At 39.2% G+C, this 137397-nt stretch overlaps 1 protein-coding gene, 2 long non-coding RNA genes and 1 other non-coding gene across 10 annotated transcripts; all 4 read left to right on the top strand.

Moving 5' to 3' along the window:
- Nucleotides 1-13256: 13256 nt before the first annotated feature.
- Nucleotides 13257-74149, top strand: LOC123638207. Of its 7 annotated transcripts, XR_006735232.1 has the most exons (10): nt 13257-13420; nt 14618-14782; nt 15512-15866; nt 57066-57196; nt 57286-57395; nt 66546-66605; nt 67111-67165; nt 71781-71918; nt 72407-73342; nt 73746-74149. It is a non-coding gene; the product is annotated as an uncharacterized LOC123638207 (long non-coding RNA). The 7 variants fall into 7 exon arrangements; XR_006735228.1 differs by having other exon boundaries at nt 13260-13420; nt 72243-74149; XR_006735233.1 differs by lacking the exon at nt 72407-73342 and having other exon boundaries at nt 13260-13420.
- LOC123639013 lies at nt 28718-28822 on the top strand. Its single transcript, XR_006735583.1, has one exon. It is a non-coding gene; the product is annotated as a U6 spliceosomal RNA (small nuclear RNA).
- A 517-nt stretch (nt 74150-74666) lies between the features above and the next one.
- On the top strand, nt 74667-76755 carry LOC123638208. Its single transcript, XR_006735234.1, has 2 exons — nt 74667-76205; nt 76238-76755. It is a non-coding gene; the product is annotated as an uncharacterized LOC123638208 (long non-coding RNA).
- A 28366-nt stretch (nt 76756-105121) lies between these two features.
- LOC123638765 (chorion-specific transcription factor GCMb-like) lies at nt 105122-112801 on the top strand. Its single transcript, XM_045552596.1, is given in 7 exon segments — nt 105122-105282; nt 105894-106014; nt 109397-109505; nt 109784-109845; nt 109847-109897; nt 110330-110455; nt 111402-112801. Coding segments are annotated over 7 exon segments (1560 nt in total). The 3' UTR covers nt 112332-112801.
- The last annotated feature ends 24596 nt before the right edge of the window (nt 112802-137397 follow it).

Consider the following 137397-nt stretch of genomic DNA (forward strand, 5'->3'; position numbering starts at 1 on the left):
GACATTTTAATAATACTAATTCTTCCAATCCATGCACGAGGACTATTTTTCCATTTCATGTCGTACAGGTCTTTCACCTTCTTGGTTAGATACATTCTTAAGTATTTTTCTGAGCTATCGTAAATGGTATTTTCTTGATTTCTTTTTCATATTGTTCACTGTTAGTGTTTAGAAACACAACTGATTTTGTTGTTGTTGATTTTGTATTCTGTAACTTTACTGAATTCATTTATTTTAATTCTAACAGTTTTTTGGTGAAGTCTTTAGGGTTTTCTATTTATAAGATCATGTAATCTGCAAACAGAGACAATTTAACTTCTTCCTCTCAAATCCGGATGCCTTTTATTCCTTTTCTTGCCTAACTGCTCTGGCTAGGACTTCCAGTACTATGTTGAACAGAAGTGGTGAGAGTGGGCACCTTGGTCTTACTCTTGATCTTAGAGGAAAACCTTTCAGCTTTTCATCATTGAGTAGGATGTTAGCTGTGGGCTTGTCATATGTGGCCTTCAAGTTGAGGTACCTTCTGTACCTAATTTGTTGAGTTTTTTAAAATATAACATGATGTTAAAATTTGTCAAATGCTTTTTCTGTATCTATTGAGATGATTCTATGAATTTATCCTTCATTCTGTTAATGTAGTTTATCACATTTATTGATTCGCATATGTTAATCATCCTTGCATCCCACTGATAAATCCCACTCGAACATGATGTATGATCCTACTACTGTGCTGAATATGGTTTGTCAGTATTCTTTGAGGCTTTTCCATCTATCTTCACCAGAAATATTGGCCTGTAATTTTCTTTTCTTGTAGCATTGGTATCTGGCCTTGGTAATAGGGTAATGTTGGCCTTGTAAAATGAGTTTGGAAGTGTTCCATCCTCCTCAATCTTTTGGAAGAGTTTGAGAAGGATTGGTGCTAATTCTTTAAATGCCTGGTGTAATTCACCAGTGAAGCCATTTGGTCTTAGACTATTCTTTATTGGGAGGTTTGATTACTGATTCAATCTTCTTACTCATTATTCAGATTTTCAATTTCTTCATATTTAGTCTTGGAAGGTTGACTGTTTCTAGGAATTCATCCATTTCTTCTAGGTTGTCTAATTTGTTGGAGAATAATTTGCTCAGTTCATAGTACTGTCTTATGATCCTTTGTATCCCTGCGGTGTATGTTGTACTATCTCCTTTTCCATTTACAAATTTTACTTGAGTCCTCTCTCTTTATCTCTTGCTTAGTCTAGCTAAATATTTGTCAATTTTGTTTATCTTCTCAAAAAAACCAACTCTTAGTTTCACTGATCATTTCTGTTGTCTTTTTAGTCTCTATTTCTTTTATTTATGCTCTAATATTTATTATTCCCATCCTTCTGCTGACTTTGGGTTTACTTTGTTCTTTTCCAGGTTCCTGAGGTGTGAAGTTAGGTTGCTTTAGATTTTTTTTTCTTACTGTAGGTACTTAATTGCCACAAAATTCCCTATTATTATAATAACACTGCTTTTGCTGTGTCCCATAAGTTTTGGTATATTGTGTTTCTGTTTTCATTTGTCTCAAGATACTTTTTAATTTCTCTTTGATTTTTTCTTTGATCCACTGTTTATTCAGGAGTGTGTTGTTTAATTTCCACATATTTGTGGATTCTCCAGTCTTCCTCCTATTACTATTTCTAGTTGCATACCCTCATGGCCATAAAAGACATTTGAGATTATTTAAAGCTTATCAAATTTGTTAAGATGTGTTTTGTGGCCCAACATATGATCTACCCTGGAGAACGTTCAATGTACACTTGAGAAGAATGTGTGTTCCACTGTTGTTGAATGGAACGTCCAGCATATGTCTGTTAGGTTCATTTGGTCGACAGTATTATTCAAGTCCACTGTTTCCTTATTGATTTTCTGTCTGCATAATCTATCCCTTTTTGAAAATGGCATGTTAAAGAACTTTACTAGGTTTCTATAGCTGTCTATTTCTCTTTTCAGTTCTGTTAATATTTGCATTATATATTTAGGTGCTGTAATGTTGAGTGCATATATATTTACAATTGCTCCACCCTCTTGATGAAGTAAGCCCTTTTACCATCATACAGTGATGATAGGTGCTGTAATGTTGAGTGCATATATGTTTACAATTGCTCCATCCTCTTGATGAAGTAAGCCCTTTTATCATCATACAGTAACCTTCTTTGTCTCTTGTGACAGATTCTGACTGAAAGTCTACTTTGTCTGATACAAGCATAGCCAACAACTGTGCTATCTCTTGGTTATCATTTGCAGGGAATATCTTTTTCCATTCCTTCACTTCCAGTTTATGTTTGTCTTTAAGGCTAAAGGGAGTCTCTTATAAACAACATACTGTTGGATCTTGTTTCTTCTATCCATTCAGCCACTCTGTGTCTTTTGATAGGAGAATTTAATCCACCTATATTTACAGTGATTATTGATAAGGACTTACTACTGCCATTTTGTTAACTGTTTATTGACTATTTTGTAGTCCCTTTGTTCCTTTTTTCCTCATCTTGCTGTCTTCCTTCCTTTTCCTCTTTAATGCTATATTTTTCTCTCTCCTTTTGTTTTTTTCTTTTCTCTATTTTTCTCTACTTTTCTCTACGATGCAAAAGTCTTGTTTGTAGAATTTACTAGACATAGAAGCCGTACCACTTACTTCCTCCAGCTACTGCGAGACATTTTTTCAATTATAAGGTCTCCCAGAAGTGTGATATATTAATGAAATATAGAATATGAACTTTAGCAAGTTGGTTTCTGAAAACCACCATAGTAGCAAAGTTTACAGTTAAGAGACTTAAAATAGGAAGAGTAATAGTTAGAAGTACCCTAGTCAGAAAACTCATGCAAGTACTTATAAAATATTTATATTTACTCTAAATAACTACCATAGACATTTTATATATCCTGAATTACATAATAGTAACAAATAATGACTACATATATTAAGAAACTATAAAGGTCATAAAGCAAACCCTACTTGATCTGAACCAAATGATAGATAACGATACTGTAATAGCTGGAGACTTTAACATCCCACTGACAGTACAGGACAGATCCTCCAAACAGAAAATAAACAAAGAAATAATGGACTTAAATAGAATGCTAGAACAAATGGGCCTGACTGACATCTACAGGACATTCTACCCAAAATCCACTGAATATACATTCTTCTCATCAGCTCATGGGACATTCTTTAAGATTGACCATATCCTAGGACATAAAGCATGTCTTAAAAAATTTAAAAAAATAGAAATTATAGCATGCATCTTCTCAGATCACAGCAGAATAAAGATAGAAATTAACCCTGACAGAAATTCTCATTCCTACCCAAAGTCATGCAAGTTAAACAACCTTTTCCTGAACGATTATTTTATAAATGAAGAAATCAAGACAGAAATCAAAAGATTCTTTGAATTAAATGAAAAAGGAGACACAACTTATCAAAATCTGTGGGACACACAGCTAAAGCAGTTCTGAGAGGAAAATTCATTTCCATAAATGCTTATATCAAAAAGACATAAAACTTACAAATAGACAACCTAATGAATAGACTCAAAGAGCTGGAGAAAGAACAGACTGATCTCAAACCCAGCAGAAGGCGAGAAATTATGAAGATCAAATAAGAACTAAACGAAAAGGCCAACAAAAAAACCATAAGGGAAATTAATAAAACAAAAAGTTGGTTCTTTGAAAAGATAAACAAAATAGACACACCTCTGGCTAGACTAACCAAGAGCAGAAAAGAAAAATCTCTAATAACCTCCATCAGGAATATGAAAGGAGAAATCACAACTGATGCCACAGAGACACATGATATCATCTATGAATTCTACAAAAATCTTTATGAACGCAAACTGGAAAATGTGGAGGAAATGGGCAAGTTTTTAGAAACACATAGCCTTCCTAGGCTCAACCAGGAAGAAACAGAATTCCTGAATAGACCAATAGCAAGCACTGAAATCGGGAAATCCGTACCATGCTCGTGGATTGGAAAAATCAACATTGTTGAAATGTCTATACTATCCAAAGTGATCTATAGATTCAATGAAATTCCTATCAAATTACCAACATCACTTTTCACAGATTTAGAAAAAATAATTATACACTTTGTATGGAATCAGAGAAGACCCCGTATAGCAAAACCAATTTTAAGCAATAAAAACAAAATGGGAGGTATTGGTTTGCCAGACTTCAAACTATACTACAAAGCTGTGGTTCTTAAAACTGCCTGGTATTGGCACAAGGGCAGGGACACAGACCAGCGGAACAGAACAGAAAACCCAAATATAAAACCATCCTCATATAGCCATCTAATCTTTGACAAAATAGACAAAAACATACTCTGGGGACAAGAATCCCTATTCAATAAACGGTGCTGGGAAAACTGGATAGCCACATGTAGAAGACTGAAACAGGACCCACAGATTTCACCTCTCACAAAAATCAACTCACGGTGGATAACAGATTTAAACCTTAAATGGGAAATGATTAGAATTCTAGAAGAAAATGTAGGAAAGACTCTCACAGACATTGGTCTAGGCAAAGAATTTATGAAGAAAACCCCTAAGGCAATCACAGCAACAACAAAAATAAATGAATGGGACCTGATTAAATTAAAAAGCTTCTGCACAGCCAAAGAAACAGTCACGAAAATAAACAGACAGCCTACAGAATGGGAAAAAATTTTCACATACTACACATCAGATAAAAGACTGATAACAAGAATCTATTTAGAACTCAGGAAAATCAGCAAGAAAAAAATCAAACAATCCTATCAAAAACTGGGCAAATGACATGAATAGAAATTTTTCAAAAGAAGATATAAGAATGGCTAAAAAACGTATGAAAAAATGCTCAACATCCCTAATCATCAGGGAAATGCAAATCAAAACCACAATGAGATACCACTTAACTCCGGTGAGAATGGCCTTTATCAAAAAATCTCAAAACAACACATGTTGGCATGGATGCGGACAGACAGGAACACTCATACACTGCTGGTGGGAATGCAAACTAGTGCAACCCCTATGGAAAGCATTATGGAGATACCTTAAACAGATTAAAGCAGACCTACCATTCGATCCAGCAATCCCATTGTTGGGCACATACCCAGAAGAACAAAAGTCATTCTATAACAAAGAACCCAAATGTTTACAGCAGCACAATTCACAATCGCAAAGATGTGGAAACAACCCAAGTGCCCATCAATCCACGAATGGATTAGTAAACTGTGGTATATGTATACCATGGAGTACTACTCAGCTATAAGAAATAACGGTGATACAATATCTCTTTGGTTCTCCTGGAGAGAGTTGTAACCCATTGTAATAAGTGAAGTATCCAAAGAATGGAAAAACAAGCATCACATGTACTCACCAGAAAACTGGTTTCCCTGATCATCACCTAAATGCACATTGGGGAAGGATACCAATTGGATATCAGACTGAGACCGGGAGTGGGGGGCGGAGATGTATGCCTACATGATGAGTGCGTTGCGCACCGTCTGGGGAATGGGGAATGGTCATGCTTGAAGGTGCTGACTCGGGGAGGTGGGGGGGGAGGGGATAAAGGTATGACTACATGGTGAATGCCAGGAGCACTGTCTGGAGAATGGACACGCCTGAGGCTCTGACTCAGGGGGATGGGCAGGACATGGACAATGTATATAACCTGAGCTTTTGTAGCCCCATGAAGAGCTGAAATAAAAAAAAAAAAAAAAAGAAAGAAAAAAAAAATGGAAACAGCAATAAAAAACCTTCCCAAAAAGAAAAGCCCTGGTCCAGATGGGTTCACACCCGAATTTTACCACACCTATAAAGAAGAACTGGTGCCCATCCCACATAAACTATTCTCCAATGTCGAGAACGATGGAATTCTCCCCAACACATTTTACCAAGCCAACATAACATTGATACCAAAACCAGGAACCGATGCAAAAAAAAAAAAAAAAACTACAGACCAATATCTTTTATGAATATAGATGCAAAAATTCTCAATAAAATCCTACCAAATCGAATCCAAGTGCTTATCAAAAAAATAATCCATCACGACCAAGTGGGCTTCATCCCAGAGATGCAGGGATGGTTTAACATATGCATATCTATAAATGTAATCCACCACATAAATGGAAGCAAAAATAAAGACCATATGATCCTCTCAATAGATGCAGAAAAAGCATTTGACAAAATTCAACACCCTTTTATGATAAGAATGCTTAACAAAATAGGCATAGATGGGACCTACCTAAAAATGATACAAGCCATATATGACAAACCCACAGCCAACATCATACTGAATGGGGAAAAACTGAAAGCATCCCCACTCAGAACTGGAACGAGACCAGGCTGCCCACTATCCCCATTATTTTTCAACATAGTATTGGAAGTTCTTGCGAGAGCTATCAGGCAAGAGAGCAGAATCAAGGAAGTCCAAATAGGGAAAGAAGAGCTCAAACTCTCACTCTTTGCTGATGATACGATGTTATATCTGGAAAACCCCAAGGATTCAACCAACAGACTCCTGGAATTGATCAATGAATTCAGTAAAGTCTCACGTTACAAAATCAATACACACAAATCAGAGGCATTCACATATGCCAATAACAGTTAATCAGAGAACCAAATTAAGGACTCAATACCCTTCAAAATAACAACAAAGAAAACAAAATACCTAGGAATATATTTAACTAAAGAGGTAAAGGACCTCTACAGGGAGAACTATGAAACACTGAGGAAGGAAATTGCAGAGCATGTAAATAGGTGGAACACCATACCATGCTCGTGGATCGGAAGAATCAACATTGTTAAAATGTCTATACTACCCAAAGTGATCTACAGATTCAATGCAATCCCTATTAAATTACCAACATCATTTTTCACAGATACAGAAAAAATAATTTTATGCTTTGTATGGAACCAGAGAAGAAGACCCTGTTTAGCAAAAGCAATTTTAAGCAATAAAAACAATATGGGAGGTATTAATTTGCCAGACTTCAAACTATACTACAAGGCTGTGGTTCTTAAAACTGCTTGGTATTGGCACAAGTGTAAGGACACAGACCAGTGGAACAGAACAGAAAATCCAAATATAAAACCATCCTCATACAGCCATCTAATCTTTGACAAAGAAGACAAACACATACTCTGGGGACAAGAATCCTTATTCAATAAATGCTGCTGGGAAAATTGGACAGCCACATGTAGAAGACTGAAACCAGACCCACAGCTTTCACCTCTCACAAAAATCAAATCACGGAGCATAATAACAGACTTAACTCTTAGGTGTGAAACGATTAGAATTTTAGAAGAGAATGTAGGAAAGACTCTTACAGACATTGGCCTAGGCAAAGAATTTATGAGGAAGACCCCCTAAGGCAATCACAGCAACAAAAATAAATGGGACCTGATCAAATTAAAAAGCTTCTGCACAGCCAAAGAAACAGTCACAAGAATAAACAGACAACCTACAGAAAGGGAAAAAATTTTCACATACTACACATCAGATAAAGGACTGATAACAAGAATCTATTTAGAACTCAGGAAAATCAGTAAGAAAAAATCAAACAACCCTATCAAAAACTGGGCAAACGACATGAATAGAAATTTTTCAAAAGAAGATATGAGAATGGCTAACATATGAAAAAATGCTCAACATCTCTAATCATCAGGGAAATGCAAATCAAAACCACAATGAGATATCACTTAATTCCAGTGAGAATGGCCTTTATCAAAAAGTCCCAAAACAACACATGTTGGCGTGAATGTGGATGCAGAGACACAGCTCATACACTGCTGGGGGGACTGCAAACTAGTGCAACCCTAGTGGAAAGCAATATGGAGATACCTTAAACAGATTCAAGTAGACCTACCATTCGATCCAGCAATCCCATTATTGGGCATCTACCCAAAAGAACAAAAGTCATTCTATAGAAAAGACACCTGCATCCGAATGTTTATAGCAGCACAATTCACAACTGCCAAGATGTGGAAAGAACCCAAATGCCCATCAATTCATGAATGGATTAGTAAAATGTGGTATACGTACACCATGGAGTATTACTCAGCTATCAGAAATAATGGTGATACAGAATCTCTTTTGTTCTCCTGGAGAGAGTTGGAACCCATTCTATTAAGTGAAGTATCCCAAGAATGGAAAAATAAGCACCACATGTACTCACCAGCAAATCGGTTTCCCTGATCATCACCTAAGTGCACATTTGGGAATAACACCAATTGGGTATCCGACAGAGGTGGGGGGTGGGGGGAGGGGATGGGTGTATACCTACATGACGAGTGTGATGTGCACTGTCTGGGGAATGGACACGCTTGAAGCTCAGACTCTGGGGAATGGGGGGGCATGGGCAATATATGTTAACCTGAACTTTTGTACCCTCATAATAAGCTGGAAAAAAAAATAAATAAATTTAAAAAAAATAAAAAAGAAGCCTTGAACGATACCAGGATCTTACATTAAAGCCACCGATAATCTGAAAAGATAAAATCTGATAAAAAAAAATCTAAAGCACCTGTGTGTATATACTGCAGTTCTGCTACACACTGCCATTGATTGATTGATTGAGACGGGGTTTCAGCATGTTGCCCTGGCTGGATTCGATCCCCCCACCTCAGCCTCTACAGTAGCTAGGACTACAGGCACCTGCCACTGACTTCACTTACACACTGCTTTTTGGCTACAGATGTATAAGTGACTGTCTTTTTCAAATTAGTGAAATGCTTTAAAACTGGATTGTTCACCAACAAGAAGGGTATTCTTATGTAGACTCTAAGGAAGTTTTTGACCCGTAACCAAAAGAGAATCACAAATACTAAGAAAGATTCTGCCAATTAGCTCTACTATGTCAACATGATCAGCCACTTATAAATTTGGGGCAGCAATTGGGTCTCCCTATATTACTAAATCAACATCAAAGGCCCATTCCAAGTCACAATACCATGAAAGAGTGTTAAGAGGAAAGAGGCAGAAGTAGAGCAGTGTCAGTAAGAATACAAAGCAGAGTCAGACAGACCTATGTCAAGTCCTGACTCACAATGGGTTTACATTCATCTTTAAGGCTTAAGTTTCCTCATTTATAAAATGCTGATATCTACCTGACAAGTTTGGTGTGAGGATTAAATGAGACAACACATACAAAGCACAGTGCCCATAACATTATTAGCATTCAACACTATTTTTTTTCTGCAGCTTCAAATCTCTAAATCTTTCAGTTTCTGTAGTTTCCATAAAACTAGAAACCAAAAGACAATTCTTTAGTCCCAAACAAATATTAGTTTTCATTTTCAGTAATTTTACATTAAAGTAAATGAGGGGAACTACTGGTCTAAAACATGGCAGTTAGCTTCATCAGCCACTGCTTTAGGATGCTGTGATGTTTACTTACTATACACAATCCTACAAAAGAAAAATTTTTGTCTCCAAAAAGCTGAGTGCAAATAAAATATTTTATTTCATTTTAGCAAGCCATTTCTTCATTTGTTTGGTCCTAATACATCTGTCTCCTCATAATCAAAATTTGCCTCATAAAACTATATACCACCACCAGAGAATCACCAGTAAAACCCTTTTTGGATATAAGGAGACACTAATTTCTGTTTTGTTACATCGCCACATGTTTGTAGCAAATAATTGTGAAAGAAAATGACTATGTCTAATGATTCCTCCCCGTTACTATTTTACATTTAAAACTGCATCAGCTATTTAACTGAACTTTGGGTTATGGAGAACAGCATCATACAATACAAACCTAGCATACAGAGTATGAAAGAAAACCTTATCCTTCTAGTAACTGAAGGCTAAAAGTTGTAATATGATTTCACATCAGATAATCTGCACCTTTAATGAGAAAGAATTTCCTTTACTGTTTTTGAAACACATAAAATTTCAAACAAAAAAATTTTATGGGATCAAATAAAAACTCAATCGTTTCAGCCAATACAAAAAAGTTTAAAACATGCACATGTAATATACATCAGAAATTGCTTTCCTAAGTTTTGGACTTAAGGAATCACAAAGCTGGTGACTAACACAGATGACTACCTTCTGTCGACCTTGTCTCCACTTCAAACTGTACCCTCTTTCCTTCTCTTCTAGTTCAAACTTTTCCAGTTTTTCTTCAGCCTTGTTAAATGACTGTCTTGACAGCAACTACAAAAAAAAAAAAAAAACCACCACCACCTTCAAAACCTTTTGGTCAATGGCCAAGTGAGTTCGCACAGCCTATAAAACTGCTTTGCAGTGGTAAATTATAGTGTACTGTGAAAAATACAAAGTGCCATCATTACACATCACCTTATTTTTCACGTATTCATATTCACTCTCTTCCTCTCAAAGTTAAATTCCCAGACTCAAGTAGGCAAGAAGATTCCAGGACTAGCAGTAAGGGCACAGCCACCTGGAAAACGGGGACTCTAATTCAAGCAGATCATTTAAACAAGGTCAATTTAACACACCACCACAAATCCAAAAAGGTCAAGGAAGGCCACCATTCACAATGTTGTCATGTGCAGTAACAATTAAAGAAAATAAAGTCACAGGTGTTGGTTAGCAGACTCTTTGCGGAAAGTGAAGGAGGAAAAGAGTTAAGGGAAAAATAAGTTTCCCAAGAAAATAAAGTTGGTGTTGAAAAATAAAAAGGAGAGAGAAGATTCGGGTTACCGGAGAAAATTGCTTCAAGAAATTAGTACTACCCCTGAGCCCTCAGCAAAACTGTCATTAAATCTCTCTGTCTGGTGCCGAGTGCTGCATTAACCATGCGATCCCCTCCCGTCCTCCCGCCCAAGTTCTGCGTCAAAATGAATTTCAGGTGAGTCTGGGGGCCGAGTGGACAGTTTCCCGCTTGGCGGTAACTGCAACCGCGGCGTGCGAAACTCCGCCGGCCACAGCGCGCCAGCCCACAGAGGCGCTCCTGGGCAGGTGCCACCCACGGCGGCCCCCCGTCCCGGACAAGGACACGTCCCCTCCACGTGACCAGGGCAGGTCCACTAGCCCAGGCGCGAGGCCGCCCCGCACTGAGCGCCGCCGCCGCCTTCAATCAGCGTCTGGGACTCGGGGCGGGACGGCCGGGGGAGGGGCGGGGTCGCGACCCTCCCGCGTCCCGGGCCCCACAGCCGCCAGCGCCGCCGCACAGCGACCGCCACCCGCGAGGCCAAGGCTGCCTGTGACCGAGCCCGGCGCGCCGCCAGCCCCGCGGGCACGACCGACCGGGGGTCCGTGCGCAGCAGCAGCAGCGCCCGGCCGGGCTCCGGGCCCTCTCGCTCACCTCACGGTGCGCCGCCTCCTGCCGGTGTGCGCCGGGGAGCGTCCAGGGCGGTCCTGCCCGCTGCCCCAGCGCCGCCGCCCTGTGCTCCCCTCCGAGTGCTGCCGCTCCAGCCGCCCGAGAGGCCGCCACGTCTTCGTCTCTGCAGCCCGCCAAGGCCGCCACGGCCGCCGCCGACGCCTACTCTTCCCTGTCGGCGCAGAGGCGTCCGCGCCGTGGAGCCTCCACGCTAGTCCTGCCCGCCGCCGCAGCGCCTCAGCCGCCCCCTAAGTCACCTGACCCAGCGGCCTCCACGCCCCCAACCCCGCGCCCTCCTCTGTGCGCCTGCGCGCCGCCTGACGCCGCCTGCGCCCCCCCTGACGCCGCCTGCGCGCCCCCTGACGCCGCCTGCGCGCCGCCTGCGCCCCCCCGTGAGGCCGCCTGCGCGCCCCGCCTCACGCCGCCTGCGTGCCCCCTGACGCCGCCTGCACCCCCGTGACGCCGCCTGCGCCCCCCCCCCCGTGACGCCGCCTGCGCGCCCCGCCTCACACCGCCTGCGTGCCCCTGGCGCCGCCTGCGCCCCCCTGACGCCGCCTGCGCACCCCGTGACGCCGCCTGCGCGCCGCCTGCGCCCCCGGTGAGGCCGCCTGCGCGCCCCGCCTCACGCCGCCTGCGCGCCCCCGTGACGCCGCCTGCGCGCCGCCGGACGCCGCCTGCTCCCCCGTGACACCGCCTGCGCGCCCCGCCTCACGCCGCCTGCGCGCCCCCTGACGCCGCCTGCGCCCCCCCCGTGACGCAGCCTGCGCGCCGCCGGACGCCGCCTGCGTGCCCCCTGGCGCCGCCTGCGCCCCCCGTGACGCCGCCTGCGCGCCCCGCGTGACGCCGCCTGCGCGCCCCCTGACGCCGCCTGCGCGCCCCGTGACGCCGCCTGCGCCCCCCGTGACGCCGCCTGCACGCCCCGCCTCACACTGCCTGTGCGCCCCCGTGACGCCGCCTGCGCGCCACCTGACGCCGCCTGCTCCCCCGTGACGCCGCCTGCGCGCCCCGCCTCACGCCACCTGCGCCCCCGTGACGCCGCCTGCGCCCCCCCTTGACGCTGCCTGCGCGCCCTGACGCCGCCTGCGCCCCGCCTCACACCGCCTGCGCGCCCTGACGCCCCCTGCGGCCCCCGTGACGCCGCCTGCGCGCCCCGCCTCACGCCGCCTGCGCCCCCCGTGACGCCGCCTGCGCCCCCGTGACGCCGCCTGCGCCCCCCTGACGCCACCTGCGCGCCCTGACGCCGCCTGTGCCCCCCGTGACGCCGCCTGCGCGCCCCCTGACGCCGCCTGCGCGCCCCCGTGACGCCGCCTGCGCGCCCGTGACGCCCCCTGCGGCCCCCCGTGACGCCGCCTGCGCGCCGCCTGCGCCCCCCGTGACGCCGCCTGCGCCCCCCCGTGACGCCGCCTGCGCGCCCCGCCGGACGCCGCCTGCGCCCCCGTGACGCCGCCTGCGCGCCCCCTGACGCCGTCTGCGCCCCCCGTGACGCCGCCTGCGCGTCGCCGGACGCCGCCTGCGCGCCCCGCCAGACGCCGCCTGCGCCCCCGTGACGCCGCCTGCGCGCCCCCTGACGCCGTCTGCGCCCCCCGTGACGCCGCCTGCGCGTCGCCGGACGCCGCCTGCGCGCCCCGTCTCACGCCGCCTGCGTGCCCCCTGGCGCCGCCTGCGCCCCCCGTGACGCCGCCTGCGCGCCCCGCCTTACGCCGCCTGCGCGCCCCCGGACGCCGCCTTCGCCCCCCGTGACACCGCCTGCGCGCCCCGTGACGCCGCCTGCGTGCCCCGTGACGCCGCCTGCGCGCCGCCGGACGCCGCCTGCTCCCCCCCATGACGCCGCCTGCGCCCCCGTGACGCCGCCTGCGCCCCCCCGTGACGCCGCCTGCGTGCCCCGTGACGCCGCCTGCGCCCCCGTGACGCCGCCTGCGCCCCCCCTGGCGCCGCCTGCGCCCCCCGTGACGCCGCCTGCGCGCCCCGTGGCGCCGCCTGCGCCCCCCTGACGCCGCCTGCGCCCACCTGACGCCGCCTGCGCGCCCCCTGGGTTTTCGGCGACAGTGAAGGAGAGTCCCGGCTGCAGCCGAGCCCCTAGCCGGCGGGCGGCCGCACCGCCGCCCTTAACTGCGAGTCTCCGGTAAGGTGCGTGTCTTGCGAATACTGACTCCCAGTCCGTGCCTCGCTTGTTTCTCCCTTCTCTTAATACTTTCTTTCTTAGGCAAAAGCTTTTGATATTGGCAAAGACATACCAATGTTTTCTTTCGTAGATTTTACTTCGGTGGTGTTATCTGAAAAGTCATTGCCAAACCCAAGGTTACCTAGAAGTGTATTCTCTCCTGTGCTGTTTTATAGAAGTTTTACGTTTTGTGTTTTAATTGAGGTCTGAGAAGTTGAGCCGTGAAAGTGGAGAGTAGAATGATGATTACCCGAGGGGTGTTGGGGCGGGGTGTGGGCCTCAGGTACCCAGTTGCACACAGAAGGACTAGGTTGTGAAATCTGTTGCGCAGCAGGGCGACTGTAGTCAATAAGAACGTATTGTAGATTTCAAAATAGCTAAGATAGTAACTTCAGATGTGTGACCACAAAAACGATAGGTGATTGGGCCGATGGATGTGTTAACAACCTTGGTTCAATTATTCCGCACTGTATACATGTATCAGAACATGACAGTTTACCCCATAGATGTATACTATTAGGGTTTGTCAAGTAAAAATAACATGAGTTATAAAATTAGGTCTAAGATTCACTTTCAGTTAATTTTTGAGAAGGAAGGACTGTCTCGATTCTTTCTTTTGCTTTTCTTTTTTTGGCATATAGATATGCAGGAGTTCCACCATCATTTTTGAAAAGGCTGTCCTTCCTCCGTTAAACTGCCTTTGCCTTTTTCGAAAAGGTCAATTGACTGTGTTTCTGTGCTTTTATTTCTGGTTTCTCTGTTCTGTTTGGTTGATCAATTTGCAAGTCCTTCAACTTTGTTCCTCCCCTCTGATATTGTTGGCTTCTGTGGGTCTTTTACCTTTTCGTATAAACTTTAGAATGAGTTTGTCACTTTCAAGTTGTCAAAATAACTTGCTGATGTTTTGAATGGAATTGTTTTGAATTTATGGATCAAGTAAGAGAATTATCATCTTAACATTTAGTCCTCTTATCTATGAACATGAAAAAAATCTCTTCGTTTATTTAGATTTTGATTCAACGGTTTTGTAGTTTTCCTCATATAGAGGAAGACTTTGTTGGTTCTTTGGGATTTTGCTACATAGAAAATTGAGTTATCTGTAAGCAAAGAGCATTTTATTTCTTCCTTTCCAACCTATATATCTTTTATTTCTTTTTCTTAAGGCATTTAGCTAGAAGGGGCTTCAGTTCCCCACTTCAAGCCACCACTTTGAAATCCCTCGAAAAATCAACCACAGCAACCACTTAAAAATGAAAAAAATAACTCTGATGAAGTAAAATTTCCTTCCTTTTGATTTATGTCTGTGGATAGAAGGCCAACGCTGTCAGGTGAGCCCTTGTTATTTAATTAACATAAGCCATACTCACAGTCCATGGGGTGGAGACAATGGCAACAAAAAGCCTGTCTTCAAGGCCGTGCTTTACAAGAGCCATTTAGGATTCAAACTGATTTTAGACAGGCAAAATAGGATGCCATTTCCACTCTCTGGAAATGAAAAATGCAAATCCAAAATGTTAACCTAGTGCACAGTGAAGAACAAAATCATACTATAATTATATTCATCTTAGTTCTGTGATTATGTGCATGAACATGAAGAAAGACAAACATCAAGGAGAAATCAATGGAGAATGGAATTGTGTGTATAGGAGGTAGTTGTTAACATTTCCTTATGCCAATTTATACTTTTAAATGCAAGCATGTATTTCTGTGATAAAAGTAGAAAATCTAGAAAGGCATTTTAAAAAGTATCTTTGCAAAAGCTAAAAGTTCTTACAATTAAAAAGGAAGTCATGAAGCTCATGTCACACAGTGTTACCCGCTGGCATTTATACCAGAATTTGCCATTACAAATTAGACATTAGTTGCTTTTAAAACTGCTTGAATTATGCAGCCATGCAAACTAAAATATAAAAATATGAAATGTTTCCATCATTTAATATCTATCATTAAACCGAAAAAGCAAGATGTTTTAAAGTCTCTGGGGGAAACTTTAAGTGAAAATGGGAAGAGGGTAACACTGGGAAATGCTTATATCTGTTCTCTTTAACGTTTTACAGAGCACACACCCTGTGCCGGTCACATAAGCTGCTGCAGGAGGCTCCTGTGTCGGGGGTCCCCATTCTTCACCCTCCACAGATGCATCCCCTTCTCCACGTGGAGACTCCTCAGTTCCTTCCATTGAAGAGACAGCGCTGCTTCTGTGGACCCTTGACTCTGAGTCAGGCCATGTGACTTGTTCTGGTCAATGGGATGCCTGCTGATGTGACACCTGAGGAGGCTCAGGACAGACTTGTGTTTTTCTGTGCCACTGCTGTGAGCGTGTGCCTGGGCTCTGGCTGAGGGATGAAGTGTGAGGTGAATCATCCCAGATGGGGCCATCCTGGACCATCCAACAGCAGCTTCTCTGGACAGGTAAGAGACCCCAGTGAGAGGAGAGCATTGCTGAGCCAGAGTGTGGACGTGCAGGCCTGTGAGCTCATTGTTTTGGGCCAGGGGAGTTGGATGGGAGGGTTGTGGGGGTGTGGTTGTCCCAAAGCATCATCATGACAGGAGAGGACAAACGGGTACAGCTGCCCATAGTTTCTACCAACCATTTGTCAGTAACATTTCTATGTTATAATAGTTGTAGCAAATTAGATATCAGTAGATTTAACATACTTGTAGAGTTTCTGTATTTCTTTATAAAAAATACCTTTGAGATGTAATTCACCTGTTTAAATTGTACAGTTGAATGACTTTTTTGTGTATTTATAAAGTTTTATATTCATCAATACAACTCACATTAGAACATTTTTCTTACTCTAAAAAAAAAAAAATCTCACCCCTTGTAGACATAATCCTCCAACCTTCCATCCCCTCCAGCCCTAGGCAACCAGTGATCTACTTTGTCTGTATAGATTTGTCCTTTCCGGACATTTCATCAAAATGGAGTCATGCAATTTATGGTCCTCTATGACTAGCTACTTTCGCTCCGTATGTTTTCAAAGTTCATCCCTGTTACAGCTTGTATCAGTACTTCATTTTTTTCCCAGTCAACAATTTACTAACTACAATTAATCTAAATTAAGATCTGTAGATGTACTAAAATTATAAGTTTTATATCTATGAAGTTATTCTAAGGTTTTTTTATGGTGGTACAATAGGCCGGGCGCGGTGGCTCATGCCTGTAATCCTAGCCCTCTGGGAGGCCGAGGCGGGTGGATCGCTCGAGGTCAGAATTTTGAGACCAGCCTGAGCGAGACCCCGTCTCTACTAAAAATAGAAATAAAAAAATTATCTGGACAACTAAAAATATATATAGAAAAAATTAGCCGGGCATGGTGGCACATGCCTGTAGTCCCAGCTACTCGGGAGGCTGAGGCGGTAGGATCGCTTAAGCCCAGGAGTTTGAAGTTGCTGCGAGCTAGGCTGACGCCACAGCACTTACTCTAGCCCAGGCAACAAAGTGAGACTTTGTCTCAAAAAAAAAAAAAAAAAAATACTATAGTGGTACAATATTTCTAACATAAAATTTACCATTTTAACCCTTTTTGGGTATAAAGTTAGTCATGTTAAGTACATGCATGTTGTTGTCCAACCCTCACCACTGTTCATTTCTGGTGATTTTACATCATCCCAAATTAACACTCTGTGCCCATTAAAAAGTAACTCTTCATCTTTCCTCCCCCTGAGGCCCTGGTAACCGGTATTCTACTTTATGTTTATATAAATTTTCCTATTCCATATACCCACGTAAGTCAAATCATACAATATTTTATTATTTGTGTCTGGCTTATTCCACTTAGCCTAATGTTTTCAAGATTCATCCATGTTGTAGCACATATCAGAATTTTCTTCCTTTCTAAGGCTGAATACTTTCTATTTTATGGATACGTTTCATTTTCTTTATCCATTCTTGTGTTGACGATGGACATCTGGATTGTTTCCACCCTAGCTATTGTGAATAATGCTTCTGTTCATGTACAAGTTTTTGTAGAGATACACGTTTTCATTTGTTTTTGTGAAATAATGAGAAATACACGTATATTGGTCTCTGCCCCTGGTTACTGACACAGACCTCCTAAATCTCTTGGAATTTCCTGGATGTTACAAGCGTATTTTGTTCTAATGAGGAGACTCTTGTTGAGATTCTGGATGGGGGCTGGTCACCAGAAAGACCAAGCCATGATTAGAAGCTTGAAACTTTCAGCCCCCTACCCTGACCCACCATGCTCTGGAGAGGGGGGAGGGGCAGGAAATGGAGTTCATAATCCATCATGCCTACGTGATAAAGTCTCCATGAAAATCCCTGAACCCCTATGGGGTTTGTAGAGCTTCCCAGTTAGTGAACACACCCTTGTGCTGGGAGGGACAGAAGCTCCTGTGCTTATGAACCTTGCTGACCCTTGCCCTACGTATCTCCAGCTGGCTGTCATCTCGTTCATTGATATAATAAACCAGTGAACATAAGTATTTCCATAAGTTCTATGAGGCATCCTAGAAGATTATTGAACCTGAGGAGGGGTCATGGGAACCCTGACTTATACATAGTCTGTCAGAAGTACAGGTCACAACCCAGGGGTTGCAATTGTTGCCCCAAGTGGTGGGGGGTACCGTCTTGTGGAACTGAGCCCTCAATCTGTGGGGTCTCTCCTAACTGCAGTTAGTGTCAGAATTGAGTTAAATTGTGGTATGCCCAGTCAGTGTTCACCAGAGAAGTAGTTGTTGGTGGGTTCAAACCCCTCCCATTTTGGTTGTAGAAGTGTTCTGTGTTGAGTAGTGAGTGGGAGAGATAGAAAACTTAGTTTTGTGTTTGTATACATATCTTGGAATGAAATTGCTGGGTCATGCTGTTTTTTGTATACATACATGGGAATGAAATTGCTGGATCATACCGTAACTCTATGTTTAACCATTCTCAAATGGTTAAGGAACTGCTAGATTTTGTTCCAAAGTGGCTGCACCATTTTCATTCCCACCAGGTGTATGTGAGGGCTCCATTTACTCCATATCCTCAACATTCTTTGTCAAGTTTTTTTTTTAATTATAGCCATCATTGTTGAGTTCTTAATTTCTGCACAATTGGAGCATGCATTTGTGCCAAAATAGGTTTCAAATGCAAATTGAATAAAAATGATAACATTTCTTCAACAGTAAACACAGGAACATTAATTTATAAGCACCATTTTATATTATAGGACTTTAAGCCCTTTAAGCAAAAAGTGGAAAATAAAATCAAGATAAATATAATTTAGTATCTATCTTAGTCAATTAGGGCAGCTATAGCAAATGACTGTAAACTGGGTAGCTTATAAACAGTAGAAATTTATTTCTCACCATTCTGGAGGTTGGAGAATCCAAGATCAAGGCATTAGCAGCTTCTGTGTCTGGTAAGGACAGGCCCTGCCTCCTGGTTTATAGATGGTATTCTTCTTGGTACGTCCTCATGGGCTGAAGGGAAAAGGGAGGTCTTTGGAGTCTCTTTAGTAAAGGCAGTAATACAGTTGATAAGGGCTCCACCCACATTCCCTAATCTCAAAGACCCACTTCCTAATACTATCACATTGGGTGTTAGGCCTTCAACATCTGAATTTGGGGAGGTACACAAACATTCAGTTCATATTGATAATATTCAAATGTTAATGTAAGAGTGGTGAATTCACCAGGTTTTCCCAGCATCGGTACAGGAAGATTTCTCATGCAAAGTTTAGGGTATATGGAAGTAAAAAGTTTACTTACTTTTCTGAAAAAGAAAGAAGGAGAGAAAGAAGGAAAATGACACAGCAAGAAGGAAGGTGGAAAGTGCTGGCGGCTGAGGAAAAGTGGCTTGGTGTTTTCAAAGGGTAAAAATGGCTTTTTGTTTCCTTAGCTGCACACTGATAACAGAAGCAGCTGTGGAGCCAATGTGTTTGCTTTTTCCAATTTTTTTTTTTTTTTTTTTGCCTCTTCTCTGTGAGGCTGGCTTTATCTGAGTCCTTGAAAGCTGTCCTGGCAGGAACTGAGGCAAAGAGCCTGCAGCCCTGTTATCTGTTTAGCGCTCTTCAGGGCTGGGAAAGAAACTCTTAGAGATAACGAGTTAGGCTTGAGGACTGTGAGTTGAGTTTCAGGTATTTAATGAAACAAAGCAAAGCGTCTGCTGTGCTGTAAAGTTTTCTCTTCAACGGGGCCATTATGTGTTGTGAGTTTATTCCTCTTATTTTCTGTTTGATAGTTTATTTTCCTCCTGCAGGTAGGTTATGAACAAGGCCACCTTTCAGTTAATTTCAAAGAAGAAAAAGAAAAAACATAGCAACTATTTTCCTGCTTTCAGTTTCTTTGAAGAGTAAACTTTTTGCTTAGTGATTACAACATAGAAAATATTGTGTCCATTTGGCATATGTGAATGACTCAGTGTCTCCTAGATAGATTTCACGTTGAGTCTAAAGCCACTTCTACTCTCAAGAAAATTTTAAAAATATGATTTGTATCTGGAATGGAATGCTCAAGATGATATTATTACTTGTCTCCTAGAGTAATAAAGCAAAGACTGCACTAAGCAAATTTTCTTGTTTAAGAAGGGCCACTACCTAAAGAGTTTAAGTATATACTTCTCAAAAAGTTTCTTAGCCTTTCATCATTACTCCTAACAATTTCAAAAGCTAAACTCATAAAATTTTTAACTTCCTTTAAGTTTCTACTGACACTGGTGCAGTATACAGTCATTTTATTTTTATACTAAATGTTCCATTTAGTAAATGAGATCTCTCAATCTAAGTTGGGAAAACCTGATACAAGCCAGGTGATTGGAATATAGGCTGGCTGGCACTAAGGATGGAAGGGAAAATGCACATCAGAGCCAAGGATGTGCAGGTGAACAGGTGACCTTACACTTCAAATGGCATCCAGTTCTCTACCTGATGCCCAGGGGGCTAAATGCGCTGAGTGACAACTGCCTCTGAGCCCGGGAGTTGTGGACTTTGTTTCTGGTAACTGTCAGAGCTCAAGGGGGCTTCTGTTGTGCTTGCAGACTTGACCCTGCTGGTCTGTGCTGGGGGGATTCTAAGTCTGTTTGTGGCTGGTCATTATTGTCAACAAAACCTGCTAAGATCTTTGAGAATTTTTATGACCAGCTAGCTCAAGGGCATGGCCACATGTCCATGCTATTGCTTAGAGAACATATCTGTTTTCAAGTGACGATTCTTTCTAGTTTTATTTTCAGAACTACATAGGGCACAGTGGAGGTATGTATTAGTTTATTAAGTATGAAATGTCTGATTTCCTTAAATACTAAGTCTGACAATTGATATCTCTGACATTTCACTCTGATACTTCTTGTTTTATGCTTATTGTAAAGGTACATCCTTAGTCTTTCAAACACACATTTTGGCTTACGATTATCTTTCAAATTGCTTTTAGATCAATTTTTACGAAACCATGGCTCTGTCAAAAATTTGTGTTATTTCTGAATGTCAAACCAATTTCTGTTGTCAAACCAATGCAGCACAGACAGCTTGAAATATCACCAAAGTGTTTGGGAAGGATGTGTCTGATGAACACTTGGTACGTGGATGGTTTCAGAAGTTCTGTTCTGGTGATTTTAATCTCGAAAATGAGCCACATGGGTGACCTGAGACCAAAGTGGTTAATGATGAGCTCAAAGCTGTAGTGCAGGAAAATCCATGTGAACCTACATGTGAATTTGCAGGGAGTTAGCTACGCTCCCAGCAAAAAATTGGGTCCCTCAGGCAGGGGTCATCACAAAAGATAAGGAAATAATAGAAAATAGAAAATAATAGAATATGGTAATAAAAAAATACACAGAGACAAACGTACAGTTTTATAAAAAAAAGATTTATGAAAAAAGGGGCAGTCTTGGGAGAACCCACTGCATTCCTGTGACCTGTGAGGCCACCGGTAAAGTTTCATATCAGTATTTATAGGCACAGTTGCCAGGGGTAACAGATTTACATAATAACAGGTAGTTCATTTTAGGTTCAAAGTCTCCCAAAAAGCTTCTAGAGATCCTTTAAGTAACTCTATCTATGTGAGCAAAGGGTTACAAAATCTTCCTACGACAAATTTGTAAGTTCTAAGATAAAGCTATCACTTTAACAGAAAGGATAAACAGAGATACAGTGGCTCTATATTTCTTTATCTAGTTATTGTGGATTGAGACAGGTAGTCAGGAGTCAAGCAGGAACTGTCCCTTGGGCTAATTGCTTTTAGCCGCAGGTGTCTGTCCGGCAGGCACTCTTTGATCAGCTGTCATCCCATGGCTCCTTGCAAACCTGCTTTGTCCTACAAAGCAGGTGAGAACCACAGGTTTGAGACTGCAGTGTCACCTTGGAAAGCAGCTGCCACTGACCTTTGAGATGCGCTCCTGAGGCAAGGCAGCTTTTGATTTGTGAATTAACACGTTCACATATTCCTTCAGGGCAAAGCCCTGGAAAACTTCTGAGATCATTTCTGTCTCTAATATAGCAATATTAATCTATGGAGAAACATGAATTAGCAGCAAGGTTTGACGTTACTATTCCAACAATATTGGAGCATTGGAAACAAATCAGCAGGCTAAAGAAGCTGGATAGATGGGTACTGCATGAATTAAACGAGCATCAGAAGAGAAATCATCTCGAAGCTTGCCTTTCTTTGCTGTCATGACATAAAGATAAACCGTTTCTACACTGTATTGTTATGTGTGATGAAAAATGGATTCTTTATGACAATCACAAGCATTTAACACAATGGTTGGATAAAGATGAAGTGCCAAAACACAAGCCAAAACTGAATATTCATCAAAAAAAAAGCTAATGGTGTCTGTTGGGTGGTCCAGCACTAGTATTATCTACTACAGCTTCATGAAACCTGGTGGATTGATTATAACAGATGTCCACTGCAGCCAATTGGATGAAATGATGAGGATGCTTGCAATAAAGCAGCTGACATTGGTCAATAGAGACAGCCCAATCGTCTTGCAAGACAACACTTGACCACATGTCACACAAACAAAGCTGCTCAAACTACAGAGGCTGGACTTGGAAACTCTCTGTCATCTACCATATTCACGAGACCTTGTACCAACTGGCTACCACTTCTTCCAGGCTTTGGACCACTTCTTGCAAGGAAAAATATTCAATACTCAACAAGCTGTGGAAACCACCTTTTGCGATTTCACAACCACTCTCTCTCTAGGCTCTTCGCTGCTGACATAAATAAGCTACCATTAACATAGCAAAACTGGGTCTATAGTTTAGGTGGACACTTTGATTAATTGTACTGCTTCTTGTTTGAGATATAATAAATGACACTTTTGATTCTGTAACAGACATTTTATATTTAATGACCTAATAAATAAAGATGATTCCAGCAGCATTTTTTCAAAATGCACTACCACACTGAATCATACTTTCTGACAGGCAGTGGAGTACAGTGGCTTGGGATTCTGGTTCCACAGCTTCAGGCCAGCTCTGTGGTAGTGGGTAACTTACTTTCCCTCTCTGTGCCTCAGTTTTCTAATCTTTAAAAACAGCATATGATAGTAACCTACCCCATAGAACTGTTATGAAGATTAAATTATTTAACATTTGTAAATAATATCTGGAACATAGTAAATGCTCATTGAATTTTAGCCATTACTGTTGCTCCTGTTGACATCAGGTATAAAAGAATAAGTGTGACTCTGGTTCATGACCTTGGGTAGAATCATAAGATAAGCACTGTTTTAGGGAGTATTTGTACGGGGTATTTTCATTATCCAAAATAGTCTCACTAATAAGGCACTATTAGAGTAGAGCAGTGTTACAAAGTAAGATCATTAAATAGAAGCCTATGGTACAGAATGGGCAACTCTTACAGTACATTGATATGTTTTGACTTTCTGTAGTATCATGTCTGTAAGTCCTTGGGATTTTAGCTTTTTGGATCAACTTGCCGTTAACAATTTTAATTTTTAACTTCTGTCAATGTTATGTACTTTTCCATTAGCTGAAAAGGACTCCCCAGGTCATTATGCAGATGTCTCTGTCAGGACAATGTGCCCTTGAAACATGCTGTTTATGATCTGACTGTTTGTCTGAAGTCTTCTAGGACACACAGTTTCTGGCCGGCAGCAAAGATGGTGCAGCATTTATGATCATTAAGTGAGTGCTAGTCTCCATGTTGAGCGTACATCTGTCACTGGGGATGCCATCTCGGTGTGAATGTGTGTGAAAACCTCAAGGTGGGTCCTTGGAGAGACCATTGCTGTGTGATTCTGAAAGGTTAGGTTGAGGTCCGTCCTTTGGATTTGCTCCGGTCCTCTCTTCTTCAACCACCCCTCAGTGTCTCTGTCATGTGGTGCTATTGTCTTTGTGGTCTCCCTGTCTCCACCTCATCTCCCATCCATTTGCTATCCTGCCACCCCCCAGTGACCTTTCTAAAGGTCTCTTCCCAGATGTGCTTACTCTCCTTGGCAACACTATTCATCCTTTTCCTCACACCACACATACATACACACAAACATGTATACCACACACCCCCTCACACACACTGTGCACAACACAAACACACACACACCCCACACTCACATACATCCTACATACACACCATGAACACCTCCCATATACTCACACACACCACACACACTCACTACTTCAAAGGCTCCACTTCACCCACTACTTCTACCCTGACCCTAAACTACAACCACTGGCTTACTTCCACCAGGATTTTCATTGCCCCTTCCTCTGGGGGACTTTGTGTCCACATCTGGTCTCCCTAGGGAGGGTCTAGTCCTTCTACAGGGTCTCCATCCTCCTTCCCCATGCCTGCTGAGTCACTGGCTCTGCTGTACCATCTTGGTTTTCCTGCCTGTCTTCCTTTGACAGCTCTCATCATCATGCATTGCAGGCACCTTTTGACAAGTCCACATTCCGGCACCAACAGTACCTTCGTCGTTTTTATGTTCCAGCACCTCGGACTGTGTCTGACACACAGTTGACAGTCATTTATAATTTCTGAGCACCTGCATGCATGAATGCACACAGATATTAGGATAAACATTCAAAAAGTACTTTCCTTTTTCCTGAATCTGTGATCCAGTTCACTTACCTGTTGGCTTGCACCTGAGATAATTAAATTTCTATTGAAAATATTAATAAACCAAGTGAATCTCAATGTTATCTCTGCAATTTATGCTTTCATTGAGATGGACAAAGACTATCAACAGTAGGCCCCATATGTAGGGGGTTGAGTTGGAGAATTAGCATAGAAGGAATTGGAATCTTCAATGATTTCTATTTATACCACCATACAGAAGAGAAAGGATGAAAAAGACATACATAAATGAGATTAGAAACTAAAAAAATGAAGTTATATAAAGTTATATACTGTGCAAATTCTATATAAAAATCTCTGTTTTCCATTTGGGGTACAGTGCCTCGGGATTTTTGTCTTGTAACTTATTAATAGGAGTGTTGTACCACGATTACATTGCCAAAACTACCTGAATAGCGTCTGTGCTAAATTTTTATGGAGATTACTTTAAGGTTGACTTGGCATAGACTAGACAGCATACATTTAGAGGGCACAATGTGGTAAGTTTTGGTGTATGTAGACCCATGAAATCATTACCACTGTCAAGGTACTAAACACATCTATAATTTCTGAGGACACTCTTCTTTTCCTTTCCTTCCCGCTTCCCCAGGCTCCCCCATACCCGGCCAGCTGCTTATCTATAGATTATTTTGCATGTTCTAGAATTTCATATAAAATGGAACCATTCAGTACTTACACTTTTTTGTCTGGCTTCTTTTATTCAACATAATTATTTGGGGACTCATTTATATTGTTACATCTAAAAAGAGTTGATTCCTTCTATTCCTGAGTAGTATTCCATTATATGGATATACTCATCTGTGGCTATGTTTTCAACGTGTTCCCTCCAAAATTCAAATGTTGCCTTTGTGATAGTATTTAGAGGTGGTGCCTTTTCGGGGTGATCAGGCGAGGAGGGCTGCCCTCTCGTGAATGGGATCAGGCCCTTTTTAAAAGAGGCTTCATGCAGTGTGCAGTGTTCAGCTTGCTTGCCCTCCCACCTTCTGCCATGTAAAGATGCAGCAAGAAGGCCCACCTGAGACGCTAATACCGTGTTCTTGGACTTCCTAGTCCCACAACTATGAGAAATTAATTTCTGTTCTTTATAAGTCACCAGTCTATGGTATTCTGTTATAGCAGAACAAATGGACTAAGTAACCTGTTCATGGGCATTCATTTGCGTTGTTTCAAGTTTGGGGAAGTTACAGATAAAGTTGCTATGAAGAGTAGTGCACAACTCTTTATGTAGGAATATACTTTCATTTCTCTTGAGTAAATACCCAGTAGTAGAATGCCTAAGGGCATCTGGCAAACACATGCTGAACTTTTTTTTTTAATTTTTTATTTCAGCATATTACAGGGATACAAATGTTCAGGTTATGTATATTGCCCTTACCCCACCCGAGTCAGAGCTTCAAGTGTGTCCATCCCCCAGACGGTGTGCATTGCACCCATAAGGTGTGAATATACCTATCCCCTCCTCCCCCTTCCCCTCTGCCTGACCCCTGATGCATGTTACTGCTATATGTGCACTTAAGTGTTGGTCAGTTAAGTCAATTAATACCAATTTGATGGTGAGTACATATGGTGCTTGTTTTTCCATTCCTGTGATACTTCACTTAGTAGAATGGGTTCCAGCTCTATCCGGGATAATACCAGAGGTGCCAGATCACCATTATTTTTCGTGGCTGAGTAGAACTCCATGGTATACATATATCACATTTTATTAATCCACTCCTGTATTGATGGGCACTTGGGTTGTTTACACACCTTTGCAATTGTGAATTGTGCTGCTATAAACATTCTAGTGCAGATATCTTTTTTCATAGAATGTCTTTTGTTCTTTTGGGTTGATGCCCAGTAATGGGATTGCTGGATCCAATGGTAGTTCTACTTGTAGCTTTGCGATATCTCCGTATTACTTTCCACAGAGGTTGTACTAGTTTGCAATCCCACCAGCAGTGTACGAGTGTTCCTATCTCTCTGCATCTAACATTTTTGTTTTGGGACTTTATGATAAAGGCCATTCTCACTGGAGATAAGTGATATCTCATTGTGGTTTTGATTTGCATTTCCCTGATGATTAGAGATGTTGAGCATTTTTTCATGTGTTTCTTGGCCATTAGCCTATCTTCTTTTGAAAAGTTTGTTTTCATGTCCTTTGCCCACTTTCTGATACGGTTGTTTGATTTTTTTCTAGCTGATTTTCCTGAGTTCTGTATACATTCTAGTTATCAGCCCTTTATCAGGTATGTAGTATGTGAATATTTTCTCTTGTTGTGTAGGTTGTCTGTTTGCTCTTGTGATAGTTTCCTTGGCCGTGCAGAAGCTTTTTAATTTGATCAGGTCCCATTTATTTATTTTTGTTGTTGCTATGATTGCCTTTGGGGTCTTCTTCATAAATTCTTTCCCTAGACCAATATCTGTAAGAGTTTTTCCAACATTTTCTTTCTGTTGCCAAATTGTTTTCCAAACCGGTTCTACCTATTTTCCATTTCCACCACCAATATAAGAGAGTTTCAGTGGCTCTGCATCCCCAGCAGCTATTGGTATAGTCTGTCTCTAATTTTAGCTGTTCTAATATGTGGCTAGTGCTATATCATTGTGGTTTTAATTTTCATTTCTTTAATGAGTAATGATGTGGAGCATCTTTTTTGTGCTTACTTGCTATCTATATGTCATTGGTGAATTATCTGTTCAAACCTTTTGCTAATTTTTATTAGGATTATTTTTCTTCTTAATATTAAACTGAAAGTGCTCTTTTTATGTTTTAGTTACAAATCATTTGTTGGTTATATGTTTTGCAAGAGTTTTTTCCCAGGTGTGCACTTGCCATTTCATTTTCTTCACAATAACTTCTAAATAGCAAACATTTTGATGGAGTCAACTAGTTTTCTCATAGCTGCCTGAATAGATTTATCCTTTGGACCTGTTTTGTCACAAGACAAATATATGGTTAATATATATCAACATATAGTTAAATTTATATGGAATCAATAAAGAAGAAAAATAAGTGCACCAATATTAGTGCAATTATTTAATTATATAACTTCTTGTTGATATAACATTAGTGAAAAAATTCTGAATTCTTTAATGTGTTTGCCATCTTACATACACATCACAGTATAATTAGATTTACCAAATAATGACAACCAACAGAGTGACTACAGAAGATGGATCTGGTCCTGAGAGTCTGGAGTCTCCATAAGTCTGGAGCGGTGCATCCCAGCAGCAGGAGAGGTCCTAGGGGAAATTCTAGACAGAGCCAGAACAGAGCGGCTTGTGAGACACTCCGTATCCCCCCATGCTGCTTGTTTGGTGAAACCATGAGTTATAGAAGAGCCTGTCCTCAGGTGGGATCCACGTGTAGACATGCGGGATGAAAAGGCTGGACAATACCTTTGGTGACTGGAGACACCAAATGGGATCCAGCAAACTGTAGGCACACCTGTCCAGAAGCACTTCTCACCCCCACCAGATGCTCCCAGGCAGGCAACTGTGGATGGCCTTCACTGATGTGTAAAGAGGAATCTCAAATCCAAGGAGGAGCACACAAAGAGGGGTCACCAAATATTTCACAAAAAGATAAGGTGAAAGCTCAAGAAACAGTTACACTGAAACCCATTGGTCAGAAAGGATAAAGTCAAGCAGAAGAAATTGTTCAATAAGCTGATTGTTATCCTCAAGGAGGGGAAGAGAATACTGAGTCCAACAAAAAGAATTAGTGAGGCCGGGTACAGTGGCTCACGCCTGTAATACCAGCACTTTGGGAGGCTGAGACAGGAGGATCGCTTGAGGCCAGGAGTCTGAGATCAGCCTGGGCCACGTAGGGGGGCCACATAGGGAGGCCCCATCTCCACAGAATAATAAGAAAACTTAGCTGGGTGTGGTAATGAGACCTGTAGTCCCAGCTATCAGAAGGCTGAGGCAGGAGGATCTTTTGAGCCTTGGAGTTTGAGGTCTCAGTGGGCTGTGTTAACACCACTGCACTCTAGCCTGGGTGATGGTGTGAGACCCTGTCTCTATTTAACAAAAAAGAATCAACACAAAACCTAAAATCAACAACTTTATTCCTGGTATACTGTATGCAGCAGATGGGTCAAAGAACAGAATTGATGCTGTTAGTTTGAATTAATGAACAGGAAGATTAGGCTGAAGGATTTCCCAAAAGTGTATTATCTATAGACAAAGAGATGGAAAATGTGACATAAAAGTGAAGATAAACTTATATCCTCTTGCTCACTTTAGCAGCACATGTACTAAAACTGAAACAGTAGAGAAGATTAGCACAGTCCCTCAGCAAGGATGACACGTAAATTTGTGAAACATTCCATATATATGGTACACAAATTTATGAAGCATTCCATATTTCTAAATTCTAAAATTGCAAAAAGAGTAGATTTAAATATTTGCATCACAAAATAATTGCAAATATATGGGTTGATGACTGTGTTAATCAGCTTGATTTAATCCTTCCGCATTGTATACATACATTAAAACATCATGTTGTACCCCCAAAATGTACAGAATTTTATTAATTAAAAACAAAAAACTTAAAAATAGATTAAACAAATAAACGAACATATGTCCTCTATGACCTGCGGACAGGATTTTAATTTCCAATGCCGGGCCTGTACTAAGTCTCTACGTAAAGCCAGGACCTCTGAAAGGCAGTATCCCTAGAGGTGATGTGAAGAAAAAAACGTCTTCTGCAAAGAATATCTGTGTGAATATTTCTGGCTTTGCCTTTGGGTCCAGTGTGGATCATGGATTAACAAAACAAAACAAAACAAAAACTTTCCCCAGTGAATTCTGAACCACAAATTGGGACTGGTCCCCTTTATACTCAGTATGTGTCCCCCAAATTCACAAGCTGAATATTTTAAGTAGTATTTAGTTGGGGGGCACCTGGCAGAACCAAACACACTGCTATTATTCTAAGGATTGATGCATTTCAGATTCACTACGCTTACAGATCCATTTCTAGGAAACATGTGCTCATGATAAAAACAGAAACATAAAATGCACGAAGAAACCACCAGGAAGAAGAATCAGCAGAAGTAACAAACAACCAAAGGAGATAAAAATAAATGTAGATATTGAAAATAGTTCTAGAATATAAAGTTTGTTTTATATGTTTAAAGAGTTAGTAGAATGGAAAGAATAAGAGGTTTGTCTGGGCACGGTGGGTCACGCCTGTAACCTTAGCACTCTGGGAGGCTGAGGTGGACGTATCGCTTGAGCTCAGCAGTTCTAGACCAGCCTGAGCAAGAGTGAGACCTCAGCTCTACTAAAAAAAATAGAAAGAAATTAGCTGGACAACTAAAAGTATATACATATAAAAAATTAGTCGGGCATGGTGGTGCATGCCTGTAGTCCCAGCTACTTGGGAGGCTGAGGCAGGAGGATTGCTTGAGCCCAGGAGTTTGAGGTTGCTGTGAACTACGCTGACACCATGGCACTCTAGCCCAGGCAACAGAGTGAGACTGTGTCTCAAAAAAAAAAGAAAGAAAGAAAGAAAGAATAAGAGGTTTATTCTGTATATTAAAATGATTAGGTAGAATTGAAAAAGAACAGTATCTAGAAATGAAAACTGAATCATTAATATAAAAAATTCAGTGGATTCTGAAACAGCAGATTAGACATAGCTGAAGAGAGCCTCAGAAAATTAGAAGATAGATTTGAAATAAATGAGCAGCATGAAGCACAGAGAGACAAAGAATGGAAAATATGAACGAGGTTAAGGGACAGCAGGGTGAAGGGAGTGACAAGGTCTATGTATGTGATGTAAATTCTGGAAGGAGAAAATACTTGATGTAATTTATGGGAATTTCCAAAAATTGAAGAGTCTCACCAATCTTTAGATTCAGGAAGACATTCAAATCTCTAGTAATAAAAAGAAAAAATCCACACTCACAACAACACTATATCACAGTCTTAAAGAGAAGATGATAAAAACAGCCTGAGTTAGAAATAACAAACAACAATGAAATGCAAAGACTGTTGAACTCACAAAAGTTCAAGAGATTATGATTACCAACCAAGAATTGTAGATTCATCTTTCAAGAAATAAAGCGAGATAGCTATTCCCATAAAAATAAAATCTTTAAGATTTAGGAACATTTAACACCAACAAACTTTGACTAAAGAAATGCTAATAGGTAAGTTTATCGAGAAAGGAAAAATAGAGGGCATTTATGAGTAGTTAGAATCTAATAGCTAGTAAGTAAGTGAGACCTCTGAAAATCTAATCACATATTTGAAACAATAAAGCTGTGTGTACATCATCTGTGTGTAGTTGCTGGAATTAAAGCAAAGAACACAAGATAAATCTCAGTGAAGAACTGAAAATAAAGATGGAAAGGGGGTGATCAGAGTTACAGCATTCTACAGTCCTTGCAGTATCTCATGGAAGGAGTTAAAATTTAATTTTAGGTTTTGTTAAATTGTTAGGCAGAATGCAGTATAAAATTGCAAGGAGGAACACTACAAGGATATAGTAATAGGATGCAAGGATTCATTGCCAAATCTGATGTTGTGAAGATTTTCTCTGTTTTCGTCTAAGAATTTTCTTGTTTTAGGCCCTACATTTTGGTCTTTGATACATTTTGAGTTAATTTTTATATATGGTGTTAGGCAAGGGTCCAACTTCATTCTTTGCATGTGCATGTCCAGTTTTCTCAGCACCTTTTGTTGAAAAGACTGTCCTTTCCCTCACTAAAGGGTCTTGGCATGCTTGTCAAAAACTATTTCACTGTATATGGGTGGTTTTATCTCTGGGTTCTCAATCCCCTTGTGAGTTATAGGTCTATTAAGATTTTCTATTTCTTCATGATTTACTTTTGTATTTCTAGGAATTTGTCCATTTCATCTAAGCTATCCATGTTGTTGGCATACTATTGTTCATAGTATACTTACAATCCTTTTTATTTCTGTGGACTTAATAATATCCCCATTTTCGGCCGGGCGCAGTGGCTCATGCTTGTAATCCTAGCACTTGGGAGGCCGAGGCGGGTGGATCGTTTGAGCTCAGGAGTTCGAGACCAGCCTCAGCAAGAGCAAGACCCCGTCTCTACTAAAAATAGAAAGAAATTATATGGACAACTAAATATATATAGAAAAAATTAGCCGGGCATGGTGGCGCATGCCTGTAGTCCCAGCTACTCGGGAGGCTGAGGCAGTAGGATCGCTTGAGCCCAGGAGTTTGAGGTTGCTGTGAGCTAGGATGACGCCACGGCACTCACTCTAGCCCGGGCAACAGAGCGAGACTCTGTCTCAAAAAAAAAAAAAAAATAATAATAATAATAATATCCCCATTTTCATTTCTTATTTTAGTAATTTGAGTCTTCTCTCTTTTTTCTTAGTCCATCTAGCTAAAGGTATGTCAACTCTGTTGATCTTTTCAAAGAAGCAACTTTTGGTTTCATTGATTTTTCCCTATAATTTTTCTATTCTTTTTTGTTATCTCTGCTCTAATCTTTGTTATTTTCTTCCTTCTATTAATACAAGCTTTGAGTTAAGTTTGCTCTTCTTTTTCTAGTTCCTTAAGTTGTAAAGTTAGGTTGTTCATAGAGATATTTCTTGTTTTTAATATAAGCATTGATATCTATAAATTTCTTCCTTAGCACTGCTTTTGTTGAGTTTTGTTAGGTAGTATTTTTTCCTCTAAGTATTTTCTAACTTCCCTAGTGTTTTCTTCTTCTATCCATTGGTTGTTTAGGAGTGTGCTGTTTAATTTTCACAGGTTTTTTTTTTTTTTTTTTGGATTGTCCAGTTTTCCTTCTGGTACTGATTTCTAGCTTTATTCCATCATGGTTGGAGAAGATACTTTTCTGTGATATCTATCTAAGTCTATTGAGACTTAATTTGTGACACGATATATAGTCTATCCTAGAAAAAGTCCCATATGCTCTTTAAAAAAATGTGCATGCTGTTGTTGGGCAGTGTTCTCTTTATGTCTTTTAGGTCTAATTGGTTTATTGTGTTGTTTAAATCCTCTGTTCACTTACTTATATTTTGCCTGGTTGTTCCATCTATTATTGAGAGGAAGGCATTGAAGTCTCCAACCATTTTTGTAGAACTATTTCTCCTTTCAACTCTTTCAGTTTCTGCTTTATATATTTTGGTGGTCTGTTATCAGCTATATCAGTACTTATAATTTTATCTGCTTGCTATATATGGAACCCTTTATTAATATATAATGTCCTTTGTCTCTTGTAAACTTTTTGGGTTTAATGTCTATTTTGTCTGATACTAATATAGCTATACCTACTCTCTTGGTTACTATTCTCATGGAGTATCTTTTCCCATCCCTTCACTTTCAATCTATTTATGTCTTTGAATCTAAAGTAAGACATTGTAGGCAGCATATATTTGGATCATGTGTTTTTATCCATTCTGCCAATCTCTGTTTCTTGACTAGAGTTTTTAAAATATTTAAATTTAAAGTAGATAATGATAGGGAAGGACTTGATTCTGTTATTTTGCTATTTGTTTACTATCTGCCTTATAGCTTTTTTTGTTCTTCATTTCCTGCATGGAAAACCAGTCAACATTGGAAGACATGAAACTTCTAGAAGGAAGGCAGCTCTGTCCTCACCTTGATTTTAGACTTCTGAGTTCCAGGACTATAAAAGAATAAGTTTGTGTTAAAATACTAAGTTTGTGGTAATTGTTACAGCAGCAATAGAAAACTAATACATGATGCCTTCTAATATTTAAATGTACGAAAGCAAAGGCTTTCAGAAAATAAGAATGAGACAAAAAGATAAATGTGATAAGAAAATACTAACAATTAAAGCAGTCTAAAATATAAAAGAGCTACTAAAGGTACTGGTAGATTTTCTGTGTCTATTAATGCTGAAGCTGGATGTCACCTGTTATTGAGGAATTTAAGTGGACTGCACCAGAGGACTATGAATATCCATACCAACCTAAACATTTTATAAGCTACAAAGAAAAATGTAAAAAAAAAAAAACAAAACAAAAACTGGTAATACCAATTTTTATTATATCAATGAGATTTAGCCAGTATACATTGCATACATACAAATGTCACAGTTACTATATTACACATTTTCACATGCATTCTCTCTGAATGTGGTGGATTATGTTTTCTAAATGACAAATAAAAAAATCTGGAGAACAAAGAGAGTAAACTATTGCCCCCAGTATCTTAAGGTGGAAGAACTGGGATCTGAACTCCAAAAATTCTACTTGTCTTTATTTAGCAAAATAGTCAAAAAAAAAAAAAGAAAGAAAAAACCACAAAAACTTTTCACTTAGACACAGAAGTACATTTTAAAAATACTTTTATATAATTAAAATCTGCTTACTTTGTTTCATGTAGTGTTCTTCTAAATCGAAGAGGGGCTATCTTTGAATCTGGAAGGATACAAGCACTTTGTTTTTTCTCAATGGTTAGATTTTGTCCTGGATCACTGATTATAGGCCTATACAGAAAAATAAAAAGTCTGACAATTAAATCTGCTAATTCATTGCTCTAGCATTCATATATTTATAAGCAGTTGGAAAAACTCATATACCAAGTGCAAATTTGCATTACTGTCAATATTTTTATCAAATAGGAATAAATTTAATTATTAAAAAATACTGGCCATAAAAAAATCAAATATTTCTGTCTTTTTCCATAAATATTAACTAATAATAAGTTGACATTTTAGAGGGAGGTAAGAGCTTCATGTCTTTCTTTTACTACTCTTTAGCCAAGTAGACACTGTACTGGTTTCTGATAATATAGGGGGGAGAACACAGGTAAAGTAAAATAAGAAGATAAAGTGGTAAACGCTGCAATGGAAATTCAGTGAGGCAACAGAACAGGACGACTTAAGTCCTGGAAAAGAAGATATAGAGAAGAGTGCATGAAAGGCATCTGAGAAGAGGAGACACCTGCACTGATTCTTAAAAGGTGAGTAGAAGTGAACACCCAGAGGAGAAAGAGTGAGGGCACCACAAGCAGAGGGACAATTTGTACAAGGCCACAGGAGGAGGACAGCCCAGCACATAGCTGAAAGGATGAGAGTGCAGATTCTAGAACTAGACTGCCTGGGTTCAGTCCTTGTCTCTGGTAGTAGTAATTAACTGTGAGGCCTTATCTAGTCATTTAGCTCTAGGCCACAGTTTCACCATTTATAAAAGAGATAAATAATGATACCTCCCCTCAAAGAACTGTTGTGAAGATTAAACAAATTAGTTAATATATATTAACATATATGTATAAATATGTATTGTTTAGGAGAGCGCCTCTCATGTAATAAGTACTCTAGAAGGACTCGATAGTTGAGGCTCTACCTCCCAGTTCCCCTTTTACTTACATATTCTACTAAATATGAAGCAATTCAGAGGCATGACGGCCTGTAAGTTGGCATTGCAATAGGCTAGAAAAGAGACAGTAAGGTCTTTGCCAAGGTGGTAGTAAATACAGTTTGATAGAAGAAATAATTCCTAGTGTTTGACAGACCAGTAGGGTGACTATAGTTTACAATAATCTATTGTACATTTTAAAATAGCTAGAAGAGAATTCAAATATTTCTAGCATAAGGAAAAGACAAATATTTAAGGTGATGGATATCTTAAGCACACTGATTTTATCTTTACACATTATATGAATGTACTAAATTATCATATGTACCCCCAAAATACTTTTAAAAAATAAAAAAGAATACCAAAAAAAAAAAAATAGATGTAGTAGAACAAATTTGAGAAACACCAGCAGTACTAGGAAACTAATTGGATTTGAGATCATGAAGAAGAAAGATCTATAGTAACCCTACAATGTGAAATGAGATTCAATTAATAATGTAAGCAACATGAGAGTCATACTGTGGTTTTGGTTTGTTATTGTTCTTATTGATACTATTTTAAGGGCAGGAAAGATAGGCTATCCTCAGATCCTCACTTTCCTTCTTACCCAGCTTGGATTCTGTGATTCATCAAAACATAAATTTCTACAGGCCCATAACAATCTTGCCCTCTCTGGCTTTTTTCTACTTGCCTGGCAAAATCTCAAGTCTGAGTGATTGATAATTGACTAGATGAAAGAATACAGAAGTAGACATTTTTAAAAAAGATATCATGAGCTTTCAAACATATGAAGACAAAACAGCAATTCAGAGATAAAAGAATTTATGAATTGATTGAGTTATTTCAATTGCTGGAACATTCGGGGAAAGCTTTAGGCATCTCTACTATATATTATAGATTCATTAGTGTGCCAAATTATGAACCAAATCTTCTTTTTAAATTGAGCATTAAGTTATTTTTTAAATTTCCCAAATGAAAAAGGCTGGCATTTACCAAAAAGTAGCACCTGTTGTATTCTCACACTTTATCTATCAGGTCTATGTTAAATATACATATACAGAACATTTGAGTTATAGAAAATCTTAATGTTAATTTGGCAGAGGCAAAAATCAAGACACAGAGAAAATATGAAAGCTCAAACAGTGAATTAGTCACATAGCTAAACTTAAACCCCAGTTCTGCTGACTCTAAGTCCTCTTTTCCAGTTCATTTATTCATTTGCCCATTCAGCAAGTATTTACTGTACAGCTACTATGCCAGGCAATGCGAATGCAGCAATGAATACAACTGCCAAAGAGCCCTGCCCTCGTGGAGCTCACATTCCAAAGAGGCAGATAGATAATTAACATGATAAAGAGAGAAAATGTAAGGTTAATTACATGTCTCTATGGAGGAAAAAATGAAGAAGAGGTTTTGAGTAAGGGGTTATAAATTTTTTTATTTGGTGGCCAAGGAAGACCTCATCAAGGTGACTTCTAAATAAAGATATGAGCTAAAGTGATTAAGCAGCTGTATAAATTTCTGGGGAAAAAACATTCCAAGTAGAAAGGAAAATATATGCACAGTACCTAAGAGAGGAGTGGAACCTGATATGTTCCAGAACAGGGAGCAAGCTAAACGGCTGCAGCGGAGTAGACAAGAGGGAGAGAAGTCCAAGGTCCAATGGTAGGCTTCAGCAGACTGTAGTATGGGCCCCAATTTTTCAGCACTCCGGATTCATATCTTTGCCATGGCCTCATTATAGGTGGAGTGTACTTCTCACCCCTTGACTTTCAGCTTAGGCATCTGACTTGCTTTGGTCATTTATATACAGCTGTATGGCTCTGCTGACCCCAGGTGAACTAACTCATGCACGTGCAGGCTGGCTGGGATCTGCTGCTCTGGGATGACCTCAGCTAAGTGGCCAGCTGCATTTGTACAGGCATCTTCTTCTTGAGACTAGTGGGCTAGCCAAGCATTGTTCTTCTCTTGGAGAAGGCAGAAGCACTAAAGGGCAAATGGAAAAACATGAGATCTCTTAAGGCCTGAGCTCAGAACTGAGACCATTGCTTTTGCTCATATTTAACTGGCCAAAGTAAAAGGTAAGACCCATCCAGCCAAGCCTAGCCTGGACAGCTCACCTAAAGACACATGAGCAAAAATTAATGATCTTTTTCAGCTACTAAGTTTTGTTGTAACACATAACCAATACATGGGTCTTGTAGGTTTTACTACAACTGACATGGGGAATAACAGGAGGCTCTGATCTGGCTTGCCTGTTAATCCTGTGGTCCCCAGCCCCGGGGAAGACTGGTACTGGTCCATGGCCTGTTAGGAACTGGACAGCATCACCGCCTGGGCTCTGCTGCCCGCACTCCACCTTCCCTCTATGTTAAAATTGTCTTCCATGAAACTTAGGAACCTGTCTGCACAGCAAAAGGTGAGTGGCAGCTGAGCCAGTGGAGCTTCATCTGTATTTACAGCCGCTCCCCATCACTCACATCTCTGCCTGAGCTCCACCTGCCTCCCACCATACCCCTGGCCCCGTGGAAAAACTGTCTTCCATGAAACTCATCCCTGGTGCCAAAAAGGTTGGGGACCACTGTATTAATAGACTAGCTGCTGGGTTGAGAATAAACCAATAAGAGGCAAACACAGACTCTGTGAGACCAGTTAGGAAGTGACTGAAATAATCCAAGAGATAGAAGATAAGGGGTTGAGCAGGATGGTGGCAGCAGAGGGAGTAAACTTATTTTCATGGTAGGACTGAGAGTGTTTGCTGACAAACTGGATATAGGATTTGAAAGAAAGTGAGAAATCAAAGGCATCACCAGCATTTTTGGGACTAAGTAGCTTGAAGAATGGAGTTGCCATGGAGGAAAATGAGAGGATTTGGTCATGGGTAGAGCTAGGACAATGAGCTTCCGAGGGAACCCAGATTGGAAAAACTGAAACTGAAATCTTACATTAGGGAAGCATCAGGATATGGATGGTTTTCAAGGCTTGATACTAGATGAAATCACTTAGGAAGCAAAGACAGAACAGGTCCAAGAATTGAGCTTTCAGGCACGCCCACATTTAAAGTCTGGGGAGATGAAGAACAAGGAGAGACTGAGAAGGAGTTGAAGGTGGGAGAAAAACAGCCATGTGTGGGGTGCAGGAAGTGACGTGAAAAACAAGTGTTTCAAAGAGAAGAAAGTTCTCAACTGAAACGGATGTTGCAGATGGGTCCAGGAAATGAGAACTGAGAAGTCACCATTGGTCCAGCAGTGTGGATATCACTTATCCCTGCTTATCTTATGAAGAAAAGTGGCAGAGATGAAGACAGAAATCGAGTAAGCTTGTGAGATAATGGAAGGAGATACACTGCAGGTTCTGGCTATCACTAATTGTTTCAAAGAATTTGCTGAAAAACATGCATGTAGAGTATCATTCTTTCTCTCTGCCACCTAACAATTTTTTCAAAGTTAAACTTAAGTCTTATTTTTCCCTTGAAGACTTCTTAGATTATTGCAGGCTCTTCTGAAATCTACCATATTTCCATGTGGTCACACATTTTAGCAGTGTATGTATTAAAACCATATAGTTTTCTAAGGGGCTTTAAAATTCTTGACAGTCTCACAGTTCTCAAACTGCAAAAGGCACCCTGGGGTACCACAGTGAACTAGCAGGGGCACTGTGGGATATTTTTAATTTTTGAGGGAAACACAGTGATAGGTGACAACACTTGCACATCAGGTAAATAACTAGCTCAAGATAGTTCACAGTTTCAACAAGGTATCATTCTCCTTCAATAATGTTACATCTTTGCAAAGCTGTATTTTCTACAGAAATCAATGTAGAATAGAGAGAATGGCAGCATCACAAATGATTCTAGGATTTAGGAGACTGTGCAGTGCCCAAAAGATGCATACAGACCATAGCTAAATAAGAATAAAATAAAACTGTTATCTTTCAATGTATGTGTATTATGTTTTCAAATGGTCATTGTTAGGAAATAAATACTTATTAAGTTGTTCAGACAAAAATAATAAATAGAACTGTTAAGTATTTCTCTTGGTCTAAGATGGCTGTGAAAAAAATTATTAACCCACTGAGAGTGTGGTGAACAGAGAAAGTTTGGGAAACTGAGTCAGTGGCTCATTGATTGACCAAGGATACAGGTGTCATGCAAGAAAAAAAAATGATGAAAGCTTTCTGAATAGATCTCTATTATCAGTTACTAATTCCCACCCAGATAAGTGGTCTGTCGTCACTTGCTCTGCAATAGTCTTTTTCTTTTTCTCTGCATCCCCAATTTCCTTGTCCATAAAGCAAAACCAATACAATAGTTATCACAAAAGTCCTAAATCATAAATTAAACATCTTTGATTTCCTTCTTAGATGTAGATTACTTTCCCTTATTAATAAATTTAAATTCCAATTATTTAATCAAGTACCATTTACTTACCAAAATGCAATGCACTTAAATTTCAGTAGATGGCCAGGCGCGGTGGCTCACGCCTGTAATCCTAGCCCTCTGGGAGGCCGAGGCAGGTGGATCGCTCGAGGTTAGGAGTTCGAGACCAGCCTGAGCGAGACCCCGTCTCTACTAAAAAAAATAGAAAGAAATTATCTGGCCAACTAAAAATATATATAGAAAAAATTAGCCGGGCATGGTGGCGCATGCCTGTAGTCCCAGCTACTCGGGAGGCTGAGGCAGTAGGATCGCTTAAGCCCAGGAGTTTGAGGTTGCTGTGAGCTAGGCTGACGCCACGGCACTCACTCTAGCCCGGGCAACAAAGTCAGACTCTGTCTCAAAAAAAAAAAAGAAAAAAAAAAATTTCAGTAGAAATCATCAAATATTTCCATGGCCTGCTTTTATTTTATGGAGTCAGACTAAAAGAGGAAGAGACTATGCCATCCCTCCCCTCTGTTCCTTCCCTCAAGAGACATCCTGCAAAAGGCGTCTTAACTTGCTCCAGGAAGAATACCAACACTGACACAAGAACTTGCTTTAAAACTATGCACAGTAGAAGAGGCTGAAACCAAGTCTGAATCATTCAACCTTACATCAAAAATCTAAAACTAAGCAAAACTAAACTAAACTCTCTGCATAAAAAGTCTAATGATCTTTTCTTTGTATATATCAATAACACTTAATCAAATTTTCTCAATTACTGGTTTGATTAAACTGTCTTCATTCTGTTTTTTGCTGTTCCAACTCATCTGAAAATATTTTTACTACTTTTTAGGTCATATCAAATTTAAAGATTTGTGATCATTCAATTCCAATTAGATTATCATGCATTATAATGACTAAAATGTTTCTTTTGAGGGAAAAGCAAATAAAAGAGGTTAAAAATTAAGAAGTCAAAATAAAGCTTGTTCTATTTTAGAATGTAAATGACTGTCATGCCCATTAATCACTCCAGTGGATGAAATCAAGACCATGTTTAAATTAGTGGCTTTGTAACCTTAGGGAGAGTGCTTTAGTTAAAACTGACACAAAATACTAACTAAGAATGTCTAAAGGCATTATCAAAAAAGCAAAAAGTAAAAACTTGTAAGAAACCTGGAAAAGTTTGGTACAATTATTTAAATGTTAGCCTGCATTGAATGTAGGTTTTTGGTTTGGTAGAAATTTAAGATGTATAGTTTACACATGCAAATATGTCCCATAGAAAGTTTATTCATTTAATATATTCTGTATTGCTCTCTAAGCTCATGACGTTATAAGATTTTATTTAGTAATACATTTAAAACAACAATTAAAAAGTATATAAACAACTGTGCAACCTACAGGTAAAGCAGGATATATTTTATAATATGAAGGGTGATTCAGAAAGCAGACACTGACTAAAACATGGAAATTACATACAGAAAAGAGCCACATCAGCTAGAACACGGATGTAAAACCCAGAAGCAAGCCAGAGAGGGAGATCAATGACCATCACAGAGCCAGCGCAGAAAGCCCACCTGCTTGCCAAAGTGTATGGCAGCTTACACTTTGTAGCAAAGCTTAGAACCTCTCTCAGGCACATTAAGTTAGAGGTCTCTGTAAACATAAAGCAGATTAGGAGCAGAAGTCACACGGATGGAAAGGATCTGTCAAGTGAAAAGTAACAAAAGAACTAGAAGAGATGAACATAAAGACCATAGGTTCACTGCTTCTGTTCATTTAAGTGGTTAAAAATTAAAGAAGTTTCTGCCCTTTAAAGCAAATTGGTGCTAATTTCAGATGCCTCGAAAACTTACAAACATTTCCTGGGGGGTGGGTAGATAAATAAGTGCTACCACAATAAAGCAAAACATACTTGATGATGAATTTAGACACTTTGCTACAAATAATGTAATTGTAAGGAAAGGAAATCCACTAAACTCATATGACTTTGGATTTAGATTAAGAACAATACGCAATGAGTCTTTTTTTGTTTGTTTGTTTTTTGCTTTTGGAGACAGAGTTTCGTTCTGTTGCGGGTGCTAGAGTGCCCTGGCATCAGCTTAGCTCACAGCAACCTCAAACTCCTGGGCTTAAGCAATCCTTCTGCCTCAGCCTCCCAAGTAGCTGGTACTACAGGCATGCACCGCCATGCCTGGCTAATTTTTTCTATATATGTTTAGTTGTCCAGATAATTTCTTTGTATTTTTAGTAGAGATGGGGTCTCACTCTTGTTCAGGCTGGTCTCAAACTCCTGACTTCTAGCGATCCTCCTGCCTCGGCCTCCCAGAGTGCTAGGATTACAGGCGTGAGCCACCATGCCTGGCCTGCAATGAGTCTTAAGTATTGGTAACATCCATTTCAAGTATAACTTCAGGAATGTATCAAAATAAGCCATATTTGGGACACTATTTTGCCTCATAAAGTAGCTTTTTTGTTTTTAGGATAATCCTGGTAATATTCCTGATTCTATTAAGCATAAACATCTAAACAAAAATAGGCATAGAAAATAATATGCATGTGGTTTTAGTAAAAGAATGATCACAAATTTCCAACTTGGGACATCCACAGAAAATCAGTTCACCTAGTCCAGAAATCGGTTACTCCTTGCTGTTAATTTAGAACATAATTGATTCAGGATGATTGTGACCCAAATAAAATGTATCTTGAATTTCCACTCAGTGATGATAATAATTTAATTTGCTGAATCCACATGACTTTGTTATTATTCAGGTTGTCTAAACTAGAGTTTTCCCAAGTTGTGAGCCTCCACACCAACATCCCAGCAATCTCTTACAGTCTGCCTAAGATACTGATCACCTGGGGGTGTCTGGGGTGGCCAGTGAACTCCCACTTCAAGAAACTTGGTCCCCTCACCCTGGACATTATAGAAATTTAATAATTACCTATTTGTACTAGAACTAGTCTTATCAACCTAACTGATTCTGTAAAAGACATAATTTAAAGTTAACATGGAGAATCTGGAATTTTGCTTCACTTTTCCTAAAAAACAAAACAAAACACTTTATTTCTGGCTTTTTCCTGAACTGGCCTGAATTTCTCTAGTGTTAGTAGCTTATCACTTTCAAAAAAATAACCAGGCTACTTTTTAGGGAAGGGGACGAGACCAAATAAGCCCATTAACATACACAGTGGCCAATTAACATTTTGAACAGTGTAAACTAGATTTTTACAAATTCTCAAAGATTCAAGACAATCTTTCCACAGAATATATACCAAACATATCAATCATTTATAACAATGAGGACTCAATTTTCACATCAATGAATATTCACCTCAGTCCAAATTCAATATATTCAATCATTGAATATCTCAGAGATTATTCATATGGAGTTAAGAGTACAGGCTTTGGTAGTCAGATCGCCTGTTTGAACCCAGCTCCTTCAATTTGTAGCTAGATTATCTTAATGGCTTAGTTTGATATGCTTACTCATAGATAAAATGTTAATTAATAAATTAATTACTTCATCAAAAAAGGATTAAGAGATAAAATATGTCCAACACTTATAAAAAGTACCTGACACAGTAAGCATTAAATAAAACGTAGCAACTATTGTAACTATTATTGTCCACGTTCAGTCTTTGTAAAATTAATAAACATGGGCATGTCCACTCCATTATAAAGTTAAATTCAGAAGTCAAGAATTAAAAGATAGTTGTAATCTTTGAGGTAAAGAATTCTTTGGGATACTAAAGAGATAAACACTAAATTTTTCTTTGAATAGGAGATGTACCTTTACTATCTTAACAAAACTAAAAATGTCCCGATAGGATAGCAACTTGCCAAAAACTTAATAAACTTCAAGAGTTCTCGCCCCAGGGCTTATTATTACTTTAGATCTTCCTTGAAAGGTCACACTCCATCTTCATACTTTGCTCTGTTTTCATGACCTTTGATTGCTATATAAAATTTTATTATATATTTATGACTTATTGCCTGGCTCTCCTAATGTGAGTTCCATGAGGCCAGGAACCTTGTCTATCATTTTTATTGCTGTACTCCTGGTGACAGCACAAGATCACACGTAATGAGCACTCAATAAGTGTTTATTCAATAAATGAATAATGAACTTTATTTGCTATCTGGAAATCAATTTATGAAGATAATTTATAATTTTATTTATCCACTAATATACCTGTTTTTTCTAAATAGTGATACAGTTAAACAGGCACCAAAATGATGCTTAGCATATATATATATATATATATGTGTATATATATATATATGTATGTATTTAGGGTTGGCACCTTTCCATCTTGTTTAATAAATCTTTACCTACCCTAAAGCCATAAATACATTCTTCAATTTACTTTTCTAAACATTTAAAGGTTTTGCTTTTCACATATATGTCTTTATTCGTCAGGAACTCATGAAATTTTTTTAACTCAATGTGGTAGAATTTAAAGCTGAATAGTACTTCATTATGTATATATATCCTGTCATTTGCAACAACATGGACAAACCTGGAAGACATTATGTTAAGCAAAATAAGCCAGGCTTAGAAAGACAGATACCACAAGATTTCACTCATATGTGGAGTGTAAAAAAATCAAACTCACAGAAATAGAGGGTGGTTACCAGAGTCGTGGAGGGGTGGGGGAATTGAGAAGATATTGGTCAAAGGACACAATTTCAATTAGACAGGAGGAATCAGTTTCAAGGGATCTATTATACGCTATGTAACTATAGTTAATGATAAAATGTTGTGTACTTGAAAAGTGCTAAGAGAGTAGTAGATCTTGTGTTCTTACCACAAGAAATGATAAGTAGTTGAGGTCATGCATATGTTAAATAGCTTGATTTAGCCATTCCACATTGCACACACGTCACTGCTCTGTGGGAAATTCTTCATTGGCCTTCCCCATTAACACACATCAAGGCTTAGGCTTCATAACTTCATAAGACCTCTATGATCTAACTTCTGCCTGCTTGCTTCGGTTTATGCTGTGAGAGGATCCCAAGCATGTCTGTCCTGTCTACCTTGGCACTATTCTCAGTGCCAAGCCCACGGCCTGACTGACATCTAAGAGATGATTACTAAATGGATACATCACTGCCTCATCTCTTATGTTTCTGTTTCATGGATCCTTTTTGCTAGTCTGAACTTTTTCAATTAACACAAGTGTGCCCTCCTCTCATAACTCTAGCCTAGTTACTATTCACTCATTTATTCACACATTCGCTCCTCTATCTTGGAATTACCACTATCTAACCCTGTGATTTGTACTGAGCATGTTCTCTGAATGAATAAATGAAAACAAACTTAGAAGTACAGCTCACGTACATACCTGAGGAATTGACCAATATAAGGGACTGCAACACAAAAACAGTTTTTCTCCAGGCAGTATCTAAGTAAACAAGCGCGGGAGGCAAACATGTTGCCCTCCCCAGTCTGGGAACTAGATTTAACTAATCAGGACTTTGTAGACTGAATGGGACCAAACCAAAACAAAGCACAAGGGGCTAACAAAACAACTTCTGAGAAAGAGCTAACTTAAAAGGTAATCAAGTCTCCCAAGCACCAAACCTAAATGACAGAAGGTCCAGGTGTTCTCTGAAGCCCCGGCTGTGGAGGCGGGGCCGGTGCGGGTGGGGCGGGGTGTCAGGTGGCCCCGGCGCCTGCGTGCCCCCGCCGTTTCCTAGGAGATGCAACACACAAGAGGCCGAAACTTCACAAGGGAGCGAAAGAGGTAAGCGGTTGGCGGGGGCCGGTAATCCTGAGCGGGCTGCGGGGCGCCACCCTCCGTCCACCCCAGCCCAAGCCTGACCTGCGAGGCCGGCCTGGCATGTCCCCTCGGCGCCCTGTCCGACCAAAGCCAGTCTCCGCCCAGAGACAGGGCCCGGACGCTGGTAGGGTGAGGACCCGAGTGAGGAGGGGCCGGGGCGGGGAGGGTGGAAGCGGGCAGAGGGGTCCTGCGTGGACTGCGGTCACTGCTCCCGAGGCTTTGTGACAACTTTCCCGCCCCTTCTGGACCGTGGGGACGGGCCAGCTGTGGGAGGATGACTGCGGGGCATCCACCAGTCCCGGAAACCCCCGCCCCGCCCCCTGCCCGCCAGGGTCTCCCACCTCCTTCCCTCCCTGCTCTCCCTGCGGCAAGGGCTGGAGGGGACACTAAAAGGACTGCGGGGCGGGCTAGAGTCCCAAGGAGGCAGCGGAACTGAGTTCAGAACTACTAAACGGTTTTTAAAAGGAGAGAGAAGAAAGAAACTGGGTTCAAATGCAGCCCTCACTGGTGTATCCCAAGTGACGCATAGGTAAAAGCGGAATCCCTGCACGCTCGTGTCCCTGCAGGGCGGGTCCTGGGGCCGCAGGGTGCCGGGGCATCGCCCACCCATGGCGGCCGGACACGCAGGGGCCGGGACGACCCCTTCCAGGCAAACCCGCGAGACACCGGCCCCAGGAGTCTTTTAAGAGCCCTGGTTTGCGGAGCCGTATCAGAGTGCGTGTGACAAAAACTGTACCTTTTCTGCAAATAATACGTTTTAATTTAGGTCAAGAGTCTGGCGTCTGGAGCAGTGAAGCTGGTTTTTAGTGGTTGATAATCTCAAGTCTACAAGCAAAGACACTTATGCCATTGTATTGAGATAATCTTTGAAAAGGAATAGACATTTGTTCTAATGATAACGGAATTCTCATAGAGGAACCAAAAGTTATTGAACTTACTTTAATCAGAAAAACAACCCATCTAGTCAAAATAGTGGTGGAGACAAAAGTTACTTTCTTGTCTTCTCGTTGGCTTTTTAAATCCTCCCCCGGCCCACGCCCGCGCTCCAATTCCCCAGCAGCTTGATGGGAAAAGGAGAAGCTTCCCCTGCTGTCCTTGGGCAGGATGTTTGATCTCTTCATCAGGGTGGCGCATTTTTGGTTTATTAGTTTTTAAATAATATGTGAATATCAGCACAGAGAACTGTGCTTTTATATTTTAAGACAGAATCTTTGTTTTCCCATTGTAATCGTTCCTCTTTTAATTTCTGTAAACGTATGACTTGGTTAGTTTGAAATCTATTTTTCTGTGTTGCTTTTTAAGCAACTCAGTGATGGTTAAAATGTTAATTACTGTTTTGTATTACAAACATTAATGTCAGCTTTGGATTGATATCATTATAGCATGTTCTACAAAGCCAAGTTGAAGACCTCCAAACCTTATCTGTTCAGTGATTGGCAGTCGTAAGTTTTACCCTTCATTTGCCCTCTGTGTTGATCTTCTTTAATCCTGTGTAAACCCCTTATTAGCTGGCAATACAGTCCAAGTTTACAACAGTTGTGCACTTAGATGAATGGTAATTATGCACTTCGATTAAAAATATGAAAAACTAGAATGGGAGATAAATTATAAGTGTATTTACTTTGTGTAGGTCTATACTTGAGCCTCTAAGTGTCTTTTTTCTTAAATCAGAATATAAGGCTTGTTTAACCCATAGGAAAGCCAATAAATATTATAGCTTGATTGTGGAAAATTCCAAGGTCCTAACAATTCTGTTAAATTACTTGAGGGTAATAATTATATTACATTTACTCGGGTTTTGTTTTGTTCCATGTGTATCATACATATGTAATATATATACACAAGTACATAGGAAGCTGTGTTAATCCCCATTTTTCAGAATTAGTTTTCCATAGGTCAACAGAGAGGAGAATATGTAACTTGCAGAGAAATACTATTATGCTGGAGAACCATAAGATGTCTGTGTTTAAGTTACATATACGCATTTTGACTAGTAATCCGTAGTTGCTGTGCTACACTGATAAATGTAGTTGTTTATGTGTTATCAGCGAATAGGTACGTGGGAATAATGATTTTTAAAAAGATTTACCTTTATATTTGTGCCTCTGTACATCGGACCATTGTCCCCATATTTTCAGGGGGATAAAAGGCACAGCTGAAATAATGAGCTTCTCACTCTGGAGAGCTGTTTATTTTGTAATTATTATGGCTCAAAAGAGGCCTTTCCAAAATTTTACTGAAGGAGTATAGTATGAAAACTTGTTTTACTTAAAGGTTAGGTAGCATTTAAACTGGACAGATGTTTGCAGAGCCACAAGTCTGACCTTTTAAAAAATCTATGTCATGTCTATAGTCTTCACCACTCCACCCCTCAAGCTGAAAAAACTGGGGAAATGCCCATGTTCCTTGTTTATTATTCTTTCAATATAAGTATACCCTATCCTCTAGCCATCCTCAATTGAAACAAAATTTGTGTTTCTAGTGTTCATTTGGGAGTCGGTTGGTTAGGCTTGGAATGAGGTTTCTACATGGCCACTCCAGAAATGGCCGGGCTTGCCGGCTGATGCAGAGTCCTCAGTGACTAAATGCTCTGCTGGGCTAACAGTGCTGGTGCACAGACAGGGCCACCCTCCCATTCCCAGGTGGTAGGGATGGTGGTGGCCCATGGCCTTAGTAGTGGAAGAGAGAGGGCAATTAATTCCACTTTTCAGGTTGTTGGGTGAATTCGAGGTAAATTTTGCTGATTGTTTCTGGCACCCTCTTACCTCTGAACTTCTGGTGGCACATCCTGGATAACACCCCACCACCACCACCACCACCACCACGTTACTGGGGGCAGCTCCCTCTTCCATTCCCTTTGCATGCAGTATGTCCATATTCAGAATTGCCTACCCTGCTTTCTACCTCAGACCTTCAAATGCTTGTCCTTGGTTATGTGTTAACATGAAAATAATTGGGCTAAAAGATAGTATGATGCTATTATACCATTCCATTTCTGAATTAAATGATTTTCATGGGGAGAGCTCTAAGTAGATGCCTTCTCCTTAACCTTCCAAGTTCTCATTTCTCATACTTCCTTTCCTTTCACCGTTTCTATTATTTTTCACAATGTCTTTCCGGGTATCTTTTCTTCTGCAAAGAAAAATGGATATGCTTGGTGTTTTTTTCTTTGTTGAAATATTCATTGCACCACGGGATTGTTTTGATTAGTTAGTATGTTTATATTTTGATTATTCTAATTTGCTCTTCTGTTAATTTTTAAATTCTCTTTAGTGCCACAAGGTATTTAACTTTATAATTCGTATAAGAGAAAACTAGACTAGGAATTGTTGGTAGAGTTTTGAAGATATACACAACTAAAAATATGTAGAAAAAATTAGCCAGGCGTGGTGGCGCATGCCTGTAGTCCCAGCTACTCGGGAGGCTGAGGCTGGAGGATCCCTTGAGCCCAGGAGTTTGAGGTTGCTGTGAGCTAGGCTGACGCCACGGCACTCTAGCCCGGGCAACAGAGTGAGACTCCTTCTCAAAAAAAAAAAAAAAAAATATCTTAAGGTAGAGGTAGGGGACAGTTTGAGTTGTGGGGCCCAGTTCACCTGGAGCAAAAAGGATCATGATTCCTTTAGCCACATCTGTCATTGTAAAACCTGACACCAAGTTTCAGAAGAGCAGGTTGTTTAAAAATTGGAGACTAAAAGAAAAAATAAAAATAAAATAAAAGTTGGAGACTACATGAACAAATGAACAGCTTCAAGCCTAATGCACATATTAGACTGACTCCATCATTGATTCTTTGATCATAGACAGATCATTTAATCCTTCCATGTTTTTATTTTATAATCTTACTGTCATGAGAACATGATGGCCTCTTGCACAGATATATTCTCTGTATTGTTACTTAACCAGAAAGAGTCAGTAAACCTAGAGATAGCAGATTTCCTTAAAGATAGGTATAAGTCACCTTAAATAGGATAACTAGGAAAAAATGTACAACAGTTTAATATGCTGGTAATAAATTATAAAATACTGATTTAATGAATTCCTAAGTGATGATACATTTTAATTCATGTTCTGTTTCATCAGAACACGTGGTACAAAACAAAACAACCCAAAAGATCTTTCTGAATTATATTTGCTTATACAGATGCAGGAAAATTTAAGAAAATCAAATGCATGTTTCGATTAGAACCAAGTAGAGAGATACTGCCTTTCTCTATATTAACACCTTCATATTTAGAGTCAGGGTCTATGCATAACATAAAGACCACTTACAGAAACTGTTCTTTTTCAAGCAAATGAGGAACCATTTGCTGGCATTTGTTAAGACCATTAGCTCAGGTTTAAATCTGACAAAAATAAAGAACTCCCTAAATAGAAATGGAATCTACTGTCTCAGTCTCTTTTCCAAGATCCTAAGCCATGGAGTTGGCATAGCCTAAATTATTTTACATGCGCCTTTGGAAGGATTATTGCCTATATGAATTAAGAGAATTGTTAAATTCTTACACACTCCCTGCTATTTAAAGGCCCCACCAGGTTCTTCTAAAGTTCCTTGTGAACAAATACATTCCTGTAAATAGGAAGCAACATAGTTTTACTGTACTTCTCTGTACATGTTTATGTTTCTTTTTCTAGAAAGTCTGTTTTTGGAAGCTTTAAGTACTTTAACAACTACAACACATCCTTGTTGTCCTAAAGTCCTTCATATAATAGAGAAGCAATTTCTATGATTTTATTTTATGGAAATGAAAGTGCTACAGTAAGGGAAAAATATTCTTTGGATGAAGCACCAAATTATAAAAGGCCTTTTAAAACAAACTACAGGCATATCTTGGAGATACTGCAGGTTCAGTTCCAGGCCACCAAAATAAAGCAAATATCAAAATGAAGGGAGTCTCACACATTTTTTGGTTTCCCAATGCATATTGAAGTTATGTTTACACTATACTCTTCTGTTGTCTATTAAGTGTGCAATAGCATTATGTCTAAAAAAACAATGCAAATGCCTTAATTTTAAAAAACTTTATTGCTAAAAAGTACTAATGATCATCTGAACCTTCAGTTGAGTCATAGGTGGAGGGTCTTGCCTCGATGTTGATGGATGCTGAGTGACAGGGTGGTGGTCACTGAAGGTTGGAGTGGCTGTGGCCATTTCTTAATATAAGACAACAGTGAAGTTTGCCACATTGATTAAGTCCTCCTTTCATGAAAGACTTCTCCATAGCATGCAATGCTGTTTGATAGTTATTTTACCCACAGTAGAACTTCTTTCAAAATTAGAGTCAATCCTCCCAAGCCCTGCCACTCTGTGTTATCAACTGAGTTTATGTATGTGTTGTTTAAAATCCCTTGTTGTCCTTTCAACAGTGATCACAGCATCTTCACCAGGAGTAGATTCCATCTTAAGAAACCACTTTATCTGCTCATCCATAAGAAGCAACTCCCCATCTGTTAAAGTTTTATCATGAGATTGCAGCAATTCAATCACATCTGCAGGCTCCACTTCTAATTCTAGTTCTCTTGCTATTTCCACCATACCTGCAGTTACTTCTTCCACTGAATTCTTAACCCCCTGAAAGTCATCCATGAGGGTTGGAATCAGTTTCTTCCAAACTCCTGTTAATATTGATACTTTGACCTCCTCCCATGGATCATGAATGTTCTTAATGGCATCTAGAATGGTGAATCCTTTCCAGAATGTTTTAAATTTATTTTTCCCAGATGCATCAGAGTAATCACTGTATCTATGGCACTTATATCCTTACAAAATGTATTTCTTAAATAATAATGACTTGAAAGTCGAGATTACTCCTGGATCCATGGGCTGCAGAATGGATGTTGTGTTAGCAGGCGTGAAGACAACATTACTCTTCTTGTACATCTCCATCAGTGGTCTTGGGTGACCAGGTGTACTGTCAATGAGCAGTAATATTTGGAAAGGAATCTTTTTCTGAGTATAGGTCTCAACATTGGGCTTACAATATTCAGTAAACCATGCTGTAAACAGATGGGCTGTCATCTAAACTTTGTTTTTCCACTTACAGAGCACAGGCAGAGTAGGTTTAACATAATTTTTTTTCTTTTTTGAGACAGAGTCTCGCTTTGTTGCCCTGACTAGAGAGCAGTGGCATCATTGTAGCTTACAGCAACTTCAAAATCCTGGGCATGAGCCACCATGCCTGGCCAATTTAGCATAATTATTAAGGGCCCTAAGATTTTCAGAATGGTAAATGAGCATTGGCTTCAACTTAAAGTCACCAGGTGCATTAGCCCCTGGTAAGAGAGTCAGCCTGTCTTTGAAACTTTCTCTTCTCTAGCAATGAAAGTCCTAGGTGGCATCTCTAATAAAAGGCTATTTCATCTACATTGAAAATCTGTTGTGTAGCCAGCTTTATCGATGATCTTAGCTAGATCTTCTGGATAATTTGCTGCAGCTTCTACATTGGCATTTGCTGCTTTGCTTTCCCTTTTCTGTTATGGAGGTGGCTTCTTCCCTTAACTCTCATGAACCAACCTCTGCTGGCTTCAGACTTTTTTCTGTGGCTTTCTCACCTGTCTCAGCCTTTATAGAATAGAAGAGACGTAGGGCCTTGCTCTGGATTAGTCTTTGTCTCTGGTTGGATCTTCTACCCAACCATTCAAACTTTCTCCTTATCAGCAGTAAGGCTGTTTTGTTTGTTTGTTTGTTTGTTTGTTTGTTTTTTTGAGACAGAGCCTCACTCTGTTGTCCAGGCTGGAGTGCCATGGTGTCAGCCTAGCTCATAGCAACCTCAAACTCTTGGGCTCAAGCGATCCTTGCAGCCTCCCGAGTAGCCGGGATTACAGGCACACACCACCACGCCCAGCTAATTTCTGTTTTTAGTTGTCTGGCTTCCACCACATCCAGCTAATTTTTTCTATTTTCAGTTGTCTGGCTAATTTATTTTTATTTTTAGTAGAGACGGCTCTTGCTCAGGCTAGTCTCGAACTCCTGAGCTCAAGCAATCCTCCCTCATTGGCCTCCCAGTGTGCTAGGATTACAGGCGTGAGCCACCACACCCAGCCCAGTTTTCCTTTCTTATCATTCATGTGTTTACTTGAGTAGCACGCACTTTTGATTTCCTTCAAGAACATTTCCTTTGCATTCACAGCTTGCCTGTTTGGCACAAGAGGGGAGATTTTGGCCTGTATCTTGGCTTTGGACTTGCCTTCCTCACTAAGCTTAATCATTTCTATTTTTTGATTTAAAGTGAGAGACATGTGACTCTTTCACTTGAACACTTAGAGGGCATTGTAGGATTTTTAACTGGCCTAATTTCAGTATTGTTGTATCTTAGGGAACAGGGAGTATCAGGGAGAGGAAGAGAGATGGGGGAACAGCTGGTTGGTGAAGCAGTCAGAACACACACAACATTTACCCATTAAGTTTGCTGTCTTACATGAATGAAGTTCATGGCACCCCAAAACAATTACAATATTAACATCAAAGATCACAGATCACCATAACAGATAAAATAATAATGAAAAAGTTTGAAATATTTCAAGAGTTACCAATATGTGACACAGAGTCACAAAGTAAACACTTAGTGTATTTTTCACACATTTTTATGCAGGTACATTGAGATGATGCTTGGAGGGTGTTATAGAATGTTGTATACATACCATATTACATCTCTAAAAGATGAACATTTCTGTATTCCATAATACATCTGGCCCAAGAGTTTCACATAAGGGCTTAAGGGCCTTTACTTTAAATTGTAGCTGGTCATACACTTGCAAACTCTATGGCTGCATGACAACTAAATGCAATATTGATCTTGAACTGGATTCTATACTGGAGGGGGAAATGCTATAAAGGGCATGACTGAGTGCAACTGAAAAAATTAGAATGGTTCATTAAAGTATTATATTCATCTTCAGTAGGGATAAAGGGTCCTGATGTATGTAAGTTAACCTTAAATGGTTTGGAAAAAAATTGTGTGTGTATCTGTTGTGTTTATATAGAGAGAGTTCTTAAATGATGAACAAAAATGGGGTAGGCTGGGTGCAGTGGCTCACACCTATAATCCTAGCACTTTGTGAGGCAGAGGTGGGAGGATCACTTGAGGCCAAGTATTTGAGACCAGCCTGAGCAATACAGCAAAACCGCTTCTCTGCAAAAAGGAGAGAAAGAAAATAGGGTAAGATGTTAACAATAGGTAAATCCACGTTCTTTGTGTGTTCTCTGTGTTGGACTGTTCTTTTTTTTTTTTTTTTTTGCAACTTATCTGTAAGCTTGAAATTATTTCCAAATGAAAGACTTAAAAGATAAAATAAAATTAAAAGGCCTATATATTAGGAGAGAATTAAAAAAAAAAAAGAAACAAAAACAAAAAACACACTCTGTAGCCCAAACTCTGCCGACATAGGTGTTGATGTTAGCACACAAACAATAACATAAGCACATTATTAAAATTTTTATCTCCATTTGCAGATTTGACTATTAAATGGAAATTATGAAGTTGAAGTACATAAAATGTTATTAACTATATTAGTGAATAGTTTTTAAAGATTGTGTCTGCATTAGAATATCTGATCATAATTCTATATAAAAACATAGTGCCTTCTCTCAGGGGTTTTATATTTCCATCAGCCATAGCCTTGGTCAGTACCTGCAGCCTTTCCTGTCCAAAAAGAGTGATTCCAAGTCAACAAACACTTTCTGGCATGATGTCTTTGTCAGCTCGGGCTGCTATAACAGAATATCATAGACTGAATATTTAATGAAAGTAAATTACTGGAGGCTGGAAGTTCAAGGTCAAGGCACCTAGAGATCTCAGTGCCCTGGTGAGGGCCCATATCCTGGTTCATAGATTGCACCTTCTGAGTCCTCACATGGCAGAGGAGACAAAGGAACTATCTCGGTGCCTCATTTATAAAGGCACTAATCCCATTCATGAGGGCTCCACCCTTATGATCTAATCACAAAAGGCCCTACCTCCCAATACCATCACCTTGGGGGGTTAGGATTTCAATATATGAATTTGGGATTGGCAGGGGACAGAAACATTCAGACCATAGCACATGGTAATGGGAAGAACTGTAGCAGAGTTGGTCTTGACTTTGTTCTTGTACAATCTCTGCTGTGACTTTGGATGAGGCACTTAACATCTTGGAACTCATCAACCACACTGTCTGCATTACAGAATTGTTGGGGGACTTACATGAAAATGTTCTGGAAAATTAAAATGTGTTATATAATGTTGTTATTGAAAAATTAGGAATAACAGTGAGCCCAAAAGGTTTTGCTTATACTGTTCAAAGGATATTTGGTAGTTGGCATTATTTTTATAACACATAGTTCCTGGATTCTCAGCATGTATTATCATTTCATGGCTAAGCATCATAAGTAAATATCTGTTACATTATCTTCTCCATGAAGGAAAGTGTCTATGAACTATTAGTATCATAGTTTATATATCAGTTATGTGACTTTTTACAGTTACAAGGGGCAAAAAGGCACCTGGGACCCTTGATATGTCTGTTGGTCACCTTTGCTTCAGTCATAAATTATGCTGCAACCACAAAGCATTACCTTTCACTTCCATCATCTTCTGGCTTCAGTTGACAGTGGGGCTCTTCCTGTTCCATGTGTCTTCTTCATCCCAGGCCCCAGGCTGAAGAGCAGCCCCCATCTGGGACATGCCATAGTCCTGGCAGAGAGAAGAGCCAAAGCAGGATCCTGGGGTAGCTCTTAAAGCTTCTGTTCCGATATGGCCGGTGTTGTATCTGCTCATGTTTCGTTGGCTAGAGAAAGTCACATGTCCAAGCAGTGGGGGAGCGGCCTGTGAATACACTATCCTACTTGGTGGGAACTGCAAGTCACATGGCAAGGGCAGCACTGTATGATTCTGTACAGGAAAGACAGAAAATAATTAGGCACAAGAGTACAATCTGCTGGCTTATGTTTATTTTAATATTCATCTAAAGGTACATATTGTTAATTTCAATTAAAATAAGCAACAATTTAGAGGAAAGCATTTACTATCAAATGAGAGCTTTGAGCTTAATGACTTCTAGGGTCCCCAGAGCTTTAATATTCTGCAATTCATATTTAGAATATCTGGAAGATGATACCATCTCATATAATTGGGGCTCCTTTCCTAAAAGTTTCGTGGGGTTTTTGTTGTACAAAAAAGTAAATAGGGATTTCTCTCGACAGTTTCTGTTTTGGTGTGCTGTATTAATGTTGTAAAAGAGCTGCCCTCCTGAAGAAGAAGGCCAGAGTAGCCCAGCCACTGCCACATTAGCACCACTGACACCACCAAGTTGGAGGACTTGGGAAGTATTGAGAGACACTGTCACAGGCGGATATTGACACATAAAAGTGACCCCCAGTGTTGGAAGCCACTTGAAGTCCAAGTGAATCCTTGGCTTTGGACAAAAAAGAATTCAGGAGTGAGCTGATAGTATAACATGAAAGCGAGTTTTATTTAGAAAATATAGAAAAATCTCCACAGACAGAAGAGGCTAGTTCTCCCTGCAGATGAGAACTGGCTCCATGGTTCCTTTTCCCCCTGTATTTAAGCAGCAGGTTAATTATAGGCTAACCAAGGAAAAGAATATTCATGTCATTTCTCAGAAAGGGGAATGAGGGTTTTCCTGGAATTAGGGTGATGCCTCCTTTTAACTCAATATAGTCAAACAAGAAGTTTCATGGTGTCAGATGCATGATGGGAGTGGGAGGTTTCCTTAGAAACGTTTATGGTAATGAGATGTATGATGAAGCTGCAAGGTCAAGAGGTGGTCAGTTTCTCCACCGTCCTCTTTCTGTGCAGTTGGAACTTGTCCTGCCTCCATCTTGTTTTGATCAGGGTCATTGGAAAACTCTGTTTTGAGACTTCCGGACTCAGTTAAACCATGTCTGCACAATTAAGCAATGCCCAAGGCAATGCCCAAAGCAATGCCTGAATCAGTGCCAGAAGCAGTGCCCAAAGCAGTGCCTGCCAGTTCCCTGGCTCAACATGGGTCACTCATTTACCTGGCCTTTGCTGTCTTAGTGCCACTCACAGGTGTGTCACTGGGGCAAAAAATAGTTGTGATAATGAAGAATTGGTAAGAAATTTTATAATTTTAAAATTTAAAATTTTGCAATTTTACTGAACTTTTGTGTTTTTGCCCCCCTTTCAGTTGTAAGAGACTGTGTATCTGTGGGTGTCTTTTCTGATGTAATAATTGCAAAATTGTGTGTGTGTGGTGTTCATAGTGTTTAGAAAATATATAATTAAAGACAGGGAATTTTAGAGCTGGAATGGCCTTGTTTTACAGCTACATTAATCACAGTCCAGTAGGTTGAGAGCTTTGGCCATGATGCACGGTTGTAGACACTGGTTTGACATTCAAACCTCTGTCTCCATTCTCCTAATCCAGATTTTCTATACTTCAATGAGATCCACCTTTCCAAAATTTTAGTTATGTCTCTTAAACTCCTTCTAAAGTAGTCACATAGATTCCCAAATAGGCATATATATGTAAAGATATTTTTGCATCTTTTACTTCTTTGTATAAATTCTAATGTGATACTAATTCCTAATTAGTGCTTAAATTTTTCTTAGTTTAATGTAAAATAAAGTAGCATGTTATTTAAATAGAATATGAAATTTTTTTAAAGTGCTATTCCCTTCCTATAAAACAAAATTTTTGCTTTATATTTAATTTACCTAATTGGGGTACTTGTATTCTACAGGGAATTTATAAACAGTACAGTTTTAAATTTAATATGCTAGATTAAATATACAAAAATTGATTCAAAGAGTATATACAGTAAAGATGTCTATTTTCCAAGTATTATTTGGAATAATATAAATTATATTCAATAAAAAGGAATCATATAAGTCATTAGGCCAATTTTGAAGATTCATAGGATAAATAGCACAGTGCCGTGTAAATGAAGCATTTATCAAGTAAGTATTATCAGTCTATTATATGTGAACTTCATTTCACATAGCACAAATGATTTACTGACAAATATAATACTTAACACAGTAGTATTTATATTATATATTTATAATTTTCCTCTACGCTCTAGGTTGCCGGTAAAAATTTTTGAAGAGACTCTTTAATGGAAATTCATTTTATTCTTGTTTTCTTTTTCATAGGGTGTTCATAAGAATGGAAGCAGTGTTTCCTTGCTAGATTCCTTATTGCTATATCTCATGAACCTATGTAATCTTGGGGAAAAGCCTGTATTTCATGATGACAAACCTGTCACCAGTATAGCAACAACAGTGTGAGGACAAAAACAAATAAAAACATAGAAGCATTCAAATTTATATTCAACAAGGAAGTCATTTTAATCAGCAATTTCTGCTGCCTTAGTTTTCCAAGATGAACCGATACACAACCATGAGGCAGCTGGGGGACGGCACCTATGGGAGTGTGCTTATGGGCAAGAACAACGAATCCGGGGAGCTGGTGGCCATCAAAAGGTACCGTGTGAGCACTGCAAAGTTTACCTTTGAAAACTCTGATCTTTGTTTTCCTTTGCTTGCTTAAGAACATATACAGGCACAGAGAGAGGTCTAGTTTAGGCACTGTGATAGTTTGGCTAATGAGGAATGACATTCTGGAAAAAAAAACATTGCCAGAAAGGAATTCTGCTGATTCCCATGTATATTACTTTAATTTTCTGGCTTGTCCAGCTACATTGATAAAGCAGAATATGTGAGTGCTGAAACTTTTATGCACAGTACTTTTAGACTGAAGCTAAAGGTAATCTTTGGAATGTTTTTCAAATTTAAAGTGGAGTACAAAGTACAGCTTATTATTTCTTTAAAACAATAGGCCTCAAAATCATATGGTATTCATAATGTCAAATGAGTTCTGAAAGGCATATGGTATTTTCTAGAGCTTACCAATTAAATAGAAATAATTATTGTTAATTTAATTATCTCTTTTTAACCCACTGTATTTATCTTTTGCTACATAACAAAATACCCCAAAGCTTAGTGATTTAAAATAAGAGCAAACATTTATTAATTCACGGGGTTTCTGTGGGTCAGGAACTCAGGAGTGCTTAGCTGGGTGGTCCTGGCTTGGGACCTCTCATGAGGTACATTCATCTGAACACCTGGCTGGAGCTGGGGGATCCACTTTCAAGGTGCCTCCATCTACTCGTTTGCCAGGGCTGCTGTAACAAAGTGCCACAGATGGTGGCTTAAACAACACACATTTGTTTCCTTACAATTCTGGAGGCAGAAAGTCTGAGATCAAGGTGTTGGCAGGGTTGGTTTCTTCTAAGACTGCTCTCCTTGGCTGGCAGGTGGTCGCCTCGTCTCTCTGTCTTCACATGATCTTCCCTCTGTGCGTGTCTATATCCAAATTTCCTTTAATGAGAATACCAGTTGCATCAGATTAGGACCCACCCAAAAGACTTCATTTAACCTTAATTACTTCTTTAAAGACTCTATCTTCAAATACAGTCACACTCTGAGGGACTGGGGGTTAGGATTTCAACATATAAATTTTGAGGTGACACAATTCAGCCCACAATAGGCTGCTATAACAAAAAACCGCAGACTGGGGGGTAAGTAACAAACGTATTTTCTCACCATTCTGGAGCCTAGAAGTGTAAAATCAAGGTGTTGGCAGGGGTGGTTCCTCCTGAAGGCCATGAGGGGAGGACTTACTCCAGGCCCCTCTCCCTGGCTTACAGATGCCGTCTTCTCCCTGTCTCTCTGCATCATCATCTCTCTATGCCTGTCTCTGTGTCCGAATTTCTCTTTTCTATAAGGACACCAGTCGTCCTGGATTAGGGTCTGCCCTAATGACCTCAGTTTAACTTGATTACCTCTGTAAAGAGCCTGTCTCCAAATACAGTCCCACACTAAGGTACTGGGGGTTAGGACTTCAACATATAAATGTTTGAGGGACACATAACACTCACTCACATGGTTGGCAAGCTTGTGTCGGCTATTGGCAAGAGGCCTCAGCTCCTCTTCACACGGGCCTCTCCAGGGGTTGCTTGAGCACCCTCCTGCCATGGCAGTTGCCTTCCACCAGAGCGAGTCTTGCAGGCTGATGACCACATCAACCAAAGTATGACAACCTAAAATTTAAGTACTTTAACAAATGTTTTTAAACATCATGATCTTCTAAAACATTACATGCACAAGGAAATACTTTTATAAAATATTTTTGAATAGCAGTTATTAATCAAATATGCACATGTACAATAACTGAGAATTTTATTGAATGAGCTTATTAAAATGCAATACCCATTCATGACTTAATGAATTTAAAAAATTCTTGGCTTTTTAAAAAACTCAAGATTAAGGGGGAACAATCCAACTATTTAGCACACAGGAATAAAAAGAAACTTTCCTAGCCTGAGAAAACCTGTATAATTCGCCATCTTGACATGAAATATCAGAAATACTGCCAGTCCAGTTGGTTTTAAGCCTAGAATGCCTGCTGTCAACCTGCTGACAGGGACTGCACCAGAGATGCTACCTCCTGCAATCAGACAAAGACCACAGAAATGAGGTATAATTAGACAAAAGGTGAAAGAGCCCTTATTTGTAGATTAAATGATTGTGTAAATTCACACAAAGAAATCATTTATTATACACAAATACATTCATATACAAAAATATTTTAAAAGGCCTGGGAAGATACACGTAAAATTCATGCTAGCTGTGGTTTCAGGGAAGTAGGTAGGAGAATGAGAAGGAGGTTGGGTCTTGTGGTGTCAGGAAGGTTATTACTGTTCAGTTTTATGTGACAAAATGTTTGTTATTCCTTCTGAGTGGCAAAAATGTGTGTGTTTTGTCTTTCAATTTCATAAAATTTGGAATTGGGCTGCATCTGCACAGACCTAGGTAAAGTCTTGGGAGCAGTGAGGGGTGAAACACCATAAGAAAACAAAGAGATTGAGGGCTGAGAAGAGGCCAAAAGTATATAATTGAGGAATGCTTTCTGTGAATATTTATGAAAGAAATATTTAAAGCCTAACCAAAAGTGACTTAAATAGGGATTTATTTATCTCACATAATAAAAAGTTTTGGCACAACTGTACCATTGCATTATACACTTTTTTTTTTTTTTTAGACAGAGTCTCACTCTGTCTCCCAGTATAGAGTGCAGTGGCATCATCATAGCTCACTGTAACCTCAACTCTTGGACCCGAGCCATCCCCCTGCCTCACCCTCTGAAGTGGCTGGGACTTCAGACATGCGCCACCATGCCCAGCTAATTTTTTCTATTTTCAGTAGAGAAAGGGTCTTGCTCTTGCTCAGGCTGGTCTCGAACTCCTGACTTCAAGCGATCCACCTGTCTCAGCCTCCCAGAGTGCTAGGATTACAGACACGAGCCACTGCACCTGGATGAATTATATACTTTAAGTGAGTGAATTGTATAGCATGTGAATTATATCTCAATTAAGCTATTATTATTACTTTTTTAAAGTCCTGAGACTTTTTAAAAGTAGCCCAGGGCTACTACCTTGTCTCAACGATGTTATCACAGACCTAGGCTCTTCTATCTTCAAAAAATAGCTGCTGCAGCTCCAGGCATTGAGTATGAATTCCAAGCAAGAAGAAATAGGAAGAGTTGAGTGAGGCCAGTTAGTTACTGTACTTTTAATTAGGGAAGTGAAAGTTTTTCCACACCCTTATCCAGAAGACTTCTGGTTACTTCTCATTGGCCAGAAGTGTGTAACATGGCACATAGGGAGGCTGGGAAACTGAGTGCTTAGCTGGGCTTTTTGTATCACTGTATAAAAGCTGACTCTGTTAATAAAGAGGAAGAGAAGAAGGTCTTTTGGATAGTCAACTCACAGTGTCTGCAAAATTAAGTATCCACTGTGTGCCAGACAGTGTTGTTATTTTTTTTCTTTTTGAGACAGGGTCTTGCTCTGTTGCCCAGGTTAGAGTGCAGTGGCATCATCATAGCTCACTGCAATCTCAAACTCCTGGGCTCAAGCCATCCTCCTGCTTCAGCCTCCAAGTAGCACTAACCACACTTGGCTAATATTTTTAATTTTTTGTAGAAACAGGGTCTTGCTATATTGCCCAGACTAGTCTCAAACTCCTGGCCGGACATGATCCTCCCACCTTGGCCTCCCAAAGTGATAGGATTACAGGTCTGAGCTACCATGCCCAGCCTCAGCGTTCTAACTTAAGCAAGGATAGAGCAAAAATGAATGATTGAGAAGAGGAGGAGTCCCATAGAAGAAAATTTAAATATTCATTCAGCACAAAATTGTTAAGCTCCTACTGTACTTAGTGCTTGGGACAAAATGGAGATGAGATAGATGCATTACAAGATAGTGAAGAAGACCAACAAATTAGACAAGTTACAACATAAAGTATGCTGAGTTCCGTGGTAGGGGACTATTGGGTTCTGTGGGAACACAGAGATAGGAAAGGTCTGGATTCCTTGGAGAAGTGTCATGAAAGGCTTCCCAAGAGAGTGAGACCTCAAGAAGGAGAGAAAATTATTAAGAAAAAAATTAGGAGGAAGCACAGCAGGTGGTAAGAATAGTAAGTGTAAAGGCCTGGAGGCAAGGGAGAGCCTGTGAAGGCTTGACTGGGGCTGAGTAACAGAAGAAGCATGAGGGGCTGGCATAGGTCATGAGTAGGGCAGAGAAATCGTGAGGCTAAAGCGATGAAGTCATGAAGCCCAGTTAAGGAGTTTGTGTATCTTGAGGACTGGAAGTCGTGAAGGATTTTAAAAAGAAGATGTGATCAAATTTTGGGGACTATCTCATTAGCAAAAGAGTGGAAACTACCTAACATGTACAATGAACACTGTTTGGGTGATGGGCACACTATTGCCCTGACTTAAGCATTATATAAAAACTATCCATGTAACATAAACATTTTTACCCCCTTAATATTTTGAAATTAAAAAAAAAAAAAAAAGCAGAAGTTTTAAAAAAAAAAACGTGAAAACTTGATTGAAGAGGTCAAGATTGGACACAAGGTGGCCAGTTAGGAGGTCAGTGCAGTCATCTTGGTAGACGTGGTGGTGGCCTGATATAGGAGAATAGCATTGGGGATGGACATAACTGGACACATTCAGGGGACATTTAGGAGGCAGGCTCTGTAGGAACTGGTGACGGGGTGTCGGGGGAAGGAGTCAAAGAGGGGAAGAGTCCAGGCTAACTCCTGGGATTCTGACTTACACGAGTAGAGGTGGTGCCGTTCATCATGACAGGGAGGGGAAATCATAGGCTTATGGGTAAATCTGAGTTCAGTTTTGGGCATAATGATTTAAGATGACTATAAGCAATTGAATAGTTGCATTTAAAGCACAAATTAGAGGTCTAGGCTGATGCTTTTGGAATTGTTAGTCTACAGATGGTAATTGAGCACTGAGAAACCCCAGCATGTAAAGGATGGGCCCTGGCACAGAGTCTTACAAAGAAGACTGAGAAGGAGCCACCAGAGAATGCAGGAGAGTGTAGAAAATATCCAAACCCAAGGAAAAGATCTAAAGAAGGGAAAGTGCTCAACTGGAAGATGAGCGATAGTTAATGACTAAAAAGCTCTGGATTAGTTAGGAATGCATCTTGCTGCCAGTAACAAATAGCTAAATTAATAGCAAGTAACAGAACTGAAGACTTCAGTAAGTAGGAGTTTATTTTTTTGACATATCAGGAAATCTGGAATTTGATGATTCCAGAGCTCTTTTGTGGCTCAACAGTGCACCCAAGGAATCCAGACCTTTCCTATCTTCATACTGAATGGTTAGCATTTTTTTGTCCTCAAATGTGTCACCTAATGGCCACATTATGGCTATTTCACCTTTAGGCATTACATCCATGTTCAAGGTGGGAGGAGGAGAGAATAATACCAGCAACCTCTTCTCTCATTTTTTATCAGGTAGTGATCTTTCTTTCCCAGGAGCCCCCAAGGACTTCCCCCTCACATCTTGTTGGCTGTCCCTGGCCACATGGTCTCCCTTACTTCCCCAGGAGGCCAAGAAAGTGAGTATATTCACTCTTCCAGCTTCTGTACCAGGAGGAAAAAGGAAAGGGGCTGGAAATGGCCGTCTGGTATCCAAATGATACCATCTGCTATGGTGCTCCATGGGGCACCTGACATGACTGGGGGCTGTGGTGAGTGTCATTCCAGTGGAACAGGAGAAGAAATAGGCCAGAGTGCGGTAGGGCAAGGAACAGCAGGAAGCGCAGTGGTGGAGGCATTGAGCCTGGAAGAGTTGTGAAGAATGCGTACTGAGTTACCAAGAAAGTCACAAAAGGATTGCCAAGTATCAATAAAAGTCCACCTTCAATTATCTTTGATTACATGGGATGAATATGAAAGTGGAGCTACTGGGAACATTTACATGACTTTTCTTCCCATCTTTACCCATTTATATGGAAAGCAGCCTGGAGGAAGGCAAGGCAGGAGTGGTGGGATGCTGGGAGAGGGGGACATTCAGAATATGTGTGTGCTCTTGAGAGGGGAGTGGTGAAGGGCTGACTAGGGGCCCAGGCTGGCTGGGGAGGTAAGGTAAGCCGAGCCACCAGCAACTGTAGGAGTAGCCGAGAGTTGAATGAGAGGGCGTGTAAAGCAGTTTCCAGGGTGAAGCTGGTGAAAGGATAGGAGGTTACGGTCAGAGTCTGAGGTTGTAATGGTTGAGGTCTTGGAGAGCAGAACCATTCCTCACGATGAGGTGTTTATGAGTGACTGTGGCAGGGCAGAGGAGTTAAGGACCTGTGAAGCCTGGCTACTGGCAGGATTGTCAATGTGAATATTCACTATAGCCATCACTCCTTAGGGTTCTGGACAAAGATAGAATTTTAGGATAGTTTTTGGTCTTATGTTGCCTACGAGAGTCATGCAGGAAGGCTTTGCCATTTCTCTTAAGCCTGGTACAATGGAATAAACTTTACCTGAAAGTTACAGTTATTAGACCCCTTATTATCCATTCTTATTCCTATTGGTTACCAGAACAACTCACATCCCATAATATCCAATCTTCTTATGCTTGGTGGTATAAAATTTTAGGCACTTCCAATTTAGGCCATAAATATTCTAATACTTTGGATAACACTTGAAATCCATCCATCCCTTTTCCCAAAAATTAAAAACAAATTCCATATTGAATACGCTTTGTGTAACAGATAAAGAAGAGCTGCCTATCTTTAATCTTCAAAGTGGGCAGTAAGCATGTCTCCTTAAAGGAAAATTGATTATTTGGAAGAAGGTATTTTCAGTCTAACAATCTTTTCAACAGAAGAACCAGGAGTTAGGTATTGCGGGGGTGGTGTCTGTTAGAATTAGATGTGCTCTGTTAAGAATGATGTTGAGGAGAGAGCAGAGGCTGAGCGCTAGCCCAGTATGGAGCTGGCCTGGAGGAACAAGGGTGCCGTATGGCAGTGGGTAGAGGATGGAGAGGGTGATATATTTGCCAGTGTGAACCTGGGGAAGAAAGTTAGTGCTTAATTTAGTAGGCAAAGCTTCTGAGCAGTCTAGCACTCCAGTCAGAACTGGCTGGGATGTGTTAGAGGGTGAGCGGTTAGAAGCTGGGAGAACACTATAAAGAAGAAAATGAAAGGCCCCTTTTGAAAATTTCCTTTGGGGAGTTTGAATTTAGGTCACTGGAAAGAAACCTTGTCTTATCTGCTACCATTTTTCAAAAAAGCTATAACCTACAATTCATGCTAGAGGAAGGTGGTAAGAGTCCCTCACCTCATTCAGCGAGCAAATATTTGTTAAGGCCTCTTCCCTTTAAGGACTTGAGAGACAATTCCATTTCTGAGGGTCACCTGTCTAGGGGGCAGGTCCTCATGAGCTCACCTGTGGGCATAGAAATTCATTCAGTCATTTAGCAAATATTTATTGAGCACCTACTATGTGTCACAACCAATCTAGGCATAAGGGAGTGTCCCTAAGGAGCTTACCTTTGGGAACAGGGGGTAAAGAAGCATATTATATAGTATGTTAGACCGTGACAAATGCTATGGAGAAAAAGAGCAGGAAAGGTGACCTAGTAATAGCATTACCATTTTCTTACAATGAGTAGCTAGCAATAGCAATGAAAATTAGCACAGGGCATTAAAGAAATAAGAATCAGCCCGAAACAGCCTTTTATTTCCTCTAACCAGCTAGCTATCTCTGTCTGCCCAGAACATCTTTTTCTGTCTTTATAGGCTGGGACGTTCTGTCTTTCAGGTCTCAGTTGAAATGTCTTATCAAAAGGGACTGGCTATTAAATCTTTAAAAGATCCCTTTGTTCTGTCTCATGGTCCTTATAACTAATCTGTATGCCTGTTATGTATTAACTCATCTAAAATCATTTCATCTGTTAGATGGGAAGCCATCTTTAACTTGTTCATTGCCCTGCCATGAAGTACATGTTGTGTGAATTAATAAATGAAAGAAGAGGGCAAGGAACCTAAAAGGAAATACCTTTTCTCAGCTATTCTAAGAAATTGGTTTGATTTGGGGATAATTATTTTGCAAGGAAACATGTTTGTTGTAGATAGATACATGCGTCACCTTAGGGAAGTATTGCTGAGAAGTGGTAATTGCTAGAAAGAAAGCCGCAATTTAGTAAATGTGGATGAAGAGAGCAGACTTTACAAGTAGGACAAAAATTTCAATTATTAATGAATTATGAAAAGTAACTTGAATATATTTTTATCTGGTTTCTAAAAGATTGGATACTTTTTAAATTCTGAAATTACTTTTTAGGAATCATAACAGATTATGTGTGTGGCTTTGGATGGATACAATCATTTTATTAAACTACTTTTATAGCTGTACTTAAATTGACTTCTGTTTTATTTTAAATTCATCATTGTGCTACATTTACCTTTTGCACTTTAGCAAGACGTTTTACAAATCTATAGCACAGAAAGGTATCTTTTAATAAGCCAGTAAACCCTTGATTTCATCAAGCTTCTTCGTAAATTTCTGGTACCTGAATGACTATAAATGAAATTCTGATTCACTGAGCACATTTTAGAAATAATAGCAGTAATGCCCTTCATGTCTTATTATAGTCAATCATAGCTATTGGTAAAAATGAAACCATTTAGTAGTTATTGAGTGCCGAGCTAAGCAATTTGCAACAAATTTTTCTCATGCAATAATTTCTACTTTATGGCTAGCTAAGGAATTTGAGGCACCAAGAGGTCACTAGGTTAACTTGTCCAAGGTCATACACTCAGTGAGCATCTGAGCAAAGTTTTGAGTCCGGGCAGTGCGGTTTTACAGCCCACATTCTTGACCGTGATGTTGTGCTGCCAAGTGTTTACTCGTTTCCTTACCTGTGTACTATACCCTCATAGAGGGTATAATTATAATTTCTGGACTGTAAGAATTATTCTAATTAATAAAGACAATTCTAAGCTTCCTATCTTCTAGAATGCCTCAACAAGAGATTATAATGCTAAATGATAGCAGTGGGACATATTTAGTTTTTATTTTTTACAATCTAGCCTTGTAATTCCCATATCTGAATATGAGAATATTTTTTTAGAATGCGAATCTTATTTTTTCTTATCTCCTGTTTTGCATGGTAACTAAAAATCTGTTCATATAAAACACAACCACTATTTATGGTGTATATAGTAGAAATACTTCATTACCCTAAATACTCTTTTGGTATATTTATCTCTAAAGGTAACCGACATTGGGATGGAAGAGGAGAAATAACAAAATTCAAGAAAGCAATTTCTAAAGGTTGGTTACTTCTGAATTTTTACTGACTTTAAATTACTTAACTTTATGAACCTCTTGTCGAAAACTGAGGTAATGATATAAAAGTTGTCAGATCAAATCACTGACTAAATTTGCTACCAAAATTTGTGATTTCTTTTCCTACCCACCTCTGAAGTATAGTGTTTCAAATTTATCTCTCAAGTTTCAGAAAGACAGGAAATTTGTAAGAGGCCCCTTTAGATAAGCACAATTAAACTAATTAGAGAATGTGAAGAACTCACCCAGAAAGGAAGATTAACAGTAATTTTTTCATCTTTTTGTTAAAGCAGAATTTCAGATATGATATAGACATGAGCCTCTACCAAGTAGCCTTGAGATAGAAGGGAGGGGATTTCCTTACAAGGGTGAGGGACTAGAGATAGAGCTTCCCCAGAGGGAACCAGTGTTAGAGTAAGACAGCCAGCGGTGTAATTTGTGTCTTGGAATCCTCAGTCCCTGTACACTAAACTTTTTAAATTTATTTTAGGATGAAGAGAAAGTTCTATTCTTGGGATGAATGTATGAACTTAAGAGAAGTTAAGGTAAAATCCTAAAGATGAAAAGAACCCAAGAAGGCCTTAACACTACTCATGCCCAGGACAGTAGCTGAGATGATTCTGTTCTCTGTGGGAAGCATTCCAAAGATACTCGTGTTCATGTTTTTCCTTTATCTTCCTAAAGTAAAGTAATTTCTCATTTCTTCTTGTTCTGGTGTCAGTGGAGAACAGAGTACGATTATACTCTCATATTTGAAAGTTCATTTTTACTTTTAAAAGATCACTTTGGCCAGGTGCGGTGGCTCATGCCTGTAATCCTAGCCTTCTGGGAGGCCAAGGCGGGTGGATCGCTCGAGGTCAGGAGTTTGAGACCAGCCTGAGCGAGACCCCGTCTCTACTAAAAATAGAAATAAAAATTATCTGGACAACTAAAAATATATATAGAAAAAATTAGCCGGGCATGGTGGCGCATGCCTGTAGTCCCAGCTACTTGAGAGGCTGAGGCAGTAGGGATCGCTTAAGCCCAGGAGTTGGAGGTTGCTGCGAGCTAGGCTGACGCCACGGCACTCACTCTAGCCTGGGCAACAAAGTGAGACTCTGTCTCAAAAAAAAAAAAAAAAGATCACTTTATTGTAAGTTATCTAGAGATAAAAAAGAGCATTTTAATTCATATTATCAAAGGAAAGTCAACTTTTTTAATTACTACATGCCATTTCCTTATATTTTATGCTTAAAGACTTGGATAAACTTCTGGGAACTTCTGCATGGCATGTCACTTGGTTAAGTCAGACAAAAGTTAGACCTGTTTAACAGACTGAGAGGAAAATGTGACAGATTGAAATGTTTCGTAGCTATTGTTGACTTGGTTTGTTGTTGCACTTAGCATTCATTTCTTAAATCAGTTAGTGCTTGCTTTAAATAGATGTTCTAAGAGGTTTTAAAATTACGTAGATATTAAAATGTAATTCACTGAAGCTAGAGAAAGAGAAGACAGGCCATGGACCAGGGGAGAGGGCACAGAACCAGAAAAAGGTGTATCAAGGAACTGCCATGTCATCAAGAGAGAGAATAAGAGAGAATAAAGCCAAAAATATAAAGAGAAGGAAAGGAAAGCAGGAGGCAAAAATCCAGGCAAAGGCAAAAAACAAAGACATGCTGATGAAACCTTAACCGATTTCTGGATCCAGTGGTTTGTGAAGGCTTCTGTGAGCCAATAAATCCCCTTTTTTGCTTCTGCTGGTTTTTGATTGGATTTCTGTTACTTACAACCCAAAGAGCCCTAATACAGTTACCACGCTGTAGGCCTTGAGATTTTATTGTTTTTACTTAGTACTACAGAAATTATAAATAAATAATTGAACTAAAGACAATAGCCATTCCCTACCTTTAAGATTTCATTTGCACATGTATGCACACACATGCATGAACACATGCACACACATTCGTGTACATAAATATACAGAAGTCACCATACATATTATTTATTATTGATCTGTGTGTGCGTTCTTTTTCATTTGATTCTTTTCTCCGCCACCGGTATCAGCCCGAATGCCACCCCTCCCGCCTGCCCCCTGCCCCAGGAACCCATATTAACTAGCTGGTATGTTTTCTCCTATGTACAGATAGTCCCCAACTTACAATGTTTCAGTTTATGATTTTTCCACTTTTACAATGGTACAAACCCAGTAGAATCTATATTTCAAGTACCTATAAAACCATTCTGTTTTTCACTTTCAGTATTCCATAAGTTAATGAGATATTCAACGCTTTAGATTGTTAGATGATTTTGCCCAACCATAAGCTAATGTAAGCATCCCAAGCACAGTTAAAGCAGACTAGGCTAAGCTATGATGTTCAGCAGGTTAGGTGTATTACATGTATTTTCAACTTACAGTATTTTCAATTTCCAACAGGTTTCAGGACATAATCTCCACCATAAATCAAGGAACATCTGTATTTTTCCATGTTCATTTAGTTGTAAAGACACAAATACACAATCCTTTTCTATTTTTTTTATTAAGTAGTTTATCATACCCAGTTTCCTGCATCTTGCTTTTCCTACTCCATAATGGCTCATTAAAGTCTCTCAATTCAACTGATATAGCCCTAAATTCCTTTTACAACGGCTACAGATTTCACCATTTGGATATATTGTAACATATCCAACCATTTCCTCTCCTGGTGGGCATTCATTTGTCTCTATATTTCCCCGACACAAACAATACTGTGAAACACAACCTCATAATACATATCCTTACACATGGATGTTTTTATTTTTTAAGAGAACAAAGAGTAGAATTCCTGGATCAAATAGATATTGCTTCTAACCTATGTTGCCAGATTGCTTTCCAAAACGGCTATAATACATACTTCAACTGGTAGTGAGTATTTTTCCTCCCCCTAACATCAATAGTTATTGAACTTTTAAGTTTTTGCCAGTCTGCCAGTCTAAGGGGTTTCTTTCCATTCTTTCTCCTCTTATAGTTTTCATGAGCAGTATTTATACCTTTTATTAATTTCAGCATCTACTGATGTGATCATATGGTTTTCTACCTTTAATTTGATCACATAATAGACTGCACTAATAGATCTCCACTTTTGTATTCTTCAAACAAACCCTACCTGGTCATAGTTGGGTCCTCAAATACACTGATGGGTTCTATCTGCTAACATTTTCTTTAGAATTTTTACATCCATATTCAAAATTAAATTGGTTTCTAGACTTTTTTGTGCTCTGTCAGGTTTTGGTATTAAATGTATGTTTATTTTGTAAATGAATCAGGAGCTTTTCATCTTCTTCTAGAACAGTTTAAATAATGATAAAATTATTTGTTCTTTAAAAGCTACATGATACTGAGCAATTCCATATGATCCCATTGCCATTTTCAGTGCTAAGTCTTTAATCACTTTTCCATCTCTTTTGTGTTCACCATCCTACTCAAATTTTCCATTTCTCCCTTAGTCAAATTTGGACATTTACATTTAGCAAAGAAAAAAGTCCATTTCTTTTGGTTTTTCAAATTTATTGCCATAGAGCAGAATGAATTCTATCTTTGTTATTTTCTTCGCATCATCCGTGTATCTCTGATTATAACCCTTTTCTCAATCCTAGTCTTCCCCGTTTTTTACTCTTTATTATAATAATTTCCTAATCAGACACACAAATCCTTATATCTATTTTACTGCACTTTTCAAAGAACCAGCTATTATATATATTTATCCTTTCTATCATTTCTTATTTCATTAAGTTCAAATTTTATCTTTATTATTCCTTCTAATTTATTTTAGTTCATTTTGTTTTGTTTTTCCCCATTTCATATTAAGAGTACATTTTGTTATTATTCTTAAATAATGAAAATATCTAAAGGCTGTAAACTTTCCTCTGGCTGCAGCTTTCACTCTGTCCCATAGCTTGTAGAACAGATTGTGCTCCTGTGATTGATTTCTAGATAGTTTGCAACTTGACTTTTGATTTCTAAATAATAAAATTTCTCTCTTATTACCTTCTGTTATTTTTTTCTAATATTAACGGATTATGATCAGAGAACCAAAATCTATAAATATCTCTTTTCCTTTGAATTTACTAAGGTGTTCTTTATATGATATAGTTTTCTAAGTAGCCCAAAAAGAATATTCTGTATTCAAGGATGTAATGTTCTAGCATACTTATTAAATTGACTTTTTTATTTATTCCATTTCTCTATCTTCAAGGTATGTACATGGTTATGACAGGTTGAAATAAGTGAGAGAGGTTAATTAAAGTATTTCACTATATTTTCATTTCTAACAGTTTTGTTTTACAGGTTTAGTGGCTATTTTACATATACAACTTTATCTTCAAAAATTCTGTCTCTTTTTTTAATCATTATATACTGTCTTTCTTATCCTATTTATGCCTTTAACTTAAATACCACCTTGTCTAAACCTAACATTGCTAGTTCTACTAACTCTCTGAATTTGCCTGGGATGACTGTCTATCCTTTTGTTTCATCTTCAATCACTTTGCTTCAAGTGCTTCTTGTAAACAACATATTACTGGGTTTTGCTTTTTGACTCAGTCTGACAAATATCCGATTAAAACATTTATTGAATTTTTTAAAATTTGTTAATTTTCTCAGTTTGTTCACATTTAATATAAAGACTATTATTTTGGAAATCACTCTTTCCTTCTCACTTGAGTTAACTGATTAAGTTTTCAAAATTCCAGCCGGGCGCAGTGGCTCACACCTGTAATCCTAGCACTCTGGGAGACCAAGGCAGGAGGATCGCTTGAGATCAGAAGTTTGAGACCAGCCTGAGCAAGAGCAAGACCCAATCTCTACCAAAAATAGAAAAATTAGCCGGGTGTCATGGCACACACCTATAGTCCCAGCTACTTGGGACGCTGAGGCAGGAGGATCCCTTGAGCCCAGGAGTTTGAGGTTGCTGTGAGCTATGATGATGGCACTGCACTCTACCCAGGGTTATGGATCAAGATTCTGTCAATCAATCGATCAATCATTTCCCTCCTATTATCTTCCCTCATCTCAAGATCTGTGTTTCTAGTTAACTTTTTGTTCAGTTACTTTTGGTTTGATGCCATTATCTTGAGTATTTTTATCAGAAAATGGGTGATGATATCTCTGAATTACACAGTAATAAATTTCTTTCACCTTGACAGGGCAATGGTAGTTTGGCTAAGCATGGGGTTTCCAGGCTGCTGGTTTTTTCTCTGCATGGTCTACACAAGTTACTCCACTATCTTCAGTTTCTGGTGTCACAGATGAGAAATTCGCTGCCAGTCTGATACTTCTTCATGGTATGTAATTTGCTGTCTCTGTCTAGAAGCTTCTAAGACTTTTGCCTATTATACTTCAGAATTCAAGAACTTTTCCAATATTCGCACAGGTATCTTTTTTTCACAAATCTTGCCTGGAACTTGATGGGCTATTTGAATTTATAGATTCAAGTCCTGATTTTTAAGCTCAGAAAATATGTTTCTTATAATTATTTAATTATTGTCTTTCCTCCATCTGTTCCTTTTCCCCCTTCTGGCTCTCCCATTACTCACATGTTACATTTTTCCTGGATCTATTTTCTCTCATGATTTCCATTCCTTTATATTTTTGTTTTGTGCTTTCAGAGTCTTCCACTTGACCAACTAGGCTACCAATTCAAGTCTCAAGAATGATCATCATTTCCTTCATTTACTAAAATGTTTGATTGGAAAATTATGCATTTCATCCCTAGAAAGTCTTCTTGTGCTGCATTTACGTCTCCTTATGTGCTTTTTCTATTTTTTGTCAGGTTGTCATCTGTCTCTGGCTGCTGCTCGATGGCATTAAGGATGGGTTCTATCTGTTCTTACGGACTGTCTTCTCCGGCTGTGGTGCCATCATCTTTCTTTGTTACATCATGGGGGTTCAGGTCTCACTGCTGAGCACCCATGCGACTGCAGTTCCATGAGTGGTGGCGAGCACCTTGCTCTCTGCTCCTGTGACCCAGCAGTGCAACAGCAGGCAGGCTGCTAGGGCCCTGCCAGGGCAACAGAAGACTTTCTGCTCCATAGCCTCAGAGACAGGAAGGACTCAATCCAACTGCTGATTTTCTCCTTGGTCTCTTGTGGAACACACACACAATGGGGTGATGTCAATTTTCAGTTTTCCTCCCAGGAGATCCCCAACCTCTGGAGGTGAAGCTCATCAGAGTATCCAATGCATTCTGATCCTCCCATAGCACTCATCTGATGCCAGCCCTCAGTGCCAGCCCAGCCCAGCCCAGGAAGAAAGCTCCCATCTGCTCCCCACTCTCTATTCTCAACTTCCACAAAGCTTGGGGCTTCACCTTCACTCAGGATTCCAGCAGTGGTTTGGGTCAGGAGAGAGGAAGAGAGTATAGGCCTGAGAGAAGCAGGAGTGCAAGCTACTTTAGCTTGCTATCTTCCCAGAATCCTCACCAACTATAATTCTGTGGGGTTTTTTGTTTTTGTTTTTTTTACCAAATATTTATCCAGATGGGAAACATGGGAATTTGTGATAAAAGTTTAAATTGTGGAAAACATTGGCAATACTAATGTTCAGTGACTATTACATAAAGATGCATATCAAACTGATATTCATCTCTAAGTTCATAACTATTTTTAAAATTCACATATTAGAATTCTCCCTTTTGTACGTTCTTTTGTTTTCCCTCCTCTACAGCAAACCATCTGACCCCAAGAATCCATAAACCGGACACCCCAGGGTATAAGAATCGTTTTATTTTTTCCTTGGCTATCTTTCCTAAGTTCTACCTTTTAATTCACAGTGTATTGCTATATACCAGTTATATCAAAAAGCCATTAGATAAGAATTCTTCATAGTTTTCTATTTCAAAAACATACATATATTTTTTTTTTAGACTTAGACTTTCTTGAGTCTTTCCTATTTGGATCTTGAACTGTTTGGGGTCTTCCTCCCTAATTTTTCATGATATAATTCTTTTATTTTAAATTTTAAAATTTACTAGCAGACTGTATTACCTAAATATCCTTTGCCCTACCCTCTATCCTGTGTGGTAAGTTGTTTGCAAATATGGCTATAATGATTCTCCACAGTCCTGTACAAACAGCGTTTGCATTGTGACTTTCTTTTCATCCCATCAACAGGTGGAGGAATCTGTTTCCCCACCCTTTAAATCCTGGCCTTGTGACTTGCTTTGACCAACAGAAAGAAGTTGCTTCAACTTCATGCCCTCAAGGTGCCTTGCAACTTCTGCTCTCCTGCTCTCACTCTCTTGGACCCCTGAGATCACCGTGTGAAGCAGCCCAGGCTGGTCTCCCTGAAGATGAAAAACCAGAAAGAGAGAGAGAAGCCCAGAGAAAATCCAGCAGCAACACCCATCAAGTGAATGAGTCCATCATAGACCATCCAGATTCAACTGAACCACGTAGGACAGCACCCATTTGAATGAGTGACTCTGAGACAGACCAGCAGAAGAGTCAGTTGCACTGAGCCCCGAAAACGCTGATCCAGACTTACAAGCAAATAAAATGGCTGTTGTTTAAAGCTACTAAGCTTTGAAACAATAGATAACCAAAATATCTTGCTAAACCATCTCTTTCCGAACTAACCCAAAGCTAATCTCTGTCCAAAGATATAATTTCCTTCATTTATCAATAAGTATCATTCCTACCTAGAAGATTTTCTTATGAACTTTGAAGCTACTTGACCCTATAGCACTTACAATTTTTGCCTGTTTTAGAAAGTGTTGGTCAGGCCGGGCGCGGTGGCTCACGCCTGTAATCCTAGCCCTCTGGGAAGCCGAGGCAGGTGGATCGCTCGAGGTCAGGAGTTCGAGATCAGCAAGAGCGAGACCTCGTCTCTACTAAAAATAGAAATTAAAAAAAAAATTATCTGGACAACCAAAAATATATATAGAAAAAATTAGCCGGGCATGGTCGTGCAGGCCTGTACTTCCAGCTACCCGGGAGGCTGAGGCAGTAGGATCGCTTCAACCCAGGAGTTTGAGGTTGCTGTGAGCTAGGCTGACGCCATGGCACTCACTCTAGCCCGGGCAACAGAGCGAGACTCTGTCTCAAAAAAAAAAAAAAAAAGACAGTGTTGGTCAAAACTTCTGTATATTCTTCCATGCATAAAATTTTAATTTTTATAATAACTTCTGTTAATTGAGTCTCCTTAACAAGTTCATGAATTTTAGAAATATTGCATAACCTCTATCGTAGTAAGGGGCAATTATAATTCCCACTTAACAGCTATATCAACATCCATGAAAGTTAAGCATCTTTCCCAAGATTACATAAGAAGTCAAGACAAAAAAATTAAAATATAATAGAGCTCAAAACAATAGAGCTGTCACCGTGATCCTATTGTTTGCTTACCCAGGGCTTTATTCTGTATCCTGTGTAATCTTCCACTGTCCATATGAATTAATTTTATAGGTCTTAGGATGAGTTTAATTTCTTCAAAATATTTCACATATAGGTTTCATTTAGCCTGAATCATGTTCACAGAGTCCATCAACCATTTTAATTTGGCATTAACATTACAGGTTATATTCTTCCCCTTTTAAAAAGATAACTATCAAGTTCCAACTCTCATTTCCTGGATACTCCTCCCATCCTGGAAAATAAATATTATAAACATTGTTTTCTAGATGATAAGACAATATACTTTAAAGGATTCTCTAACAAGAAAACTGATACAAGTTAGGGTATTATCATATTCATTACCTATGGTTTCTGTTTTTAGAGATGGTGCTAAATACTTGCTTCTGTGTTCAATTTCTTTTTGTGCAAAACGGAGCATCACTCTTCAGACATTTTGATCTCCTTATCATCAGTTTTTATGATGTCCTAAATTCTTTGACTAATAACTCGATCCCCCAAAACATATGAGAGATTCTGGCACTTGTAGCATCACTCTTCTTTGTGACTATCAAGGCAGAACATTGGTTTCTAAGCTCAGCTATTGATAAATTATACACTTGTCATCTTTCTGATGCCAAAATGCTCATTCACAAAACTCTATGCTCCTAATCTTATTATTTATGGCGCCTGAGTCTCAAATTAAGCTGAAACCACACATGTGGCATCTACCTCCAAGAAAGCCCAGTTTTTTCACCTAGAGATTCAGAAATTGACTTCCAGTCAATTTTTTAGGCTATAGCCTAAAAAACCATGTTACTGTTACTACTATTAATATGCTAGTCTCAGTCCCAATTATCACAGTTCTTCCTTAAGGAACATGAACAATATTTGAACTTCGTATAATTGATGATCTCAGAATTGAGTGTTTTGCTATGCCTTTTCATTAAAAACAATCTTTGCTATAATAGAATATTCCAACTCAGAAAACCCTAAAAGAAGAGACTCAACAGATGCCAAGCACTCATTCTTGAAGAACCAACAGCTGACGCTAAAGGAATTTAACCTGCAATACCAATGATTCCTAATGTTGCTTGGCAGCATAAGGAGCAATTCCAGAAAGCCTCCTTCAAAGATTAAAACTCTTACTTCACCCTCCTCCCAGACCTCACAATTTAATTTGATGGGGAATCATAATCTATTTATTAGGATACAGCCAAGTTAATGATCTAGAAATGTTAGGTTATTAATTTTGGAAGATCTAGAAATGTTAGGTTATTAATTTTGGAAGAGAGGCCACTATTTATATATATGGAGTAGTGATTTATGATGCACTGTTTGCCAGCAATTTTAAACCAATAAATGTCCAGAAATGAGGAAGCAAAAATAGGTACTCCCCACTCTATGTCAAGGTGTCCTCATCTGCTTTCCGCAGGACTCTGGGTGTGGAGCCAGGAGTGTGACCACCACCTGCAGGTAGTCTTGAAATGGAAGCACATAGGGTCCAAAGTCAGGAGACCTAGATTTGGATTTGGCTCTGACTTTGACTGGTTACATGATCTTGGACTAAGAGATAACACCTCCCTCACAAAATTGTGAGGATTCAATTAAATCATTTAGGTGTAAATATTGTGCATAAATAAACACTACATGCATGCTACTAAAAATTGAGAAATTATTTATTCATTGATATCTTTAATGTATTTCAGCATTCTACAGTGGTAGTAGATAGAATATGCATTGAACACAGTATTAGAAGAGCAGACAGTAAATAAAGTAGAGCATATATCTACCAATTTTGCAATACTGTAATAATTTCTACCACCTGAAGAGAGAGAAATGTTATTATTTTTCTTTTGCTTATACTATCTATGGGACACTAACAAATAATGTGTAAATCTTTTAAGTTTAGATTATTTGCTTAGTACCTTACTCTTTATTTGGAAGAGGCAAACAAAGATATATTTTAAGAAGCTCATAGGTTAATAGGAATATGGCCTGAAAATTACATTATTAAAAATGACTGAGTCCTCTCCCATTAGACTAATCTCTTTTTCCTATTAATTCCTTCTGTCATAATTTGCCTCGGCCAAAGTTTAGGAAAACTGTCTAACCTTATCAAGAAAAAATAAAACATCTAAACTAGAAATTAACATAGGTTCTTTGTGCCATTTCTACAATTTCAAACTCCAGTAGAAGTATGTTAATTATTTTGATGCCTGCTTCACTAAATGAAACTAATACTGTATACCACATGCACATCCACACTACACACACGCACACACACATACAAATTTTCTCTTCTTCCAAACCACCGTAACTACTGTTACTGTCTTTCTTTTGGAAGACAGAGGTAACTGATTTATTGGTCAAAAAAGTACACGGTTATACTCCTGAAGCCATGGCTGAAAATCACAGGCTGTCCTTCATCAATATATTAGTGATTGATACAAAAGTCATCTTTACTTAAACATAGAACAGTTGGGGTTTAATTCTTGATGGACTCACAAGGTAGCCCTCTTTTGATACTACTGCTTTCATTTAATTACTTAATATTTACTTACTGCCTATTATGTATCGGTCTACCTGCAAGGTGCTGGGAATGCCAAGGCAATCAAAACAAGGTTCCTGAAGGCAGAGATCGATTGTGAAGGCAAATGGATCCTTTGCCTTCCCAGTAACTACGCCATCCTCCTGACATTGTCTATTCTCACAGCTTCCACAGTGTCACACTCTCCCAGTTTTCCTACTATCTCAGTGACCACTCTTAATCTTCTCTGCTAGCTCCTCTTCTATTAGATTTCTCAATGTTGGAGCACCCTAGCCCTTGATCTCCAGCAACTGTTTCTTCTCTGTTTGCACTCTTTCCCTTGAATTGTTTCAACCACTCCAATAGCTTTGAGTACCATCAAATGATGACTACCCCAAGTTGTATCTGCAGCCCATCCTTTCCCCTGAATTCCAGAGTGCCTCCTGGGCACCTCCACTAGAATTATCATAAACATTTCCAATTTAACATGTCTCGGACTTAAGCTTTGATCCTCACCTCTCACCTCCACCCAACTTGTTTCTTGCACAGTTTTCCCCATTTTAATAAATGGCACCACCATTCTCTCAGTTTTTCAGGCCAAAAACTAGGAGTCATCTTTGATTCTACATTATACTACATTCCTCACATCCAATCCATTGGCAAGTCAGCCAATTCTACCTCCAGTGTATGTCCCCATTCTTCCAACTTCACTCCATCTCCATTACCAACATCCTAATCCAAACTTTGACCTTGCTCATTACAAAACTGCCTAATTTTATCTTCCTGCTTCTAATCTTATCCCACTATAAACTATTTTCTTTGTAATAGCCAAAATTGAGCTTCAAAAAATATAAATTGGATTTTATCTGTCATCTGCTTATTATACTTCAATAGTTTTCTATTACACAGAGATTAAAATCCAAACTGTGTACAGCAAGGTATTATATGAACTAGCCTCCGCCTTCCCTCCAACCCCAGCTTGAACCATTGTCCACACTGACTTCCTGCCACATTGGCCTTGTTAAGTTCCATAAACAATTCAAACTCTCATGCTTCAGGCTGTTTCCTCAATGTAAAATGTCATACCAAGTTCATTCCTTCTTATAGATCTTGTCTCAGTCCATTTGTGTTGCTACAAAGGAATATCTGAGGGCTGGGGGATTTATAAAGAAAAATGGTTTATCTGGCTCACAATTTCTGGGTGGCTAGAAAGTTCAAGACTGGGCATCTGCATCTGGTGAGGGCCTCAGGCTACAGCTGCCTCCACTCATGGCAGAAGGTGAAGGGCAGCTGGCCTGTGCAGAGATCTCATGGCAAGAGAGAAGGAAAAGGGTGGGGAGAAGGTGCTAGCCTCTTTTTAACAACCAGCTCTGGAAGGAACTAACAGAGTGACAACTCACTCATCTCCAAGGGAGGGCATTAATATACTCATTAGGGATCCGCCCCCATGACACAAACACCTCCCATTAGGCCCCTCCTCCAACATTAGGGATCAAATTTCAACATGAGATTGGAGGGGACAAACATCCAAACCATAGCAGATCTCAAATATAAAGTCCTCAAGGAAGACTTCCCTAATTACCTCATTTTCAAAATCCTTTACCCTTTATTTTCTCTTATAGCACCCTGTTTACCTCCTTCAACAAACTTCCACAAGCCCAACTGACATCACTTTTTGTTGTCAATTTCCACTACTGGAATGTAAATTCCAAGAATACAGGAACCACTGACATGTTGGTTACCATTGCAGAAAAAGCACCTGTCATAAGCCAGCTCAGAGTAGATACTCAGTAAATACTTGCCATGTAAATAAATATGTTGAAATGTCTCCAAGACTCCTCCCACACCCACCAGCCTGGGATGGTTCACCACACCCTTCTAAGTGTGGTGAAGCAGGTCTTTGTCTTGATAAATATTATTGGAAGCTATATATTTTATAATTTACATTTTTAATTTAATACTTCAATGTTTCCATAAAGAAATATTGAATCAGCTAAACTTCCCAAGAAATCATTAATAAATATGTAAAAAAGATTCATAAGTCATAACATCTAGGAAGCCCTCAATACACGTTGACCAAATGATTAAATTCCATTGTTTATCTTCATCATTTAAAATCTCCAATGTGATAAATATTTTCCACAATCAGCTTTAGGTGTAGGCTTATCAAAGGTATCTATTCATAAATTTTACAGGATAAAATTCCCATAGGATTGTTTCTCTGTAAATGTCCAGACATCGACATGAGGAGACATACTTTGTCCTTAAGGCTTTTACATTTTCTCTAAATATTTCCTTATGTATTATGCTAAGCAAAATAGTTATCTCTATATGTAAATATTCACAGCATTCTCAAAATTATAAATATACTAAAAGCTAGAAAGATATTATTTTTATAATATTACCCTAAAATCAAAACAAAGTCACAAACCAAAATGTTTTCCCATTTTATCATTCCTGAAAATGTTTTGCTCACTTCCCATAATTCTAAAGAATATATCATTTCTTCTACAGCATTAATGAAAATGGCTACAATGCCTCATGAAATGGAATATATTTCTATTTACCAAGGTCCAACTGTATTCTGACTCAGCAAAATGTGACCAATCCAATTAATGAAATGTTTCAATTAATAATGTACAAAAAGGTTTTTAAAGGAAATAAATCACTTTCTGCCTTAATCCAAGCTTGACAAGAAAAAGAAATATAGATTAAATTTTATTGAATTTATTCGCCCTGAATGGCTTCTCTCAACAGCCTTTTTAGAGTCAATCTTAATGAATGTGTCACTCTCCAACACAGCTACATAATGTGGCATTATTCATTGACGTATATTCAACTGTGACAATTAGGATAAACTAAAAAGCCGCAATGTTTTTTAATGAGATAAAAATGATACTTTTATAAAACAAGAAGATAGGAAAGATACTTTTATATTAATTACATATTAAGGGTAAGTGATTTTATTGTGTGACAGACATACTAACACTCTACTCCCAATAGGCAAACTCAGAAGAACATTGCTTCCTTTCTTCTCAGCTCAGGAAAGGATGGGTTTCGGGGGAAGCTTTTAAATTATGAAAAATCTCTTCTTGTAAATGAGAGGAAAAGAGTTCAGCTGTTGATATCCTTGAAGATGGTCATAATTAGTCTGGAAATTCATCATGGAAAGAAGCGATACTCCAGAAACTTTTGTAGTGAGCCAAGACACATTAAGTAGAGAAAGAATGTCATAGAGTAGTCTACAGCAAAGGACAGCCAAGAAATAGTAGGCCAAAGCAGAGATGGGGTGCAGAGCAGAAGATAAAAAGAATCAACTTAAATGTCCATCAACAGATAAACGGATTTTTTTCAATGTGGCGTATATACACACATTAAATACTTTTCAGCCACATAAAACAATGAAATCCTGTCATTCACAGCAACATGGATGAGCCTGGAGGATGTTATGTAAAGCAAAATAAGCCAGGCACAGAAAGATAAATACCACATGTTCTCACTCATATGTGGGTGCTAAAAAAAAAAATTGAGCCTATGAAAATATAGAGTAGACTTGTAGGTACTAGAGGCTGGGATGGGTAGGGGAGAGGGCAGACTGGGGAGAGGCTGGTTAATGGACACAAAATTATAGCTTGATAGGAGGCATGAGTTCTGGTGTTCTGTAGCACTGCAGAGTGAGTATGATTAACTATAATTTATTGTACATTCTGAAAAAGCTAGAAGAGATGATTTTGAATGTTCACAACACTAAGAAATGATAAATGTTTGAGGTGATGGATATGCTGATCACCCTGATTTGATCATTACACATTAAACACACATATGGAAACATCACTCTATATCCCATAAATATGTATAATTATTACATGCCAACTAAAATAGAAGAAAAACAGGTAATAAATTACATACATAAGTTAGAATTTTAAAAAATAGCTGCTGGGAGATAACTTTTAGAAGGCTTTAAATTCACCTTCAAAATTTTTTCATTGATCAAAACCAGGACTCCATGCATAACATGAATACATTTAAAAGGTACCTCAAGAAAATGACACACTCTCTTCTCTTGGATTTTATTTCCAGTTGTAAAAACAAATCAAACTTTACACATCTTATATTTGACAATACGGAAACAGAAACATGAGAGCTCAGAATTAGAGGTAGAACTCTAAAAGGCATCTGCATGTGGGTGACAACTGAAATCATGAAAATAAAACTGCCAAATGATGAGCTTCCCAGGAAGACTAGAGAAGCTTAGAGAGAAAGACAGTAAGAAATGCTGAGAACATAAAATAATACTCAGGGAACACAGTTAATGTGTTGGGGAAAAAAGAAGAGAGAAAAGGAATCTAGAAGAGGATAAGAAATAAACAGGTCATCCCTGAATCCAAAAAGAAAGGGTGACCAAGAGGTGTCAAAAGCAGCAGGCAGGTCAATAATATAAACACTTGAAAGAGGCCACACATAACCTCAAACATCAGAGAGAAAGTCAGACTGCAAGCAATGGATTTAGGGTGAGAGTTTGGCAGGGGCAGGGAGAAAATGTGGATGATGAATTTGAACACCTAAAAATAACAGAGAAAATAAATAAGGAGGAGTGTTAGGAGAGTCAGTTGATTTAAGTGATATATGGATGATAAGTCAGAAGAGAGCAATTTGACCCATCCAATAATGTTAAACTTGGACTCTTTAAATACGTCCATTTTTTTCCCACTTGGCACTAATGAAAAACCAAAGGGTATTAATCAAATTTCAGACTGTAGGCTAACTAAATAATATTGCATTATAAAATGTTAAATGTCAATTTTGCTTAACAACAGTGATCTAGGCATGATAAAAACAAGTATGTTATTAATAACATAGATTTTAAAAATTATGTAAAACTGTAGGAAAGAATCAAATTTCTGAACTTGAAAAACATGTAATTTTCTCACCTAATAAAACTTTGAAAACTGTAGTATTGTGGATTTTAAAGCTGCAGAGACCACTGACATATTTTGTAATAATAGTTACTATAATATATAATATATAATATTTTATAATAATAGTACAACTGAAACATGGAAACCACTCTTCCTGGGAACACACGATGCCTCTGAAGTGCCACATGGCTGTAGTGTGACTGTACAGGCACCAGTCACAGGTCTCCTCCCATGTACCTAGAGGGCCTAAGTCTAGGGAGACTGAAACATCAAATATGTCAAAAAGTAACTTCGTGATAGTACTTAAAAACTGATCACCTTTGGCAGATGCTGGGAAACCAACTCATGCTGAAAACAGTTAAATCAAGGCAAAGACAGCATTTATTCTGCCTTTCCTTTATAACTAGCTTCCTTTCTATTATGCCTTTAGGGTAACCAAATAATTGATAAGGTAAACTTCTTCCTTATATTAATAGAAGCATTTCAATTAATAAATAAAGAATAATAGAATTATACTATTATTTTGTAACCCTTAGTAAAATAATTGACCTAAATCAGGAGTTGGCAAATAATTCCCAGTGGGCCAAATCTGGCCTGGTAAATAAAGTTTTACAGGCATTCAGAGTCACACGCATTCACTTACATACTGCCTAAGGCTGCTTTCCTATTACAATGACTTGGCCCTCAAAGTCAAAAATATTTACTATCTGGCCCTTTACAGAAAAAGTTTACCAACCCCTGATCTAGACAATAATTACCAATGGTTGCTAAAACCTCTATGCAAAACGCAGATGGGGAGGTGGATAATATATGGTCAGGCTCACAACACATGTGCTCACTGATAGAGCATCATATGACAAAGAAAGGGACAAGGTACCATGTGCCTCCCGAGACCATGCAATGGGAAGTACCCTCTATTCACCTTTGTAGGTCTTCCTGCCAAAAAACTGAAAACTTATCAAACCTCAGGTTATAATTACCTGTCTATAGTAAATATAGGGGACAGAAAAACAAATTAAACTACACCATGGGGACATAATTAATTAAAATTCAGGCTATGGGAAATTCCACAGAACAAAGGATCTAGTTTCTTCAATAAATAAGTAGCAAGGAAAAAAAAAAAAAAGAAGAGTGAACCTCTAGACTAAAAGAGGCCTAGGAGATTTATCAACTAAATGCACTGTAGTCCTTGATTGGATTCTAATTCTAACGCACCAACTAGGGGAAAAAGTTTCCAAGACAATAAAGGAAATCTGAATACCAATCATATATTCCATGACAATAAGGAATTACTGTGTTGTTTTCTGGTGTGATAATGGTGTTGTGGCTATATTTTATTTAAAAGGCAAGTCTCTTCATTGTTTCAAAGATGCATAATGGGGTTTGTACAGATGAAATAATATGACATCTGGGCTTTGTTTCAAAATAATCCAATGGGGAGGGGGCAGATAACTGAAGCAAGATTAGCCATATGTTGATCACTGTTGAGGCTGAGTGATTAGCAAAAAGGGAGTCGTTATACTATTTCCTCTACTTTAGAATATGTTTCAAATTTTTCCATAATAAAAAAGATAAAAATAAAAACCATTAGCAAAGCTTTCTATCTCTACTCTCCAACATCTGCGTTCATGGATGCTTTGTTTCTCCCCCTGCCCATCCACCACGTGTATTTGTACATTAACCAAATATTTATTGAACACTTACTACATAATGAGCCCTGGGTTAGATGCTGCCGATGGCCTTACCTTCAAGAAAAGTGTAGTCTGGGGGGGGGGGGAGTCCAATAGGTAACTCAGCTATTACAGCACTTGATGGTCAGTGTTGCAAGAACAGGCTCCAAAGGGTGTTCAGGCAATGTGGAGCGGGGCAGCTATACCTTCCCATGCTCCTCATTCCCACTCCTTAATATTCTTTTGTAGGATAGCTAATCTTTCCTGATTTTCTACTTCTCTCGTAAGGAATAGAATTCCTCTCACTGAAGTGGCCCTGACTGACCCCGTCTTATAAACCAGAGGCTTCCCATTGCCTATTGCAGAACTTCATGATAGTGAAACACTGGATTCTGCATCCAACCTATTCCCCATACACCTCTGACTTCTATGGTAACTACTCTGACAGCCCCCAAATGCCCGTCCTCACTCAGTGAGCTCCTGCTGACTTCCTGCTCTCTACTTGTTAATAGCCCCTCCCCATACACACACACACAAGCACATACCCAGTGCAGTACTAACACCTTTGTTCTACGTCTTCACTAGTGACCACCTGTCCACCGTATGACTGAATGGAGTGAAGAGTCACACACTATTTCCACACCAAGGGATCTACCAGTGCAATCAAATAAATGGGATGCCAAAAAGGCAGAGGAAAACTGTCAAGATGAAATTCAGGCACAGCAGTAACAGAGGGAATACAACAAGGAGAAAATAGAGCTTATCCTTCAACACCCCAAACAGGATAAACTCATAGGTTTTAACATAAGTAAGAGAAGTGGTATACATCAATCTTTGAATTTTTAAAATACTGCAGTGGCAAATTTTAGACAAAAAATTTTAAAAGGTTTATTTGTTTTATCCATATTAGTTGTTTTGTTGTTGTTATGTTGCTGTTATTTTATTTTTGCCTAAGCTATATTATGAGGTCACCCAGAAAAGATTTGGTGGATTCAGACAGAGCTCTGCTAAATCACGCAATTGGGCTCCAAGGGGCAGCACTGGTGAGTTACCATCATCTCTCTCTAAGGGCAATTCCAACTTTTAAGGTTATTTTCTAAAAGAATGCACTGGTGACACTGTGGCAGTTTAACATTTGACATTTGACAAATACATTTTGTGATGACATCTGAAGGTAAGTACTCACATTGGGCCACAGTCAGGTTTGGTTAACCAATCCCAGCTCTCTCTAATGAACAGGCTCTGGGATCTTGAGTAAATCACTTAACCTTTCTAGGTCATGGCTTTTTCATCTCAGAAATTAAGATTTGGGGCCTTTCAGCTCCAACATTATAGGGTTCTATAATTAAGAGCAGCCTTTCCATTTGTATTAGAGCGTTAGCAGTAATCAAAGTGACAACTGAGAGCATTTCCACCCTGACCAAGCAAAGCTCTCGTAACACTCATATGTTCTCACTGCTCAATGTTTACTAAGTCTGGCTAAATGTTCTTCTTGGGATCTGGCATATAGTAAGCAGTTTATCAATGTTAACTGAGACTGATGTAAACTACTTCAAAGAAAAGCAAATTCCTGTATAACAAAATACATGCTGATGATCAGAGAATGGCAATTTGAACTCAAAAAAAATCTGGATTTGAATCCCAACTCCGCCGATCACTGACTATATAAGCTCGAACATGTGGTTTGAAACATTTGAGCCTGTATCTCTTGATTATAACATGGAGATAGTACTGACCTCGCAGGTCTATTGGAAAGATTAATCAAAAACAACAGATACAGCATGCCTGATTAACCAGACACTAGTTCCCTGTCCCCTAGCCAGTTCTGGACATTACATTCTGATAGGTATGCCTGTTTTCCACCCCATTTCTAGTTTCATCCTGGATTTCCATTCATAAAATACCCTTGCTTGCTGTGTATTAATGACAAAGACTCTCTTCTTGGCCAAACTCTAGTCAGGCTTCTCTGAGCCCTCTTCTCAACCAGGCCTCAGCTTTGGCCTGTAAGAACTGCAACTTTCAGCGCAAACCATTTGTCTACCCTCCACACTAAGAGACTTGAACAAACACTAGCATAGATTCTGTCAGCTCAAGACCCTGCCATCTACCCCAGCCCCCTTAAAATGTCTGCCTAAGAAAGCTCAAACTAAAATAATTTACTGTTTGTTGCAGCCAACACCTGGTAATAGGCCCCCTGCCCACCCTTTTCTAGAGCATTTACTTTTAAAAGCTTGCAATTATAAATCCTTTCCCTGTGCCTTTGAGATGTAAATCTTCTACCACCCAGAAATGTCTCCCCAAGGACCTGGGAGCCACCTCTTTGAAATGCAAACATGCAGAGAGCTACTTCTCCAGTGGCCCAGTTCTTGTGGGAGAGTAAAAGCCTAACTTTAGAAGTATCACAAGAATGGAAAAACAAGCACCACACGTACTCACCATCAAAATGGTATTAACTGATCAACACTTATGTGCACACATGGAAGTAACATTCATAGGATGTCAGGCAGGTGGGAAGGAGATGGGTAAATTCACACCTAATGGGTGCAGGATACACCATGGGGGGGGAGGGGGATGCAGATACTTGCAGCTCTGAGTTGGGCAGTGCAAAGGCAATATATGTAATCAAAGTGTTTGTACCCCCTTAATATTCTGAAATTTAAAAATAAATTTAAAAAAAAAAAGAGCCTAACTTTGGTCGGCATCTTGCTCCAATTTGCAAAACTACCTCCTGTCCTAAAGAGAAGTTTGTTTTTTTCCTGGATAAACACCAATTAACAGAACCAGATTACCTAACCACATAGACCAATCCCACTTAACACCCTTTAGTACCTTCTCTTTAGCACACCCCAGCATTTAAAAGGACTCTTGCCTTTTGTTTTGTACAGTTAAGCTCTGGTTATACTGAGGTCTCTCTCCCTGCTGCAGTAGTGCTGAATAAAATCTGCCTTGCCATCTTTAACAAGCGTGTGGTGCAAAATTTTTCTTGGGCATTATTCACTTAGCAAACATTTACTGAATACGGCCCATGTTCTAGGTACCATGCATAACAATGACCAAGACATTGTCACCTTCCTCCGAAGAGTTCATAATCCAATGAGGGGGCAGGTGTGTATGCAAAATACAGCTGTTATAAAGCAGTGAGATAAGTGCCAATAGTACAAAGTTCTACTGGCATTTCAATATTCATTTGCCCAGTAGAATAACTGATTTACTGTAAAAACATCTATTTCTACATCTCCATCAAAAAATCATGGACTTCAAAGCAGGAACAAGATCTATGTGCTTGGCAATAATGCCTTACATTCCATACATTTTATTTTTATCAAGGGTTTTGATATGTATCATGATATTAGATATACTATCTTATTTGAATGAATAAAAGTATATAACACTTTAGAAATTACTTTCACTATTTAGATACCTATAAGATAGCTCTTAGTATTCCCTATGTGTAACTAAATAATAATAGCTCTACCAAAGCTGTTTATATCTACTAATCTACCAAACAAAAATTTCAGAAAAAGACAAAGAATAGGGCAGGGTTTTCTCTCCTATGTTTCTAGAAAACAACTGATTTTCCCTTTTTAAGTCTTCAGTGTTCTAAATATGTATGCATAAACTAAATATCTTTAAAAACCATTTGTCTCAAAATGTTCTAAGCTCAATTTGTAAGCTTATATTAATTCAAAATCCATGTCTATCAAAAACACTCAAGGTCATTACAGTTCATCATAATATTGGTCACTCACTATGGTGACATACAGAAAGAAGCACCTAACATATATAGCTTAGGGTTCATAATTAAAGGTCTTTATTGGCCGGGTGCGGTGGCTCACGCCTGTAATCCCAGCCCTCTGGGAGGCCGAGGCAGGTGGGTCGCTCGAGGTCAGGAGTTCGAGACCAGCCTGAGCGAGACCCCGTCTCTACTAAAAATAGAAATAAATTATCTGGACAACTAAAAATATATATAGAAAAAATTAGCCGGGCATGGTGGCGCATGCCTGTAGTCCCAGCTACTCGGGAGGCTGAGGCAGGAGGATTGCTTAAGCCCAGGAGTTTGAGGTTGCTGTGAGCTAGGCTGACGCCAAGGCACTCACCCTAGCCCGGGCAACAAAGTGAGACTCTGTCTCAAAAAAAAAAAAAAAAAAAAGTCTTTATTTATCCAGCAGAATATCAGAGTAACACTGGTATATCAGAATGTACCAGCATGATTTCCATGGATCTAATAATGTTTAAGAACTATTTTCAAATCTGCGTTGTATTTTTCATATTATATTAAAAAGTGTTAAACTCTAAAGAAATTAGCATGAAAAATTAAACATTCTGTGCTATTTCCCTAAAAACTTAAGAATAACTTGACATTATTGAATTAAGTTAAATATTTTGTTTTCCTAACAATAAACTCAAATAAAATTAGTATCAATAGTCCACAAATTAAAAAGAAAGACCTACACTAAAAGTCATTATTAGATTTTCATGAAATTGCCTTATATATTTGTTTTATTATAAGAAATAATGAAGGACTAACTGGTTCAAGAAGAAAACATTTCAAAGACTAATATTATAATAACACTGCTGGTAAGTCCTTTTATACAAAACGGTTTGATCTCTTAGCTATCAATATATATTGAGTAGAATTTCCCTAGTTCAAATTTTGCAAAATAATTTTTTAACCTTTCCTGTCTAGTCATTGTATCTTGAAGAGACTCCTTGTTTATTCCAAGATAGGTGACTAATATATAGAAAAAAAAATAGCATGATTAACCATCTCTTTGTCAAACCTAGGTCAAATAAAATAATGACACTAAAGAATGTTTTGGACTTCTACATCCAGCTACACTGAAGTAGCCTGTATCAGAGCAACCTTTCCACAAAGCAAAGTTGGATAAAATTTGCAAAAGCAAAAACTGTTCAAGACATTGGACAGCAACCAAAGCAACTCTGACTTGGAGGCTAAGACCCTGAAAAGAAGGGGAATGCATCGAAATGAGCTTCACACTCTCTGCCACTTTGTTTGCAAAGAATTTGCCAATTTCTACACATGCCTGGGGACTGAGAGGCCAAGAAGACAGCAGCAGTGTGAATATTTTGGCTGACTGTGCTATACACTCAAAACTTTGAATTCAGATTTGCCAAAGCAGCTAGACCTGGAGGAGCCAAGGTCCCAAAGAAAAGCTAAATGTGGAAAAGATCAACATTCTACATAACATTTCCCATCAAGATTCCTAAGTGGCACAACATGAGAAGCTTGAAAACCAAAGACAAGGTGGCATATGTGACGTTAAAACACTAAGCTGTGCTTCTGGTAGGTTTACAGGGCTGAGGACATAGAAAGTGGAGTTCAGGTTCACCGAGGAGGAAGCTGAACCTATAAACACCTCAGGTTTTCAGTTGTGATGTCTAAAAAGGTCTGCCCTAGAAATAAAGAAAAACCAAACGTAAATATTCCTCCAAAGAATGAAACCCAGAATCAAATCTTTTCAGTCCTTGACTGAATCAAAATGAGCTGCCCCTTGTCTGCCTTTCAGAAGAACATTAAGTGCACTCTGAAGAAAGAAATCATCATCCACAGCCTCTGCAATATTTTCAAATGCTCGGTCTGGCATTCTATCAAACATATACCACACATACTAAGGGACAAGGCCAAACGACAAAAAACTGGGGGAGAAGTTGACACAACAAAAGAAAATGACCCACCGGTGATCCAGTTACTGAAGTTATCAGACATGGACACCAAAGGAAATATGATTCATATGTTCAAGAAAGTAGAGGACAAGTTACAAATTTCACCAGAAAATTAGAACTTATTTTTGAAAGAAAAAAGAAAGAATCAAATAAAACTTGTAGAACTCAAAAATACAAAAACTAGAACAGATTTACTTTGGCATGATGGAGTGAGGAAGTTCACAAAGCCACTCCACACACAGCATCATCTATAAAGCTAAACTGTCAAAAAACAATTGTTTCAGCACTCTGGAAATTTCAGTAGATGACAAAATAAGAAGCATTTACTCATGAAAACTACTGAACTTGGGTAAGAGTAACACAAGGTGGCAGTGCTCTTGCCTGGGGCTGCTCCCATCACTCCATACCCCCCACCCAGCCACCTTCAGTGTTGTGATTCAATCAGGGCATAGCAGACTGAACACCAGCAGCTTCACTGCCACTGTCAAGGAGGCTTACTTGGTATGAGGCTCTGTTTGGTGATGTCACTCACAAGCTCCACTATCCTAAGATTACAATCCTGTTTAAGGCAAGTCACAGACTAGCTGGATATGAAACCGTGTGCTCCAGATGTTAAGACTGTGAAAGCAGGCTTGAAAAGCTTTCCATACAGGGAGGGTTGACCAGAGGCTGAGCACATATACAGCAAAGACAAGAGTGAGTCTAAGCCATTTACACATGCATGGCCAGCAGAGCCTGAACACATGCATAGAGAAGACATAAGAGTACCCAATGAGTAAAAACTGGGGCAGACCTGAAAATAGCCTGAACTTTGAATGGACTCCATAGCACACAGGCAGAACACATCCACAAAGTGGAAACCTTACTGACTCGAGATATTTGAACATAACCTTTAACCAATCTTCAGCTAATCCATAAGCTATGCAGACATAGTAAAGAGCCCTAGGAAGTTAGACTCAGAAATTTTTTAAATGAGGAAAAGAACTGAGCAGAGACACCAGCAGCTGCATATTATGGGGGAGACAGACTTCAAAAATTTAGGCTAATTAAGTTATTAAACACAAACAAAACAACCGCAAACTACACCAAGCTCAAGGGGAAATAAATCACAATGCATAGTTGCTAAGACATATTACTCAAAATGTCCAGTATTCAACAACAACAAAAAGTAAGACATGACAGAAACAAGAAAGTATGACCCATACTCAGGGGAAAAAAACATCAATAAAAACTGTCTGTGAGTCTCCCCAGAAGCTGGATTTAACAATAACCTCACGTAGCTATTAAAATACATTTATAGGCCAGGCGTGGTGGCTCACACCTGTAATCCTAGCGCTCTGGAAGGCCGAGGCTGGAGGATTGCTTGAGCTCAGGAGTTCAAGACCAGCCTGAGCAAGAGCGAGACCCCGTCTCCACTAAAAAGAGAAAGAAATTAGCCAAACAACTAAAAATAGAAAAAATTAGCTGGGCATGGTGGTGCATGCCTGTGGTCCCAGCTACCCAGGAGGCTGAGGCAGGAGGATTGCTTGAACCCAGGAGTTTGAGGTTGCTGTGAGCTAGGCCGATGCCACGGCACTCTAGCCCAGGCAAGAGAGTGAGACTCTGTTTCAAAAAAAAATAAAATTAAATACATTTACAGAACTTTAAAAAAAAAGTTCAAAGAATTAAAGTATTACAACAATAAGTCCACAATACAGAATCTCTGTAAAAAATTATTTTAAAAATAGAAATTCAGGAGTTGAAAATTACAATTGAAATGAAAAACTCAGCAGAGGGGCTCAATAGTGCGTTTCAGCTGGCAAAATAAAAATCACATATCTTAAAATATTAAGATAGATAAACAGATATTGTCAAGTATGAAGAATAGAGAGAAAAAGGATCAAAGAAAAATGAACAAAGCCCACAAGACCTTTGGGACAACATCAAGTATACCAACATGCATGTAATAGGAGTCTCATATGGAATGGAAAGAAAGGGGCAGGGAAAAAGTCTGAAATTATACTGACACAAAAATCCCAAATTTGATGTAAAAATTCATCTATAGATCTAAAGCTAAATGACCCCAAAATAAGATAAACACAGAGATCTACACAAAGATACAACACAAACTGTTGAAAGACGAAGAGAAACAAATCTAAAAAGCAGCAAGAGAAAATCACAAAGGAACAATAAGATTAACAACTGGCTTCTCAACAGAGACAATGGAGGCCAGAAGCCACTGGAATGTCATAGTCAAAATTTTGGAAAAATAACTGTCAACCAAATAAGCAAAACTATCCTCCAAAAATGAAGGTAGGAAAAAAAAAAAAAAAGACATCCCCAGATTAACAAAGACAGAGAATTTGTTGCTAGCAGACCTGCCTTATAAGAAATACTAAAGGAAATCCTTTAGGCTGAAAAAGAATGGGAGTAAACATTAATTTAAATCCATGGGAAGAAATAAAGAGTACCCCAAATGCTAAATATGAAGATAAATACAAAATAGTCCATAAATAAATATATTCTTCTCATTTCTTTTCTTATCTTCTTTAAAACAAATAAGATTATATAAAGCAATAATTATCACAGTTGGGATTCAAATGTATACTGAGCCACAAAACAGTCTCAAGAAATTAAAGTTTGAAAACATACAAAGTATATTTTCTGATCACAATGGAATTACACAACCAAGTGTGGGAAAATGTCAAATATTTTGAAATTAAACAACACATTTTTTTTAAAGCTCAAGAATCCAATAAGAAATAAAAAAGGAACTTTAAAAATATTTTTAACTGAGTGAAAATGAAAGCATAACATATCAAAATGTATGGGATGTCGTGAAACCAAAGCTCAGACAAAATTGTATAGCTATAATGCCTAAGAAAAAAAGAAATATCTTAAATCAGGGGTGGTGAACCTGCAGCCTTAAGGCCACATGTGACCTTCTAGATCCTTAAATGCAGCCTTTTGACTGAATACACATTTTACAGAACAAATCCATTTATTTTATTAATACATTGTTGTTCGTCTTTTATATTTTTATTTTTAAAATGAACATATTTAAAATACTAAAGAATAAAATAAGTTTCAATGAAATAATCCTCCCAGATTGACCAGCGCAATGAGAACATGAGTAAGCCATAAGGGCTAAACTGACAGCTGCTACACTCATGATTTAGGTCTAACTTCCCCCGCCTGACTGGAGCCACTACTGCAGGAGGCTGGTTGGTGAGAGTTTATGGGGGTCAAGTACACCAGTCTGTTATCAGCTTTTGACAAGGGTGCACTGTGCTTCTGTTTGAAGTGGAATTTGTGTACAGTTGCACAGCTCAACAGTATTTTTTAATTCTGTCTGCTTAACAGCCTGTCATTTAAAAGAAGACCAAGAGAACACTGAAGGAAGAAAACAGATTTTTTATTGAGGATTGGGAATTGCAATGTTATCTTATTTCTGCTAAAGATAAGATGATTTGTGTGCTTTGTGATACTGCAATATCAACATTAAAAAATTCAATGCTCAGGGGCCAGACGTGGTGTCTCACAACCTGTAATCCTAGCACTCTGAGAGGTGGAGGCAGGAGGATTCCTAGAGCTCAGGAGTTTGAGACCAGCCTGAGCAAGAGTGAGACCCCCATCTCTACTAAAAATAGAAAAATTAGTCTCTCCTAAAAATAGAAAAAATAGCTGGGCATCGTGGTGTGTGCCAGTAGTCCCAGCTACTTGGGAACCTGAGGCAAGAGGATTGCTTGAGCCTGGGAGTTTGAGGTTGCAGTAAGCTATGATGACGTCACTGCACTCTACCCAGAGAAACAGAGCAAGACTTTGTCTCAAAAACAAAAAAAACAAAAAAACAAAAACTCAATGCTCATCAGCATTACAACACTCAAAGACCACAAATATTTTAAATTAGAGGGAGAGGCATGAAAGCTTGTATTGCAGAAATTCAAAGATAAAAAGCAAAAGTAAGACAATTCTTTCAAGCAGCAATACGACCTGGAAATAATGCCACTGAAGCAACTTATAAAGTAGCTTATATAATCATGAAAAAGGGGAAGCCATTCGGTGATGTAGAAATTGTGAAAGAATCCGTTGTTGAAGTTGTAGGGTGCTTAGACCCCAAAATGTTTCAAAGTACAAATAACCACCTCTTTCAAAGAGAGAACCATAACTGATCAACAGCATGAATTAGCCTTCAACTTAACAGAAAAACTTCATGAGCTACTTCAAAAGGAAAATATGTATTATTCAATCACTTTGGATGAATCAACTGATACTACTGACTCGGCACAGGTTTTATATTAATACTTAATTCAGGTCATAACAAAAGATGTTCTTTGCTACAAAGAGTTACTTGCTTTGGGCACTCATATGAACAGAACACAGGGAATATATATCTTCAACAACTTTCAAGATAAATTTCATGAAGTTGGATTGAATTTGGTAAATCTAGTGAGTTTGTGTACAGATGGTACACCTTCCATGATAGGAAAACATGGAGGGTTTATTGCATAGATTTAAAAGTATTAACAGATTCAAATGCTCTCATTTCTTTTCATTGTTTCTTGCATCAGCAAAATCTCTGTCTAAAGCTATTTTAAGTGACACTTTGCAACAAGCTGTAAGTATTGTTAACTATATTTGGGCAAATGCAACATGGCATCATCAGTTTCAAAACATGTCAAAGTTGAAGGATGAGGCATTCAGTGTGGACTTGTGGGATCATTCTAAAGTGCCAAATTCAGTGCTACTCCTCGCTCCATAACATACACCTGAGCCCTGAAGTCTTTCAAGTGAAAACACTTCTTTTAATTGGAATTGTGACCTAATACAGACTTGTTAATAAGCACTTCACAAAAGCACTTCACTGTGATGATTTGTTTCTTTCACACACACACACACACACACACACACACACACACACACACACACACACACGGTCTAAGGATGGTAAGTGAATTTTTCTTTAATCATATTTTTTCTTCTTTCAAAACATATTTATTGAATGCCTGTTGTGTTTCAGGCTGACATCACTATGATGTTAATATCAGTTAAAATAAAAGTAAATTTCTACCCCAAAATCAGTTTTTAGTTTTCTAGAGTCCTTTCTAGCCCTTGTATGTAGCCATGCATCCTTTTTACTTAGTTGTAATTTTAATGATAATAAAATTTTTTATTGGATTCATTCACTTAGAAGTATTTTTAATGTGGATACATATTCTTTATAGTTACCATAAACATTATATTCTGTTAAATAGCTATACTAAGCTTCACTTTTTTCCTTGAACTATTTAAAATAAATGACTGTCAATGGGAGAATAGGTGGGTAATTTTAGTATATAATATTGATGGAATTATTATGTAGCCATTAAAGGGGATAATTATAAAGATTATGAAAATGCTTATAAGTAGAAAAACAAATCAAAATTGTATTTATGTAACATTGACACATAATATAAAAGTTATGCAAGCAAACGTTAGGACTGGATTAGAATACTGAAAAATCAAAAGTTTCTTACTCAGGTGGTGGGATTATGGGTAATCTTACCTTTTCAGCTTCTAATAAATTTTGCACTTTAAAATATATGAAATGAAAAATATATACATGAAATATTAAGATATACTTGTGGATGAAAATAATTAAATACATACAATACATGAAATATGTTTTCATCTGATTTTTAAAATATATATAAATCTGACAATTGAAGTGGTTAAAGAAATATCAAATAAACACTACAGAGAATCAGGTTTTGAATTATATGATTCAATTCTAGATTTCTAAATTAAATGGAAATAAAAGTATATTGTTAGAATTTTATTTAATATCTAAGAATAAATTTGACTATTAACAACTGTACATGATGAAGGCTATTTGAGGTTAAGCTGTATTTTTACATTTTGTTTTGAGTAGTTTAACTTCCTGAAACATTACCACATGAATTAAATGAGCACCAGAAGAGAAATGTAGTCTGCAGGGCTCTGCAGGATCTCATCTGTCAGCTTCTTCTGACTTCCCTGCTAATGGGTCCTAAAGTAACTCAAGCTCTTCCCTGCCTCCGGGCCTTTGCACTGGCTGTTCCAGGCCTACATTGTTTCTCCCCATCACTTCCCACATGGCTGGCTCCCCTCAGATTTCAGCTTAAATATCACCTTTCCAGGTAGGTCTTCCAGGACCACCTTTTCTAACATAGACCAAGTGCCTCCCTGCACCCTCGATCATTCTCCTTCACAACACCCTGTTCTTTTTCTTCCTACTTTTTCATTTAGTAACCCGTTTCTTTGGCTCTCTGCCAGTGTGTAAGCTCCACGAGGCAGGAATTGTGTCTGTTCTGTTCATTACCATGACCTACATCTAGGACAGTGCCGGACACAAGATAGTTTAGACTAGGATGTTGGTAGGATTGATGAAGGCATCAACCTAAACAACAGGCTCTCTAATAGAAAATGTTTATTTGGGAATAGAGCACTGCAATGGGAATACATATGCCACAGTAAACCATGTGTACATTCAAGGAGGTTAAAGACAGACAAGGGTTTTTAAAAGAAAAGATTAGGACTACATAACTGTTTGGAAGTAATTATCCTTGGCTACAAAGATCAATAATAAGAGTGATGCCAGTCTGAGGCTGGAGTTGCAAGGGCAGATGTCCTTGCAAAAGTCTTTTTTCTGTAAGTTCGTGATGGCCTGTGTGCAAGGTTGTGGTTTTTATAGTCTTTTTTTGTTATCAGGCACACAAGCAGGAGAACCCTCTTTTCATGCCCTTCTCTGGCTCTGTCAGGGTTTTCTTAACATTAGTGGCTTGATTTTGATCCTGACAACTTTCACAAAGATAAAATTGAGTAGATATGGTGATAAATTGGATGTGGAAGATTAGGGAAGGAGTAGAATATCTCTCTCCTTGTGGTTTATGCAACTGGAGGAACAACTTTGCTAATGGCCCAGGGAACACAGGACCAAAAAGAACACACACACACAAACACATACACAAGCACATGAAGAATACACACTAGATGTGATCTGTACCCGGAAAGCATCCTGGTCCTTTCCAATCTCATCACCTTCCTTAACAGGCTGCAAAGAACCTTCGTTTTCCTGTGTGCCATCAAAAGATGTTTTTTAAAATTTTATTTCAAAGAAATTCATTTCAAGTTTTAAAGATAAAACAAAAGAAATAAAGGTTTATATTGTTTTCCTGAATAGAAACTTTTGTTTCCTCATAGGTCTAATTAAGACAATACCTTTAAAAAAAAAAAAAACTCTACCCAATGTTCTTTAATATGGTCTATGACAAATACTATACAAACTAGGACAAGCAGCAAACATCAACTGAATAAATGATCATACAAAAGAAACAAATTTAAATTCTGTAGTGATGTCTATAAAACAGAAAGAAAGAAAAACTTTGAATAAACCATTTCAGAATGAGGTCTTCTAAAGTTAATTAAAAAGTAATTTGGAGGCATCACACTACCTGACTTCAAAATATACTACAAAGCTATAGTAACCCAAATAGCACAGTACCAGCATTGAAAGACACATAGACCAATGGAACAGAATAGAGACCCCAGAAATAAATCCACATTTACAGGCAACTGATTTTCAACAAAGGTGCCTGGAATATTCTGTGGGGAAAGGATGGTCTCTTCAATAAATGGTGCTGGAAAAACTGGATATCCATGTGCATAAGAGTGAAACCAGCACCGTATCCTATCTCTCACTACATACAAAAATCAACTCAAATTAGACTAAAGACTTAAATGTAAGACTCTGAACTATGAAACCACTTCAAAGAAAAAAAGAAAACATGGAGGAAATGCTTCAAGATATTGATCTGAAGCAAGCTTTTGGGCAGAGATTTTATGGAGAAGACCTCATAAGCACAGGCAATAAAAGCAAAAATATACTAATACAATTATATCACACTAAAAAGCTTTGCCACAGCAAACGAAACAATGAGCAGAGTAAAGAAACAACCAGATGGACCCAGTGGCTCATGCCTGTAGTCCCTGCACTTTTGGAGGCTGAGGCAGGAGGATCACTTGGACCCAGGAGTTCGAAGCTGCAGTGAGCTATGATTGCGCCACTGTACGCCAGCCTGGGTGACAGAGTGAGACCCTGTTTTTAAAAAAAAACAGAGAGAAAGAAGGTGGGGGGAGAGAAAGAGAGAGACAACCAGCAGAATGGGAGAAAATACAGCAAACCATTCAATAAGGGATTAGTATCTAATATTTAAAATATACATGGAACTCAAATAACAGCAAAAAAGTAAATAACCCAATTAAAAATGGGCAATGAATGAAATAGACATCTCTCAAAAGAAGACACAGAAATGACCAATAGGTATACAGAAAAATGCTCAACACCACTAATCATCAGGGAAATGCAAATCAAAACCATAATGAGATATCATCTCACCCCAGTTAGGATGGCTATTATCAAAAATACAAGAAATAAATGCTGGCAAAGACATGGAGAAAAGGGAACACTTACACATTGTTGGTGGGAATGTAAATTAGCACAGCCATTATGGAAGACAGTATGGAGGTTCCTCAAAATATTAAAAATAGAACTATCATATGATCCAGTAATCCCACTACACCAGGTGCATACCCTAAGGGAAGGAAATCAGTGTGTCAAAGACACATCTGCACTACCATGTTCACTGCAGCACTATTCACAATGGCTAAAATATGGAATCAATCTAAATGGCCATCAACAGATGAATGATAAAGAAAATGTGGTATATGTATACAACGAAATACTGTTCAGCCACAAAAAATAAGAAATCCTGTCCTTCAAGGCGACATGAATGAGCCTGGAGGACATTATGTTAAGTGAAATAAGACAAGCACAGAAAGACACAGCACAGGTTCTTACTCCCATGTGGAAGCTAAAAAATTTGATCTCATAAAGTGGCGAGTACAATAGAGGCTTGAGAGAGGGGAAGGTGGAGACAGCCAGAGGTTGGTTAATGAACACACAAAATTCCAGCTAGATGGGGAGAATAGGTGTTAGTGTTCCATACCACTGTAGGGTGACTACAGTTAAAAATAATTTATTGCATATTTTCAAATAACTAGAAGAGTGGATTTTGGATGTTCCCAAGAACAAAAAATGATAAATGTTTGAAGTGATAATTCCAGTGCAGTGGCATGCCTGTAGTCCCAGGTACTCAGAAGGCTGAGGCAGGAGGATCGCTGGAGCCCAGGAGTTGGAGGCCAGCCTGGGCAACAGAGCAAAACCCTGTTGTCTCTAAACTACGAAAAAAATATTGCTTAAAGTTTGAGGTGATGGATACACTAATTACTCTAATTTGATCATTACACATTGGATACATATATTGATATCACTGTGTATCCCATAAATATATGCAATTATTTTGTGCCAATTAAAAATAATAAAAGCAAAAAAGAAGTTAAAAAACCATTGCATTACCGGATTATTGAAGGTACAGGTAAAAGGGAGGCAGGAGGAGCAGCTAAATCTAAATTAAAATTGGGTGTTAACTCATAGCACAGACTGACATCACATAAATACTATGCTGTGGATCTAAAAAGAATTTCTAAATTTTGCCAACAAATTCTGAACTAGTGGGAAATACTTTCTATCCTTGCCTCAGAAAATATTCTCAGCAGCCCTCATGTTAACCGTCTTTCCCCCTTTTCTCTAGAGACACTGCCCTCTCTCCTCTTTGCTCAATTCCTATGCAGACATGCTCTGCTTAATTTCTACCTCCACCCAGCCTTCTCCGGCCTTGGCAGTCAAGACTCTGCAAATTCCACAGACGGTGCTTCTGGGAGTTCTGGGGCCACTCTAGTGCATAAAAGGGCACAGAAGGCCGCAGCTTTTATGACTAGGGCCTCAACAAGAAAAATCAGAAAGTGGGATGGTTTGGGCAGAAAGGATCATTAGACTATCTAAGACTCAGTCTCCTCACTTTAAAAATGTTATTATAACACCTACACGGAAGGACTGGAGTGAGGATTGACTGAGATAATGTTTGTAATGTCCTTAGCATCATGCTTGGCACATATGCTCAGTAAAGGGCAGTTATCAATGTTAAGAGGGATGGTGAGGAAGACATGCTTTGGGCTCTGTATTTACCTTGATCTTAGAGTGGTGTGTGGCCCAAATCTGCCGCCCCATGACTGTCCAGTAAGAACTAGCCAAGGCCTGAGAAGGGAAAATGGAGCCAGAAGACTGATGAATTTTAGAGAGAACAGGAGAGTTCCCAGCCTGGCTGAGTATTAGAATCATCTGGCTCTAACTGACAAAGTAGGGCCCCACCCCAGACCAATTAAATCAGAATTTCTCCCAGTAGGGACCCAAGCAGTAGAAAGTTTTAAACAAGCTCCAGGTGATTTTTCTTTGTTTGTTTGGAGTGGTTTTTTTTTTTGTTTTTTGGGTTTTTTTTGCATCCTTGGATGGATTCAAATCCCACGTTTGTAATGTACAGCTGGTTTGAGAAACACTGATCTAGGCACTCAAATTAAAGGAGTAGGTTCACAGGTATTTAAAATACTGTGCACTAAATTGAGCAAAAAAAACTCCAGGAGGTAACACTAGAAAGAAGTCAGATAAGTATGTAGGGATGAATCAGAGTGAAAAACTGAATTTTTAAAAAACCGTACATTTCCAAAAGAAATTATTTAAGGATACTTATTCTTTCAAAAAATCTTTAGAATTATGAGCCGGAAGCAAGGAAGCAACCCTTTTTCTTAGTGATGGATTTTTGGATAGGAATTTATAAGCATCTATCAGTATTTAGGACATTTTCAGAGAAACAAAAAAACTGGGCAGAATGAATATTTGCCCCTGGCATGTAGTTGTGCAACGTTAAGTGGAAAAACAGTAGAAATCTGAATATACACTTATCATAAATATGTTAAAGAAACATGGAAAACATAATTTTTATAAATTTAAAAACCCTCATGATACTAAATTTTATGTACATAAAGGTGATTCATATTTTGAAAATACAATTGTGATTATAGAAAAACCCTAAAGGAAAATTTTAAAAAGTAGGTATCTCTTCGGGATTGGAAATAGGATAATTTTTAAAAATCTCATATCTATGTTTTTAAAAATGATGTGCTGCTTTTGAATTGGAAAAGAAAAATATTACAGACTCCAGCAAAAAACAGGAGAAGGGATACAGCAAAATATAATCAGAGGTTGATTTGGGCAAATGAGACTGCTTTCCTCCTCTTTCAATTATTTTTCCTGTTGAACGATTTTTGCTATAATAAGAATATATTTTTTATAATTGAAATCAAATAAGCTTTATTTTTTTAAGTGTCTTAAGCAGAGCCATGAATTTAAGCTTTATATTTGTGACATACAAATTTTAGATGTTACCCTGGGACTTCTACATTAAAATTTCAAGGACCAAACATCAACAACCACAGGAGAAGCGTCCAAAGCATTTAGTGGTGGATTGTTACACTGGAGACGCCCCTGGTCCACCATACCGGTTTTACAACACATTATGCTGCATTAAATAACAACTCTTCACTTCATCCCCAAAATTTAATTAAAAAGTATAATACACACAAAATATTTTTTAAAATCTAGTTTGGGCTAACGGTCTTACTTCTATGTGAACTTGACCAAAAACCTTAAATGTCAGCGCACTTTACAGTATTGTCGTCATTATTCATAAATATGAAAAATAGGGTGAACTCAAAGACCCAAATCCAGACTTACTTTTTTCACCAGCAGAGTGTTCAGTGAATACTAGTTAAATGCTGAAATGTGAGCGCTCTGGCAGGTCCCAGGCCCCATTTGTCTTAGGGGTCCCAGGCCCCAGCTGTCTTAGGGGTCGTTTCTTGTTGCGCGGTTAACTGAAGTCCCAGCGCTTGGGGCTGCTTAAGGTCCCTGCACATCCTACCAGCAAGGGGGAAATGAAGGCTCCAAACCCCGCTGGTAAAACGTCCCGAGCAACTAGAACAGAACTAGGTCATTACTTTCCGAATGTGATTTCTCGGTTCTCCCTTCTCTGAGCCCTTTATTAAGGAAAAACCACAGGGTTTCTATACTTTCTTCTCAATGAAAGCTGCCAGCGAACTCCGAGCAAACCTAAGGAGGTTCAAGCGCTCATAGGTCCCCAAAGGGCTTGTGCCCCGACGCCCTGGGACTATGCCCCGCGCCCGGTCTCTGGGCAAACACGCAGTCTCTGAGCCCGAGGGGCCGGCGCCCTCGAGAGCCCAGCTCGACCCGCGCTCCCGCCCGCCGGGGTCACTCACCGCCTGCGTCCCGTGGCTGCCGGCCCCAGGCTGCGCCCCCGACTCCGACTCCGACTCCCGGGGGCGCCGCCCCGCTGCGCCTCGCTTGTCCCTCCGCGGTTCCACCGCCTGAGACCCGGGCCAGCCACAGGCATTGCAGAGAGCCCAGGACGCAAAGGGCTCTTTGATTTGAGTCTTCTGGAGGAACTCTTAATTGAGGAACTCGCCCCTGAAATCTACTAGAATCCTGTGTTTGAGACTCAAGACAGGCAGGTAACTAGCATACGCGTCTGGCCACGTGGGCGCACGCACACACAGCTCAGGAGAAAGCCAATCCACAAAGGGTGTGGCCAACGTCCTTTAAGCACTCTTTACACAGGAAATACTAAGCCGATAGCTATCCTCTTAGCCCAAGCGGTTTTCGCTCTGCCTTAAACAGCCCGAGGAGCTGTTTCTGGCCCTTTGCAGCTGAACTCTTTCGCCTGGTAACCAGACTTGGACCGATATTGTGAATACATTCCTGATATCACAAAAGAAAATGTTTTGTTTGTTTGTTGTTTTTTTAAGTACCTTGGGAAGGGGAGGTTAAATAAAAAAAGCAACACAAAGAAGCTATAGTTTCCTTGTGTTGCGATGACTTTGTTCAACCTGACAAGTCTGTGTACCAATGGCTAGGCTGAGTCCGGTAGGTGAACGTGAACAAGAGGGCAAAAATAAATTGGACTGATATTTCTCGAAAAACAAACAAAATGGCTGCTTCAATCCAAACATTCCTTCCATAAAAATCGAATTGCATGACAACTAGACCTATGCGTATTTTATGGTGCGATGTGTACAGAAGATATTTGTCTACATCAAAGCAAACCATACTATAACCAGAATCCCTATTGGTAAGTCCAGGACTTGCACGCACCTCCAGTCCATTCAGAACAGTATCTATGTTCTGAGACATACATCATGAAGAAAAACAAAATATGTATGTCAAAGCTCATCATATCCATTTTCTGGCAAATATCTAAACCTAGCAAATTCAGAGGCTTGTTCCTTTCCTTATGAATTAATGAACTATTACAATATTAAATTAGTAATCAAGGCAGGGACAGCTGTGAATATAAAGTATTGTGACTCAATGCAAATACTGGGGTAGGAAAAAAAATCAAACGATAACAAAAGCAATAACCAAAATGCTACACTTTAAATGCATTTATTTAGAAGAATATTTAAAAAATAAAGTTTTCCTAATATTAGAAAACTTCATAATCAATTTTCAGACTTTTGGAGAAAAATATATCCTTCCAAACTTTGTAGTGACAATGCATTCAAATCTTCAGGAGAAATTAAAAATAATATAATAGACAGCAACATCATTTATTGGCTTGTTTATTTGATTTTCACTTTGATTACCTTCTTTTACTAACCGGTTTTACGCAGACATAATTTTAGGGTAACTTGAAATATATATTCTAATTCTTCTCAAACTAAATATGGTGGAGGCTCTATAGCATTTCTCTGGATGCCAGAATCCATTTAGAAATTGACTTGCCTTTAACTTTAAAAAGTTATATTTATTTATATTTTTGAATGGTCAGGTCTCTCTAGGGACATTCCAAAAGCACAGAGACAAGAACTATTCTAACTATGCTTGCAGTAAGACCAGAAATTAGTTTCTATGCATTCTCAGAGGTAACTTTAAATGACTATTTTGAAGTTATTTTTAGAACATTTGAAAAGATGAATTATCTTAATCGCTTTGAATGAAATATCGATTTGTTTAAAAATAAATGGTCAATCGATTTTCATTTAATTTTGGAAGACAAGACCGCATGAAAAGAAACTGAATTACAGGAGTTGCCGGGGTCTTTGGCAGTCAGTCAATTCAATGAAAATCTGTGAGCGAAACTAATGGGTGAAGAGCAGGCACATCTCTTCCTTCCCACTTAGATCTGAGTGGCGACCACCTGAGAGTGATTTTAATCAGAAACCCTGAGCAACAGGACCCTTCAGGAGAACAGAACTTCAGGGGAGAGAAGCTGGGAATGAAGGAATCACTTTCTTCTTTCTGCTAGGACGCCTTTGCTTGGGAGAAGGACCGCAGCTTAAAGCTAGAGGAGGAAGAAAATGTGAGCAGCTGCCCGTAGCCTGCATTTCCCCCGAGTTCTCCGGTCCGCAGCCATAGGCAGGCAGCTGTGACACGTACTCTGCTCGATCGCTTTCCCGAGAAAGCCCGACCGTGCCTTTAACTGGGGAGGTAAAGACCAGGAGCGTGGAGCATCATTGGCTTCCTGATGTTGTTTCGCACAGGTCGGCTGAAAACGTACCTGTTTTCTCCAGCTTTTGCCAGGAAGGGACTAATCCTGCAAGAGGCGCTGGTATGGGAGACTCCCGGCAGAGTCGCCCGGGGCACCGGTCGGAGCACCGCGCTCGCGCTCCCTGGTGCCAAAGTCTAGGGCCGCTGGTGTCCGGGTTTGGAGGGGCTTGAGTTCGGATCCTCCTTCTCCGGTGACAGTGATCCGCCTCGAGGAGGGGGGGCTCCTCTTCCCTGGCCAGGGCTGCGAATGGAGGCGTGCCTGCTGCAAAACAAGGGCGCAGGGAATAAATTCCGGAAGCCCATCTTCCCTGGCCCACCAGCATTCGGCCTGGGAGTGGTCATAGGGCGGCTTAAATCATTTCAATCGATTTCTTTTGTTGGGTGTCTCCAGGTGCCACAGTAACCCTGGGCGAGGCCCACGCACAAGTGAAGTAGGCTTCCTCCCCTGCCCTGGGGAGCCCACGTGGTGCAGCACCCCCACGCCGGGTTCTCTAGTCCCCCAAAGCCTCCCAAGACTCTAATGGGGTAAACACAAAAATGTCGTGATAGTGCCACAATATCAATAAAGATTTTTTTACAAGAGTTGTGTTCAGGGGGGTGGCAACTGAGAGCTCAGGAAGCTGAGGGAGGCAGCAGAGAGAGAGAGGTGTGGGTTCTGCACTTCTTTGCCAGCCACAGAGCTGGCTTCTCTCCTTCCCTCTTCTACCGCGGGATCCCACCTCCTCCGGGCTCATTTGCCCCCACCTCCTCCGGGCTCACTCTCGAGGGCTCTTGTCCCGCGGGCCAGGCCCTCCGCAGCCCGGGGCAGAATGGTGCGCCTCGGCCCGCGAGCTTGCGGGGACATGGGCGCCCTGTGGGACGTCCCAAACAGCCGATCACAGACTCCCGGCCACGCACACCCGCCCCAGCGAGAGCCGCGAGCGGATCCCGAAGGTGGCGGCCCCCGGCCAGCGGCGCGATTGTGCAGACTGGGGCGGCGCCGACCAACAGCCGAGGGTCCCCCGTACAGTCCCCACGCTGTCCAGGAATTGAATGTTGGCTCTCAGGGGACTTTGCTGAAAAGCCCCTCCTTCAAAAGTTGCGATCTAATAAGCCCTCTTTGAAGTCGCAGGGGCCAGGTATAATTAGGCAAAAAATGTGGTTTTCAGCTTAAGTGAGACATTCCAGGCCCCACCCCCTTAACATCTGGGCTTTCAGTCTCCTCTGCTTCCAGAGCTCAGTTAACCTCCACCTGCAGGCCTGGCTCTGTCGGGGCGAGGGCGACCGGTCCCCAGGCCGTGGGCGTGCGCGCTAGCGAGGGAGGAGAAGACGGGCGGAGCTGTGGCAGGTGTTCTTTATAAACCAGCTGGCACCGCCAGACGCCATGCTGCGGTCTGGGTGGAGACTTCCAGCACCTCAGCCGAGGACAGGGCTCTGCCCCAGTCCAAAAACACCGTCCCCAGCTTCAAGATCTCTCCTGTCCTCTCCTCTTTTCCCCTTTCCTCCCCTCCCTTCCCCATTCCTCCCCTCTCCTCTCCTCTCTCCCTCTTCATGTGCACACCTCACTTTTTTCTTTTCTTTTCTTTTTTTTAAAGTCATCTGGCGCAACTCTCCTTTTCTTCTTCTATCTTTCAGAATCTGGGAGGAAAGCAAGAGCGCTGGGCAGATGCCAGCGGACGCCCTGCAGCAAGCAGACCCTGTGTGCTCCTATGGGATGCAGCCCAACTGGGACATCAAGGATCCGCAGATGCCCCACGTGAGTGAAACCCATTGTGTGCGGCGCGGGTGACCCTGTCCATCCAAAGAAGGGGGAATGGCATTCAAGTTATTGCAGAGACTCTGTGGACAGACCACACACGTTTCTGAGTTTCTGCGGGCCCTCCACAGTAGGTAGGGAGAACTTCTCTGGACTCTACAAAAGGCAGAGTTGGGTTTAGAAATGTATCTTCTCTCAGCAATTTCCTTGCGCTTGTCTGAAAACCCATGGAAAGGAGCGGAAACGTCCATCAGGCTCCACATTCCCAGAATTTGGACAAGAAGAGCAGGACGCCTTGTCTTTTCAGTTGCCTTCAATCAAAGTAGAAATCAGGTGCCTCTCTACTTATCCAATACTTGAAACTCATGAAAAAGTTAGAAGAAAAATCTCAACAGAGGTAAAACCCACTGCTTCTCATGCAGCAAAACTGCGAGATAGCACTACGAATTGAACCTAATGATCAGAATCTAAAACAAATATCCGGACTTGAGCAATTTATTCAGGTATCTTTGACTGCTCCATGGTAATGCTAATAAGGCGATCCATGCCCAAAGTTTACTTTTTCTGTAATGACAGGGAAATTGTCATTCTTTTAGGGTGAATTTCTGTGTTTTGCTTTATTTTCATGGAGCAAAATGGTTTAGAGCCAAGTCCAGGAAATGAACTGGGCAGTTACACTTGGTCATGACTAGTTTGGGCCAAAACTGAGGAGTGACTTTAAAGTCCTAGGTGTAGGTAGGGGGGAGAATGGCAGTTGATTGCCAAGCATTTACAATGTGGACTTCTGGCAATGTCATGGCACAGGGATGAGATGTGGCATTTGTTGAGCATCTGTTACGTGCCAGATAGGTGTTCAAATAAATAGCAGTTCATTAGCAAGATTGTGCAGCACTTTTCAGATGTATACATTTGTAGTAGATGTATTTTATGTTTGCTTTAATGTCTGCGTACTGAAGAGCCACGCAGTATCATTTTTGTGAAAGTGGACCACAGTTCAGCAAGTGTATCTCATCCTTGTTGACTTCTGTTTGCATAAATCTTCATAGGAAAAAGTATAATCTTACATTTTAGAAAGGAGTCACACCCAAGTCGTGGCTCATCTCTCAAGCATTTTCTAGACTTTCTATGTAAATATGAATTTTGGGGGAGTCTGGTTTTTAAGCAGAGAGTATGTGTGTAACACCTCAAGAGAGACAGGCACACTGGGACATAGAGAAGTGGAGAAACTTAGCATAGCCCTGCTCTGGCTAACTGAACTATATGACCTTGAGAGAGTCCTTGAATTTGCCTTAGACTTGAGCTCTTCACTTGTCATCAGGTGCTAGAATCAGATAACTATCTCAAATTGTCTTTCAGGTCTACTGTTGGGTTCAGAGTGTGTGTGTGTGTGTGTGTGTGTGTGTACACGACATTAGAACAAATGAAACCCAGTCCTGGACATCCTCTGCTCTTGTTTTGATTTAAAAATACAGTCTCTGTGGACTCATTCACCTCCAGGGTCACTATCTCAGCAGCTGTTGTGAGGGATGGGGGCCTAGTCTACACCCATACAAGAGAGCGTTAAAGAAATACTCTCTTCTGGAAAATTGTCAGTTTGATACTAAGATCCTTAAGTAGAAATGTTCACTTTTAAAACAAAGATATTTGCATTTGATATAAGCTTAGAGTTGATAGTACATCATTTTGTATTTTATTTGTGACTTAAGTCAATGTATCAATTTAGGTCAATTATAATATTTCAGAGAAAAGATAAGTAATGCCTAATAGTAATAATAATGATATTGATCAACAATATCCCTGTGGTTTGGGGGGAAAAATCACCCATTTACCTATTACTGTTAGAATGTGCAATATTAATGATGTATGCAAGTCTGAATTGTCCAATTGAGAATACTTTGACTTTGCAAATGTTTGATCTAACTTTCCTGGGTGGCAGGAGTGGGAAGGAGGTACAAATGGCTTATTATTGTGATAAAACTCTTCTGGGCTGGCACCTGGCTCTAGAGATCTTCTGTTTATATCCCAGTCAGGCTAATGTGGAAAGCTATCTATTTAACTTCTCCTTCTTTATCTACTAAATAAGAGTAAGGATGCCCATCTTGCAAGGTGGTTGTGAGGGTTACAGATACTGTGTAATGTGCTTTTGCAGGCCCTACTGTCTCGATCACAAATACTCAGTTCATCACAGTATGAAAGCAACCTTAGACAACACATAGAGGAATGCACATGGCTGCGTTCCAACCAGACTTTCTTTATGGACACTGAAATTTTAATTCCATATAAGTTTCATGTGTCACAACATATAATTCTTCTTTTGATTTCCCCCCCTACCATTTAAAAATGTAATAACTACTCTTAGCTTAAGACTACACAAAAACAAACAGCAGGACCGATTTGCCCCACTGGTCCCTACGTGACAGACCACTGCCCTAAAGAGTACCTGGTAGATAGTAAATGCTCAGTAAAGGGCAATTTTCTATTAAACTTATATATAGAAGAGACATTTATTGCAGTATAATATATAAAGTGGGCAAAGACCACCAAATATGAATACTAAGGCAATGCTCAGTGTTTTAGATATAACTTATTATTTCAGCCATGTGGCTCTTTGTGGAGGAGAATGACAATCCCATGTTGCTCTGGGGAGCAATGCAGTGCCAGGCAGGCTCAGCAACAGCCCAGAGCTCACAGTGTGCTGTGGTGGTTAGGTCTTTCATCACAGTGCCCTTTTAAACTTGCAGAGCTCAGCTGGGAGTAGGGAGGAAAGCTGTTCTTGCCTCTCTGACATTGTTCTGGGTGTCATGCTGATATGAGAGCCAAGAGCTTTAGAGGAAAGTGCGCTGGCTTAAAGTAAAGATATTTGCAAATTAAATTGCATTTTGGTGAACAGAACATTCCTACCACTTTTTTTTCGTGGCATTTTGATACTTTATTTGAAAATGTTTTCAACATTTAAACACACCAAGAAGTGGTATAACCTAGCGGTAAGAAGCACAGCCTCTGGAATTAGACTGTCAAGGTGCCAGGTCTTGCTAGCTGTGTGACCTTCGGCAAATCAATGAAGATCTCTGACCTCCACGTCCTGTTCTGTAAAATGGGCATAATTGTCTGCATTTGTTGTAGAGGCTAGCTGAATTAATACATGTACAGCATTTAGAAGGTAATCACTGTATAAACATTAATCATTAGTTGATTATCAAGAGGTACATATTGACAGCATGAGTGGCTTTTTGGGATAGCATAGTTTTGGGGTTTGATAACATTGCTGGATTTAAAAATAACTTGTTTTTATTCTAATGTGCTTGGAAAAAATTAAAAGCGTGATGCGTGTGGTTTGGGGCTTGATAAAACTGACCACCCTTCCTTCTGCCCTCCTTCCTAGGAGCCAGCCTTCTTTGACCACTTCCAAGAGTGGCCGGATGGCTATGTGCGCTTCATCTATAGCAGTGACGAGAGGAAGGCACAGCGCCACCTGAGCGGCTGGGCCATGGGTAACACCAACAACCACCATGGCCACATCCTAAAGAAGTCGTGCCTGGGCGTGGTGGTGTGTGCAGGGGCCTGTGCCCTCCCCAGGGCTCCCGCCTGCAACTGTGGCCAGCCATCTGCGACAAGGCATGGCTGAAACAACAGAGTGAGAGCACAGTGCCAGGGAGAGGGTGACCTTGGAATCACGAGTTCTTTATTCCCAACTAATATTCCTTTTCTTCTTTCAGAAGGGTTTGGGGTCAAGGATGTTATTAATGTTTCTCCCCTCTGGGCTTTGCAGAGAAATCATGCCCCAGCTGTCATTCTGCGTTGGAATTGATTCCTTGTCGAGGGCACAGTGGAATACCCTGTAACCAACTTTTGGCGGCTTGATGGCAATGCGATATTTTTTCAGGTAGGTTGGGTGAGAACACACTTTGTGATTGGATACTTTCATCAGACCTGGAACACCCAACCACCTGTCATGTGACTTGGGAACTCTGGACCAAACACAATACAGCTCCAGTGGCCAGACACAGGTGCGGGAGCTCCCCCGGGACCTACTGGGGGTCTAGAAGTTCGCTCGCCTACTGTGCACTCTTTCAGGTCCAGAGACAGTGAACCAAGCTGTAGTTCATTTAATAGGGTGAAGGGTTTACAGGTAATATTGTAAGGTATCTATTGTTGATGCTGTTCTATTTGTTCAAGAATTTTCTTTTCTCTATCATTTTGAAAAAACAAAACAAAACAAAATCCTTGGGATCTTGGGAAAGACATGCTCAATTTTTGGCCAACATTGCCAGCTTCCTTTAGAGGAACAAATTTATGATTCATCTCCTTAATGCAGGCCAAGAGAGTTCATGATCACCCAAGACCAGAGAGCAAATCAGAGACAGAAGCTAGAAGAAACACCATCAAGAGACAAATGGCCTCCTTTTACCAACCCCAGAAAAAGAGAATTCCAGAACCTGAGGTAATGGGGAGCTGATGTTGCACCGTGGTCTGTTCATATTTCCATCAAAAGATACACACATAGTTATATGAAGTATGAATGCCACATATTAATTACAAAGGTTTCATTTTATGTAAAAATTATACAACTCCAACAAAAGATCATTCAAATAACATTTGAATAGGGTTTCAATGTTCTTAAAACAAACAGCTGTACAGTCAATGATATAGCCAGGACGTGTGCTGACATCCTGATACAAGGGTGACTGGCCACCAGTAATAAAGAAAGAAATATGTGCACACCAACAGCGAGCGAGCACGTCCTTGAGAGGGTCCTTTACGTTGTCTACACAGGAACAGATAAAATTTCTTTGTGCAACTTGATCCAGTTTGGCTTTTCTACTAAAGCATGCTGAACAGATAGAGAGTTACTGTGAGGAGAACAGAAACGTGTTTTTCAAGCCCTTTCTATGGGCCAGGCACTGATCGAAGAGTTTCACACATTTAATGGTTACAGAAACCCTATGACAAGGTTGCAATAGTCAAAGGTTACGATGAACAAGATATTAAGCCCCATTTTTAAAATGAGGAATCCGAGGCTCAGAGAGGTTAAGCAACTTGTTCAATTAGTGAGGTGCAGAGTCAGGATTCGAACTCAGGTGTGTGTGGCTCCTGAGTCTCTACTATTATGAAGACAGTATGGGTGAGAACAGGACCATCTGCCACTCAGAACCATCCTGCCTGGCTATCATGGACCTTCCTCACTCAGTAGTGTGGTAGTCACGCCTGGGCAAGCCCAAGCTTGGCAACCCCTGGGCCAGGAGTTCAAATCACCTACCTGAGCCACGTCCACAACACACAGCTCTCCAAGGGCAAGTTTGTTTTCACTGACTTGGTTGGCTGTTGCTAGAGGTGAAGGTTTGCATGCAATTTACATATCATGTATCTGTATTTGTATCACTGTTTAGGCAGAAGAAGATCAAGACAGCAGTGGACATTTCAGCCACATACCTCCCTTGGAAAACCCCGAAGAGTTTGATATAATTACTGACACCAGCTTCCTGGTTCCAGGACAGCCTTGCCCTTCCTTCCCAAACTCTGGGGAAGCTACCTGTGACCTGGCCACTTTTCAAGGAGACAAAATGCTACCCTTTCAGAAGTCTCCAAACCCAAGAATCTATTTGCCCAGGCCACCTTGCAGCTATGGATTGGCAGGCCCTGGTTATACAAATTCAAGCCCATATTCCACTCTTCATAAAGATGCCACCAGTATCCCTACTGACACAGACTGGGTCCATCTGAATGCACTACAATATAATGTCAGTTCACACAGCAGCTATGAGAAAACCTTTGATTTCACCAGTAAACATGGCTGGACACCAGCTCTTGGAATATCTGGCCTTGGGGAGAGGACTGACCATGGACAGGTCCAGGCTGTGGCCAGTCTCCCTTGCTACAATCCAGAACTTCCCTGCAGGTACCTCACGACTGCCGCACCAGGTGCCCCTGCCCTGCAGACAGTGATTACCACCACCACCCAAGTGTCCTGCCAGGCCTACCAGCCCCCTGCTCTGAAACACAGTGACAACGTATGGGAGGTCAAGAGGCTTTCAGGCTGTAACTGTGCTCCTGGGGACACCCAGATGTCTACCTGTCCAGAAGCCTTGAGCCCTCCAGCTACAGTCACCAGGGCAGCCTCTCCCTTGGGGCCACTTCCTTTGAAAATTCCAGGAGATTTCCGGGCCATCAGACCCACTTGGGCTTTTCCTCAAGAGTCAGCTTCCTCTAGGACGGACAGAGCAGAAACCTGGGATGTGTGTCTGTCTGGGCTGGGCCGTGCCATCAGTTACTCAGATAGAGTGGGTCCAATCTTTAGCTATAACAGTGAGGACTTTTGAAAGACAACGCAGGGGACAACATAATACTGGCGTGCATGCAGGCAGTGAAATGCAAAATGGCAACTATCTCTTGAGTTGGGAGATTGATTTTGTATGCAAAGGAATACAGACAGTAGTAAAAATGCTGAGTAGCTAAGGAAATATTATAATTAGTTGGAAATGTTTAGATAGTGTAGGGAAATTTCACACAGCATTTTAAAACCCACTGTAGTGCATAGAAGTAGGTTGGGAAGGTGTGACTCTCCCAAGAGAATAAATAAGCAAACTGCAAAACATTAAATAAATACTGACTTTGGTTCACTTAGCTTATTAGCTGGAGTAGAAGTCAAGGATCCTGGTTCTCACTCTGAGCCTTTTCCCATCAGGCCATATTAGGGAATGCCACACATCCTTATTTGGCCCTTAGAGGCTGTCAAAGTAGCTTTAGGAGGAAATCATTAGAAGCATATCTCCTGAGTCATTTCATGAAATTTTGGTTTAGCATTTAGAATATGTTAAAATAGCTTCAGGAGGTAATCTTGATCATTTTATCTCCAAAGTGTATATCTACAGCTTTTCAAAAAATCTCTGGCAATGGTAAAGTTCAATTGTTTTTAAAAGAATTTGGTTTTCAGTATTAGCTAAATGCCTTTTCTTAACATGGTGGTCTATGTAACAAAGACAGCATAATCATGTGTATTTAATGTATTATCATTGTACTAAATATATTTTTTCTGATTAGGTTTCAAAATTAGAATTGAAATGTTTTGTTGAAATATAGCTTTACTGTTCCTTTGTTGTTCTTTATAAAGGTAATTTAATAAAGGTAACGATGATATTGTTCAATTACATGTAATAACACTTTAAAGTAATGTGGCTGATGCTTGAGTTATTTCAAAAAAGAAATAGGAAAAAATATTGTTCATATTATGACCTGGGGAACAGTTGTTACAAAACATTAAAACTTATTAGATAGTTTGGCAGTTTTCTGGTTTATTTTAGAAATACCTAACCTATTGTACTCGTTCATAACAGAAAGCGTCTCAAAAACTTTCGAAGGATGCACACACACTTTGCACAACTCCTGATGTTTAGTGAAAATATTCAGTTTTCAAATAAAGATAAACTACATGAGCAATAAATATTTAAGAATTGGGGGAAAGAAGTATCCTCCTCAAATTCACATAAAATGACCAATTTGCATAACTAAATTGCAGTAAGTCAGATGCCATTTTAAATCGTTGAGTGTTCTATACTATAGACCTGATTCCTAAAACCCTGACACCCTGACATAATAGATGCACACAGCACTTACCGCAGGATTCAATTAGTACACACCTAGGATTTTCTAGCCAACTTTTCTTCAAAGGAAAGTGTGTCTAGTACACTCATGGACTATTTTTTCTGTGAGACTTCCATTCCCCAAACTCACAACCTATAATAATATCTAAGATTAACTTAGCACTTACCATGTGCCAGACATGGTTCTAAGCCTTGAAAATATATTAATCCATTTAATCCTCACAGCTGTGTCCTGAGCCACCTGAGAGAGGGAAATGACTTACACAGCAAGGGGGAGACCTGGGATTCGAGTCCAGGTCATCTCCAGAGCCTGTGCTCTTAACCAACACATTATATTAGCTTTGATTATAATCTTTTATCAGCGAAATTCCATCTCCAATTTCCATTCAGAGGACTGTTCTTGGCACAAAGCAGTGAGTTTTATTATTTGTAAGTGTTTGTGTCTCAACACGGGACCTGAGGAACCCAGGCAGAACAGGTGGGAAAGGCCAGGGACGAAAGTGAGCAGATTTGGGTCGGTGGCACAGAGGCAAGCATTTCCCAAAGTGTGGTACAAGGGTGCCCTGCAGTACAGGGTGAGTCTAGACAGCCCACGCATATGTTAATAGTTACAGACTTAATGTATACTAGGGAAAGATAAATAACATTTCAAACCCTGTGATTTCAGGTGGTACAGATCATAATCCTAAAAAACACAATCCCAAACACCATAATCCCAAATGTTGAAATCCGGGAAGATCAAAATCCCTAAAGTCTAAAATCTCTAATGTCAAAGATCTCAAAAATTACAATTCCTAAGGTTTAAAATCCCAAATGTTGAAATCCTGAAAGCTGAATTCTGGGGAAGGGATTAGTGCATTTTCAGTTGTAGGCAGGATAATTGCATCATATTAGGTGGAACTATTGCCTTGTTATTGTCTTTAAGTACAGTTTAAGGAGATTGTTGGGGTACCAATTTGACAGAGGGTAGGCTTGTCATGGTGTACACACAGTGCAAATAGGGGAAACACGGGAAATGGGTTGAAGTGGAAACAGGGCCCAGAGCCTTGAAGTCCAAGGCGAGGAGTCTAACTTTCATTCTAAGAGCAACAGCAAACCACTGAAGAATTTTAAGAAAGTGACAAGATCCAGGCTGGGCGCGGTGGCTCACGCCTGTAATCCTAGCACTCTGGGAGGCCGAGGTGGGTGGATCGCTCGAGGTCAGGAGTTCAAGACCAGCCTGAGCAAAAGCGAGACCCGTCTCTACTGAAAATAGAAAGAAATTATCTGGCCAACTAAAAAAATATATATAGAAAAAAAATTAGCCGGGCATGGTGGCACATGCCTGTAGTTCCAGCTACTCAGGAGGCTGAGGCAGTAGGATCGCTTAAGCCCAGGAGTTTGAGGTTGCTGTGAGCTAGGCTGATGCCACGGCACTCACTCTAGCCCGGGCAACAGAGTGAGACTCTGTCTCAGAAAAAAAAAAAAAAAAAAAAGCCTATGTGCTCGGTTAAAAACTGTATGGAGAGCTTTCAGGTTTCTTCCAGTGAAATGTGCCTTGGTGACATGGTTGCCAGAGTTAGCAAAGAAAAATATAGGCCACCCAGTTAAATTTGAATTTCAGATAAACAAGTAATTTTTTAGTATAAGTGTAGTCATTCATCGCTTAAGGGCTGGGATACATTCTGAGAAATGCATTGTTGACAATTCTGTCATTGTGTGAACATCACAGAATGTGCTTACACAAACCAAGATGGTACAGCCTCCCACACACCTAGGCTATGAGCTATAGCCTCTTGCTCCTCGGCTACAAACCCGAACGGTATGTTACTCTACTGAATGCTAAAGATAACTGTAAGGCCGGGCGCGGTGGCTCACGCCCGTAATCCTAGCCCTCTGGGAGGCCGAGGCGGGTGGATCGCTCGAGGTCAGGAGTTTGAGACCAGCCTGAGCGAGACCCCGTCTCTACTAAAAATAGAAAGAAATTATCTGGCCAACTAAAATATATATATAGAAAAAATTAGCCGGGCATGGTGGCGCATGCCTGTAGTCCCAGCTACTCGGGAGGCTGAGGCAGTAGGATCGCTTAAGCCCAGGAGTTTGAGGTTGCTGTGAGCTAGGCTGATGCCACGGCACTCACTCTAGCCCGGGCAACACAGCGAGACTCTGTCTCAAAAAAAAAAAAAAAAAAGATAACTGTAACCCAATGGTAAGTATTTGGATATCTAAACATATCTAGATATAGAAAAGGTACAGTACAAAGATGGTATAAAAGATACCTTTATAGGGCACTTACCATGAGTGGAGCTTGCAGGACTGGAAGTTGCTCTGGGTGAGTGAGAGGGGAGTGAACGTGAAGGCCTAGGACATTACTGTGCACGGCTGTAGACTTTATAAACACTGCACACTTAGGCTACACTAAACTTATTAAAATATTTTTTCTTTCTTCAATAATACATTAGCCTTTGCTTACTATAACATTTTATAAACTTTTTAATGTCTTAAAACTTTTTGACTCTTTAGTAATAACACTTAGCTTAAAACATATAGTGTACAGTGGTATAAAATACTTTCTTTCTTTATATCCTTATTCTGTAAACTTTTTGCTATTTAAAATTTATTTATTTATTTTTTACTTTTTAAACTTTTTTGTTAAAAACTAAGACACGGACACACACATTAGCCTAGGCCCACACAGGGTCAGGATCATCAATATCACTGTCTTCCACCTCCACGTCTTGTCCCGCTGGAAGGTCTTCAGGGGCAATAACAGGCATGGAGCTGTCATCTCCTGTGATAACAATGCCTTCTTCTGGAATCCCTTCTGAAGGACCTGCCTGAGGCTGTTTTATAGTTAACTATTTTTAATAAATAGAAGGAGTATACTCTAAAATAGCAATAAAAATACAGTACAGTAAATACGTAAACCAGTAACAGTTGTTTATTATCACTATCAAGTATTATATATTATATGCAATTGCATGTGCCCTACTTTTATTTGAGTGGCAGTGTAGTAGGTTTGTGTACACCAGCATCACCACAAACACGTGAGTACCACATTGTACTATGACATTATGACAGCTACGACATCACTAGGGGATAAGGATTTTTTGCTTCGTTATAATCTTATGGGACCGCTGTCACCTATGCAGTCTGTATTTGACTGAAACATTGCTATTCAGTGGTGCATGACTTTATATCCCAAACAATGCAAAAACATAGCAAAAATTATTCGTCATTTATCTGAAATTCAAATTTAGCTGGCTGTACTATATTTTATCTGGCACTGTATTTAGTGGAAATATTCTAATTTAATTTCATTCTTGTCTAAGAGATAGTGAGTGACATTTGATAAACTAAGAAGCCAAAGTGTATTTAAATAAAACAATTTGGTTGCTGAACATTTGTGGGGGAATAATATTTAACTGTGCACTCTACTTACTGGGAGAGAGTATATTTTTTATCATCTTCTAAAGTATATACACTAAAGGTAAACTTAACATAAGATTTTTTTTTTTTTTTCAGAGTCTCACTTTGTTGCCCAGGCTAGAGTGAGTGCCTTAGCATCAGCCTAGCTCACAGCAACCTCAAACTCCTGGGTTTAAGCGATCCTACTGCCTCAACCTCCCGAGTAGCTGGGACTACAGGCATGTGCCACCATGCCCGGCTAATTTTTTTTCTACATATATTTTTAGTTGTCCAGATAATTTTTATTTCTATTTTTAGTAGAGACGAGGTCTCACTCAGGCTGTTCTCAAACTCCTGACCTTGAGCGATCCACCCGCCTCGGCCTCCCAGAGTGCTAGGATTACAGGCGTGAGCCACCACGCCCGGCCAACATAAGATTTTAAAAAGCCAGAAATCACCCTTTGAACTTTCCATTTACAAGCCACACTGAAAGAACAACCTGAGTTCCTATTACTAATCTCTTCAGCTGATAGTCATCCTATTTCCTCGTATTTCCATTCCACTTGGTTTAAAGCAAGAGCGTTCTTTGAATGCTACATCAGTAATGTATTTTCCATTCATCAGCCCATTAGAGTGGGGCTGATCCTCTCTCAGACAGCTGAGCTACCCACATAGCATTGTGTTTTATGGTTTATCTGATAAATCTTTTCAAGCATGAGGCATTCCAGGGTTGTAGGCCTGTGGAGAAGAGGGGGAGGGAGAAGGCCCTCTCCAACCTGAGCCACCTGTGGCTCCCCGGACAGATGTACCAGAAGAGCACTAATGAGTAAAAATGTCACTGGTCTGCCTACAAAGGCCTCTTCCTGTGGGAAATAAACATTCTCTTTTCTAATGCTTAAGGGCAAGGTTTTGAAAACCCCAATTGAAAAACCCTTTTGCCTGCAGATGGCCTACTTATTAGATGATAGTAGTAAGCCAGGTTTTCATAAACCACCTGAATTCCTTCTCTTAACCACCCTCTTAAATTAATATATTTTATTTCTATGAGAAAATAAGATTTATATTCAAAGAACAAAAGCTGTTGACTGTTAAACATTAGGAAGATATTTTAACTAGAAGGAAGTTAATGTTTTAAAAGGTTCATTGAGTGATTAACACGAATGGTGCTACAGCAGGTAGGTTTAATGGCTTATTTAAAATCTAGATATTCCTTCCATTTGATTTCACCATTAAATTTTAATCTTTCCTAACGCTCTCAAACTCAGGACAGTGCTAAAGTAAAATGAGTTAGATGTTTGTGTCGTTTTTAGTGACTCAAAAGAATTTGATATGTTTCAGAAGTAATATGGGATTGATGATTTTTTTTTTTTTACTGGAGGGGCTGATTGGGTTTTGCATGTATGAAGGGGCCTGGTCAAGGGACAACAGGGACCTAAAATCCAGCCCATGTCGCACTGGCCAAGGCTTAGGCCTTGGAGTAAGGCTGTGTCTGAAACACTGTCAGATGTTTGGAGCAGCTTTTACCTCTCTGGCTGTCACAGAAAGTTGTTGTTGTTTCCATTTCACACAAAGATGCATGTGGGCGGATAACAGCCTTGATTCTAAGAAAAATAAAAATGGCAAGGTTTGGGCCTCGGTGTCTTCAGGATGTCAGGGTGGGGGTGTGCACACACGTATTTAGGGGACATGACAGGAGAAGAGGAGCAATTTTATACAAACAGGGCATTTTAAAAGTCTTAATGAATAAAACTATATTACTATGTTAGGGAGACTTTCCATGTTTTATTTTATTTTTCAGAAGAGGACTGTCAGAAGGATATAGAAAGCACAGTTTTGCTGTGCAAAGCAAAGATCCTTTACCTACACATTTCACAACAAATGTACAGAAAGCCATTAATAAATATACCTGGTAAGAATTAACCTGAAAAAAAACAAAAAGAAAAAAAAAAATCTCATCTGCTGCCCACTGCAAAAGAGATAGAATTTGGAGTTTGCACATCACTAAGGCCATGTCCTAGGAGTAAAGATTACGTCCTTGTTCTAAGGAATTCACCCTAAATCTGATAGCAAAACTAAAACAAATGCATCTTTAAAAAGTGTAATATCATAATCTGTCATGGGATAGTTTAAAAAAAATTTTTTTAAAGTGTAATACCAAGCACCCACAACTTTAAGGTAATTAGTTGGTAATGTAATTGACTAATTAAAACAAAAAACAACACTCTATTAAGATAGATACTGAATCCAAAAACTTTTCAACATATTACCTGTAATGTACAGTATACACACCGATTACTAGACATGTGAACAAATAGGAAAAGTATCACAAATTTAAAAGGAAAAGCAGTTAACATTAATAGAAAAAGACCTGAGAAGACTCCACTGTTGGAAGTTGTGGACAAAAACTTTAAAACAGCTATTTTAAATATTCAGAGACGTAATTGCCATAATGAATAAAGATATAGGAAATTTTCAATGGAAAATGGAAACTATTTAAATGATCCAAATTAAAAAGTCTAGAACTAAAAAAATGAAGTATTTCAAACAAAACAAAACATGGGATGGGCTTAATAACAGATTGAAGATGATAGAAGAAAATATCAGTGAACTAGAAAACAGTATTCTAGAAATTATCTAACCTGAATAACAGAGAAAAAAGCTTTTAAAAATTATAAAAAGTGCCTCAGTGGCCTTTGGGAAAACATCAAGACGTTTAACATACACGTAATTGGAATCCTAGAAGTAGACCTAGGGAATGGGGAAGAAAAAAATTAATGAAACAATGGCCAAATTTTTTCCAAAACTGGTGAAAAAAAATCAACTGATGGATTTAAAAGCTCAGTGTATCTTAAAAAGGATAAATACAAACAAAACCACACCTAGGCTCATCATTGTCAAACAGTTGAAAAATCAAAAATAAAGAGAAAATCTGAACTCTTCAGACAAAATGAGGAAAAAGATAAGAATAATGTCTGATTTGTGATCAGAAATAATAGAGGACAGACCCAGAATTCTATATCCAGTAGAAACATTTTTCAAAAATAAAAAGACACTCTACAGGCATCTGAAGGATAGTAAGAAAGTGTGATGAACAACTGGAAACCAATAAATTAGACTGAGATGAAATGAGAAAATTCTTTGAGGAAAAAAATCTACCTAAAACTGACACAAAATGAAATGAAAATTAGGAATAACCTTATGATTATTAAAGAAGGAGAATTTATAATTATAATAAAAACCTTCCCACAAAGAAAACTCCAAACCTGGATGATTTCATTGTTGAATGCTCATCAAATATTTAAAGAAGAAATAATTTTACACAAATTCTTTCAGGAAACAAAGAAGGAGGTGACACTCCATAAGTGTTGTCATGAGTCTAGCACAGCCCTAATATGATAACTTGACAATACTATGAGAAAAGAAAATTTTAGATCTCTATCTCTCAAGAGGACAATTAAAAATTCCTTAGCAAAATTTATTAAATGGAATTCAGCAATATATAAAAAGGATAATACATCGTTTTCAAGTGGGGAGTATCCCTAGAATTCAAGTTTGATTTAACTTTCAAAAATCAGTATAATTCACTAGATATTCACCTAGAGAAGAAAATGAACCTCAATCCCTACATCACACTTCACATAAAAGTTGATTTGTGATGGGTCATAAACCTAAATGTAAATGCTAAAATTATTAAGCTTCAAGAAGAAACAGAACATCTTTGTGACTTTGTGGTAGGCAAAGATTTCTCAAAGAAGACACAAACAGCACTGTTAAAGAAAACAATTGGTAAATTGGACATTACCAAAATTTAAAACCTCTACTCATCAAAAGATACCATTAAGAAAATGAAAAAGCAAGCCACAAGGAGAAAATATTTGCAAAATATATATTTGACAAAGGACTCGTATGCAGAACATATAAAGAAATTATGCTAATCAATGATAATTGCTCAATAAAAAATTGCCCAAACACTTGAACAGGCACTTCACAGAAGAAAACACACGAGTGGCTGATAGGAACATGAAAAGATGCTCAACCTTCTCAGTCATCAAGAAAATGTAAATTAAAACTGAGAGATTTTGCACTCAGTAGAATGGCTAATTTTTTTTAATGGACAATGCCAAATATTAGTGAGATAGGGTTTCAGCAGGACTAAGTTTCCCAAGACAAAAGTTACATGGTTCAAAAATTACATGGTTCCCCAAACAAACAGGATATGGAAGAACTGGCTGAAACCAACTGAGAGCAAGATGTAGGAGAAAATGACCACTGCCTGACCTTGCAGCTCATTACCTGCTAATTATAATTCATTAGCATGCTGAAAACCACTCCCAGCAGCATGACAGTTTACAATAACCATGGCAGCACCCAGAAGTTACCATATATGGTTTGAAAAGGGTAGGAACCTTCTATTCTGGGAGCTCTCCACCTCTTTCCCAGAAAAGCCATGAATAATCCACCCCTTGCTTAACATACAATTAGGAAATAGCCATAAATACAGCCAGCCAACAATTTACAGCTGCTACTCTGGTAGCCTGCTTGCTGTTTGTTTATTTAATAAATTTTGCTTTCATTTCCAACTTAAGGCTTAAACTTGAATTCTTTCCTACACAAAGACAAGAATTGTCTTGGCCTTCAGGCCAGACCCTAAATTTGGGGTCCACTTTCCAATGTCAGTAGCAAAGATGTGGAGTAACTTGACTGCTCATACATTGCTGGTAGAGCCATCAAATGTACAACTACTTTGGAAAACTCTTTGGCAGTTTCTTTTAAAGTTTAACATACACCTCCCTTCTGATTCATAAATTTCACTCCAAGGTATTTACCCAAAAGAAATGAAAACATATTTCTACAAAAATATTTGTACAAGAACTATCATAGCAGGTTTATTTATATTAACCAAATGTTGAACAACAGAGAGGTGAATAAATACATCATGGCAAATTCATATGATAAAATACTATTTAGTGATTTCAAAAATGAACCACAGATAAACCCAACAACATAGATCAATTTCAAAACATTACATGGAGCAAAAGCAGACAGATACAAAGTTCGAAAACAGGCAAAACTAACCTATGATGATAAAAGTCAGATGGAGGTTGCTCATGGGGAGGCAAAGGGACTGGTTCGTTGGGGACACAAGGCAGCTTCCTGGGGTGATCGGAATCTTTTTTATCTTGATCAGAGCAGTGATAACACCAGTGTATACATTTATAAAAACCCAATGAATTACACATTTAAGATCTGACACTTCACTGCATGTACATTTTACTCAATTTTTTAAAAAGTGGATTCTCTTTTAGTGAATATTCCTCAAGAAATGAAATAACTTTAGAGAGAGGAAAATACTTTAAAGAAGGAAAACCTTTAATCCTACTAAAAGTGTTTTGGTGAAAAACCATGACATTGCTTAAGATAAATATCCATCCTTGGGTTACTGCAAAGTATTTTTTAAAAAGTTTTAGGTTTATGGAAAGAATATTAATTCAGATCTGTGTTCCACCACATCTTATTAATGCAAAGGGCAGATAAGGATCCCTTCATGGTAAAACCCTTCACAAACTAATAGAAGGGACATACCTCAAGCTATTTAAAGCCCACAGCCAGCATTATACTGAATGGGGAAAAGTCGAAAGTATTCCCTCTAAGAACTGGAACAAGACAAGGATACCCACTTTCACCTCTCCTATTCAACATATTATTGGAAGATGTAGACAGAGCAATCAGGCAAGAGAAAGAAATAAAAGGCATCTGAATTAGAAAAGAAGTCAAATTATCTCTGTTAACTGATAATATGATCTTATGTGTAAAAAACCCTAAAGACTCCACCAAAAAAACTCTTAGATTTAACAAATGAATTCAGTGAAGTTTCAGAATACAAAATCAATATATACAAATCAATAGTATTTTATGCAATATAACAAACTGAGAGCCAAATCAAGAAGACAATTCCATTTATAACAGCTGCAAAAAAACAAAACAAACAAAAAAAAAAGAAAACAAAAAAAGTGATTTATTTAACCAAAGAGGTGAAAGATCACTACGAGGAAAATTACAAAAAATGGATGAAATCAATTGTAGATGACACAAACAAATGGAAAAACATCTCATGCTCATGGATGAGAAGAATTAATATCAGTTAAGTGACCACACTGCCCAAAGCAATCTACAGATTCAATGCAATCCTATCAGGATACCAGTGCTATTTTTCACAGAACTATAAAAACAATTCTAAAATTCATATAGGACCAGAAAAGAGCTCAAATAGGCAAAGGAATATTGAGCAAAAAGAACCAAGCTGGAGGCATCACATTATCTGATTTGAAACTATACTACAAGGCTATAGTAACCAAATCAGTATGGTATTGGTATAAAAGTAGACATATAGACCAATGTAGCAGAATAGAGAGCCCAGAAATAAATCCACATTTCTACAGCCAACTGATCTTTGACAAAGTTGACAAAAAAAAATACACTGGAGAAAGGAAAACCTTTTCAATAAATGGTGCTGGAAAAATTGGATTGCCATATGCAGAAGAATGAAACTGGACCCCTGTATCTCACCATATACAAAAATTAACTCAAGACAAATTAAAGACTTAAATGTAAAATTATAAAAATACCAGAATAAAACCTACAAAAAGTTCTTCTGGACATTGGTCTAGGCAAAGAATTCATGACTAAGACCTCGAAAGTATAGGCAGCAAAACAAAAAATAGACAAAGGAGACTCTGATTAGAAAGCTTCTGCACAGCAAAAGAAATAATCCACCAAGTGAGCAGACAACCTGCAGAATGGGAGAAAATATTTGCACACTACGCAATGAACAGAGGACTAATATCCAGAATACAAAAAGAACTCAAACAACTCAACAAGAAAAAGGCAAATAATCCCATTAAAAAGTGAGCAAATGACACGAATAAACATTTTTCAAAAGAAGACATACAAATGGCTAACAAGCATGGGAAAAAATGCTTAATATCACTAATCAGTCAGTCAGAATGGCTATTATTAAAAAGTCAAAAAATAACTGACGTTGGCGAGGATGCAGAGAAAAGGGAACACTTATATATTGTTTGTGAGAACATAAATTAGTATAATCTCTATGAGAAACAGTATGGAGACTTCTTAAAGAACTAAAAATTAGACTACCATTTGACCCTGCACTCCCACTACTGGGTATCTTTGTCTTTTGCAACAACATGGATAGAACTAGAGACAATTATCGTAATTGAAACAACTCACAAACAGAAAGTCCAATACTGCGTGTTCCCACTTATCAGTGGGAGCTAAATAATGTGCACAAGTAGACATAGAGCATGGAATTATAGACATTGGAGACTCAGAAGGATAGAAGGATGGGAGGGAGTGGGTGATGAAAAATTACTTAATGGGTACAATGTACATTATTTGGGTGATGGATATACTAAAAGCCCAGACTTCACCACTACAAAATATACCCATGTAACAAAATTGCACTTGTACCCATTAAATTTTTACAAGTAAAAATTTTTAAAAATTAAAGATGTTTCATAGAATGCTATGTAGTAAAGAGTATTATATTGGAGAATGCATGTTATTTACATAGTGAAGGGTTTATAGACACACGTTACAATGAGTTTCTAAAATTGTTAGTGAAACATTGTATTGTCAACAGTGCATGTTCAGTGACTGGAAGTATTTACTATGCTCATGCTTGCAACAAGTGTTTAAATACACTTGGTTTAAAGATATTTCATTGAATGCTACATGCACTATGAAGTGAACAGTGTTATTTCAGTGATCAGATGTCATGTATGATATGTAAGGAAATGTATTTAGACACATATTCCAAAGATGTGTCTGATAATGTTACTAAAACACTTTGTTGTTAATAGTGTATATTCAGAAAATGAAAGTGTTTACCACTTTCTGATGCTTGAAGTGAGGGTATAAACACATTATTTGAAAAAAAAAAAAAAGATTTTTATAGCACTCTGTCCTCTATGTGGTGAAGAGTGTTGACTGAGTGGGTACTATATATTTAGTTAAATGTGTCCAGTGTGTTCAAACCAGGTTTCTACAACGGTTCATGAAACACTAGGTTATTCACAGTGTATATTCAGTAAATGGATGTGTTTATCAAACTCTGATTCCTAAAGTGAGAATTTAAATATACTTGTCTAAATAATATTCTGGAACAAGTGGTAGTGCTACTTGTATCTCTTTGAGGTATCTCCATGTTACTTTCCACAGAGATTGCACTAGTTTTCAGTCCCACCAGCAGTGTATGAGTGTTCCTGTCTCTCTGCATCCACGCCAATGTTTATTGTTTTGGAACTTTTTGATAAAGGCCATTTGATATCACATTGTGGCTTTGATTTGCATTACCCTGATTATTAGAGATGTGGAGCATTTTTTCATATGTTTCTTACCCATTAGTCTATCTTCTTTTGAAAAATTTCTGTTCATATCCTTTGGCTACTTTTTGATAGGGCTTTTTATTTTTTCTTGCTGATTTTCCTAAGTTCTATATAGATTCTAGTTAATGAGCCCTTTATTAGATGAGCCTTTATTAGATCTAATTAGCCCTTTATTAGCATGCACATATTTTCTCCCACTCTGTAGGTTGTGTGTTTGCTCTCATGATAGTTTCCTTGGCTGTGCAGAAGCTTTTTAATTTGATCAGGTCCCATTTATTTATTTTTATTGTTGCTGTGATTGTCTTTGGGGTCTTCTTCATAAATTCTTGGCCTAGGCCACATTTTCTTCTAGAATTCTAATAGTTTCACACCTTCAATTTAAGTCTGTTATCCACCATGAGTTGATTTTTGTGAAAGGTGAAGGTGTGGATCCTGTTTCAGTCTTCTACATGTGGCTATCCAATTTTCCCAGCACCATTTATTGAATAAGGGTTCTTTTCCCCAGTACATGTTTTTCTCTGCTTTGTCAAATATTAGGTAACTATGTGAGCATGGTTTTATATCTGGGTTCTCAGTTTTATTCCATTGGTCTATGTCTCTGTTCGTGTGCCAGTACCATGCTGTTTTAGTTACTATAGCCTTGTAGTAAAGCTTGAAGTCTGGTAAATTGATGCCTCCCAATTTGTTCTTTTTGCTTAAGGTTGCCTTTGTTATGCAGGGTCTTCTCTGGTTCTATACAAAGCATAGAATTATTCCTACTGCCAGAATACCAACATCTGTGAAAAATGATGTTGATATTTTAATAGAGATTGCATTGAATCTGTAGATCACTTTTGGGTAGTGTAGACATTTTAACAATGTTGATTCTGCCAACCCATGAGCATGGTATGGTTTTCTACCTGTTTAGGTCCTCTGCTATTTCCTTCCTCAGGGTTTCGTAGTTCTCCGTATAGAGGTCTTTTACCTCCTTAGTTAAATATATTCATTCCTAGGTATTTTATTTTCTTTGTTGCTATTGTGAAGGGTATTGAGTCTTTGATTTGGTTCTCAGTTTGACTGCTGTTCACGTATAGGAATGCTATTGATTTCTGTACATTAATTTTGTAACCTGAGACTTTGCTGAATTTATTTGTCAATTCCAGTAGTCTTATGGCAGAATCTTCGGACTTTTCTATATATAAGATCATATTATCAGTAAAGAGTGATAGTTTGACCTCTTCTGCTTCCATTTGGATGCCCTTGATTTCCTTCTCTTGTCTGATTGCTCTGACTAGGACTTCCAGCACTATGTTGAGCAGAAACAGTGATAGAAGACAACCTTGTTTGGTTCCAGTTCTAAGTGGGAATGCTTTCAACTATTCCCCATTCAGTATGATCCTGGCTGTGTGTTTGTCATATGCGGCTTGTATCATTTTTAGGTAAGTCCTGTCTGTCTATGCCTATTTTGTTAAGCCTTCTTCTCATAAAAGGATGCTGAATTTTGTCAAATGCTTTTTCTGCATCTATTGAGAGGATCATATGGTCCTTGTTTTTGCTTCTACTTATGTGGTGAATTACAGTTATAGATTTGTGTATGATGAACCATCTCTGGGATGAAGCCCATTTGGTCATGATGAATTATTTTTTTGATAATCACCTCAATTCGGCTTGCTAGGATTTTGTTTGCAATTTTTGTATCTATATTCATAAGGGATATTTGTCTGTTGTTTTCTTTTTGTTGTTGTTTCATCCTTTACTGGTTTTGGTATCAGGGTGATGGTGGCTGCATAAAACTTGTTGGGGAGGATGCCTTCCTTATCAATGTTGTGAAATAATTTCTGCAGGATAGTCACCAGTTATTCTTTTTTTTTTTTTTTTTTTGAGACAGAGTCTCGCTGTGTTGCCCAGGCTAGAGTGAGTGCCGTGGCATCAGCTTAGTTCACAGCAACCTCAAACTCCTGGGCTTAAGTGATCCTACTGCCTCAGCCTCCCCTGTAGCTGGGACTACAGGCATGCGCCACCATGCCCGGCTAATTTTTTCTATATATATATTTTTTAGTTGGCCAGATAATTTCTTTCTATTTTTAGTAGAGACGGGGTCTCACTCTTGCTGAGGCTGGTCTCGAACTCCTTACCTCAAGCAATCCACCTGCCTTGGCCTCCCAGAATGCTAGGATTACAGGCGTGAGCCACTGCGCCCAGCCACCAGTTATTCTTTGTAGGTCTGGTAAAATTCGGGTATGAAACCATCTGGTCCAGGACTTTTCTTTTTAGGAAGATTTTTTATTGCTGCTTTAATTTCGTTACTTGATATTGGTCTGTTCAGGAATTCTATTTCTTCCTGATTGAGCCCAGGGAGGCTATATGTTTCCAAGAATTTATCCATTTCCTCCACATTTTCCAGTTTATGTGCATAGAAGTTTTTATAGTATTCATAGATGATATTTTGCATTTCCATGGCATCAGTTGTAATTTTGCCTTTTTCATTCTTGATGCAGCTTATTAGGTTATTAATCCTTTCTTTTCTGCTTCCCGTTAATCTAACAAGAGGCATGTCAATTTTTGTTATTTTTTTCAAAGAACCAACTTTTTGTTTTGTTAATCTTCCATATAGTTTTTTTTTATTATCAATTTCATTTAAGTCTGCTCTGATCTTTGTTATTTCTTACCTTCTGCTGGGTTATGGGGTCAGTTTGCTTATCCTTTTCCAGTTCTTTGAGATGATTCATTAGATTGTTTATTTAAGGCCGGGCGCGGTGGCTCACGCCTGTAATCCCAGCACTCTGGGAGGCCGAGATGGGTGGATCGCTCGAGGTCAGGAGTTTGAGACCAGCCTGAGCAAGAGTGAGACCCCATCTCTACCAAAAATAGAAAGAAATGATTTGGACAGCTAAAAATCTATATAGAAAAAATTAGCTGGGTGTGGTGGCACATGCCTGTAGTCTCAGCTACTTGGGAGGCTGAGGCAGTAGGATCGCTTAAGCCCAGGAGTTTGAGGTTGCTGTGAGCTAGACTGATGCCATGGCATTCACTCTAGCCCGGGCAACAAAGCGAGACTCTGTCTCAAAAAAAAAAAAAAAAAAGATTGTTTATGTATGAGCTTTCTGTCTTTCAAATGTAGGAATTTATGGATATAAATTCTCCTCTCAGAAATGTTTTAGCTGTGTCCCACAGATTTTGATAACTTGTGTCTCTTTTATCATTTAGTTCAAAGAATCTTTTGATTTCCCTCTTGATTTCCTCCTTAATGCAATAATTGCTCAGCAGAATGTTTATTTTCCATGACTTTGTGTGGAGATGAGAGTTTCTGTTGGAGTTGATTTCTAATTTTATTCCACTGTGGTCTGAGAAGATAAATTGTATAATTTCTATTTTTTAAAATTTTTTGAGGCATGCTTTGTGGCCTAGGATATTGTTATTCTTAGAGAATGTTCAAAGAGCTGATGAGAAAAACATATATTCAGTGGTTTCCAGGTAGAATGTTCTGTAAATGTCAGTCAGGCACATTTGTTCTAGAGTTCTATTTAAGTCGAATGTTTCTTTGCTTATTTTCTGTTGGAGAATCTGTCCCATTCTGTCAGAGGGGTGTTGAAGTCTCTGGCTATTGTGGTGTTGATGTTTATCATTTTGTTTAGATCAAGTAGGATTTGCTTTATGAATTTGGGTGCATCTGAATTAGGTGCATAAATATTTAGCATTGTTGTCTCCTCTTGTTAAATTGTACCCTTTACCATTATATAGTGACCATCTTTGTCTTTCATTAATTTTGTTGATTTGAAGACTAAGTTATCTGAAATCAGAACTGCCACACCAGATTTCTTTGGCTTCCTTTTGCTTGAAATATTCTTTTCCATCCCTTCACTTTGAGTCTGAATGCATCCTTGTGGGTTATATGTGTTTTCTGATGACAGCACATACTTGGCTTGTGTATATTTTTCCATTCAACCAGCTTATGTCTCTTTAGTGGGCAGTTTAAGCCATTCACGTTTATTGAGAGAATTGATAAGTGGGGCAGATTTCTGTTCATCCTGTTGAGTTGAACTTTTTTGCTTTGTTTTCTCTTTTGAGCCATTGTGGTATCTGGCCTTTGACCTTTAGCTTTTGGATGATTTTACATTGGTGAGTGTTTATTGTGCTGATCCATGTGTAACACTATTCTGAGTACTTCCTGGAGGGCAGGTCTTGTCTTGGTGAATTCCCTCAGTATTTGCTTGTCTGAGAAGGTCTTTATTTCTCCTTCCTATATGAAACTTAGTTTTGTAGGGTGCAAGATTCTAGGCTGGGCATTATTCTGTTTGAGAAGAGTGAGAATGGGACCCGAGCCTCTTCTGGCTTGTAAGGTCTTAGTTGAAAAGTCTACAGTTAGTCTGATGAGTTTTCCTTTGCAGGTTACCTGATTCTTTTGCCTTACAGCTCATAGGAGAGCAGGCCTCTTTTGTGGTTATTTTGTCAGTCTGATGACTATGTGTGATGATGTATTCCTGTTTGCAATGAATCTCCTAGGAGTACTTAGAGCTTCTTGCACCTGCATATCTATATTTCTAGCAAGGCCTGGGAAATTTTCCTGCATTATATCCTCAAATAGTTTATCCAACCCTTCTGTATTTTCTTCTTCACCCTCAGGATGCCTATTATTCTCACAATAGACCTCTTCACATAATCCTACATTTCTTGTAGGCTTTGCTCCTTTTTCTTATTTCTCTGCTCTATCTCTGCAACTGACTTATTTAATTGAAAGGTGTTACTTCAACCCCTGAGATTCTTTCTTCTGTTTGGTGTACCCTGTTCTTGAGGTTTTTCACTGTGTTTTATAATTCTTTGAATAAATTCTTCATTTCCAGAAGTTCTGTTTGATTTTTCTTTAATATTTCAATTTCTTTAGTGAATTATTTTTCCAAGTTCTGGTTTTTTTTTTTGTGTGTGTGTGTGGTTTCTTTGTGTTGGATCTCCATTTTCTCTTGCATATCATTGAGTTTCTTACAATCTGTGTTCGAAATTCTTCTTCTGTCATTTTAGTGTTCTGAATTTGGTTGATATCCATTGCTAGAGACCTGGTGTTCCCCTTTGGAGGTGTTCTTTCCATTTCATTCTTCGTACTTCCCGAGTTCTTTTGCTGATTCCTTCCCATTTGTAGTAGCTGTTGCTTCTTACTTTTAGATTTTTGTTTCGATAGTGGCATGCCCAATTTTGTCTCTGAGCCAGTAGGTGGTATTTGTGGGTGAGATTCAACCACACCCAGTATGATGAGTCAGTAAATGCTGTAAAAGGACATGCAAATTGACCTCCATGTCAGTAGGTGGTGCTTGCTGGGAGGGGAAGACTGCAGTGTTGTTTTGGGGTCCTGTAACCAGCTCTCATTCTTCTGGAGAGGCACTCTAGTGCCTCAGGGGGTGGGTGGGGCCCTGGTACTTTCAAGTGTGTCCTTATTCTCCACCTCAGGGGGGAGCAGGTGGAGGAGTGAGGCTGAGTGGGGCTGGGTTGGGTGAGCCTGCCCTCAAGCTCCACAAATGCCGTTAGCAGTGGTCAAAGGTCTGTTCTCTGCTTCTTGGCAAAGCTACCAGCAACAGGCTGAAACAGTCCCACTCAGCCAAAAAGTCTGCATGTGGGGGTGGGGCTGCCTGAGACCTGCAGTCTGGAGCAGGCCTGGCTCCTTTCAACCCTCCTCTATTCCACAGTTTCTCCCTGGCCTCTGTCAGCAGGAAGGACCTCAAGCCAGTGGATCTACCCTGGCTGTCATGCAGGCCAGGAGGTTCCTTGCCCAGGATCATAGCCTGAGCCAGGAGTGCAGCCCTCCCATGGGAGGAGGGTTGCCTCTCAAGCACACTGCAGCTAGGACCCACTTTGATCTGCCCCTGAAGGGACACACACCTCAGTAGGCTTGTTCACAAATATCCATTCTATGCCCCAGGCAATGCCATTGAGACCTGGGTGTACAGGATCTGGTCTGCAGGCCTGTCCCTTGGGCCTCAGAGATCAATCCCTGATGCTGCCAGGGAGAGGAGTGCTGGTCTCAAGTAACCCATGGGGTGCCCAAGCTGGATCAATGTGTCTCCACGTCAGGATTTGCCCCACTCTCCTGGAGTCACCAGGCAAGCAGCAACTGGGAGGGCTGGTGGGTAGCTTACAGTCTGAGTACCCCTCAGTCTGCTATATGTCCCCAAAAGGAAAGGTCTCATTCCCTGCAGATGCCTCTGGGTGGTGGCTAAATTGTCTCTCTCGGCAGCTGCAGTTAGGGAAGGGGAAGGGGAGAATGAAACAATATGGTGCCTGCTGGTTCATCTGCTGGTGTCTGTGGGGTGGGAGTTGCCCCAAGGGAGCTGGGAGCCTGGTGCTCTGTCTGCAAGAGGTGCACAGCTTGCTGGTGGTAGCCATCTGTGGGCTGGTGTTGGCAGGTCTCTCTAGCAGCTCAGGAGCCCACCAGCAGTCCAAGATTCAAGGAAGGGGAAATTTAACCGTTACACTTACCCTTGTTGCTGGTCTCCAAGCCTCTCATGGCCCTTTCTCCTTCCAGTTCCCTTCCACATCTTCTTCCCGGGGAGCCTCCTGTAGTTTCAGGAGCATTTCCTTCCAACCCTCATCTGATCTATGTCCCTCATCCTGTTTATTTTATTTTATTTTATTTTTTTTACTTTCCTCTAAAATCTATGTTTCTTGCAGAGATACTCTGGTGGGCAGTTTTTCTCATCCACCATCTTCTCCTTATGCCTCCCTTCTATTTTCTGAAAGATGTTGTGTAGAATTGGTATTGATTCTTCTTTAAATGTTTGGTAGAACTCTACAGTGAAACTATCTGGGCCCAGAGATCACTTTTTTGAGGGTTTTAAAAATTTTATAATTCAATTTTCTTAATAATTGTAAGTATATTCAAATTACTTACTTCATATCGGGTGAGTTATGTTAGTATGTGTTTTTCAAATAATTGGTCTATTTCATCTAATTTGTCAAATTTGTGTGTGCAGAGTAGATTGCAGTATTCCCTTATTGTTCTGTTGATGTCTGCATGGTCTCTCATAATTTCCCATTTCATTCCTGATAGTGGAAATTTGTGTCTTCTCTCTTTTCTCTTAATTAGTCTTGCTAGAGATGTGTTAATTTATTCATCTTTTCAAAGAACTAGTTCTTTGTTTTATTGGTTTTCCCTATCGGTTTTCTGTTTTCAATTTCACTGTCTTCTGCTCTTTATTATTTCCTTCCTTTTACTTGCATTGGATTTATTTTACCCTTCTTCTAGATTCTTGAGGTAGGAGCATAGATTACTGCATTGAGACTTTTCCTCTTTTCCAATGCATATATATTTAATGCTATAAATTTCCCTTTTGGTATTGCATTAGTTGTGTCCCACACATTTTGATATATTCTCATTCAGTTCAATGTATTATCAAATTTTCCTAGAGATTGTCTCTTTGACCTAGGGATCACTTAAAGTGTGTTTAGATTCAGAGTATATTAGTTTTCTTTTGCTGCTTCAAGAAATAGCTACAAATTTAGTGGCTTAAAACAACAGAAAATTTATTGTCTTATAGTTCTGGAGTTCAGGAGTCCAAACCGAGTCTTATGGGGTGAAAATCATGGTGTTAAGGGTCCAGGACTGGATCCTTATGACAGCTCTAGGGGATGATATGTTCCTTTCTCTTCTAGCTTCAGGTTACTGCAGACACTCCTTGGCTTGTGGCTGCATCATGCCAATCTGCTCCCATCATAACATTGATTCACCTTTTCTGTAGTCAAAATCTCTCTCCCTCCATATTATAAGAAAACCTTCAATTATATTTATGACTCAGCAGATAATCTAGAATAATATTCCCATCCCAAGATCCTTAAACTAGTCACATTTGTATACACTCTTTCCATATAAGAATGTATTCACCCTGAGTGTTTGGAGATTTTACTCTTATCTTTATGCTATTTTCTTGGATTTCATTGTAGCTGGAGGATACAGTTGGTATGATTTCAATTCTTTTGAATATGAGAAGTTTATTTTATGGCCCCATATATTTTATATCTTGGTATATGTTCTGTGGACAGTTGAAAAGAATGAGTATTCTAAATGGTGCTGGGAAAATTGGATAGCCTCATGTAGCAGACTGGAATAGGACCCACAGATTTCACCTGTCACAAAAATCAAATCACGGTGGATAACAGACTTAAACCTTAGGTGTGAAACGATTAGAATTCTAGAAGAAAATGTAGGAAAGACTCTTACAGACATTGGCCTAGGCAAAGAATTTATGAAGAAGACCCTTAAGGCAATCACAGCAACAACAAAAATAAATGAATGGGACCTGATTAAATTAAAAAGCTTCTGCACAGCCAAAGAAACAGTCACGAAAATAAACAGACAGCCTATAGAATGGGAAAAAATTTTCACATGCTACACATCAGATAAAGGACTGATAACAAGAATCTATTTAGAACTCAGGAAAATCAGCATGAAAAAAATCAAACAATCCTATCAAAAAGTGGGCAAACGACATGAATAGAAATTTTTCAAATGAAGATATAAGAATGGCTAACAAACATATGAAAAAATGCTCAACATCCCTAATCATCAGGGAAATGCAAATCAAAACCACAATGAGATATCACTTAACTCCAGTGAGAACGGCCTTTATCAGAAAGTCCCAAAACAACACATGTTGGTGTGGATGCGGAGAGACAGGAACACTCATACACTGCTGGTGGGACTGCAAACTAGTGCAACCCCTGTGGAAAGCATTATGGAGATACCTTAAACAGATTCAAGTAGACCTACCATTCGATCCAGCAATCCCATTATTGGGCATCTCCCCAAAGGAAAAAAAGTCATTCTATGACAAAGACACCTGTACCCGAATGTTTATAGCAGCACAATTCATAATTGCAAAGATGCAGAAACAACCCAAATGCCCATAAATTTATGAATGGATTAGTAAATTGTGGTATATGTATACCATGGAGTATTACTCAGCTATAGGAAATAACGGTGATATAGAATCCCTTTTGTTCTCCTGGAGAGAGTTGGAACCCATTCTATTAAGTGAAGTATCCCAAGAATGGAAAAACAGGCACCACATGTACTCACCAGCAAATTGGTTTCCCTGATCATCACCTAAATGCACATTTGGGAATGACACCAATTGGGTATCAGACTGAGGTGGGGGGTGGGGGAGGGGATGGGTGTATACCTACATGATGAGTGAGTTGCGCACCGTCTGGGGAATGGACATGCTTGAATGTGCTGACTCGGGGGGATGGGGGTACATCGGCAATATATATAACCTGAACTTTTGTACCCCCATAATAAGCTGAAATAAAAAAAATGAATGAGTATTCTGATGTTAGATGGGTTGTTCTCTCTCTCTCTCTTTCTCTCTCTGTCTCTCTCTCTCTCTGTGTATATAGATGATATATTAGATATCTAGTATATATTGTTACTGTTGGTTGATGGTGATTTTAAGTTCTTCTATGTCCTTGCTGATTTTCTATCTATTTGTTCTCTCAGTTGTTGAGAGAGAGTACAGTGTCCAACTTTATTTGTGGCATTATCTAATTCTCTTTTCAGTTCTATTAATTTTTGCTTCAGAGACATTGTAGCTCTGTTTTTTGGTGCATACACAATTATGATTTCTATAGATTTTGGCAGATTTACTCTTTCATCTTTACTTAATGTTCCTCTATGTCTCTGATTATTTTCATTGCTCTGATGTCTATGCTGTTATTTTAATGTAGCCATTCCTGGATTCTTTTGATTAATGTTTGTATGATACATTTTTTTCATCCTTTAACTTTCAAGCTACCTGTATCATTATATATAAAGTCAGGTTCACTTAGTTGAGGTTTTTAAATCCACTATGCTAATTCTTGAATTGGTTTGTTAGAGCTTCAGTCTATCAATTTATTTTTTATTTTGTTTATTCTCTCTCTTTTTTTCTCTTGTTTTATTTTCTGCCTTCCTGCATGCTGCTTGAACATTTTTAAAAATTATACTTCAATTTATCCATAGTGTTTGAATATCTCTCTTTGTGTAGTTTTTAAAAACTGTTGATATATATATCAAATTTATGTAATAAAATTTGTCATTAATGTCCATATTGTTGTTCAACCATCACAACTATCTATTTCCAAAATGTTTTCATCACCCCAAAAAGAAGCTCTCTACCCATTAAGAAGTAACTCTCCTTTCCTCCCTCTTCCCAGCCCCTGGTAATCTCTAACCTACTTTCTGTCTCTGTGAATTTGCCTACTCTAGATATTTTATATAAGTGGAATTATACAATATTTGTCTTTATGTATTTGGTTTATTTCATGTAGCATGTTTTTTTTTATTTCAGGACACACATGTAACATGTTTTTAAGGTTAATCCATGTTACATTATGAACCAGAACTTTGCTCCTTTTTTTGGCTGAATCATACTCCATTGTTCGTATAGACCATACTTTGTTTATCCATTCTTCTGTTTATAGGTTGGTTCCACCTTTTGGCCACTGGGAATAATACAGCTGTGAGTACTCACATAGAAATATCTTTTCGGTTGTTTTGCTTCTAGGAGTAGAATTTCTGGGTCACATGGTAATTCCATGTTTAGCTTTTTGAAGAATAGCCAGACTTTTCCACTGTAGCTTAACCACTTTACATTCATGCCAGAAATATATAAAGGTTCCAGTTTCTCCACATCCTTGCCAACATTTGTTAGTTTCATTTTTTAAAAATTATAGTAGCCATCTTAGTAGGTGTCAAATGATGTCTCATTACATTTTGGTTTGCATTACTCCCTTAGCTTTTGCTTGTCTTGGAATATCTTAATTTCTCCATTTTTCTTGAAGGATAGTTTTGCCTGATATAGAATCTTGGTTGAGAGGGTTTTTTTTTTTTCTTTCAGCACTTCAAATATGTTACCCCATTGCCTTCTGGCCTCCATGGTCTCTGAGGAGAAATCATTTGTTAAACTATTTGAGGCTTCTTTGTATAGGAAGAATCACTTCTCTCTCACTACTTTCAGAATTTTCTCTTTGCCTTTGGCTGTCAATAATTTGACTATAATGTGTCTTGGTGTGCATCTCTTTGTGATTATTCTCCTTGAATATCATTGAGATTCTTGGATATATAAATCCATGTCTTTCATAAAATTTGAGACATTTCCAGCCATTATTTCTTCAAATTTTTTTTACCCTTTTTTCTTTTTTGTCTTCTTCTGGAACTCTCATGATGTGCATATGTTGGTACATTCAATGGTGTCTCTTAGGTTCTGTTCAACTTTCTTCCTTCTTTTTTTTTTTTAATTTCCACTGCTCAGATAATTTCAATTGTGTTATCTTCAAGTTTCCTGATTCTTTCTTCTGCCTCCTCAAATCTGCTATTCAACCTCTCTAGTGAATTTTTTACTTCAGCTATTATATTTTTCAGTTCTAGAATTTCTATTTGGTTCTTTTTTATAATTTCTGTCTTTTTATTAATGTTAACCTATTTATATATTGATCTGATTTTCTTCTTTAGTTTTTTGTTTGTATATGGTTTCTTTTAGCATATTTAGCATATTTAAGACAGTTGATTTAACATCCTCAACTAATAATTCCTATGTTTAGTCTTCCTTTGGGATTTTTTTTTTTTTGTCATTTTATTCCCTTAGAATGAGCTATTCAAAAGATAATATGTGTATCAGTCTAAGAAGCATCTTTTAAACAAGCATCTTTGAACCCTCATTTCTGGCATTACACTGGCGTAAACACCTCCATTCACTGCATATACACTTTTAACAACATAGACTTTTAACAACAACACATTGCTTCAGCAACATTATCAGAGGCCATTTTTGAACAAGTATACACAAACACTTCAATACATCCATGACTTACATGCACCAAAAAAACATTGTTCAACACAAAGAGTATATAGTATTTAAGAACATATTTTATACAAGTGTGTCTAGTCTCTGATTTAGGGCATCATATTGTGTAAAACACATATTGTGTAAAACACATATATTCACAGAATATACACTCATAAACATATGAGTAATGTTGTCAGAAACTTCTTT

Source organism: Lemur catta, chromosome 5, assembly GCF_020740605.2.
Source record: "Lemur catta isolate mLemCat1 chromosome 5, mLemCat1.pri, whole genome shotgun sequence".
NCBI lineage: Eukaryota > Metazoa > Chordata > Mammalia > Primates > Lemuridae > Lemur > Lemur catta.